The 144,179-nt window shown below is 36.9% G+C and overlaps 13 protein-coding genes across 14 annotated transcripts in view; 7 read left to right on the plus strand and 6 right to left on the minus strand.

Moving 5' to 3' along the window:
- LOC114152528 (olfactory receptor 6C4-like) overlaps positions 1–566 on the plus strand; it is a 1,384-nt gene extending 818 nt beyond the window's left edge. The window contains exon 1 of the mRNA XM_028030437.1: positions 1–566. This exon is cut by the window's left edge and continues 818 nt beyond it. Within this exon, the coding sequence (XP_027886238.1) occupies positions 1–501 (501 nt within the window). The 3' untranslated portion in view covers positions 502–566.
- Positions 567–4,133: 3,567 nt separating this feature from the next.
- Positions 4,134–5,206, plus strand: LOC114152524 (olfactory receptor 1-like). Its single transcript, XM_028030432.1, has one exon. The coding sequence runs from the start codon at positions 4,238–4,240 to the stop codon at positions 5,204–5,206; it is 969 nt and encodes a 322-aa protein (XP_027886233.1). The 5' UTR covers positions 4,134–4,237.
- Positions 5,207–8,012: 2,806 nt separating this feature from the next.
- LOC114153271 (olfactory receptor 146-like) lies at positions 8,013–9,378 on the plus strand. Its single transcript, XM_028031673.1, has 2 exons — positions 8,013–8,941; positions 9,330–9,378. The coding sequence occupies exons 1-2, from the start codon at positions 8,013–8,015 to the stop codon at positions 9,376–9,378; spliced, it is 978 nt and encodes a 325-aa protein (XP_027887474.1).
- A 948-nt stretch (positions 9,379–10,326) lies between these two features.
- On the plus strand, positions 10,327–11,543 carry LOC114152526 (olfactory receptor 51F2-like). The gene is made up of 2 exons (XM_028030435.1): positions 10,327–10,337; positions 10,571–11,543. The coding sequence occupies exons 1-2, from the start codon at positions 10,327–10,329 to the stop codon at positions 11,541–11,543; spliced, it is 984 nt and encodes a 327-aa protein (XP_027886236.1).
- A 1,838-nt stretch (positions 11,544–13,381) lies between these two features.
- LOC114152527 (olfactory receptor 51F2-like) lies at positions 13,382–15,795 on the plus strand (the record flags this gene model as incomplete). The annotated part of the gene is made up of 3 exons (XM_028030436.1): positions 13,382–13,392; positions 13,753–14,704; positions 15,766–15,795. Coding segments are annotated over exons 1-3 (993 nt in total), but the record flags the coding sequence as incomplete, so codon positions are not given.
- Positions 15,796–17,353: 1,558 nt separating this feature from the next.
- Positions 17,354–18,349, plus strand: LOC114152521 (olfactory receptor 1-like). Its single transcript, XM_028030430.1, has one exon. It carries the CDS (start codon positions 17,354–17,356, stop codon positions 18,347–18,349), a length of 996 nt encoding a protein of 331 aa, XP_027886231.1.
- A 3,636-nt stretch (positions 18,350–21,985) lies between these two features.
- LOC114152523 (olfactory receptor 51E2-like) lies at positions 21,986–22,954 on the minus strand. Its single transcript, XM_028030431.1, has one exon. The coding sequence runs from the start codon at positions 22,952–22,954 to the stop codon at positions 21,986–21,988; it is 969 nt and encodes a 322-aa protein (XP_027886232.1).
- A 4,138-nt stretch (positions 22,955–27,092) lies between these two features.
- Positions 27,093–28,061, minus strand: LOC114153532 (olfactory receptor 1496-like). The gene has a single exon (XM_028032144.1). The coding sequence runs from the start codon at positions 28,059–28,061 to the stop codon at positions 27,093–27,095; it is 969 nt and encodes a 322-aa protein (XP_027887945.1).
- Positions 28,062–30,422: 2,361 nt separating this feature from the next.
- Positions 30,423–32,205, minus strand: LOC114152480 (olfactory receptor 52K1-like). The gene has a single exon (XM_028030388.1). It carries the CDS (start codon positions 31,721–31,723, stop codon positions 30,755–30,757), a length of 969 nt encoding a protein of 322 aa, XP_027886189.1. The 5' UTR covers positions 31,724–32,205; the 3' UTR covers positions 30,423–30,754.
- A 91-nt stretch (positions 32,206–32,296) lies between these two features.
- Positions 32,297–33,939, minus strand: coa4 (cytochrome c oxidase assembly factor 4 homolog). Of its 2 annotated transcripts, XM_028030389.1 has the most exons (4): positions 33,868–33,935; positions 33,121–33,171; positions 32,897–32,988; positions 32,297–32,696 (listed from the first exon to the last, which is right to left on the minus strand). In XM_028030389.1, the coding sequence occupies exon 4, from the start codon at positions 32,662–32,664 to the stop codon at positions 32,416–32,418; it is 249 nt and encodes an 82-aa protein (XP_027886190.1). In that variant the 5' UTR covers positions 32,665–32,696; positions 32,897–32,988; positions 33,121–33,171; positions 33,868–33,935; the 3' UTR covers positions 32,297–32,415. The 2 variants fall into 2 exon arrangements, with proteins under 2 accessions (XP_027886190.1, XP_027886191.1); XM_028030390.1 differs by lacking the exon at positions 33,121–33,171 and having other exon boundaries at positions 33,868–33,939.
- Positions 33,940–41,883: 7,944 nt separating this feature from the next.
- tpbgl (trophoblast glycoprotein like) lies at positions 41,884–45,404 on the minus strand. Its single transcript, XM_028030522.1, has one exon. The coding sequence runs from the start codon at positions 45,135–45,137 to the stop codon at positions 44,073–44,075; it is 1,065 nt and encodes a 354-aa protein (XP_027886323.1). The 5' UTR covers positions 45,138–45,404; the 3' UTR covers positions 41,884–44,072.
- Positions 45,405–58,662: 13,258 nt separating this feature from the next.
- smyd4 (SET and MYND domain containing 4) lies at positions 58,663–64,546 on the minus strand. Its single transcript, XM_028032602.1, has 10 exons — positions 64,261–64,546; positions 63,898–64,042; positions 63,566–63,655; positions 62,061–63,027; positions 61,338–61,604; positions 60,897–61,063; positions 60,619–60,757; positions 60,409–60,525; positions 59,023–59,146; positions 58,663–58,878 (listed from the first exon to the last, which is right to left on the minus strand). The coding sequence occupies exons 1-10, from the start codon at positions 64,395–64,397 to the stop codon at positions 58,746–58,748; spliced, it is 2,286 nt and encodes a 761-aa protein (XP_027888403.1). The 5' UTR covers positions 64,398–64,546; the 3' UTR covers positions 58,663–58,745.
- A 357-nt stretch (positions 64,547–64,903) lies between these two features.
- LOC114153522 (replication protein A 70 kDa DNA-binding subunit-like) lies at positions 64,904–108,583 on the plus strand. The gene is made up of 17 exons (XM_028032123.1): positions 64,904–65,020; positions 65,423–65,470; positions 66,027–66,102; positions 69,766–69,874; positions 70,073–70,164; positions 70,269–70,364; positions 77,258–77,651; positions 79,699–79,801; positions 79,897–79,965; positions 84,237–84,429; positions 86,970–87,106; positions 87,601–87,749; positions 91,595–91,724; positions 98,976–99,152; positions 99,299–99,406; positions 99,616–99,702; positions 107,945–108,583. The coding sequence occupies exons 1-17, from the start codon at positions 64,988–64,990 to the stop codon at positions 108,044–108,046; spliced, it is 2,103 nt and encodes a 700-aa protein (XP_027887924.1). The 5' UTR covers positions 64,904–64,987; the 3' UTR covers positions 108,047–108,583.
- The last annotated feature ends 35,596 nt before the right edge of the window (positions 108,584–144,179 follow it).

The following is a 144,179-nucleotide window of genomic DNA, read 5'->3' on the forward strand; positions in this document are numbered from 1 at the left end:
TTGATCGCTTTTTTGTGGATTTTTACCATCACTATTTTCCTCATTGCTGTTGGCTTCATCACGAGATTGTCATTCTGTAAGTCTGTGGTTATTAACAGCTACTTCTGTGACCATGGCCCTTTGTACAGACTTGGCTGTAATGATGTTTCCCCCAGCTTTGCAATTGGTATTTTGTTTACAGTTATCATGCTTTGGATTCCTCTAGCATTTATCCTAGCAACTTACTGCTGTATTGTTTATGCTTTATCAAAAATTTCAACAGTGCAGGAACGAAGAAAGGCTTTTAAGACTTGCACAGGACATCTTTCATTAGTGACCATTTATTTTCTCCCCATTACTCTTGTTTTTGGAATCGGAAGCCAAATGCATCCTAATGCCAGGATCATAAACTTGTCGCTGACTACTATTATTCCACCAATGCTGAATCCCATCATTTATGTTTTTCAGACACAGGAAATAAAACAAGCTTTGAACAAGTTCATAAAGAAAACAAGGCGGTAAAAGATTGGATGGAAAGTTTTAATCTATCCAGCAGCCAAATTGTATGACTGCTGAGCATAAAAACTGAGCAGAGCAAACACAAACAGGGTTTCTTTTAATCTCAAGTAGATACACAATGTTTAACTGTGAAATAAAATAAAAATATTATAATAAAATGTCAGGAATGTTAGACTTAAATGTATAGGATAGATAATTAAACAATTTTTGTCTGTAAAGTCACACTGACAGCCTAAACAATGACATTAGATTGTTTATTAGAGAGGTTATTTTTTTACAGTCGCTAGCCTTCAGCAGTCAATATGATCAACAGTCTGTAAATGCAAAAAGGTGGATTAAGCAAATTATTTTAATGTGTTTATGCTTGATCATACGAACAAAGGTGTAAAGGGCTGTGTAAGTAATATGTGACCACCATAACAATAAAAACATCCATTCATCCATTTTCTAACACCCTTGTCCCTAGTGGGGTCAGGAGGGCTGCTGGTGCCTCTCCAGCTAACGTTCTGGGCGAGAGGCGGGGTCAACCTGGACAGGTCGCCAGTCTGTCGCAGGGCAACACAGAGACAGGCAACCATGCACACACACACTCACACCTAGGGAGAATTTAGAGAGACCAATTAACCTGACAGTCATGTTTTTGAACTGTGGGAGGAAGCCGGAGAAAACCCACACATGCACAGGGAGAACATGCAAACTCCATGCAGAAAGACCCCGGGCTGGGAATCGAACCCAGGACCTTCTTGCTGCAAGGCAACAGTGCTACCAACTGCGCCACTGTGCAGCCCACAATAAAAACATTTTTGAAATAAAAAAATAAAAGACTTAAAGCAGTGTCGTTTGATCTTTCATCATGTCTGGTGGCACCATCAGAAATATCAACCACCATGACTACTGCTGTCACCACATCTGTAAAATCTATCTGACTCATCAAAATCTTTACATAATCAACTTTATAGGCTTGTAACTGTGTTTCTTCCTTTGATCCATACTGGTGCTAGCACAACAGTCTACAATCAGCACAACATTTATTATTTTAATCAAGATTAAAAGCAGACTTTTAAAAATATGCTAATGGCCAAAACTTACTCTACTTTTAATTGAAGAAATTCCAAATGAAAAATAATTTTAAAATTCTTGAAATACAAAAAACAAAACACTTAACTTTATATTTATGACTTTATAACATTTGTAAAATTGTATGCATAATTTTATTATCCAATTAAATACTAACATCATCATCTCAAAGTAGTAAAAAAAAGGCAAGGTGAGGTAATCTTATTTATATAGCACAATTTTAGCAACAAGGCAATTCAAAGTGCTTCACACAAATTAGAGGAAATACAAACAAAAGAAAAGCAAAAGAGAAACAAAAAAGTACTCCGCAATTTGTAGCAGATTTCTGAGCAAGACAATCACAAATATCTTGCGGAAACATAAACTTTCTGGTTCTTGCTCAGTCTGACTCTCCATGACCCAAAAGCTGAGTCATTTTCATAAATGATCAATTTCTTATCTGATATTCAATAGACAACATGGCAAAAGTGCAAAGACTGTTAGTGGTGGTAGGGGTGCCATATAGGGGGAAAAAAAAAAAAAATATATATATATATATAGTATATACTGTATATAGTTAAATATATACTATATATTGTTATATATATATATACATACACACTGCTCAAAAAAATAAAGGGAAAACTCAAATAACACATCCTAGATCTGAATGAAAGAAATATTCTCATTGAATACTTTGTTCTGTACAAAGTTGAATGTGCTGACAACAAAATCACACAAAAATCATCAATGGAAATCAAATTTATTAACCAATGGAGGCCTGGATTTGGAGCCACACACAAAATTAAAGTGAAATAACACTACACGCTGATCCAACTTTAATGTAATGTCCTTAAAACAAGTCAAAATGAGGCTCAGTATTGTGTGTGGCCTCCACGTGCCTGTATGACCTCCCTACAACGCCTGGGCATGCTCCTGATGAGGTGGCGGATGGTCTCCTGAGGGATCTCCTCCCAGACCTGGACTAAAGCATCCGCCAACTCCTGGACAGTCTGTGGTGCAACGTGACGTTGGTGGATGGAGTGAGACATGATGTCCCAGATGTGCTCAATCGGATTCAGGTCTGGGGAACGGGCTGGCCAGTCCATAGCTTCAATGCCTTCATCTTGCAGGAACTGCTGACACACTCCAGCCACATGAGGTCTAGCATTGTCCTGCATTAGGAGGAACCCAGGGCCAACCGCACCAGCATATGGTCTCACAAGGGGTCTGAGGATCTCATCTCGGTACCTAATGGCAGTCAGGCTACCTCTGGTGAGCACATGGAGGGCTGTGCGGCCCTCCAAAGAAATGCCACCCCACACCATTACTGACCCACTGCCAAACCGGTCATGCTGAAGGATGTTGCAGGCAGCAGACCGCTCTCCACGGCGTCTCCAGACTCTGTCACGTCTGTCACATGTGCTCACTGTGAACCTGCTTTCATCTGTGAAGAGCACAAGGCGCCAGTGGCGAATTTGCCAATCCTGGTGTTCTCTGGCAAATGCCAAGCGTCCTGCACGGTGTTGGGCTGTGAGCACAACCCCCATCTGTGGACGTCGGGCCCTCATACCATCCTCATGGAGTCGGTTTCTAACCGTTTGTGCAGACACATGCACATTTGTGGCCTGCTGGAGGTCATTTTGCAGGGCTCTGGCAGTGCTCCTGCTGTTCCTTCTTGCACAAAGGCGTAGGTAGTGGTCCTGCTGCTGGGTTGTTGCCCTCCTACGGCCTCCTCCACGTCTCCTGGTGTACTGGCCTGTCTCCTGGTAGCGCCTCCAGCCTCTGGACACTACGCTGACAGACACAGCAAACCTTCTTGCCACAGCTCGCATTGATGTGCCATCCTGGATGAGCTGCACTACCTGAGCCACTTGTGTGGGTTGTGGAGTCTGTCTCATGCTACCACAAGTGTGAAAGCACCACCAACATTCAAAACTGACCAAAACATCAGCCAGACAGCATAGGTACTGAGAAGTGGTCTGTGGTCCCAACTGCAGAACCACTCCTTTATTGAGTGTGTCTTGCTAATTGCCAATAATTTCCACCTGTTGTCTATTCCATTTGCACAACAGCAGGTGAAATTGATTGTCAATCAGTGTTGCTTCCTAAGTGGACAGTTTGATTTCACAGAAGTTTGAGTTACTTGGAGTTATATTGTGTTGTTTAAGTGTTCCCTTTATTTTTTTGAGCAGTGTATTTATATATATATATATATATGTATAATATATGGTGTTCTGACAACTGTCAAGGGTTTTTATTCTTGCTTTTTTATGCCCCAATCAGTCCAGTGTATTTGAGGTAAACACAACAAACAAATATATATATATATATATATATCAAAGAAAATATATTTGTATTATTAAGAAAATACAAGATTATAAGTAAAACTGGTAGAAATGATTTATGTAAACAGATGTAGCTCCAGAAAGTTCCACACAAGCTGCAGAGGAAACTTCCACAAGATCAAACTTTTTCATTTGAATGAAGCTTGTGTTTGTTGTGTTTACCTCAAATACCCTGGAGGGTTTAGGGCATAAAAAACAGCAAGAATAAAAACCCTCGACAGTTGTCAGAACACCATGAACTAAAACAAATCTGAACAAGTAACAGTGCTGATGTCTGCAGCGCTGTTGACTGCTCTGACAGAACTTGCACAAAAGTATACCCTGCATATTTTAAAATGGACCTTTTCAACTCTGCTTTTGAAACAAACACCACTTTTATCCGTCCTCCTTATTTCATCATCAGTGGATTTATTGGTTTACCAAACATGAAGTATTACTATGTCTTTCTCTTTTTTGTATTTATAATCTCAGTGCTGGGAAACGTGGCTGTAATGGCTGTAATCTGTCTGGATCATAACCTCAGAGCTCCAAAGTATGTTGCAGTTTTTAACCTTGCATTTGTGGACCTCTTAGGTAGCTGTGCTCTGGTACCAAAGGTCCTTGATATCTTTTTGCTTAATCATTATTATGTCCCCTACAATGACTGCTTGGCGTTTCTGTTCTTCTGCTACATTTGCCTTTCAATGCAGGCTCTTAATCTGGTTGCTCTCTGCTACGATCGCCTGATGGCCATCATGTTTCCTCTGCACTACCATGTAAAGGTTACTCATAAGATTATGTTTTCCATGATTACCTTTTTTTGGCTTTTTGTAATAACTTGTGTTTTAATTGCAATTGGCCTTCTTACAAGACTTTCCTTCTGCAAGTCTTTGGTCATTAACAGCTATTTCTGTGACCATGGCCAGTTGTATAAACTTGCTTGCAATGACAATTTTCCTAATTCAGTCATTGGTAATTTATTACCAGTGCTTCTTATGTGGCTCCCTTTTATATTCATTGTGTCCAGTTACATTTGTATTGGTTGTGTTTTGGCTAAAGTTACCGCAGCTCATGAAAGAGCAAAAACCTTTAAAACCTGCACAGCTCATCTCTCGTTGGTGGTTATCTACTTCCTCCCGATAATAATCACATTTACTATGAGTTCGAGAATACATCCGAATGCCCGGATCATCAACTTGTCTCTTACTTCTGTTTTTCCACTCATGTTGAATCCAATCATTTATGTTTTGCAGACACAAGAAATAAAAGTTTCACTGAAGAAGATATTGAAAATCAGAAGGCAATCCAGAATTACTGGAAAGTAGGATGTGGTTCAGATTATATGCAAACATTTGTTGTTTTTGTATTGTAAGTCTTTTTCTTCTTGTCATAACAATAAAAATATTCATTAAAATCTTCTGTTACATGTTGTGCAGATGGCTCTATTATCTTAAAGTTTATGTCATAATATTAGATATATTATTCTATTAATTTCTTACTAAGTATGTCAGTATTCTATCATAAATATTTAGGAAGATTAGAGATACTTAATTACTTTCACTAGAACTAAAATCGTGCTGGTTGAAAATAAAAAAATAACTTCTTTCTAAGCAAAGTGAGAGTATTTTAAATATAAAATGATGACATTAAGATGGTTTAAATGAGGTAAACGGTGTAAGAAAACAAAACCCCCCCCCAAAAACAAGAAAAACTCATGGACTCTTACATCTGTCTTGATATTAAAAAACAAAGACCTAATATATTATGCTGTGATGATAGATTAAATACTGCATAGAGTGAAGAAAAATAAGTAAAGTATCAAACAAGTATTGTGGTTTTTTTTTTGTCAGGTTGTGTCAGTTTTTCTGTCAGTAGCTACAGTTCAGAAAAGACTTAAATACTTATGAAGCCTAATGCATAAAGTCAGTTTTATTGCACTGCTAATTGGATTTACTTTGATTAAATCCAATAAATCTAGCTAAGGCACTCCTGGATGGCTGCCACAGGAAATTCAAGGATTTCTCAAACATGCATGAATGAATCAAAGCAACACTCCATGTATGCTTTTGATGAGCGAATAACATTTTGATTTTACATAACACTCCCCTTTGAAATTCAAAGACTATATATAAGGAATATGTAAAAAACCAAACAGTCAGAGCTGCTGAAGCAGTGTGTCGCAATCTGAAAAACCTGCAATAAAAGACTGCAATAAAAATGTTCCAGTACTTGTGAATCGGCCTTTTCTTCATTAACAGTTGGTTGAAGTGACAGGATTTTTGAGTAATAACAGAATATGACGAGAGAGAGAGAGGATTAAAGACATACTATGTTATATTAGGAGAAAGGGGCTGAATAGAAAAATTGAAGCCTAAGTTAAAAACCTAGGTTGCAAATTTAAACCATCCTGTTAAATTGGTACATTATGAATTTATTTTCTTTCCTCAAAAATATAAAAATTGCTTCACTGCAATTTTTATTTTTCAACTTTTCTATGGTATTAAAGTAACTCACCCGTGTTCATATTTCTGCTCTGAACATCTAATGTAAAGGGTTATATTTTCCAAATGTTCAATAAGTCATTGGTAAATGTCATTTAAAATCATTTATAATAAAGGACAATTTGATTAACAAAATTACAGTTTATTTTTGTAAGCTGTTATTTTAAAACACCTGACCTGAAAGTCAAATAATATAAAGGCTACGGAGACAGTAATGAAAAAATATTTTTGAGACTGATGTGCACATGTTTAAAAATACAAAAATATTGCGTAAAATTACAAAAGTACGAAGCAGTTTGAAGGTTAAAATAGAGAAAACAAATTGTAATGTCTCAATTGCAAATAAAAAAAAATATCTAAATAAATAACTAACTCAGAGCATTAAAGCAACGAAGGTAATTGATCAGAAAAGAAACCATAAATAAAAATATTGTTTGCTTTGTAGGAATATTTTTAATTCAATTTATTATATAATAGAAATGTTCATGTTTTTCAGTTTAGAAGGTTTCCCAAGGCCAGGAAATAAACATTAGACCTTCCTACTGCAAGGCTACATTGGAAACAATGGCTCCAGTCTGAACAAACATTTTAGTTAAAGACATTTTTTTTCTACTTGACAGATAGTACATGTGATATCTTAGTATGGGAGTACGTTTCTTGCACATATTTGAGTATTAAAAATAGATTTTTATATCTGAATCATTTTGTTCAGCTTAAGTTGGGTTGCAATTATACAGACAAATGAATAAAAGTCTAATTTAAATTTATTGTCTTACAACTTCATGCATGCAATTCATTTTAATATTTAAACATTTTTCTTTCCCTGTAATTCTCAAAAGCCAACTAAAATAGCTGGTCTGATGAATGTTTTTAATAAGTTAGAAAGATGGCTGAGCCAAGAAAATGATCCAAAAGTTTCAGTGAAGAGTTTTGCACACACAAGAAAATCACACAAAAAACATAGAAATACTGTAGATGTTCATAGGCATACAGATAGAACCACAGATTGTCAAATTAAAGTTACAGGAAAAGTAGTCAAACTCTAGACTTGCAGCAAAGCCACAGCTTTTATGATATTATGTCCTGCAGGATAAAAAAAATATTTAATTTCAATCTTATGTGAGAATCAAGGCACTTTACCAGAGTTTGGTAAGGCCTTGGCAAAACATATGTTCATATTTGTACTGCCTTCACTGTATGTTAATTTTTTATACAATAATGTTTTTGAGTATTTCTTAGGTTAATCAACAAGATGTACCGGTACATGAGTATAATTTCTCTCTTTAAACACAACTCAGAGAACTACTCTTGTTTTTGTTTAACAAGGCTAATATTATACGTACCACACAAACTTGTATAAAGAGATTTTCATTATTACACTGAGTGAACTGGGTTTGACGTGGACACACATGGGAAAAGACAGCGGCAAACTGAATTAGACATAAAGAGAGACGTGAATCGCTGCTCCTCTCTAAAGGCTCCACTTCGTCATTTAAAAGCCTGACAGACGAGATCGGGATAACGACTCTAACGTCTCATCTTCTGCACAAGGCAGACCTGCTGTCCAAAGAGGATTCTTCACACTTTAATGAATGTTTAGTAGATACCGGCACATTGGAGGAGTGTTACAATGGAACTGTTCAACTCTGCTTTTGGAAAAAATATTACTTTTGTGCGTCCTGCGTATTTTGTAATCAATGGATTTATTGGCTTGCCTAACATGAAGTCCTACTACATCTTTCTTTTTTTTCTGTATATAATTTCTGTGGTGGGAAACACAGCCGTAATGGCTATAATATATTTAGATCACAATCTAAGAACTCCAAAGTATGTTGCTGTTTTTAACCTTGCATTTGTGGACCTGTTAGGCAGCTCTGCTTTGGTACCAAAGGTGATTGACATCTTTCTGTTTAACCATAACATAATTCCCTACAATGATTGCTTGACGTTCCTTTTTTTCTGCTACTCTTGCCTTTCAATGCAGTCTTTTAATCTGGTTGCTCTTTCCTACGACCGACTGGTTGCCATCATATTTCCTCTTCACTATCAAGTAAAAGTAACCTGCAGATCTATGTTGACTTTGATCACCTCTTTCTGGATCTTTGCTATAGTTGCTGCCTTAATTGCTGTCGGCCTCCTGACAAGACTTTCATTCTGTAAGTCTTTGGTTATTAACAGCTATTTCTGCGATCACGGTCAGATCTACCGCCTCGCTTGCAATGACAATTTTCCAAATCATGTGATTGGACTTTTTTATCCTGTTCTTATTTTTTGGCTGCCGCTTGTTTTTATCCTTTTAAGTTACCTCTATATTAGTTATACTTTAGTAAAAGTGGCAACATTTCAACCAGGAATCAAAGCCTTAAAGACCTGTATTGCTCATCTTTCATTAGTGGTTATCTACTTTACCCCCCTGTTAATCACATTTACATTGATGGAAAAAATACATCCAAACAACAGAATCATAAACTTGTCTTTGACCTCTGTGCTGCCACCAATGTTGAACCCAATCATTTACGTTCTGCAGACGCATGAAATCAAAGTGTCAATGAAAAAGTTATTCAAAATATTTTTTAAATCAAAAATAAGAAGTAAAAATTCCACAACAATGTGACTTGACTGTACAAAAAAACATAGTACTCTTCTGTGTTTAAAAATGTTTCTCAATAAGTTTGCTTAAAATTGCTATTTTAAACTATGGTCGTTTTTAATTGTTTAATTTCAACAATTGTGTCATATTTTCCTACTAACCTACTTCATTTTTTCCTTTTTAGAAATGATCAAGAAAACTATAAATGTTGTAAAAGAAATACGTTTCCACTAACCTGGTGACCTATTTATCTTATAAAGAGATACAGTAGAATAGCAAAATTATAATTTAATCAAATGTGGATTGTTGTGTTACTAGTCATATGACTTGTATTATATTGATTGCGTGTTTTTCTACACTAGGCAGAATGTGTTCAAACAATAAAGACATAAGCATTTCTTGTTAAGTTATGATTGACTTTTATTTCCAACAACAAACATGGCATCCGTTGCATTTGATAAATTTGGTTGTTTTAATGTGGGCTTCATGGTGGCTCTTGTTGTCATGGTAACCTCATAGAGAAGGTTCTGGGTTTGAATCCTGGCTTTGGCTCTTTTTTCACAGCTTCTCTTCAAGTTCCTGTGTTGTACAAAACCATGCAGGTTTATTAGTTTACTTCAGAGAGTAAAATTTATGTCTTTTGTCTAAAGAGACATTTTGAACAAGACCAAAACGTAGGATTCTAGGCGAGAAAGAGTTTGAGGCCCAGGGGTTTCCAATGACTTAGACTTCAGAAGTTCTAATTTAAGTTATTGATTAATATTTTATCAGTTTGTAAATGGGTAGTTGTATCAAAACACCCTGCCGAAACTGGGCCTTTGAGGACATTCGTGATCTTGACATGAAAATTAGTTTTGTTCTCAACTAAACATTGAGCTTGAAACTGATAAAATGTTTCCCATCCATCTTAGGATAATTGATAAGAAATGTAGATTGTGCTATTTCTTCCAGATTGTTTGCATTTTACATTATAAAATCAAACATTAAAACACATAGAAAAGCCAAGTCAGATATAATTTGCTCAAAGAAGCATGATCTTTCTAGGTAAACTCACCTATATTGAGAAGAGAAACTGCAGTTTGAGTCAACCTCAGAATTTAGATGGAAATTAAGTTATTGTCTGATTAATAGTGTAGGAAGAATTTTTAGCTAGAGCAGAGATCCATCTGTCTGTCTTTTTATTCTGTGACTGAATAAAAATATATTTTTTGAAAAAGTACCTCTAGACTACATTTATTGAGAAATTGCATTATATAAATAAAGTGAATTTAATTTAATTAATATTCAGAACATTTTGTTGAGCAACTGATAATTCAGTATTATGGCAAAAGTGATAAACAGTTTTTGTTGCTTGATGTCATCACTGTATAAACCATTAGATAACATGACAGCATGTAAATAAAAGGAGGAGGGATGCATAAATGAAGTCACTACTGCAAAGCAGTTCACTGGAGAGGGGTGTACAGCTGCCGTCCTGCGGTGTGAATTAGGTTACAACACCTTGTGTTATGCAGCTGCGACAGTTTTTATGAAGTTGTCTGTTTTGTGATTTCATCTTTTCATATCCTATCAATTTTGATAGAATTGATGATGTATAGAGAGACTCTGCCTACCTCTATATTTAACTCCACATTTGTTCGACCTGCAGAGTTTTATCTTGGTGGGTTTTACAACATCCCTCATGTTAAATATTACTATGTATTCTTGTGCTTTGTGTACATCATGACTGTCCTTGGCAATGGTTTCCTTCTCTCTGTTATCTACAAGGTGAAGACTCTACATAGTCCTAAATATATAATAGTTTTCAACTTGGCTTTCACAGATCTATGTGGGAGCACTGCTCTCATCCCAAAACTCTTGGACACAATTTTATTTAACAAAAGATACATTGTTTATGAAGCCTGCTTAGCTTACATGTTCTTTGTTTTATTATTCACCAGTCTACAGTCATGGACGCTTGTCACAATGGCATATGACAGATTAATAGCAATTTGCTTCCCATTAAGGTATCACAGCATTATAACTACAAAATCTGTTGTTGTAATCCTGCTGTGTTGTTGGATGTTTATGGTTGGCATCACGGCAACTTTGGCTGGTTTTATTAATCGCCTCTCGTTCTGTTCATCTATAGAGATTAAAAGCTTCTTCTGTGATCATGGACCAATATATCAGCTGGCCTGTAATGATAAATCTTACAGTTACACATTGGCTACTATTGCTCTTATTGTGGTGATGTGCATTCCCCTCATTCTGATATTTAGCTCTTATGTTTGCATTGCCATCGCTTTGTCCAGGACTATTTCAAGAGAGGAAAGACTCAGAGCTTTAGAAACATGTACTTCTCATCTGATTCTTGTTGCCATATTTTTTCTTCCATTTGTGGGCACCAATGTAACTGTACTGACTTCCTACATTCATCCAAATGCAAGAATAATAAATTCAACTTTGACATTCACAGTTCCCTCGCTGCTCAATCCTTTTATTTACTCTTTGAAGACAGAAGAAGTGAGGAATGCCATTAAGAAACTTTGCAGAAGAGGTAAAATGAACACAACAGCCATTAAATTATGACTGTGACATTACTTATTGTCTGCAGTGATTCTTTTATAATTCTATATGATGCTATTAATTGATGTTTTTTGAATGACAAGCAAAACTACCTTCTGTTTGGTACTATGTGTATTTCTTATTTTTTATATAATAGCTGTGAATGTGTTGTTATTCTCTTGAGTAATTGATAAGTGACTGAATTTATACAAGACTTTTCTAATCATACCTTACACTCAAAAGCTGTTGAACTGAATTCACACCAATCAATAGGCATGTGACTTATGTGGAACAACAACTACACTGTCAAATAAACATCTCTAATTTACTGTATGATACCAGCAACTGTATAAATAGGGTAAAATTCCTGTAACCACAGAATTTTACTATGAAATTACGGATTTTATTGTAAAAACAGCTTTCGGTAGTGTACTGTAAATTAAGGACATCTTTTTTTTTTTTTTTTACAATACACAGCAAATTAAAGGTATCTTTGCAAATGGAGGAAAGTTTTTTTTCCTCAATCAACTCCTGAAAATAACAGCAGTTAACAGATAGTGATTGTGTGTAAACATGGCATAAGAATCTAAACTAGGGTTAAACAATTAATAACAAAATCATTCTTATGTCAATATCACTATACGCAGTAACAATAGATAGATTCCAGCTCCTAGATCCAGGCCGTCTGTCGCCATCTTGATTGTACGGAAGAAGCTTTTGACTTCATTGATTGAAACAATATCCAAAGCGATGGTTAGATTGAGGTTGGAGAAAATATCTTTTGGAGTACTGGTCAACTTTATGCAACAACACATATGGACAGTTCTCATCGTCATAACCAATCACAGCATCATCCTCAATGTATGGCTATTGGCAAACACAGAAAAGCCTCAAAAATGAATTTAAGCCTCTGTAATACTGCTCATAATACTGTTCATATCGTGATATTTACCAAATTTGCATTTTGGAAATTTTCCTTATGTCATTCACAGCATTTTATCATACATCATCATACTCAATACATCTATCATACACATCATGCCTAATCTAAATCTCTATGCAAAGTCCAGACCACAACAACCAAAAAGGATAAACAACAGAAATGTTTGAACAACCCAAAATGAACGAAATACAAAGAACCAGAGATTGAGAAATTGCCTAAATGCAGCTTGACTAAAGATTCTCAACTAAATCTACTGGAAAATCATTGTCTCCTAAAAGAATGTTAAGTTATGTTGATGACTTTTGCCCAGGACCTTCTTACAAATGACACCTAGTTCTCAACAGGGTTTTATCTGGTTAAGGAAAGGAAAAGAAAAGAAAACAAAAGAAAGGAACAGAGAAGAAAAGAAAAGAAAGTATACCTCACTGTGGACTCTAGAGAGAGTTTGAAGAAAGTATAATTTAACTTTTCATCCTATTGTGCAAACTGGCATACTGAGATCTTTCCCAGTATGCCATGAAACCTTCCAGTTTCATGTAGAATTTGCATGAATTATCACGCTGATAATTGAAAAGAAATATTGACTTTCTGATTGGTGATTAAAAATCAAGTATTTTGTGAAATAAACATGGATTCCTTTTTACAGAAGTGAAATAGGCCCAAGTGATTTAAAGGCAACAAACAGAAATAATAACCAATCCTGTGATTAATGTATTGATTCATGTGTTGATTAAATAAAGATTGAATGTTGATTGCTTTGCTTGTAATAAAATGAAAAGTGATTATAAATGTATTAGATGTGACAATACTGTGAGGCCTTCAGCCTTTGTATTATCAGTAACTAGTAACAGTAACTTGAGCAAAAGCAAAAGGGACTAGAGAGACTTGTCACTTCTCTAGTTTTTAAAACTTTCTTTCAATGACTTCAGTGTGAAGGACGCAGATGCAAAAACCTGATAAGTCAAAAACATGCACAAGTTAAGTTTTCTTTAATGGATTATGGGTAATTATGTCTTATTTGTCCAATATGAACGTTATTTTTGCAGATGATATTTAGTATTATGGTAACAGTAAGGAGCTTTTTATGAGTGACAGAAACCAGTGAGTCACACAGATGTATGATAATCACAGGAGAAAAGATATAAAAGGAAAGGTAACCCTGCAACAGACCAGAGAGCAGCACACTCATCCTATTCTCTGGTGTGCTGGGTGACAGCAACTTCTTTCAAGCTACTCTGTCGTTCTTGATTATGTTTTTGAGCCTGGTAAATGTGTAATAGTGATGTATAGAGAGACTCTGCCTGCCTCCATATTTAACTCCACATTTGTTCGACCTGCAGAGTTTTATCTTGGTGGGTTTTACAACATCCCTCATGTTAAATATTACTATGTATTCTTGTGCTTTGTGTACATCATGACTGTCCTTGGCAATGGTTTCCTTCTCTCTGTTATCTACAAGGTGAAGACTCTACATAGTCCTAAATATATAATAGTTTTCAACTTGGCTTTCACAGATCTATGTGGGAGCACTGCTCTCATCCCAAAACTCTTGGACACATTTTTGTTTAACAGAAGATACATTGTTTATGAAGCCTGCTTAGCTTACATGTTCTTTGTTTTATTATTCACCAGTCTACAGTCATGGACGCTTGTCACAATGGCATATGACAGATTAATAGCAATTTGCTTCCCATTAAGGTATCACAGCATTATAACTACAAAATCTGTTGTTGTAATCCTGCTGTGTTGTTGGATGTTTATGGTTGGCATCACGGCAACTTCGGCTGGTTTTATTAATCGCCTCTCGTTCTGTTCATCTATAGAGATTAAAAGCTTCTTCTGTGATCATGGACCAATATATCAGCTGGCCTGTAATGATAAATCTTACAGTTACATATTGGCTACTATTGCTCTTATTGTGGTGATGTGCATTCCCCTCATTCTGATATTTAGCTCTTATGTTTGCATTGCCATCGCTTTGTCCAGGACTATTTCAAGAGAGGAAAGACTCAGAGCTTTAGAAACATGTACTTCTCACCTGATTCTTGTTGCCATATTTTTTCTTCCATTTGTGGGCACCAATGTAGCTGTACTGACTTCCTACATTCATCCAAATGCAAGAATAATAAATTCAACTTTGACATTCACAGTTCCCTCGCTGCTCAATCCTATTATCTACTCTTTGAAGACAGAAGAAGTGAGGAATGCCATTAAGAAACTTTGCAGAAGAGCTAAAATGAGGAACATCAATGCAAAATGATTACTTTAAATATCAGTTGTTTGTAACTAACCTTTCCTAAGTTGAAATTTTGCTCAGTGATTATAAACTGCTGCTGGTAACTGATTGTGAGTCAGGACTGTGAATGTGTTGTGATGATTCTGTATTCCAACTTTTTGGAATTAGTCATCTTTAAAATAGTGTCAATAAATTAATAAACATATTTATGTGATTAAATTATGAGAGAAGTTATTTTTGTCTTGCATATGAAGATATATTTTGTGCATGTTAATGAGGGAAAGTATGGTTATGCACCCAGACTAAAGAAAGACTAAATCTGGTTACTGTGTAACTTATGTAAGCAATATTTAACATAATATACTTTAGAAACTAAGCAACCAATACAATATAGTTAATTAGCAAAATAATTGCAAATACAAAATAATTTAGAAAAACATTTAGCAGAAAGTTCTTTCTGTAAGAAGTAACCACAGCCAAGTAACCACTTATTTTTTTGCATTTTACCTCAGATAATTCTAAAATAAATTAAATCCCAGATAGATATGGATTATTTTTTTTATTCAATTAAGACATTTGTTCCTGATAATAAAAAAAGAACATTCAATAAAAAGTGCCAAAAATATATTTTTTTTATCTCAGCAACCAATGGTGAATCTTTAACATGCGGTACTGAAATTGTTTATATAATTATTGATCAGCAATTGTTTTCCATAGCATTTTAATATTTTATATTGGGTGATTAAGTGTCTGAGGTTGGTTTATGGGGGAATATTTCTGCCATAATTCGAGAGCACATATTTTCAGTGGAAAATCACAGTGGAATGGCACAAGCACGCCCACTTTAAACAAGTGTGTCAAACTCCAGTCCTCAAGGGCCGCTGTCCTGCAACTTTTAGATGTGCCTCTGCTGCACCACACCTGAATAGATAATTAGGTCATTAAGGCTCTGGAGAACTGATCTACACAAGGAGGAGGTCATTAAGCCATTTCATTCCAGTGTTTTGTACCCGTTTCACATCTAAAACCAGCAGGACAGCGGCCCTTGAGGACTGGAGTTTGACACCTGTACACTAGACGGAAACAAACGCACCCAGCATAACTTTCATTCTATTGGCTGAGAGGTTGCCAGGCAACAGTAAGTTTTTGTTCCAAGCCAGCAGAGAGGTTTGCAAGTGGAGATTTGATCTGAGCAGAGACCAGTTTTGAGCGCCAGGAGAAAGTTTGGAGAAAGCACAGTGAATATTTGAATGAGAGCAGAAGAATTGAATACAGGTTTTGCAGAATCTAGCAGAAAAATTCCCCCCTACTGGTTGGTCATATTTCCATCACCCTAATCTTTGGTCCGATCACAGATTCTGTAGCAGATTTAAATCAGTACTTTGGCTATGCTACACCAAAATTGTGATACTATTTCTAAGAGGAACACACCTCTACACTCTCCAAACCACAAGATATTTTCTAACTGACTGATAGTTACCAACTCGATTGCAGCCTGCCCATCTCCTAAGGTGAAACTGGTCAAGTTTCGATCCAAGTTTTGATCAGATCCCATATAAATTTCTGTTACTTCCTCCTAAATCAGCTGCAACTTGAAATGGTTCAAATTGCAATTTATGTGTTTTGGGGTCAATGAATCCACCAGCTGACATTTTACATGATCTGCACCATTATACACATCAGCAGTGTCATTTTAACATTTGTCTCCAACAGCACATGAACTAATACTCAATAAGTGTACAATACCACTAAACACTAAAGTGACCAGTACAAAACCTGAAGGTTAAACCACAAAAAAAAACTTTTGTCTTTATCAAACTATACGCGTTATTTAAAAAGCCAGGAGCCATTTTTTAAATAAATCTTTATTGTTGAGATGAAAATAATGATTTTTTTTCTTCCTATAGTTGGATGCCTACTTGTCTTTCTGGGTCTGTGTTTGCTATAACTTTAAGAAAGGACAAGAAAACCTTTAAATTATTTGTGTATTGATCACAACACATTGAACATTTATTAATATGATCTCATATCAGATGTAAATCACACACAGCCTTGAAGCCTACTAGTGACAACATGTATTAATTGTTACCTGCTCAATATTATCTAGGTGCAGTTTAATTAAGCTCTTTTGGAACATGTTTAGAATTGTTGGCCATCCATCTCAAACATTTTATCAGATATACCTGGGTTATATATCATCTTTTAAATCTAGGGTCAAAAGTTATGGAGAATTCATGAGAAGAGGTTTAAAGAAAGTTACATTTGTTTCTCTACCTTTTAATATTTTTTTCAATTACTTCATTTATGGACACAGATGAAAACATGATGCATATATACAACAAAAATAATACTAACAATAAATGTAATTTCCAAGATGTTAAGTAAATGCTCCTTTTCATAGATATAATTTTATGCTCTGGTAACAGTAATGTTGCGTTGCGTCATATCGTTAATCACACCATCGGATGTTCATTGAGCAATACTTGAGAGCGTGCAGTAACGATGAGCTATATAAGTGAAAACATAGCATGGAACAGCTCAGAGAGCTGCACACACTTGTGATTCTCCAGTGTGTTAAGAAAACTACAGGTGCTTTCAACAGTCTTTGTCTCTCTCGTTATGATGTTTGTTTTGTGAGTATATCCTGCTATAAATATGAACAGAGAGGGTGAAAATACTACCATGTTTAACTCCACATTTGTTCGTCCTCTACATTTTTATCTCGGTGGGTTTTACAACATCCCTCATGTTAAGTATTACTATGTCTTCTTGTGCTTTGTGTACATCATGACTGTGCTTAGCAATGGTTTCCTCCTCTCTGTTATTTACCTGGTGAAGACTCTCCACACTCCCAGATACATAATAGTGTTCAACCTGGCTCTGACAGATTTGTGTGGGAGCACTGCTCTCATCCCAAAGCTCTTGGACACGTTTTTGTTTAACAGGAGGTACATTGCTTATGAGGCCTGCTTAAGTTACATGTTCTTTGTTTTATTCTTTGGAAGTATGCAATCATGGACTCTAGTCATAATGGCCTATGACAGATTTGTAGCAATTTGCTTTCCATTGAGATATAACATTATTGTAACAAGGAAATCAATAGTTACTATTCTGTTGTGTTCATGGACATCTCTAGTCATGGTCATTGGAGCCTTGGTTGGACTTCTTGAGCGCCTGTCCTTCTGTGCATCTGTGGTAATACAAAGTTTTTTCTGTGATTATGGACCAACATATCGTTTGGCATGTAATAATACATACATAAACTACATAATGGCTAATTTCACTTTTGCTATAGTCATTTGGATTCCTCTTGTACCGATAGGAGCTACGTACATTTGCATTTCTATAGCACTGAGCAGAACTGCATCCAGAGAAAAACGACTTAAAGCAATGGGAACTTGTACTTCTCATCTGATTCTGGTGGCCCTTTTTTTTATACCATATCTGGGCACAAATTTAACAGTGAAAACTAACGGCATTGATCCTAATATGAGGATATTAAATTCTAGTTTATCACACACAGTTCCCTCTCTGCTAAATCCGATCATATACGCTTTAAAGACAAAAGAAGTGATAAATGCTTTTAAGAGGCTTTGCAAAAGAAAAAAGATAAACAAACTTGTCTCACAATTGCAAACTCGAACTTCTTAGTGCTTTAAGGCATAACTTTAACAAATTAATATTACATCATGTTATGTTATGTTGCTCTGTTGATTTTGTAATGCTGATAATAAGGTGGTATGTGTACAAAAGTTATCTTAAGTAAACATGTGTTTTTGTTACTATGGTTTATTTCAGATACATGTTTATTTTTTAATACAAGATATTTTACGTGCAGTGGTGTTTTTATGTAGCGTAGTAATGACTTCAGATATACCTGAGATTCTAAATTGAAGTGATTAGTAGATATATTTACAGTTGGTTGTTTGTGAATGTTGTCCCTCTGTTGATCTGTCCAGAATGTACAGATCAACACATTCTTTTGAGACGAGTCAATGTAGAAAGTTTCATTGCAGAAAGCATGTAGGTAAAATGTAAAATGGTGATAGAAACATGTAACTGAGGTCATCTAGAGTTCAAGGCTGAATTATAAAAAATAAAGTTGCTAATTCTCACCAAAAGGTTTGCTTGTCTTTTAAAGTTAAAGAGCATTCCATTTTCATGTACCTACTGCAGAAATCACACTTCACATAAGTAAAATTGAGTTAGTCTTATGTTTCTTTACAGTGTAGCTTAGCACCACTATCAGTGTGTGAATGTGTTTATGAATGACTGAATGTAGTGTTAACACTTTGGAGTCCTCTGCACTAAATAAAGTGTCAAACAAATACAGACCATTAACCAATAGAGTAAAAATAGCTTCCTAGAGAAGTGAGGAATTCATCCTTGAAATGGATTTTTAGATTATGAGACTGAATTGATTCTCTACATTAATTTAAAGTAGTATCTCGTAATGAAAGAAATACTAATAACTTCCCTGGGTTTAATTGCATTGTGCTCTGTTTGTACAATACAATAATAATTATTTTTTCAGTAGTGTTTAATATCCGTGGAAGAGTAATGAACTTTCAGCCACCTCATATTATAAACCATTAGACTGTCACTGTGACGCATTGCGGCACCCATGTCATGATCATTAGACACAATGAGAACTCTCCAAACTTAAATATATTATTAGCTCTGTAAAACAACTGGTTTAAACTGGTTTTTCTCCGAACATCAGACCTGGTCACACTATTTTGTATCAGCCTTTAGTTTCGTGGGTGTTGAGAGACATGATGCCATTGGAAAACACCGCTCCCACATCATCACAATAAGAAAAAAATCATATTATAATAATCATAATATTGGCATAACAGCAGAGAGTTTACGTAACGAAATTGATTGCAGGAAGCAGGTGGTGCAAATACAACATGAGAACAAAACTAGTAACTGAGGACATCTAGTGTTACAGATTAAGTCTTGCACTTAAAAGAAAAAATCAAGCCACTAATTATTGTTTAGTGGTTTAAGCATATAAAATATTATGATATAAAATCGAAATTTGAATCCTGAAGTTTTTATTTTTTTTCTCTGGTTTAGTTTTATGCTGTTTAACTTAGTGTTAAAAAGCATTAAATAACAAAAAGAAAAGTTTAAAATACCAAAAAAGAGTTGGTCACATCGCTATAGTCAAATCTTCATTTCTTTATGAAGGATATGAGAAGATAAAGATATTAAATGTGACAGGTTTTCTCTGCAAACACAAATAATTTTGTTCAGATACAAAATACATTAAAATAACAACAAATTCACAAATTCCTCACAATAAAACTTTTAAAGCCAATACAGTAGATCGTTTATATGTTAGAGCGCAAAGTGCCACTGTGCTGTCCTCGCCCTGAGATTTCCAGTTTTCAGCAGCTAGACATCCAGACAACGATGCTCCAATAACCAAACTAATTTCTTTTCTACTTGTTTATTGAAGAGCGGCCTCTGACCACTGGCATCACTTTGGCCATCGTAAACTGAAACATACAAGACTGAGTATTAGCCAACGAACATAGCAACTTAGCTATTCTTGCTGCTAGCTAAAAATAATTTAAAAAAAAACTTTTTCCTAAATGACTCCAGCGTACAATTATTTACACCACAGTTACATAAAACAAAGATACAATTATTGCTTTTACAATTAACCAATACTTACGAACAAATCTTGTCTGAAACACAACGTATAAGGATAATGATCAGCTTAAATCATGAACTGTTCGTGTTGCGTTCCACTATCTTGGATCTATATTCTTTTTTAGCGTCACCAAAACATAACAAAATCTCCACCAGGGGGCGTTCTAGTACGGTTTCCAACCTTGCTGGTCCAGCTTAACCTACAAAAGGCAGCACAATGGCCACCATTATGAACATCTTATTAAGTATTAACTAGACTTCCAATTGGTAGAGTTTGTCCAGCAGATAGAAAACAACATTAAAACAATGAATATATAAAGAAATCTCACTTTTACATAAACAGTGTGTCTTGTTAAAACATGCCTGTTCTTCATTCAGAAAAATAACTGGAGGTGGATAGCCAGAAATTGTACTCGAGTATGAAAAGTGTTACTTTAAAATAATACTACTCAAGCAAAGGTTTAAAAAATATGGAGCAGGAAAAATACTCACAGAAGAACTTTTTCTTTCTTTCTTTTATTTTCGAAGAGACTACTCAAGTAAATGTAACTATACAACTGACCCGTTTAGTGACATTGTCAGTTTTCAGACGTTTCCAAATCTGTATTGTATCCATTAAACCACTAGAGGTCAGGCGTTGAACATTTTGCAGTTCTCTTTCCGTTTTACAGAAATATAAACTAGTAGTTTTGACCCACGGGTCTAATAATCCAACAAAATATTCACATAAATGAAAACAGCACCCGATTTTTCTTATCCTAACACAGTTTTCCAGCTGAATAAATTTTGTTTCCAGCTGAATAAATTTTAGTGTTAAGATTTGACTGCTATTAGGATTGATGTTGGCCAGGTGTTATATTTTTGCATTACTCCTGTCAAAGATTTTCTCCAAAATGAAATTATTGCCTAAGACAAACAGATTCAATTAAAAAAAATCTCTTAATTCATACATTTGTCTTGAGAAAATGTTTCATCACTGATGCAGGGTGTTGCATACATTTAGACATTTTGCATTCGTAATAAAGTTGTAAATGTGTTTGCAGATAACAGTTACAGATTTGAAATATTATTTTTTTCTATAGAAACAGGAAGCTTAACATTTTTAAAAGACTGGTAAGATTTTTGTTCTCCAAACAAATCACAAAAATCAACAACTGAGTTACGCAGACATATATCTAAATAAAATGTTACAATAGCAAACAAGAATAGGTGGAACATTTCTTCTGAAACATTTTGTAAACAAGGTGTAGTTTTTATATGCCGTGAAGTATTTACATGACAAAACTATACATTGAAACATGGATAGGAGTTTATTTATTTGTTCTAAGTAGTGGTTCACTTGTTTGGCTAAAAGGACAAGCAGGTGCCATTTACAAAACATAAGAATAGAGATTGAATTGCATTAATCAAAACTTTATTTCCTTAAATGTATGGTTATTGTTTCTGTTCACAAGACACATTGATACAAAATTGTGCTGATATTCAAACCACAGAGTTGATCAAATTTCACAGAAACGCATATTAATGTTGCCAGCAGTTACTGTTTGCACATCCTTGTTAATTTTTTTAACCACAGTTTCTAGGTTATTACTCAGTCATAATGTGAAAAGGATTGGAGTTTAATTATATTTTTGAGTTAACTTTGGTTTTTCTAAACAAAGCAAGTGTCCTAATTTTTATCTCTTTGGTTTTCAGAGAATAAACAATAGGATTAATGCAAGGAGGCAAGCAAGAGGCCAGTGACAGACTTAAAACTCTCTTCTCTGGGTCAACTGCCCTTGAAAAAAGCCCAATGCAGAAAATAACAAGAAGAGGAATATAGAATATAGCAACAATAATAATATGTTCAACACATGTGGCCAACGTTTTCACTCGTCGGTCCACAGATTTCATCTTGAACACAGTCACCAGGATGCTCACATAGGAGAGCAGGATGAAAATGAAAGGTGCTCCCAGGTTCAGAACAGAGAGGGTTGAAGATACAGCCCACTGCAGTGAGTTATCATTACAGGCAAGTCGAAACACAGGTGCATAGTCACAAAAATAACTGAACACCCTGACAGAGTTGCAAAAAGACAGTCGGGTCATTGAGCTTGTAGCGAATGTTATCAATACCAGAATAAAACACCAAGTAACAATGATAATACAGCTCATGCTGCGCACTGTGTTGATTGAGTTCTGCCTGAAAGGGAAACATATAGCAATCAGCCTGTCATAGGCCAGTATTGTGAGTGCATAAGACTCCAGACCTACAAATACATAATATACAAACATCTGAACAAAACACAGGTTAAACGGAATAAAATTATCTTTGATGAGAAAAATCTTTATCATGCCAGGAATGGTGCAGGTGTTAAGCACTACATCTATCACTGCCAGGTTGGTGATGGCCAGAAATTTTGGAGTGTGCAAACTGTGATTCACAGCAATTGTATAAATCAGCAAACAGTTAAACATCACTGAAAACGCATAAACAAATGCCAGGAAGATGAAATACACAGATATGAAGGGAAATGACTCAAATCCAACAATGTAGAAGCCTGGAGGGTGAATGATGACAGAAGTGTTTGAAACAGATCCAAAGGAAGACATCACCGATTCGCACAGCGTTTGCTGAAAGACGGAACCTCAGAATGAAAATCTTTAATCTGAAAACAGAAAAGTCAAGGTTTGTCAGAAATACAAGCAAAATTAAATGAAAACCATAAGTACTGCATATTCTAAATTAGTTTTAAATTGCTTTACCTAATGTTCTGTCTGTCTGCAACTCTTTCTGAGGCTCCTTTCAGTGTCAGCAGGAAGATACCTGCAAATGTGACTGTGTGTACCTGGGAAATATTTTTAAAGCCTATCCCATGAGATTAGTCTTAAAACGTAATTGTGAAATATCTAATCTGTTCCAGTAAATTGGTCCATTGAGAGACCGAGTTCATGGCTTACACTTCTTGTTTGTTGTGATCAAAATGAAGATCTAATTACCTGAAAGTGGAAATGCAACTCAGAGCCTATTGCAAATTATATCAACTGGTTGAATCCGTAGAAAAAACAAAGCATATTTTGATGGGCTACCTTACAACATATCTACTAATCTTTGTTGCTTCCAATGTACATATTCACGTTTGAGCTTTTCTTTGTTAGTTTTTTTTTATATAATTTGAGATTGCTCACATCCATGTGACTGCCAATACTTTTTGACTTTCTACAATATTAATCTTCAAAAGTTAAACATTTGCTTATTTGTATTGAAATTATTATTTGTATGCTTTTTGTATGCACACAGTAAAAATCTTGCACATAATTTTTTCCTCATTTTCTAACAGTATAGAAGTAAACCCCACGATGTGGCAGATTGATACAGTGGGTGTTTTATTCCAAGCATCGTAATCATTTTCCTCAATACGGCAACATTTTTCTGCTGGAAATGATTACTTTTAAAATGATTTTTCATTCTGGATTTAGATGCTTTGCAGCTAGAAGTTTGTTATTATTTATTTTTTACATCTCACAGCAGCTGAATGGATTATTGAAAGTTACCTAATCCCAAATCCCCAATGAGCTAAAACGGGAGACTTCAGAGACACAGAGGAAGAGCAAAGAAGAGAGAGAGGAGGAAGAAATTCAAAGCACATCATCTGTCAATCATAATGAGGAACATGAGGTCTGTAGATCTCACTCTTGAAGCAGTGATAAGGACCCAGCCAAAGTATCTGCAATTTTATAAAATCTGTTTTGCAGGATCATTATCTCTGCCTCTATGAAGCTTCATGACTGTATAATCAGAAAATGATTTGAAACGGATTGCCAAAAGCAATGGAAATGGAATAGCAGGATTCCAGGAGATGCTGCTGCAGCTCAGAAAATACATTTTTCTCATCCTACTGGTGACTGGTTTTCTTTATTTTTAAAACTTGTTTTAAATCAAATAAAATACATATATGAAAAGTGATTGGGGAAAAGTAGGCAGGTAGATACATTTGGGGCCAGAGGTAATCCAGAAGAAGGGGCAACCCGACCCACTGTCACAACTCCTGAATCCATCCAGAGATATTTCCAAAAGTCCAAAGAAGCCAGCCAATCAGAACTTCCCCAGAATTAAACAGTCCCAGTCTCTCAATAAACTGCCAGCCCCCATGACCTTCAACATGAATCTTCCCACACAGTCACCCCCAACCAGCACACAAACACATAAACCCAAAAACAAATACCATTCCAGGGCTCAGCTCAGAAGCTGAGTCCAGAGAGCTGGTTGCTTTGTGGGACCACCATCTTATCTTGACTCTGACCAAAACAAAGGAGATGACTGTGACTTGTTATCACATGGACGACAGACTGGACTGGAGATTCAGCAGAGAAGGTGTCTACAAGAAATGACAGTCCAGACTGGTGCATCTTTTCTGTAATGTAGATATGATTGGAAAATCAAGCTTCCTAAGAAGAAGAAGAGATGTTTCCATGCATCAAGATAGTAACCCGTTTTTAATCCTTAGCATCAATTTCAATGAGTCTGTAACAGTGTGTTCAGTCAGAGGCCTTTTTAGATCACCTGTGTAATGCCACAGATAGTTTAAATGTTTCTGTAAACATTTAACATTTATTATGAAGTTGTTTACATCAGGGTTTTTTTAAAAAAAAAAAGAAAAAGGTAAGGTGGTAAATGTCATAAATGGAACCCTTTTATTCTTTTTTTACACTGATTTAAAGGGGAAAAGTCATGATTTATGTCAGGAGATTCATGCTGCAGAACTTGAGTGATGTTCTTGGGTAGTATATTTAGGCTATGTGACTGTGCTTAAATCTATAGGAAGCTGGATGTATTACTTGAATTCAGAAAAAAAATGACAGACATGGTTTGGTGCTCTTGGATATGTGTGTCAACAATAGCAAATTTTCAGGTTTAACAGCTACTTAGTGAGTGGATTTAGCTATGCATAAATTGCTTTAGATGTCATGCAATAGTAATAGATTGAGATGATGTGAGCACAGTCTGGTGGGTTTGTGGAACAGAAATAAAGGCAAGTGAGATTAAAGTCAAAGTCAAAACCAGGGGCAAAAAATGCTTTCAGATTGTTTTCTTTACACTATGGTGTGCAAACATTTTGCCTTGAGCGATAAAAATTGTAAGCATAAAAGTCAAAAATAGCTAGTTTGTGGGCAACCTATTGTAGAGAATCATAAAAAGGTTGTAGTTTATTATTTAAAATAGAAAATTTCCTGCTTTTTGCTAGACCAAGTTTTTGTTTATTTGGATTTTGAAGATTTTAGAAGAACATGGTGCTGTCTTTCTTCTATATATGCCCAGGTTTAATAAATGGCTGTGCCAAAGGCTAAAATTAAAACTAAAGATGTCAATTTGGATATCATCTGTTGGTGGGTCAGATTTTAATTGTTGTCACTTGAAATCACTGAGAGGGCCAGATGTTCACCCAGTCCCTACTTTGGACAACCTTTCATTCAGTAGATAAAAAAATTGTTGATTTTTAAAATGAATTTTAATGTCATGAAGGAACAAAACAGGATGATAGACAATGTACATGTTTTCTTCTAAAGCGACAACCTGAGACATGATATGTACTGCACCTGTATAACCACTAGAGGTCAGGCTTTCATCATACTGTGTATGTTCATATGAATGATTTATTTTTGGAGTACCGTACATTTAATGCTGCAACCTTTTACAGATGTCCCCATGCATCAAGATAGTGACCCGGTTTGTGTCCCTTTGTCCGTCATTTTCAGGTGTTTGTGGAGTTTCTGAAATATAATTTTAAGCTGTTCTGCTAACAAAATAAAAGCAGACGGAAAAATAATGAGCTGAAAGATTAATTTCCTTAAGTAAGCATCAAAAATATTATGATACATTTTATTTAGTATATTTTAAGAAATATGTACAGTTGTTGACTATTTTTCTGATTAAAAAACAATGCACATATCTCTGTTAATTTTCTAGCTAGCTAATCCATTACTTTTTTCAAAGTTCAAAGGTTTGAATAGGGACTGATTCCCTCCTAAAGGCTGGTTTTGTTCTTCAGAAAATGGCAGCCTCACAGATCACAAAATAGTGGTAGAAAAATTTATTTATTTGAAAATTTGCATTGTAAATATTTTAATATTAAAACCACATAAATGTACTTCTGATGCATAAAAGGCCAATTTTCATTTTCATTTTAGTGATACAAGGAGTTGGATATATTTATTTGATTCTTTATTTATTGCTATGAAAGATCATTTAACCCAGTTATTTTTCTATTTTTTCTTTCTAAGTTCTGATTAAAGAAACAATTGTTGCCCAATTGCTGACACAAAAAACAAGCAAACTGAGAAAATGTTCATAACTAACATGCATATTTTTACATACGTTTAGACATGTGACTAGTCTAGATTCAAGGTGATTAATAGTTACAGATAATAGATGTAATCATAAATATCTAAAATGGGCTTAGGAAAAAAAATTTATCAATCCAGGTTTGAAAAAATCTCTTGAAATCTGTGGAAATAACAAAAAACATTTGGCTATACAGAAAGATCTATATCAAATGTTCCCAAATTAGAAGTAAAAAAAGACAAACAACTAAGTCAGAAGTTATTAATTGTAACAATATATGTACAAAATAAAATGTACCATACATTTTCATAATTAGTGAAATGAACAAAAATTAAATGATTTTTTTTTTTTATTCTGGGTTTGATCACACCTTCCAGTTTATCACTGGAAAGTCAGCAAGGATTGTTATTAGAATTTTGTATTAACTTTGGTTTTTCTAAACAAAACGTGTATTCTGATTTTAATTTCTTTAGTTTTCAGAGAATAAACAATAGGATTAATGCAAGGAGGCAAGCAAGATGCCAGTGACAGACTCAAAACTCTCTTCTCTGGGTCAACTGCCCTTGAAAAAAACCCAATGCAGAAAATAACAAGAAGAGGAATATAGAATATAGCAACAATAATAATATGTTCAACACATGTGGCCAACGTTTTCACTCGTCGGTCCACAGATTTCATCTTAAACACAGTCACCAGGATGCTCACATAGGAGAGCAGGATGAAAATGAAAGGTGCTCCCAGGTTCAGAACAGAGAGGGTTGAAGATACAGCCCACTGCAGTGAGTTATCATTACAGGCAAGTCGAAACACAGGTGCATAGTCACAAAAATAACTGAACACCCTGACAGAGTTGCAAAAAGACAGTCGGGTCATTGAGCTTGTAGTGAATGTAATCATTCCCACATTAAAACACCAAGTAACAATGATAATACAGCTCATGCTGCGCACTGTGTTGATTGAGTTCTGCCTGAAAGGGAAACATATAGCAATCAGCCTGTCATAGGCCAGTATAGTGAGTGCATAAGACTCCAGACCTACAAATACATAATATACAAACATCTGAACAAGACACAGGTCAAACGGAATAAAATTATCTTTGATGAGAAAAATCTTTATCATGCCAGGAATGGTGCAGGAGTTAAAGACTAAATCTATCACTGCCAGGTTGGTGAGGGCCAGAAATTTTGGAGTGTGCAAACTGTGATTCACAGCAATTGTATAAATCAGCAAACAGTTAAACATCACTGAAAACGCATAAACAAATGCCAGGAAGATGAAATACACAGATATGAAGGGAAATGACTCAAATCCAACAATGTAGAAGCCTGGAGGGTGAATGATGACAGAAGTGTTTGAAACAGATCCAAAGGAAGACATCACCGATTCGCACAGCGTTTGCTGAAAGACGGAACCTCAGCTTCAATCTCTTTTATCTGAAAAAAGAAAATGTAGGGTTCGTGTTAAATTCAAGTCTAGCCATATTGCACAGCTTATATCAAAGTCAGCAGGTAGACAGCCTCAAATGCAAACTGTAACAACACGCTGCCTAGCCTTTCTCATGAGATTCAACTCACATTACGGACTTCAAACCTAGTTGTGAAATACCTTGTTTATTCTACTAATTTGGTCCCTAAGAGAGCAAGGCCGAATTTATTCTGACAAACATTTGTTGTGCATGAAACAAAGTCCTAATTATCTAAATGTTGATTTAGTAACCTGAGTATCTAAACTCCCATTGTTAATAATTACAATTGGTTCAATCTGCTCCAAAGTTCTGAATGTTGCAAACATAAAGTCGAAGAGATGGAAAATTGGTTTAGTTTCTTATTAGTAATTTTGTGATGTCACTAGAGTATCTTTACTGCTTCAAATGTTGCATGTTTTAACTTTTATTTAGAATTATTCTTTACTGTCCCACAATGGGGATATTTTTGAAAGGGAAAAACTCAGAATCAAATGGGAGCTGCTTATGAAATTATTACTAACATCTTATGAGCATTCTTATCCAAAAAACATTGGCTCCGTACAGCATACAATACTTTTTCTAATTGCTAAATGTGAGAATAATAAGAGAGAGAGTATGTTTTTATTTCTATAAATTCAGAAGTTTATATTCTATGTCTTCTCTATGTGGTAAAATTGCCTTTTAATCTTTATGACAAAGGTGAAACATTTTTGGTTTCCTTCAAAATATTTTTGCTAAATTTTAACAGATTTCCCCTGACAGAGCTATTGTATCTGAGTCTGGTTTGCAAACGGGTCTCCACACATGCATCTTTTAATATCCAACCACAAACAACTCTAAAGCAATAACTTTATTGTAAGCAACTTTTAACTAATTTGGTGGCACGCTCAGGGTCATTGTCCATTTTGAAGACCCATTTGTGTCGAAACTTTTACTTCCATTCTGTTCTCTTGAAATGCTGCTTCAGTATTTATGTACAAGGATCTTTTGCTTAATCAATCTGTGTATTTTATGAAGCAACAGCGCCACACAGCATGATACTGCTACCAGTTGGGACAATGTAATCAGGTTGGCCAACTTTCCCCTTTGCATAATTGTAAAGCTATGAAGGAGAAACACTTCAAGTCTAGTTATATCAGTGCAATCAATCATTTTTTGAAGTAATTTCTTCTTTCTCATTAAGTCTCCTTATGTTGGTGCTGCACTCATTTCACTACAGATTATGGCTCCCTTAATATTCTGAGTCAACATGATCACAAGATCTTTTGCTTTTCTTGTTTGAATGATTCACCAGATGTTTGTAGATGAGCTGCTTCTGGACAGAGGCTCTCATACCCCAACTTTCCAACACTGTTGCTGTTTTTAACAAATAAAATCTTAACTACAGGCTTTTATCATTTCTTTTATAGGCTAAGCTGTTTTCATGAATATGCTATTGTGATAAGCTAATATATACAGCTGCCAAAAATATGTTAATATGTAAATTTGCATATTCTGCTGCTTCCTATTTAGTCCACATACCAAGATGAAATGTGTTTTGTTCACCTAAACTGTAATTTACTCAGTTGTTTTCTTTAACATTGATATTTGGTAGGATTATTCTGTATTTTAAACAGACAATGTTTTATCTAAATTCATTAAACAATGAAGTAATGCGTGCATATCAAAGTTGCACTTTACACATTTAACCACAATAGGTCAGCCTTTTGTCCTTTTACTGCCTCGACTTCACTATAAATATTGTATATTAAACGGAACTAATGGAAACATAATAATCAAATATAAATAAAATATTACCAAAAAAAAGAATGTTGCATACTTCTCCTTTTAATGTTTCTACATTAAAAAAATATTCTTGTAATATTAGCTACCATATCATAATGCTGGTAATTTTCTTAAACAACATTGTAGGCCAATTTATTAATATATTCACAAATATTTAATGATAAAATAAAAATACTGCAGAACAGGCATACAGTCGTTCAGAATTATGAAACATTAGAATCAATCTGATAAATTCAGATTGATTTCCATTTTAGACTATTTTATTTCTTATTTATTGCTGATCTTCAAAGAACCTACATTAACCAACTAAGTTAAATTTAAACAGTAAATGTAACAAGGTGAAATAAAACAGCTAATGCAAAGGTTGTCCATTGTAAAATTTATTTTCAACGCACTGTTCCAACCAATTTTCACTTAGATAATTCAAGTACCTGACATAATTTAAATCATATTTACACATAAAATCAAGCCTCAGAAGACAATTGTGGTAGAATGAACCCTTAGTTTTAATTGACTTTTACAAGGTGCAGATTACAAAAAATTGTACCACAGTATGTGTGGTGACATCTCAACAGACTACAGACAAATGCATCCATACATAAGAATTAAGTAAAGAAAAAAAACCTACCCTAATTTAAAAATAAAATCAGCCGAGAAATGTTCCAGAAAATCAAGTAATTCACTGAAAACTTCATATATATTGATATTAAAGACAACAAAGAAAAAACAAAGGAAAAAGCAGAGATGAGATCTGTTCATTATTATTTTTTCTAGGTTATTTGTTACTTCTAGAGTCTACGAGGATTGATTTGGATTTTGCTCAGATTTTTGCATTAACTTTAGATTTTCTAAAGATAGCCAGTGCTCTAATTTTGATCTCTTTTGTTTTCAGAGAATAAACAATAGGATTAATGCAAGGAGGCATGCAAGATGCCAACGACAGACTCAGAACTCTCTTCTCTGGTTCAACTACCCTTGAATAAAATCCAATGGCAAAAATAACAAAAATAGGAATGTAAAATATAGCAACAACAGTTATATGTTCAACACATGTGGCCAAAGCTTTCACTCGTCGGTCCACAGATTTCATCCTGAACACAGTCACCAGGATGCTCACATAAGTGAGGAAAATGAAAACAAAAGTCACCCCGAGGACAAAAATGGAGGAGAATGAAGCTGTGGACCATTGCAATGAGTTATCATTACAGGCAAGTCGAAACACAGGTGCATAGTCACAAAAATAACTAACCACTCTGACAGAGTTGCAAAAAGACAGTCGGGTCATTATGATTGTTGAAAATCCTGCCACTCCAACAGCTAAACACCAGGTAACACTGATAATGCAGCACATGCTGCGCACTGTGTTGACTGAGCTTTGTCTAAACGGGAAACATATAGCAATCAGCCTGTCATAGGCCAGTATTGTGAGAGCATACGATTCTAGTGCTACAAATGCATAATATACAAACATTTGTACAAGACACAGGTTAAATGGAACAAAGTTATCCTTGATTAGAAAAATCTTTATCATGCCAGGAATGGTGCAGGAGTTAAAGACTAAATCTATCACTGCCAGGTTGGTGATGGCCAGAAATTTTGGAGTGTGCAAACTGTGATTCACAGCAATTGTATAAATCAGCAAACAGTTAAACATCACTGAAAACACATAAACAAATGCCAGGAAGATGAAATACACAGATATGAAGGGAAATGAATCAAATCCAACAATGTAGAAGCCTGGAGGGTGAATGATGACAGAAGTGTTTGAAACAGTCCTAAAGGAAGACATCACTCATCTGCAAAGCTTTTATTGAAAGACGGCATCTGTTTAAAAGTAAGGTCTGAAAAGCAAAGTGTTGACATTTATTTGAAATACTGATATCACAGCTGTACTAAAAACTAAAGTAAATCAGCTCACCTAATGTTCCATGAATGTCGTTTAGCCGCAGCAGTATGGGGTTTATCTGAGAAGCTGCAGGTGGACAGCTGGGAAGGTGACTTGCGTACCAGATAAAATATATGTCCCTGTTTATCCCATGAGATTAACTTAAAACTTTGAAAGCCATTATGAAATACCTTATTTATTTCACTAATTTGGTCTACGGAGAGGTCCAACTGGTTCATTACTGGACTTGTTATATCTTTAAGCTCACACATCAATTCCATTAGCTTTGAAAAGTTATTTAACTTGTACAGATGAATACTTGCAGATTTTTCTGTATCTTAACACAAACAGTTGCATTGTCTCTTATAAAAGTCTGAATGTGGGACAATCTATAAGATACAAATACTAGTCGGTTATGACCTACAACCTTCAGCTGTCTCAAAACGAGATAAAACAACAAATAAAAACAAGTTCAAGCCATGTCACATTTCAAAGTTTATTTTCATTGGTAATTATGACATTCACTACAGTGTTTGGTTTTAAAAGTATCACAGACAGTTCTTGAGTTTATCCCAAAACCACATGGATTTGTGAGTTCAACTGGTTGACTTGTTAGAGGTTTGCGATTGGGCTTTCCGCCGTTCTTTCTGAGCGTTTTGGAAATTTGTCATGCAGTCTTTGAAGCTCTGAACCTGCTTCTGGCATGCTCTCCAGTCCTGATGTTCAGCCATGCACTGCTGCACAGCATAATGTAGCTCAGCACAGCCAGTACGGGATATCATCTGATCAACAGGGTCATCCTCGTCTTCTTTACGGGTGCGGTCATGGGGTGAAGGATAAGACATCCTGATTATTTATATACACACACTGACTCGGGCTGTGAAAATCAGCAAGAAGTAGAAAAACAAACAAGATCTGGTCAGAATTTGTATCTAAAAATCATCAACTGCATATGTTTAGAAAAAACAGAACATTGTACTTCTTGTACAATGGTCCTTGAATGGTTCTAATCTGACTTTAATTTTTTGTATTTTTTCCACTGTTTTAGTCAATGTGTAGAGGAAGATCACCTGTTACCTGTTGTGTGTTTGGGGTTCAACACTGCCCCCTAACAGTGAGGCATGGTACTTTCTGCCTCACCCTGAATGTTCACTGCATTTATGGCCAATCTGAAAGAATAAATATGTCAATCACATTTATTAAACATACAATGCAATATCAAAAATATGTATAACGTGTAATTGAGCAAATATATTTGCGATATAAAGAGAGACATCAATGCGCATGCGCCAACTGCCTACTTTATTCATTGACAGCGCCACCACGAGGCACAGCAGCACACCTCCGTATTCCTACAAGCAAAGCGTAAATTCACAGATTTGGACCATCATAATTTTGATATTACCATTAATAAAAATCTTATTTATAGAAAACTGAAATGGACAAACTGATTCTCTCTCCTCACTGTTATTATCTTTTTTCCTCTTATGTACCTCTTTGACTTGTCAGGATTACAGGTGAGCCATTAATCATATGTACCTGCATGAACCTTTGGTACATGTTAGTTGCCTCATGTCTTATAATGTTGGACTTGTTTCGTTTCAAACTGTGAATGGCTCAGTTTTGAGAGCAACTATCACTAGATCGGTCTCTCAATAACGTAGTTGAACTTCTACTCAAAGTCTTCTGTCAGAACAATACAGGGTTCTAAAATTAAATGACTATATATACATTTTAATTAATTTTCTCCCACCTCCGCCGAACACTTAATGTTGTTATTATTGCAAATAATATAACTCCAAATGTTTTGTTCCGTATAAGGTGAACGGTCAATAAGTTTAGAAACAAACTGCTACTCACATAAAGTTTTACATCCAATCCCTAAGGAAAGGCGATAAACTCTCCGTGAAATGTTTAATTAATAATAATAAAATAGAATATCTCTCTTGTTTTGCCCGCTCAGTCCATTATGGACATTTTCCTTCTGTTGTGGAGCAGAAAGCACATTTTCATAAAGCGCAAAGCTTCATTGCGTTTGCATAACCAACCTGAACTACGAGGAGAGGAAGGGGACATGTTTACGCAGAATCCGGAAGTGTCACCAGAAAACATGCTCTGTTCCAATGGTTCCGCTGCGAAGCGAAATTCCGGTACTTAATATTGTCTCGAAATGTGAATTTGAAACCAGAATTGTAGAACTTTCAGATAATTACATTATCAAAGCAATCATTTCTATGTTTACTATACAGTGTATGTGGCGTGTAAATATGCCATTTCATTAATAAGTCATTAATTCCTTAAGACCAAGTTTCCGATGTACAAATTAATGATTGACTAATGCAAATTATAAGTCAGTTTTATAACTATGAGAAAATTAGTAATTGTGCTTAATGTCCTAGACAAAATGTTTAATGCTGCCAAAGTTTCAAAACAGCTCAAACTGAATATTTCAAACTTACTAAATATATAAATTTATTATTAATTTCATTTTAATTTATTGTAGTTTCTGTGTGATAGAAAAAATCACAATGGATGACAGCTAATATTAATGTCATTTGCAGTCTGTTTGCAAATGACATTAATATTAACAGATTTGCAAACATGTCTGTTTGGACAAATTAGATTAGATTCAAATTCCATTGCCTGCTATCTAAATTGACGCAATTTGTAATCCAATGCAAAAGATGATAATTAAAGGCAGATTGGTAAAATCTGCCCAGTCAACTGCAAAAAGTCACTGACTTTCCAAGAACATCCTATGATGTGAAAGTGTGACAACACTGGAGCGGAACCACTTTCTTTTAACAAGAAGAGACCTCCATCAAGATTTTGCTGCTTATCCGTGTGAACTCCCAACATATGTAACATTAAGATATGCTGTACTTATGTTTTGACATATGCTGCTGTTTCAATATTCCAACTAAAATTCAAAAGAAATTCCAATCTATATCAAGCCAGATGTCAAATCTTATATAAAGAAATTGTGTCCGTTGCGGATTTTCTGTAAATCTTGAGTGAAAATCAAAGTTTTCTGACAGTCGAATAATAATGTGTTTGCTAATCTCTGTAAAAAGTTTACCATTCACTTCTTTGAATTACAATAAAATAGCAAGTTCAGAATAGAAGAATAGAAATTTAATATTTACAGCTTTGACTGTACTATAGGAACCCAGTAATCGTATGCATGTTTTGTATCATTAGACAAGGCTGGTTCATTAGTCTCCTCAAAGAAACTTTGTTGCTTTGTATAAAGTTGTTGTTTAGGAAATGACTCAACAACAATAATGACATTGGTAATGAACAGTACTCCCTTGGGGGACATTTTGTCACCAAACAGAGCTCAGTGACCCTAGATAAAATGATTCTCTCCTGCCTCTTTGACTCCTGGGAGCTCTGCTAATGAGTCCTATTTGTGATGTCATTACCCAAGGATGCTGGTTAATGACCTTCTTTATAACAAACAAAGCTTTTACTGCTCAAGCTTAAGCCTAATTAATCTCATCTGCACCCATTAGAAGGGTAAAATAATAGGAAGGGATGTAAAATGAAATGAATGAGCCTCTATTGCCAAACAGCCACCTTCTCCATTAACAAGCTGATACATCTGCAGTCTCAGATGAACAAAAATAACAAATACTGTTTCACTTATCTTGGCTTTTCATACAGAACTTCACATCATTATCAAAATGCTGTGCTACATGAATTCAGTGGTTGTTGAGGTTTTTTTAATATCTATTAAATAATAAATTTGCAGAATTCCAGTTAATGTAGATCCAACATCAACAAGAAAGAAATGTTTTGCTAAAGAGTCTCTAAAACCTCTGAAGGTGGATCTGTGTCTGCTGTAGTCTTAAAAAGCTTAGTTACAGATTAAACTAATAACTAAGACTTTAGTCTCAAGCCAGAGAAGGGGAACTGGCCTCTGTAAACAACATTTACCTTTAAATGAAGGCAATTAGATTTTGTCAATAGAAATATATTTCTGAAAGTCTTCACCGTTTTTATTGCATTAAAAATATTTATGAACAAAAATATTATTTCAGTAGTAGAGCTTTTATTATTATATAACAGGATTCTGAAGGAAATATGTTAAACATGTCACAAAAACAGACAATAAATACTGCACTGAACTTTGAATAGTTGTATTTTCGCCACTTAACCACGAGAGGGCGGTAATTGGCAGGTTTAATTTATTATAGCGGTTCATCCACTGGCAAGTCTTCAGAGGGGGACATAAATATATAGTATAAAAGTCGAAAAGGTTTTTTATTTTTTTTTGCAGACATGATTCATTAGGCTGCAGACTTTTTTCAGCATCAACTTGTAAAGCCGAATGCTTCTTAACAACGACTGTGATGAAAAGGTTTGCTTAGTGGCAGCAGAGCTTAGTAGTGAAGAATTGCTGAGCAGAGTTTACTGGTCAGTGTAGAAAATCCAAAACCGAAAAACAAAGCATTAAACTCTGCTTTTATTTAATGTTTTTGCCTGTTAAAACTCATAATGTAGTAGATGGAATGATGGAAATGAAAGGACTATTCAAAGTTTATATAGTGACAGGCAGGCTGTCGGAGCAGATGATGCCTCTTACTTTGCAGAAACATTATGACCACATGAAGAATCAGCAGCTTCTATTGAGTGAAGGTCAACATGAAATATTTACTCAGCAGCATTACTCTGAGGCAGCATTTTTGTTTTTGACATATGAATCATAAGCTGTCTGCTATCCAAGATTGTGTTTCTCTGCGTTATTTGCAGAGATACTTGCAGCCCAGGTGGAGTGACAGGGCTACTATTCTTTATGCTATGCTGAAATCTGGCCTTGATATATAATAAGTGGCAATAAGAAAGTCCTGGTTGCACTGTGCATCACATTAAAAACAGTATTCCCATGTTGAAAACAGTGCTACAGAATAGAAACTGTTCTTACCATGATGACGGAGTCTGGTCAGAGTTGATGGGAAAATGGATGTAATCAAAAAAGTAACAGTGAAAAAGACTTGATTTTGTGGGGAAAAAAACACTGTGCATCCTGTTGGTTTATATCATAAAATCACAGTAACATATCTTAAAATTTGCACTGAAACTTTAAGATATCAAGTTTACAAATACTTTTGTAAAGCCCTGAATTTAAAACAAAATAACAGCGCACTATAAACGAGAGCTTCACTGTCTCCTTTACTTTATTCAGACTCTCTTACTGATGCATTTGCAACAATAGAAAACCCCTCTGCTGTTGATGACCTTTGAAACTTAAAATACAAAACATGTCATATTGTGAATTAATAAAAACCATGTAAAAGATCAAAAAGCAAGTGCATTGCCACAGATGAGAGCAGGCTTTCCTGCTTTGTTGATAAGTCCAGTTTGCAGTCAGGCTTCCCAGTCATTCACACATGGAGCAAGAGGGTGAGTCATTGCTTTGCATAAGGCAAGGACATTTTGTGCCTGAACTATGAAAAATCCCTCTAATGAATCTTTACTCGTCCCTCCTTTTCTTTATCTCTCTGCTGCTGCTCTCCCCGTTTGCTGGGCTCAGCTAAAACACTGTCCTTGCTTCCTTACAAAGTCACTCAACTGGATAAAGTCATTTACCTGAATGAAGAGGAGCAGGAAAGACGAGCAGCTGGAGGTAGTGCGGGGGCACAGTAGATGTCTTTGACAAACTACTATTTGTAAAGAAGATGTGGAAAAATAAGGAGTAAGGGAGGGAGGGGTGCCGTGAATAAACTGGATGTTTTGAACCAAAAATAGAATAAGGTGTTTTTCATAAGTCTTTATGGGACAGAGTCTCATATAATATAGGAACAACTCAGACACAGTATAAGGAAGATGCACTGACAGACATCACTTTATTTTTGCACACCAAGGAAAAATGAATAGATATTACGTACAGTTGAGTCTAAACTTTTAAAAGACCGTTCTAAATGACAAATTCTGGTGTAAACAAAAATTAAAACAGATACAATTTTTAATTAACCTTTGGGAAACATAATTAAAGCCTAGACTATCAATTTGAACACAGCTCAGGTAGGGAAGCACTTCATTTTACTTTACACACTATTTTGTTTTCCACTGTACTGAATTATTTACATTCATTGTGTGGGGTGAAAAAATGTGATTCACCTTAAATTTGACTCTGACAACTCTGAGTCAAATTTATATTATTGCAGGCTAAAAATATCTGCAAGGTTGACTTGCACAACGCAGATGTCATATGAAAAAAATAAAAACAAAACATTTTACTAGTGTCTGTATTTATCAGAAGACCAGGTGCAGGTTGCAACTGGAGTAATAATTCTGTGAGCATTATTACAAACACTGTAGGCCCAATGAATAATTTGCTTATTTTGTGCATGTGGTGACAAATATGGAGATATGCACCTGATCCTGAGATTATAACAAAGTTCAGTTTAAAGTTGGCAACAATTTTAGTTCCCGCATGTGAACTGAGTGAAGGCATAGGAGAAACTAAAACTAAAAGTTGTTAAAGTCTCACAAAAGAACTTTGAAAAATAAAGATTTTTTTGTGCACGATAGGCATAGAACCAGTTTGAGATGTTTCAAAGAAAAACTCATATTGACATTACATATAGGACATTTTCATACAACATTTTCAGTTTGTGTTTTCCTTTGGAATGTCTCACAGTTATTTTTATGATTACACAAACAAAGCCCAAACTTTGTCACATAATAACCACTAACTATTGGGATTGTGTGTGGCACATATTTATCTAAAAGGCAAGCTTGATCAGAACCTTTTTTTTTCAAAAAGTTTCATGAATAAAACTTCTAAAAGTGTGGCATGGATTTTCACTCTGTCCTTGATGTCATCACTTTGTAGGGTGATGAATAGTGGTAGTTTTCTGCCACACAAAGCATTTTTCATATGGCCAAAGGTTTTGTTTTGTTCAGCAAATATGTTTTTTTGCTTTCTTCCACATTTGCTGAGTTCCCTCCACAGATTCTGAAAAAACTGCAAACAGGACTTTCCAAAAGCCATGCACTTGCCCTTTTTTCTGAATAAAGTTCTATCACTTTAGGTTGTAAGGTTGACCATGTCTCACAAGATTTTTTCGGACATCAGTGGATAGCATGATGCCACATCCTTATTTTATTTTATTTTTAATTTTTTAATGAAATTTCTACAATAGCCCTGCGACAGACTGGCGACCTGTCCAGGGTGTACCCCGCCTCCCGCCTGGAACGTAGCTGGAGATAGACACCAGCAACCCTCCCGGCCCCATTAGGGACAAGGGTGAACAGAAAATGGATGGATGGATGGATTTCTACAATATTAATTTCACCAGCAGCCTTGGCCGTACCCAATAAAGTTAAGCAGAGAAAGAAGAACATTGAACAAAATGTGATAGGACTTGTAACAAGTTTCATCATATTAACTTCAGAAACTCAGCAGGTTATTGATGACTTGCTGAAAAGAAACATCACTAAAGAAGTTCACTCTGTTATTCTCAGAATTGTGTTTGAACATTTCAAACTGTGCAACTGCACAAGAAATAAGCTTCTCAATGAATGGTGCAGCAGCTAGGAGCTGTGGGATGTTATTATCTCTTTTCCCTTCATAAAGGATTGCCTAGCGCATTTTCTGCTAAATAAGATTATGCAGAAAAGAATGAATCTCCTTTCTGTGGCATTGGGAGATTCTGATCAGGCTCTCATCAAAGCGACCTGTAAGTTACTTCTGGATCATTTATCTGAGTTATAAAATGCTACTTGAAGAGAAAACTAAATGTTGCTTTTCTACTGGACTCAGAACAGTCTTGCAGAGCTGCTGCAGCCTCCTGTTAAGTGGAACATGAATGTACTGCACATGAATGCTTCTATTCTTTGACAAGGCTGTCTTGATGATTAGGTTATCTCTTAAACCTTCACATACAACAGGACAGCGAATGCTACAGTAGTCCCTCCACAGCTGACATGGTGTCACATTCTTATACAATTACTATGTAACGGTGCCCCTATGATGCTGACTCAGTAAAACACTCGAGCAGGGGTCTCCAAGTCCAGTCCTCAAGAGCCGTCATCCTGCAGCTGCTTTTAGATGTATCCATACTCCAACACATCTGAAGTAAATGGTGGAATCACCTGCTCAGCCCACCATCATGTTTGGCAATGGACAGGTAATGAATGATTCACATGATCCAAGAGTATCTGAGCAGGGATGCATCTAAAAGCTTCAGGGCATAACTCTCAAGGACTGGAGAACTCTGACCTATAGCAGGAGAAAAACTAATGTTACCTTCACTTATACTTATTGTATGCAATGCATGAAAGATTTAACATCTGCAGTGTTGTACCCTCTGCAACTATTTTCATTTATACTTTCATTATTTAAGTCGATTCGTATCCTGGAGCCTTTTATGTGTAATTTATGTTTTTATGGGATATAAATATAATTTGACACAAAACATTTCCTTTAGCCACTGCTAAAAATTGTAAAGAAAAAGGAGCATTCATTTTAACTGACACATTTGCACTGATCTTTATAAATCAGGAAATCTGATTGTGTACCTCAAAGTTCTTGTCCAATTGTATAGTCAAAGCAATAGTTTTAAAAAACCACTTAAGCTGTAATTCAAGCAAGGCTGGAAAATGACCAATCTTTATATTGTCACTGTACACAGTGAGTCACATTTGAAGGCAGGTAGAACCATGATAACCTTTATAAAGGATCAGGAGACACGGAACTAAAACATGCATATTTTCTACAATCATAAACAAAAACGTAGATTTTGTTAAACACTATGTAATAAAGATTTACCTTGTCATCCACAAATACTCTAGGAGGGTCTGGTATGAAACACATGTTGAATAAGTGGAAAAGCATCTTTTCATCCATCCAACACATCTGATTTCCTCTGATTTTCCATATACTCTCACTCTTTTCCTCTTTTTCTAATGAAGATCTTCGTGAGCTCAGTATTTTACACATAGGTCAATTCACATTCTCCCTGCCTTATTGTGCTAAAGGGAACAATTCTGCTTCACTCTGTTGTCTCTTTAGCTTTTATCAGAGATTGATCTCCTCAGTAACTGGTACTTCATTTATATGCATTTCTTATGTTACTAGAAAAAAGTAAAAGTATTTTATATAAATTTTATGTAATACAACAACAGAATGAAGTGTACAATGATTGGTTTTCAATCACTTTTACCAATAGAAAGCTCAAAATGTGTTGCACCAATATACTGTATATTCTCTTCCCTTTTATTCCAATACCTCAAAAAAAAAAAACAATCTTTGTGTAATTACAGCAACGTGAGTCCTAGGCAGAGAAACAGACAAGCAGCTGATGGTAGCTCAGACCAACAGCTCAACAGATCAACATTGGCAAGGTGGGAGAATCTGTCAATATTACACCTATAAGTTGAGCATTTAGCAATTTTTAACATTAAGGACAAGTAGAAATAAGAAAGCCACAAGAAACATTTTTTGCTAATATGTGGAGGATGGTGCTCATCCCCTATTCAGAAACTTAGGGAAAAATTATCCTGTGGGAAATTGAATTAAGGTAAATAGATGACACCAGAGGAAGAAAACTAATTTCTATCCTAAAGCACCTGTAGCTGTAAATGCAGTTTTTTAAGTAATCCAAATCCAATTTACTTTCCACTTCACAAATATCAGTTTTTGTTGGTGTATATTTTGTTGGCAGCTGTGACTCAGGAGACAAGGATTTGACCTGTTGCCGGTTCAAAACCCAACTTGTCTGTTGGTGTCAGTCATTGTGTCCTTGAGCAAGACGGTTCATCCGCCTTCGCCTGCTGGTGATGGTCAGAAGGCCCAGTGGCACCAGTTGTGTGGCAGCCTTGCTTCTGTCAGTCAGAGCAGATGTGGCTACAATGTAGCTTATCACCATCAGTGTGTGAGTGAATGGGTGAATGACTGCATAGTGTAAAGTGATTTGGAGTCTTCTGAACTAGATAAAATTCAGGCCATTTATCATTATGTCACATAAATTCCCAATAACTTGTGTCAAAGTTTGTAGTTGCTACAAAACACAATGTGGAAAAGACAAGTGAAGAAACTTTAGCAAGGCACTAAATGTAAAATAAGTTATTTATTCACTTTTTTGTTTTGGTTAAGCAAAGTTTAGATGTGGCATCAAAATGAACGGTCTTAAACCTTCTTAGTCAGCTGTAAAACAAAACATCACTTACTCATCATGATCATCATCATCATCATCATCATCATCACCTTTATTAAAGACACAATCAGGTCTTTATAAAAACATTAAATTAATATCCAGCACAGGTCCAAAAGAAGCTGATACATGTTTAGTGTAATGATTTACTATGGTTATGAACATTTAAAATTTTATTTTCTAATGTTAAATATCTAACTACTAATTTAGAGATGAACTAACCTTAAATAATACGACATGTTCCCCCCCAAAAAAGGGTTGCTAAAATCCATTTCAAGTTGTATAAGATTAATTTTATTTCAGCTGTACTTCTTACAACAAACATGGCACTCTAATAAATACACCAGCCTGCTAATGTCATGTCTCTCTTATAATTTGCACTCCACCTAATAAACCAAGAGAGAATAATCTAGTTTTCCCTGCAGGGTTTGTGAGCCTGCAGCAAACTACTTTTCTAAGAATAACAGTAGCTGAGTCACTATTTTGTTTGAGCTTTTCAGATTGAAAAATCCATCTCATTAAGCCCTCTTTATGAAAAGTGCAGTTCTCCTCAGAAGTTTACTTTTCAGTTGTGAAAGCATTAACAGAAAAGTCATTTACGTGTCTTGATCTCCATCAAGAAATAAAGAACCCATTTTCTGCCCCTTATATTTTTCATAATCTTGATTCCAAATGTAGTTCTATTAAATCCTGATTTCTTTTCTCTTCTATTATTTCACATCATGACAAAAGCCTAATTTTTCTAGAGTTTTTAAACATAAAACTGTCCAAATGCATAAGAGAACCAATCCGTTGTTAAGGGCTCCCAATGCCAGCATGGGGAGTTTAGCAAGATCCCATGTTTTCTAAATGGAAAGCTTAAAATAATTCATATTTCTTTATTCAAATGTAAATTAAAAGTTTTGAAGCATGTTTTAAGATGTAATAAAAGTCACATAAGCTTTCATAGTTGATAGCCATAAATTAATCCTTCTATTGTAGTTTATTGAGTTATTGTAAATGTCTGAGCTTAATTCATGTTTTGTTGACATTGTAATTGCAAAATAGATCTCAACAAGTAATTCATATTGTCTTGTAAGCACAGCAGAATGAAACTAGTGCTTTACACTGGTGACTGTACACAAAACATGACTGCAAGAGCAAATGAGTAAATCAGAAAAATAACCCAATTTCTACAGGATATATACAATGGTCAAGTCCAGAGAGACTTCACATCAAATGCAATTTCTTACATAAACAATGCAAACTGACTCAGTCTCTTTAGGGGAGTCATATTTGGCTCACTGAACCTAAAACATGTTGTCATACATGCAAAATGTTCATACAAATGAACACAGTAATGATGTGGTGAACAATTTGTAAGTAGGCCCATTAAATTAAATTCAGTTCTGGCTCCTCTTATACTCAGACTGGCCCCGGTTAAACAACCTCATTGGCCGGCCTGGGATCTGAGTCCTGCTCATTGCAATTGTGTTCTAGGTTCTTCTGGTTCTTCCCAGGTGAGATACAGCATCATCAAAAAAACCCTCTTATCTGGATTAGCATTATGCTGAGCAACAGGCATAAAACCATCTCCAAGTTCTTGCTCAGACATGTGTCCAGAGGGAATCCCCTGCTTGTTTCCAGCACAATACAAAGGAGGAGGTCACTTTTGTAGACAACGTCCAGGATACATCTGTGTGTGGTTCCCTTGTTGCTGCTTGTGTACCTTTTCTATTGCACTTTATCCTTCCACTTAACTTTTCAAAACTATGGTTGAAAAAGGGATTCTCCTAACAACCAGCTTATTTAGCACTGAACTTTTGTGGCTTGTATCAGTGACCGGATAACTTTAATGTTTTCCTCCTGACTGTGTTAGTTTTCTGAGAAACTGAAATTCAGATTTTCATTACCCAAAAACTCTAACCATAAAATTATTATTGAAATTAACTGTCAAGGACGTTCTATTTTACTGAGATGTACTTGTCTCTTGCTTTCACCAAGACTTTCAAGTTATAGATCAGTTTTCTCCCCTTTTTAATGAGCATCTTAAAAAGGTGCTCATTTTAAGCACCCTCTTGTCTTTTCTGTTCTTTCGCACCAGCATTGAGTTAAACAGCCACGTTGGCCAACCTGGGGTCTGAGTCCTGCTCATAGCGGTAGTGGTAAACCTCCATCTGGTCTCTGCACGCCTCTCTGATGTTATTGAGCCACCGTTTGATGCCTCCCCGGTTCAGATACAGAACCATGAGGAACACCACTCCGATCAGAGCCATCACTATGCCGAGGAACACGTATGAGACTGCCTCCAGGTTCTCGTTCATACAATCCACGTCCTCTCCCCGCAGCTTCTCCACGGGGACCCCCCTCCGCGCTTCCGGCTCACTGCAAAACACCCGCTCAGCATCCTGACACTGCGATGAGTTTTTTAGCCAGTAGTAAAACACTTCCAGTTCACAGTTGCATTGAAACGGATTTAAGGCCAAGTAGACGCGTATTCGTCTCTGCTGGTACAAACTAGAAATGTTTTCTCTCCCAATGTTCTCAATTGAGTTATTTATGAGGACTAGAAAGTGCAAGTTATACATATCTAACCTTTCCATGGGTATAGACTTTAGTCGATTTCCCGCAAGCTCCAGTCTGTGGAGGTTCCGCAAACTTTGCCCGCTGAGCGCGCATGAAAGCTGCGCTGTGGCATCGGGCGAAACAGAGTAATTAAGAAAAAGAGAGCGCAACTCCGTCAGTCCATGGAAAGCCCTGGATGAGATAGTTTCCAGCTGATTATGGCTTAGGTCTAACAAATGTAAGCGGGTGAGTCCCAGGAAAGCGTACGGCTCAATAGTCTGTATCCCGTTGTAGGAAAGCGAGAGTGTCACCATTTCCAACTCGGTGCCATTGACAGTGAACGCGCCTTGAGGTAAAGTTGAAATGTTTCTACCTCTAAGTATCAAAGTGGACGTCCATGTTGGTATGTCCGAAGGTAGATCAGTTTGGCCCCCATCAGGTAAGCAGGTCACAGTCCCCGAGTCCCTGGCACAGCTGCAAGAAGACGGGCAGGCGTCATCTGTCCTGACTGGCGAAGACAATAAACACAGCAGCGCTACGTAATGCGAACCCCACTGATTCCAAACAGAGAAAACACCGCTTAAATGTTCGGCACTACGAGTTATCCACATCTTTTCATTCACTGGTTGTCTAAAAGCTTCAAATTATGACGTAAGGTCGAATCAGTCCGCGTTGAAAACGATGCGCTTCTTTCTAACAATCAGGAGATGAGGAACTGTCCACCCATTGTCACCTCGGTCTGTCTCTGGGATCTGTGCGCATCTGAGCGTTGGACAGCTGCGTGGAAAAGCTGCTGATCAGAGCTTCTTCGGCGGTATTTTTGACGTCTGTCTCACACAGAGAGAGCGAGAGCCACACACGCACCACACGGGACAGTACTTGCAGTTTCGAAAGTTTCGAAAGGGGTGGCCAGATGGGGACCATTGATAATGTTGGGTGAATGAACCTTATTAAGGTGTTGCAATACATGCATGCGCAGTGAAAGGAGTATCTGCTTCTCTATTAAAGACAACATCTGATGAATAAATAAACAAACAAACAAATAAACAAATAAATAAATAAATAAATAAATAAATAAGTGAATCTTGTCTTCTCCTCTCGCCTTTTATTTGTACACCCTTTGGATGAATGCAAGCGACCCCCAAAAACTAATGTAGTGCTTTTGGATTATAATAATTTGCTTAAAAATTTCTAATAAAATTAGTCTTAAGTGAGTTAACTATTTTAGTGGGATTTTTTTTTTGTAATAGCCCAACACAAAGTAGGACATAGTAGTGAAGTAACAGGACAAGGGTACATGCTTTTTACAATATATTATACAAAAAAATATCTGTGTTAGTGCATTTGTGCTCATCTTTGCTCTAATACTTGACATGTCCAGGTCAAATATTGCTTTTGTATGCAGTTTAATTAGTAAATAATTTATTCTGAGTATAAATGCAGCTGTTCTATAAACCTCTAACAGCTTTGAAGAATTCATGATGAACCAACAGACTAGTCAAGTCATAGATAAAGTTGCATAAAAGTTTCCAGCAGGGCTAGGTCCTAAAACAGCATCACAAATTTTGAATATCAGTTTGACACAACTGCAAAACTGCCAAGGTTTGGCAATTCACCTAAACTGACTAGCTGTCAATCAAGCAGCTGCAGGGCTCATTATGACTCTGGAGGAGGTGCTGAGGTCCATTGCTCAGGTATTTGTCCACACCTGACCTGAAAAGAAAGCTACCATTGAGGAAAAAAAGTCATTAGAAGTGCCATTCTGAGTTTTTCACAAAAGTCATGTGGGAATATACATGGACTGATTTGCAATTAAATGTGATTTTTTTTCTCTAACCTTCATAATAATATACATTCAAAAACCCATCAGAAAAATAGAAAAAAAATATACCTAATCTAATGCAGCTTTAAGATGGCCAAAAAAATAATGCTATTTGTTTAATGTTAAACTACATTGTGTTTAACAAATTGCATCAACACATTCAGTAATATTCTGTTTCACAATCTATTACTGAGTACTGCTGCACTCCCCGGGTTCTTGGTTTGCTGATCATTTTATTGTAGAGCTCCTGGCCCAAGTCACATTAATTAGAAGTAATGTAAGGGCTGTTTTGTTGATTACAGATTACTAGCTGTAATTAAATACAGGCAGTGAAGCCTGTTAAATAATAATGTCTTGATCAACTTGCCTTCAGTTTCAGATAAAAACAACATGACCATCTGGAGAGCTGATCACACTCTTTACATCTCTGGCAAACAAGAATCTACTTTCAGATCAAAATAATGCAGCACAACAGGAGTCTACAAGATGGCTTCTGCAGGTTTTAGATGCATGCTTATTCAAACGTAAATCAAATGGATGGGTCTTACTAGGCCTTAGCCAAACTGGATGCCAAGAGGTAATTCAGTGATTTGAATAATCTGTGTTGGAACAGAAATGCATCACAAACCACTGAATTAAAACAAGGAGAATGAGCAGCATTGTTTTGGAGGGAGATGTATGAGAATTATTAAAGAATATAGATTGGAAATGAAGGTAGATTGCTGACCTTGTACGCCTCTTCAAATATATTTCACAGCAGGCAGTTTAGTTTGAAATATTGAGGAGAAAGAGACTTTCAGGACCAAGGTCAGCTCCACAATACATTTATGAAAACAAATCTAGTTTAACAGCAAAAAACACACATCCAAAATATCAAACAGGCACTGAAATGAAAAAGACAAAGACAAAATAGTTGAAGTCAACCTGTCATTCAGGACCATGGAGAGCAGAAACAGTATGCAGCCTTCAACTCATTTGAATAGCCTACTTTGTAACACTATTATTCTTGGATAATTCTGCATCTCATAACAAAGGCCACATCCATTTCTATCTTTTTTCTTTCTTTTTTGCAAAAAGTACTATATTTTATTATCTTTGTGACATGGGTTGAAATGATTAAACAATATTCAGATCATAATGCTGATGGGATGATTTTGTTCAGAAGGCACATTGAAGTCGATCAAACATTATGAGAGGATGGATTTGAAAAAGAAAAACTATGTTGGAGGCTGCAAAATACTTGAGACTCAGGCAGAGGTCCATCGAGACAACAAGCATCTGAGATTCAAATAGCAGCACAATGGGATAATTTCCATAAAACATTTTTCTCTTCTTCATGTGTTTCTTTCTTTAAGACGAAAGTATAAAATACTTGGAAAAAGGCTTTCTGTATAAATGCTGCACTTTTAAGATTTTTTTTCTGGAAAATAAATCAATATTCCTCTTCATAGTTCTGCACTACTTTGAGTTGGTCTACTTCAATAAAGCCCATAAAATACATTAAATGTTATGGTTAAATTGTAACAAAATGGAACGAGTTCAAGGGAAATTTTGCCTTTGTAAAAATAATGTGCAATACCATGGACTATGTTATTGTACAAGTAAGTTGGAATTGGTTTCATTCCCTTTCACCTAAAAAAGTAAAGCTAAAAATGCAATCAAAAATAGAGACAAATTATGTGATAGAAAAAGTGAGCTCGATATTGATAGTTTACATATTTTTAAAACTGGTTTCAAACTGGTTAAATCACTGAGTCAAGAAAGAAATGGACATGACTGATTAAGGTTGGAGTGTAAATATAGGCACAGGCAGAGACATAAAACATAAGATTTAGACACAGAAAGACAACAAATGTGCAAATAATAGAAAGTGAGCTCACTGCTGGTGCTCCTGATAAGTCGAAAGAGCTATATTAACGTCAATATTTATTTCTCCAGACAAACAAGGACACCAGCTCGGTCATGCTCTTCTCTTCGCAGGACCCCGGAGCTTACTTGATGGACGGTGGCTCTATCTTCCTGCACAGAGAGCTAATTTAGAGATGGCTGCTTAACACCGGCTGCTGCTGATATTGTCACAGTGCCCTCTGTGGGGCCTTCAATTTGACAGGGAATCTCAAAATTGATTTACCTCAGGCTACTCATCCCTATCTCCTGACTACAGTGATAACCCGGGTGTATGTGTGTGTATCTGTTCCCTGTTATGTGGATGACCCGGTTACTAATGACATTGTGAGTCAAGTTTCCTTCCCATCTGAAAGCCTCAGTTTGTTCATAGTTGCTTTAATGCTAAATGAGAGGAGACACAGTGGCTCTGCAAACATATAATACAATATAATAAATTTGATTACATGAATGCACAATAGATGAATGCACATCACAACTCCTCAATCCTCCTTCAATGTGGGGCCAACTAATAGAGGTTTTATAGAATCTAATATGTAAAGTAAGGATATCAACACAGAAGAGAGTAATGCCAATATATCAGAGATAGCCAATATAAATTTTAATATAATAGTTTTTATGCTCAAATACTGTGTTGAAGTTTCAACTGGTCTTCATAGATATCTCTTCTGGTATTGCAATTTCCTCTTAGATTAGCTTTTGTACACATTGTTTTAAAAAATGAATAAAGACGAAAAGAGGGAAACAAGTGTCAAGACTGCAAGATGAAACAAGCAATGTTTCATCTTTAAAATAAAGTAAGTAAAATATGAACCTCACAGATGCTTCATTGTTTGGTTGATTATAAACTGTTATGTCTGTTTCAGAATCATGTTGGTGATGGTAAATTACCTTTAATATGTAGGGAAATAGGATGTTTCTGTCATGATCTTGGGTTATTTGAATCAGTTTTGGGTTTTGTTTATTCTTTCTTTGATTAGATCAGCCTTGTTTCTGTTTATTTTAGTTTAGTTCTCCTTAGTGATTATAGTTTATTTATTGTCTCTAGTTAATGTTAATCTTATTTTATTATATTTCATTCTTATTCTTTAATGTTAGATTTAATTCCTACTCCCCTGTGTTTTCTCCCTCGACCCCTGTGCCACTTTCTCTCTCTCTCCCTCTTCTCAGTCTTCCTTCTGCTCTCTCCCAACACACCTGCAATTAGTATCTATCAGCTCATGTCCATTTTTCCAGCTTTCATTCTCCCACTACTTACACACCCTTTCTCTCTCACTCATTGTTGGTTCCTCTCGTCAACTCCCGTCATTTCCTTTCTGTCATTTTCCCCCTGGATTTCTGTTTTTGTTTTGGCTCCCTATGTTCCCTGTGTTTTTTTCATAGTCTTTTCATTAAAACATCCTTCACCAACAAGCTGCTTCTGTCTCTCTGAATTTGGACCCTTTATCAACCACCCTGCAACATGACAGTTTCCATCATGGATGTGTGGGTGAAAGATCTGCACCAAATCCATAAATCCATTAAGAATCAAAATCTCTGGGGAATGTTTTCAACTCCTTGTTGCATTCGCTCAAGAAAGAATTACACAAGACCGTCAAACTCAATATCTCTTCTGTTTCTTTACAGAAATTTCTAAATTTTTAAGTATATTCATACTGATATGACCTGTACTTGTGAGACAGCTCATAAAAAGTCTTGTGTATCTGTTTGTACTGCAGTATGGATGTTTGAGCACACAATTACCTATAGATAAGCAGTCTTGGCATGCAGTCTCAGGACACTGCAGTAACTGCCAAGTGTGCATTTTACTCATAATAGAATCCATCAGACCTTCCATTAAACTCTTGAGGAAGAAGTGTTGGGTGTGTAAGCAGGTGGAGATCAGTGTTAATCTATCCTGCCTTAAAGTAAAGATGGGGATACATGACCCACCTTCCTCCTATATCAAATGCAGAGCACAGCTCTACAGTCTGCTTCACCTGCCCTTCAATCCGTCCATCTGTCTGTCAGCAGACCTGCGCCTCAAACTGTACGCCACCAACCAATGAATAAGAGATGAGAGAGGAGGAGAACAGGGATGAAGGCAGAAGTGAAGAAGAAGAGCTCTGGAGTAGACGGGGGTGTAAATAGATCTTGAGAAGCTGGTGTCAGCTGTCCCTGGACCATTAATTAGTCATTTAGGCTGGTAATGGACTGAGCCAGAACCAGACAGATGCAACTGACCCAACAAAGCCAAAATCACTCTGTCACATGACTTAGCTGTAGCTGCTGATCACTGTGTGTGTCAAGGGTGAAAGATTATGATGATTGCTGACTTTATAATGTTGAAAAAAATCAGACTACACAGGCTTTAAGAGATGGTGTATAATACTGACATGTTATCTCACTGAGGGATTAAGCTATTAAACAACTTTGCAGATATTTAGCATGTTGCTAGAATCACATGTGGGTAGATTAAGTGAATTAGGGAATTAAAATCTTTGACTATGACAACAAACTACTGAGAAGTTGTAAAGTTATTTACAGATCTGCCACTTTGTGTCAAAATATCTTTAGGTAAGATGCCAATTCAGGTTGAATTAGGTTTACTTGTTTCCATAGCTAACATTCTTCTGCAGCAAGATATCACATGCAGTTTGACGCTAGATTATAAATCTGACCATTATTACAAAAATAATGTAGAAATACAGTCACTTGAAAAGTATTCACATCACCTGAACTGTTTTCATTGCTTTTCACATTACAAAGTAGCTGAAAGCTAAAATGAAGCTTTGTTGAAAGAAGTCAGATTATGACTTTATCACAAGCCATGAAAGGGACACAGCAAACATTTGGCAGAAAGTGCTTTGGTCAAATAACAACAAATAAAACTTGTTCTGGTCTACTTTGTCTACAATTTGCCTATAAGTGCAGAACACTCGCTTTGTACATTAAATGCCATTGATTAATAAACATTATTTAATTACAATTATATAACAGCTTATTTATAAAGCCACCAGCTCTACTGCAAGTTGAAAAGGAAGCCTGCCTTCAAATCTTGTGCTCATATAGTCATGTCTTTTTGAGTAGGCACTTTTATGTGTTAGCTATACATGTCCCACAACATTTAAAGTTTGATGAATGAATGCAATCCAATCTGAAAATGAATAGTTTAGAGAGTATTCAAGACCAATTAGTTGCCATTTGACAATCATTTGATTCAGTCACTTGACCTCTCAAGAAGATATTAAGGTTGAGTTACAAAGTGCCTCACAGATACCCAATAACCTTTCAGAGATGCCATAAAATAACTTTTCTCAAAATTGTTCTTTACTTTAATCATGTTTTTATTTTTGTAACTGTTTTATATGAGCTGTACTTCTTTATAAGCCTATTATATCTACTTTTACTTGGTATTATTACATATGACCGATTCCTCCAGCAGCACTCAGGATAGGTTTACCCCTCATTATGTTCCATGGTGATCATTGCTTTTCTAACGAGTGTGCGACAAACAGACGATATGGATACTCGGCGTCTCCTGTCTCTGTTTAGATTGAATTACAAAACGCTTGATATCTGATGTTCAACTGACCACAGTGTATCCTTCTGGCTGACAGCAACTGATGACACCGAAGCTCCCATGGTGGCTAAAGGCTCTGCTGTTGAGGGGTGAAATGTATCAGTGGCACCTTGGAAAGTGAATCAGTTGTCTGACTCAGGAGAAGACAGTGGACTGCTGCCAGTCTTGTTAGAAAGGGTTAATCAGTCAAAGTGCACATTCTTTCCGCTTCTGACTTATTGCTGGAGCTTAACAATTTTCTGTCTTTTGATCTGGTATAATTCTTTTCAAACACACTTCTGGAAAGTAGATTTTGGTATTTGATACATAATTTAGTTGTGGGATGGAGACGGAGCTTACGTGGAGTTATAGTCGAGGTCAGAGTTTGAACTTGGGTTTGGTTAAAGCTTCAAGTTTCCACAGTTCGCAGATGTCATAAGATACTCAAGTGACCTCATGGTAAATCTTAGTCAGCACCTAAAAGTCAGCACTTATTTATTTAAATATAGTAAACAACAGTAAATAAAGGGAAGAGTGAAGTCCTTGTTGGCCACTATCTCCCAATAAATCCTCCCTTGTCATCTGGCAGTCCTGAAGGGAAAATGTAAACGCTGATATTTATTCATAGCATGGATGGGCAGTCAAACTCATAGCTTCTTCCATACATCAGCAGCCAGACTGCTCGTCACATCCACCTACTGTCAGGGTGAACTTTCCAGGGTGAACTGCTGCTGCTTTCTGCACGGTGCAGGCAGCAGCACACCGCATGATGGACAGGCCAGAGTCCAGCACTATGTCCTCTAAGTTGTTCAATTATTAATATCATATATAGCTGGGATTTGATGTTAGACTTCAAAGATTTTAAACCCAAAATACAATAAAGGATTTTTAAAAAGTAGTTTATGCACTACATATGAACAACAATAAACTTCAGGAATTCGTTTATTCAATAAATGAAGTTGTGTTACTACACATCACTTGTTCAAGACAACATCTTGTTATTTTGAAAAGGACTTAATTGGTCTATAGGAATTAGCAAAGCAATTTGGAAATGTTAATTTAACATTTATCCTTTAGCTTATTGTTTAAATTGAAATCGGGTAAATCAGGTTATCTGTCAGGCCAGTAAGTTTATACAAAATGACTCTATGGTCAATCTATGCATCAGACTTTAAGTACTATAAAGACTCCCCTCACCCTCATCATAAATTGTTATGGTTTCTGCCATCCAGCAGGAGAAAAGTTGAAGAAAAGCTTTTATAGCTGCTGCAACTTTTTTAAAACTGAAAAATACTGAAATAATCCTGAATTATGTTTGGCTTTCATCAAACTTTCTGAGAACACTGCCTTTTTTCTATTTTTTTTTTTTTTGCTTTTGTTTTGGGACATGAATGATTATGCGGAATCATGTATTTAATTTATTTTAACTTTCTGCTTTGTACATTTTGTTGGACTTAGCGTTGCTTTCATCACTTTGTGGCCTGAATTTTTGAGGTTCTTGTGCTTCATTTTACATTCTTATGTTTTAATGTCTTTGCTCATGCCTGTGCTCAGTTTGTGTTTGTAATTGTCTCTGTGTACGTTCATTTTGTGTTCCAGCAGGTACGCTCCATCATCAGCTTCCTGCCCTCCAGCTGATTCCACTCAGTTTCACCTGTTGCTCTTTCCAATATTCACTCTCCTCAATAGTTCAGTCAGCTACTGTCAGGTCCTCCTCTGAAATCCTTCGTTTATCATAAGCTCCTTGCTTACATTGCCTGTTAAGTTTCTTTATGCTTCATATACAGTATATCTCAATATGTTTCATTTTGTTTTCTGCTCTGTATTTCCTCTGTATGTTTCTTTAGACTCTGCTAAAGCAATTTTTTCACCTTCAAGCTGTTGCTGCCTACCTCCTGTCTGCACTTTGGTTATTTACAGTGACACAATATGCTACACAATTCTTCTTGTTGGTGTATGCACAAAAGGAAACCTGTCTACAGTAAGTTGTCTTCTGGTTCTTAAGATGAGAAATGTTACATAATTTAAATGCATTTATCTTTAGGATGAGGATCAGAGGAAAGGGTCAGGGTTTGATTTAAACATTGGGTTTAAATCTAGGTTTGTGATTAGGTCATAAAAGAAAGACTAAATGTTTATTAACCACATTAACAAGTTTCTGAAGAATTTTGTTGACAGCAGTTAACTACAAATGTATGTATCTTAAGTCCATATTTTAAAATGACCAATTACTATTCTGATAAGAAAGTTCTTAATAAAAGAGCACTGCTTTCTGGAATGCTGTAGGCTGATCATTTTTTGAGCAGAATGTCCTCCAGAAACTGTAGGAGACTTCTGAGTAGATTTTCAGTTAATCTTCACTCTTAAAGGTCAAACTAGCTTATAGCTAATGACAATGGCCTACCCCATTACCCATCCTCCTTCTGGCTGCTGCATGACAGTAATTGATGACTTGTGTCTATAAGTGATCCACTACTGCTTATTCGTCAAGATGCCCTCTCATTTTGTTGGCCCATAAAATCCCTGAGAAATGTACTGCATCTTCATGTATTCCTTGGTCCACAGCTTTTGAATTTTAATCAGCAGTGGTCATATCTCAGCTTTCTTTATCTTTTATATTTCTCTGAGCACTTGACAGCTTGTACAGGTCTGAAATATGGCATGGTGAAATATTATAGTTTGATGATTTCTGTGAGTCTCTGCTGACTAGTAGTTAGCACAAGTTATATCTATATAGTTATATTTACATTCATTCTTTGGTCAGTGAGTTAATATTGTCACAAAATTAAATGAAGTCTTCTAAAAAAGGGTTTTGTCTTTATTGTCTTTAATTTGATCATTTTTATGCAGTTGAGTTGGAAAGATAAAATCAAAAAATAATCCATTTTGGACTGTCTAGTGCAACAATTGTTGCCTCACTAAAAAGTCTTAGTCCCACTCCATAGTGAAGCTTTAGAGTTTAAATGTTCATCTCTAGACTTGGTTCTTGTCAGTCATGTATGGAAGTTGGAGGGTAGGAACAATTCTGTGATGTCTTGTGCCAGTGAGACTTTAAAGGTGGTGCACAAGACTTTAGTACTATGGCTGCAGAATTAGACAACTTGTTCAGTCCTAGAAGACAAATCATCTGTTTTCTCCACACAACAATATGTTCTAACAAACTCAAGCATTCATAAAGATAGACTAGAACGTACATAACAAGAATGATAAAAAATCCTTACAAATAAATAATCATTAATATTTAAAAAACAAAATTAACCCAAGTATTAATTGTTTAGAAAACCTGGTTTGCAATATTACTTTTAACCATTAATTTTTAGATTAAAAATATTAATACATTATTTTTGGGTCAAACTCAAACACGTTCTTGAAGCAGGCCTTTGATTAGCACAATAACCCAAACTGTTTTGTTTTTTACGGCAGCAGTTTTTAAGCTTTATGACTGCCGATTCAAGCTTCCCCAAACAATGTCCCCAAAACCTAGAAGCACATACCACACTCTTATTGCAAAATAAGAGAGAGAAACGGCCCCTCATAGAAAAGCAATAAGAGATCACATTACACTGCAAGAAGAGGAGAATAGTGAAAAAGAAGCATGAGCAGTCATGGAGCTAAATGGCTTCTTTATCCATCCATGTTTCTTCTCACATGAGACAGTTGAACAAAAAAAAGGACATAATGTGACATTTATTACAGTGAAAATAAATTATAGAGGAAGGGTCATTACCGTCTGGAGAGTTTTGAGAAAAATGAATCTATTCTTAGCTTTTACCCACATAATGAGATATGCCTGCAGTTTCCTATTAAGAAGTTTCAGAAGACCAAGCTTGGCCCTGGTGAATAATCTTCCATCAATCAGACAAAAAAGTACAAACATTACTCCTATTTAAATGGAGGTGTGCTACATGAATAAACATTTGTGGATGTTTTTGCAAGAAAATGCTAACAATTAATATCCCAGGTATCACAGAAGGCAAGCTGGCACCACAGAATGTACACAAAGTAAACAAATTATGCCCATTTCCCCGAAGCAAGTTTCCTCCTCAATATTGTTTGTTTACCCATTGGACGTTTAAAATATGCCACCTGGGTTTTTGCTTCCTGAAGGTGCATGAATAATTCCAGCAAAAACAATATCCTGCTTCTATAAGAGCTAGCTTCAGCTTTCAAGGACAAATATGTGGTACAGTAATGTTTTTTTTTCTGTTTTATTTGCGAATACCCCTTTAAATCAAAACTAACACTTATCCCCTCCACCAAGTACATATGCAGAGAGGTGCAACATACATTGGCTCTTGGTCAGCTCTCATAATGCTTTGTAATAAACAGAAAATAACACAATTGATACTGAGATTGTTTCTTTTTGCTAAATTCAAGTAATTGGTTCAGCCATAACATGGTATTAAGTTACCAAACATGATAAGCTGGTCGGAAATTGAAACAAATTAATTAGGTTTTTACTCTGCACTTTATCACCTACCTTAAGTTAGATCACTCTCATACTAACAGTACTACCAGGCTCCTTACAGCCATAACTGATGCCTGACAGACCATCACTTATATCTTCAGGGTCACACCACCTGGTGTTTGAGGTGTCAGTCATTCTCCAACTCTGCGTGTTTCACACTGCTTACTCATAGATGTGTGATGGTGTTCCAGCAAGGTGAGCCGGCTGTTCAGGAAAATAATTGGCAATGCCTTTGCTGTCCAGTTCCCTCACCTTGCCCAGTGTACACATTTCTCAAGCACACATGCCAAATTTAGCTCATCTCTCTGCAGCCCTCAAATTTAGAAGCTGCCATTCTCATTCAACACTTAACCCCCTCATTTTTCTCTATATATATTTTTAACAATGATCTATAGGGTTTCGCTGAAGTCTGCAAGTACAATAAATGATGGCTGTTTCTAAATTTTCTCCAGGAGAGATTGTGTTTACCATCTAACCCTGATTCAGACTTGGATTAATTACCAGCCATTTTTATAATAGTTGGTAACAACGGTCTGTCCTGGACAGTAGTGGAGATTTTATTTTTACATGAGCCCAGATGCATTACCATCCTCTGCATCATGTATCAGATTCCTTCTGCTGAGGAGAGAGAGAGCTGAAAAACTGAGCGCCAAGGAGACCGACTGCCGACGCGAATCCACTAAAAGGCGAATGGAGAGACTTTAGAATATGAGGGGGCTTTTAGAGTGAAGAGCGAGGAGCTCATCTAATGATCAGGATGGGATAGTTTGACCTTTAAATGGCCTGCCATAGGGTTGGACACATAAAACTGTAGGTAAACAGATTACTGCTTATTAAATTGATGTGATAATGGTATCAAAATACAAATAGAGTATCGTGCAAGACTATCCTTGAACATTTTCAAATTGTGTCATCATATTTTATTGTGACGCCACCAGAATAACTTTTACAACGCTGAAGGAGTACAGGCTACAGCAGCCTATATGGGAGAGTCAAAGCTCTATAGAAGTGGCAATGAGGAATCCACTGTTGAAGAAGTTTGACTTAAATTTCCTCGAAAGCATGTGGGAAATTTCATAGTCAAGTGGAAGAAAGTTCTTTGATCTGATGAGACCAAAGTTGAGTTTTTTGACAAACGCCACATTAACAAACACACCATCCCCCCCTGTGAAGCACGGTGGTGGCAGCATCAAGTTCTGGGGATTTTTATATCATTGTAACTAGTTATTAAAATTAGTTTCCAATTTGACGATAAATTATGCTTTTTGTATTTTTTGTTTTTGTTCAAATAAGCCAAATGTTATTGGTCATGGTTGATTTGTAAAATCAGTAATGCCTGGTTCAGAATATTTAGATTTTTTTACTGTAAAACTCATCAAAATGGAACTGAGTTACGAGGAATATATAAATATATGTACAAATATATATACAAATATATATTAACAGCTCCCCTGAGTGTAACAATTGAATCACTTTTTTTTCTTTTACAACACTTTCTTGGAAAACTATTTGTGACTACAAATATTTGGGGACAACTCTTAATCTGTTTTGCACATCTGCAGACAGATATTTAGTATTCAGTGCATACACTGCGTATTTAGTTAAAAAAATGTTAAAGCATTCATTCTTATTTCTTTGCAGTTGATCACCCTCATCACATATCTTTCCCCTTGGAATCCTGCTGTGCTCAGTGAAAATTACCTCTGAGCTGATCTTGGTTGCCTTATTATTTTTTTACTTTGACCTTGACTTCCGCACATAAATTCAAATCTGTCCTGTTGGCTACCTTCCAGATAGCAGTGGATGCCTGAGGACATCCAGCTGTGTGCTCTGTCTTACTGCATTTATCAACATAAGTTGTTTATTCTCTATTGAAACTACAGAATCTTTAGGAGAATGCTTACTCTGATCGTATCTCTCATTATTCATGAATAAAGCCATAACAGAACTGAGTTACGAGGAACTACTAGGGTGAAGGTCCTGGGGAAGATGCACTGCAGGTTCAAGAGTCAAAGCACCATCCTGCTTTCCAGCTATTCAAGCATTAAATTGAATTAGTCAGTGTGCAACTACTGCCATCTAAAGGTCAGAGGGTGACATATTGCGGCGTTAGAGGTTAAATTTAGAGAGAAATTTGCTTGGTTTTTAATCATTACTCATGGGTGTCTAAACAAGAGCCCCACTCACAAGTTGAAAAGTCCACAGCTATAAAAAAACAAATGTTTACTTCTGTTTGAATCGGAGCACATGTAACCTGGAAAGGTTGTCTTATACAGTGCAAGACTATCACTGAAGCATGAAATTGGAATTACTGATGGATCCATTCTGACACACACAGACACACACACACACACACACACACCTACAGACAGAAAATTAACTCTTTCCTGAACCACAATGCCCACAATCAGAAAATATTTTATTCAGCTTCACAACATACAAAACTATATTTCAATATTAAGTGTGATCAGTCGGGCTTAAGCTTAGAATGTGGACCCTTGAAAACATTCCTCCATGGCGTTCAGCTCCTGTAGCTCAGGACAGTGAGGACCACAGTGGAGGGAGAGTATTTGCCTGACCTTGGGAATGACGGAGAGGGTTGGGCCTCTGGCACCACTGGGAGAAAAAAAAAAAACACAGACACATACGCAAAGCTGGTTTTTTAATTAAGTAAAATAATAAAAAGGTTAAACTTACACCTCAAACTGGTGTAGAATTACTCAGCTGAAAATAAGAGGACAAAGTATTTACTTGACTGACCCATTGAAGTGGAGCTGAACTAACTTGAAGAGCTGCTGTCCCAGTTCAAAACTGTCTTTTCCATACTGGGAACTGATAGCTACAGCACTTTGCTCTAGATGGGTTGCTGCATTTTTCCAGTCACCTGTAGAAACAGTAAAAAAATGAATAAAATTAAAATCCGAATAAGAATATGAAACTTCTTAAGTCATGAATGTGTTGATCAGGATCAAAAAATGTGTTGCTTATGAAGCTCATATAAAGTTAAACAGTAAAGACATTAAGTAAGTTTGGACTTTAACTGAAGTTAATAAGATATGAAAAGCAAGATTTGTTACTGTTACGTGTTCTTACAAAAGTTTAAGCCAATGGGTTTCCCTGTGGAAACAGTAGTTCACATCCCTTATCTGTAAAAAACTTCCAGTCAGTGGATTGGAAAAAAGTCTCTCTCATACACTTCAAGGACTTCTTGGAGCAGAAAATCAAAAATGTTACCTTTTATGAAGTGGCTCTTCTTTCATGCTAAAACTCTCTGATTTAAACTGTCTCCTGCACAGCAGTTCAAATGCAGATCAACCTCATATCCGTGCTACAGAGAGGTTTTAATTTAGGCATTATATTTTGGTAAGTTTAGAAACTATGCTTCTGAGTTAGATTACAAATGCAGTGACATCAATTAACACTTCTTCCAACTTACAGTCTCATAAATAATTACTCATTTATGCCGATCTCTATTAAAATGTTAATGGCCACAGTTTTGCAATCCGTAATATTTACTCATTGTAACTTTAAAAAAAGGACACAAACTAAATTTAAAGTTGCTTTTTTAGCAATTATTCCTCTTAGCTGTTCTTTTTGGTACTTTTTGACATACTAATAAATGGACTACAAACTCAACAATTTTTATTTTTAGTTGTTATGAGACTAAACATATTCAAATATTGGCACACCTTGATACACCAATATTTGGTGTATATATTGGCGTCAGTAGCATCAGTTGTGATGCTCACAAAAGCAAACAAATGGAAACTTTTTTAATTTGTCTTTTCTCAAAGTTGTTGCTCTGCAATTAAATTCCTGTTCCAGCACCTGGTTTTGAATATTGCTTGTTTATAAAAGGTCTTTCTAAAATCTACAAAAAAAATACATGCCTATCTTTTGTAATTTATAAAATTTTTCTTCATTGCATCCCTTCTTTTGGCAAAGCTATGTGTTAATCTTTTTGTATAATTTGTTGATGATATTCAGAAAATGAAAAAAAAGAAAAGACTATATAGCAAAATATATGCAGAAAACATAGTTACAGATAAATAAATTAGAAAAGTACACCTTCATTTAGGTATGGCAAATTATCTTAAATAGATTTTGTTATCATATATAACCGTCCAGGCCTTTTATAACTCTTACCCAAAGAAGCATAAGCTCTGGCGGTGGCATCAGCCAGCTCCCCCTGCAGCGGATGAGTATCTCTGAGTAGAAGTCCAGACTGACTGCTGATCTTTTTCAGGAGGTGCAGGGCTTCCACTAGGTGAGAGAAGAGTGGAAGAAGGAATATTTGTAACTGTGTACCTGTAGGTTTAAGTCTTAAGAGATTTGTCTGGAATTTTAGAAAGGAACCTGGATTTTCTTTTTCCATGAGCGCCACAGCTTTCTCCAAGGCAACTGTGTACTCCTGCAGCTTGTGGTTCACATCAGATGACAATATTTGATGACCACATGACAAAAGAGAACATGTAAATCCACTTCCTTTGTTTTTCTAAAGATAAAAATAGACACATAGACAATATTTCAGATATTCAGTACAAATGTTTCATAGAAGTGCAAAAGAGTAACAGATCAGTAACTATCCAAAGTGAGTAATAAATAGTCATCGATAGTCATAAATATATACATACTTTAAGAGCTCCTTTGCACTTTGTACACAGGAGTCCTGACTCGTTCCTGCTGCTCTCCCTTATCTCCTCCTCCTGGTCGGTGCAGGCCTCACACTCACACAGGAAGTAGTACTGTTCCTGCAGGAGACGCTGCCGTTCTTCAGTCCCCATTCTGTTGCTGTTGGGCCCTGAAGACATGCATCAGACATTTAACTTGTGGAAATTATCAAAAATTATCTGATTTTAGGAGAGACTGATGAACTCATACAAAGTGTCTTTTAAGCCAGCGAGGTTTTGTGACTTTTATGGGGAAAAACATGTTATGTTATGTGAATTTGTTGCTTTTACAAGTAAATACTAAAATTGTTAGTACCACTGGGAGTGAGAAGTAAGGACTTCTCACGTAAGTGGGACATTTTGTTTAATCCCTAAAAACAGTTGCTTGGCTGTCATATATCTCACCATAGCAGTGCAGGATTTCCTCTCCAGCCCTGATATCTCTGGCTGCTCTGACTGTCACAGTGACTCCCCGGCCCTGCTGTCCTTCCCCAAGGAGACGCTGATTGAAACCTACGGACTCCTGTGAGCCACCAGGATCATCAACAGTTCCGGTGCTAAAAACCAGACTGGTGTTGGGACGGCAGGAGTGATTGAGAAGGCTGAGAGTTGGAAACATCGCTGTAGCAACTCGAATTTCCTCCATAGACTGCACTCGTGAGTTTTCAGATCCTGTAGGAGGGAAAGGATGACAAACTAAAGGTTGTGTTTTTAAGCAGATTCTAGAGTAATGCACTTCAGTGCCTTGCTAAATTATTAATACCCTTGTACTTTCTATTTAGTTATATTTTTTCAACCACAAATTGTGAAGTAAAAGGAAATGACATTTTGTTTATAAATAAAAAAAAAAAATCTACCTGAAAGAGTTGCCAGGTGTTTGTAATTGGCGTGAAACATGGTTCTACAAGGCACTAACTCATAACATAGGTTAAAAAAGAAGAAAAGAAAAATTACACATAGTACTGTTCACAATCATTCACTATACTTTGCTGGTCTATTACATAAAATACAAACAAAAAGTGTTTAAATGTGTGAGACTGAAAGGCTAAAATCATCTGTATTTGCTTTAGCCAGGAAAAACCTAAGCTACAGCTGTTTATTGTGACATTTAACGTGTCGGAAACTTACCTGTTGCTTGCAGTGTGACGACTGCCTGAGCATTACACCTCAGCTGCAGCATGTGCCTCAGAACTGCACTTCCCACAACCCACAGCTCTGAGCTCCACTCTGTGTCTCCTCCTTTCTTCTTTGGTCCGTCAGAAGATTGGCTGGTTATTGATGAAGCATCACTCAGCTTCCAAGATGTAGGAAGAGGACCTGCCTTGCTGAGCTTCAGGTAAACTGTTGCCACAGTAAGTGCACACATGAAACGCAAACTAATGCTCTGATGCTCCGTATGCTGCATCAGGTGAAACACGGTCATGTATGGATTATACTGGTCAGACTTTTTCTGCTCATCCCTGATTGTCTGCCTTGCTCTGTGGATGTTTTCAATCCCAGCCTTTAGTGTTACCCTGAGAGCAAGCTGCACCATTACACCCATCGCAGCAAGTTCTGCTCCCAGTGGACACTCCCAGAGGTGATGCTCTTCCCAAGCTTCCTGCTGACAAGAAGCTGAGCAATATCGGCTGAAGCTGCAGCCCTTACATGGCACGGCACACAGAGTTTCAGCCAAACACCAGTGACATCGCTTGTGCTCTGTTCCAAACACAATTTCGCTCTGTATGTCCTGCCCCTGTCCTCTCTTTCCTTTAACCTTCTCAACTCCTGGAATGAGGACCCAGCTGAACGGCCTCTCACTCAGAATCACCTCTCCAGCTGTGATGCTCTGCAGAGCCACCAGGTGGCAGCCTTTTTCCTTGCTGCATCCAACAGAAACTTGGGGACAAATGCAGAATCTGAAAGCTTCACTGGATGATACTGTAAGACCTTTGCTGCATTTATCATCATTTGAGACATGATAGAGTTGGTCGTTTTTTGTTTTTACAGACATAGGGAGGTGGCTCAAGCAGAGATTGTGACGGTCCTGCAGTTTGTGTGAGAGATGAGCTGGATAGCCAGTGTTCAAGGCTCTGTCGATGTCATAGAGACATTCCTAATGAAAACAGAAGTTGATGAATAAATTTTAAAGAAAAATAATAAAATTACTAAATTTAAGAAAAACATTTTACAATCATAACCAAGATACCCAAACTTCAAAATGAAAGATAAAGTAAAGAGGTCTGAAAGAACAGCCTGTCAATGAGCCATTAGCATTAATTAACACCTAATTAAATGTTGCTAATTAACACATTGATCAACATTTAAAAAGCCATTTTACATTGAACAAAGTCCTTTACAAAGAATAAAGTGTAAAACTGTAATAATATTGATATACAAAATAACACTTCAATGTTAATTAAATATGATAAATCAAGATGTGGGGTTCTGCGAGACTTCAAAATGGATATTTAAGATGATCAATAAATGGTTCTAATTTAATTAGAAATGTAACTTTCTTTCAACAGAACAGAGACATAATCACAAAATCAGATAATCACACTGCATCAACGTGAATAAAGGATAACCTGAATTTTAACTACAGTCTAAAATGGAAACTTCCATTAAACTTCCATTAGAATGATCAGCCCTACCTGATACTGCTGCAGATGGTAGAGAGCAGCAGAGCGATTGGCATAGCACAGAGAAAGCTGCTCTGAACTTTGGGGAGCAAAACATATTCCCTGTAATAACAAGAAGGTTTCTTTGATTTCATTAAGTGCTTGACAAGAATATAAAGTTTCCTCCTTTTTTATAATGCCGTAAGAATTATTTACGTACAAATGTTTTGACAGTCGACCAGCATTTCAAGATATTTACCATCACACAGCTATTGGTTCACCTACTGAATACTTTAACTCTCTGAACTTCATTTACAGCAATAGTATGTGAAGCATATAGTCTTTTGTAGAACATTTCAATCCACCTGTGAATAGTGCAAAGCTGCAGCCTTGTAGTCTCTTGTCTTAAAGATGGAGTTACCCTTTTCTCTGCATTTGGCTGCTTCTTCTGCATCTTTCTTCACTGAGAGTCCTGCAGAGATTAATTGAATAGCATCCAGGTCTTGTTGGCTGGAAAACACAAAGAGAAGCTTTTTTTTCTCTCATACGGCTCATGGTTTCGTCTAAACCATCTACTGTCAATAAATTATGTGTTAATGAATTATCGTGAACAATTCAGCCTAAACCTCTTTAGCCCAAACGGTCTCAGATAGCATAACTGAAACATGTAACAACGAGTCAAACTTGTTTAAAAAATACAAATAGTTTCTTTTAAGAGATAAACGTACTTTGCCAGACTTAAAGCGCATTTAAATACATCATCGATTTCATGCAGAGAGAGAAATGTTTCCTTTAGCTCAGGATCCAGTCCACTCCATTTGTGTGCAACGTGATCTTGCCACTGCACGCACGGAAGATCCATCATGAACTACAGTGAGACTTCAAGGCACTGTATCAAAGTTTCATCATCATACGTGGAAGCAAAACCTAGTTTTAGGTTTGTTTTGGGTCGGCTTCACATCCAGCATGCTACTATTAAAACATCCGTAGCAAGCTAATATCATCGCTGGCAGTTCCTGGTGAGAACTTTCAAAATAAAATCACACATACTGTCTTGGTTTAAGCTACAAAAATCTAATTTGGGCAATTATAATTGGTTATTATAAAGTATAGCTTTTGACGGTGCCACCATAATACAGCCTAAAAATTAATCTATGAAATGTTTAAACAAATTACCAAGCATATTATTATTATTATTATTATTATTATTATTATTATTATTATTATACCGTTGGTGGTAAAATTAGTAAATTAACAAATAAATCAAAAACAAAGCGGTCCTCAGAACCAATATTGAACGACGATGTCTTTTATTTTGAAAGCTTGCGTGTCTATTTTGATGTTACCTTTCTCGTTTCCTTCGGTGATCTCGCGAGAAGTGCAATCACTTGCCTTAGACTTCGCACCACAGAAGCTAATGTCTGTGAGCTTTTTAAACAACTTTACAAAGAAGACATGACTGCGAAATTAACACATGGGGCAGTTGAAGTAAGCTTCAAAAGCATTATAACAGAATGCTTATTTTTACCGTTAGAATGATTGCCTTAAGGTTACTTTTAATAACGGAGCGCTGCCTTCACGAACCTGCTAGCGTTTGCTTAGGATATTTATAGATACATCGGGACTTTACATGTAATGCTCCGAATTAATAAAATCGAGACAATAAATGTATGCTCAATTTGATAAATATCTGGGGCACATTATGTTTAAATCTTCGTATGAATAAAAATTTGATTCCAGAGGTACCGCGTCTGCTCTATCCTATCATGTGGCGTTTATGTACAACTTCGGGAGCGATGAGAACTAATTGATGTCCAGATGCTAAATTTGCAGCATTAGCATCATAAAGTGCTACAGAAATCAAGCTTACTAACGTGTGTGTTTTTCCAGGCCCTTGTGAAAGGATCGCATGTAGAGAATCCGGTTCTGCAGTTACTGGTGAGTAAAAGAGTCAGCACAATCCAACACGTTTTTCTTCACTGTTTATTGTGTATTTCAACATTTTCTGTTTATGTTTATATACTACTGAAGAAAAATCTTATATTTGTGGTTTGATGAATTGCATAAGTTTTAGTGTGACACAAAATGAAAAACAACCAACAGAATTTTCATAAATTGTTGTCTGTTGAATATGCACCTATTAGGTTTTTCTTGGCCAATACAATTGTCAAGTTTTCTTTAATCTTTGATTTGTAACCTTTGCTTTTTTGCCAACTTCCTAAATTTGCATTGCTATTCTCCGACCCAGTATCTATCTGGCTTCACACCTGGCCTCTGTTTTTATGTTCTCACTGGAAAACAACTAAAATGCAGAATCAGTTAAATAGGAAAGAGTTGTCGGAGCTAAATTATATTCTCTTACAATATTAGTCTCTTTATACTCACTGTCGCAAAGTTCAATCAATTTGTTTAATGTCTCATATGATGCATTAGAAAATTTACATTTTAAATTCTTTGTTTCATCTTCCTAACTTTCTTTCTGTGTGTTTTTTAGAACATTCGTCAGATTAATACCTCAGGTGTGCCCAGGTACCGCCTCATGATGAGTGATGGTCAGCACTACTTGTCTTGTAAGTAATGTTTTGAGAATGTAACATTCTAGTTTTAATGTTATCATTAATAAATGAAGACCCCAATGATGAAAGAAAACCTTGGACTTGGTGTTCCCTCGCCCGGACGCGGGTCACCGGGGCCCCACTCTGGAGCCAGGCCTGGAGGGGGGGCACGATGGCGAGCGTCTGGTGGCCGGGCTTTTACCCATGGAGCCCGGCCAGGCTCAGCCCGAAGAGGAAACATGGGCCCCCCCTCCCATGGGCCCACCACCCGTGGGAGGGGCCAAAGGGGTCGGGTGCACTGTGTGATGGGTGGCGGCCAAGGGAGGGGGCCCTGGCGGTCCGATCCTCGGTTGCAGAAACTGGCTCTTGGGACGTGGAATGTCACCTCTCTGGTGGGGAAGGAGCCGGAGCTAGTGCGTGAGGTCGAGAGGTTCCGGCTAGAAATAGTCGGTCTCACCTCGACGCATGGCTCTGGTTCTGGAACCAGTCTCCTTGAGAGGGGCTGGACAAACTTCCACTCTGGAGTTGCCCAGGGAGAGAGACGTCGGGCAGGAGTGGGCATACTTGTTGCTCCCCATCTCGGCGCCTGTACGTTGGGGTTTACCCCGGTGAACGAGAGGGTAGCATCCCTCCGCCTACGGGTGGGGGGACGGGTTCTGACTGTCGTTTGTGCTTACGGGCCGAACGACAGTTCAGATTACCCACCCTTTTTGGAGTCCTTAGAGGGGGTACTGGAGAGTGCTCCTCCTGGGGACTCCCTTGTTCTGCTGGGGGACTTCAACGCTCACGTGGGCAACGACAGTGAGACCTGGAGGGGCGTGGTTGGGAGGAACGGCCCACCCGACCTGAACTCGAGCGGTGTTCTGTTGCTGGACTTCTGTGCTCGCCATGGATTGTCCATAACGAACACCATGTTCAAGCATAAGGGTGTCCATATGTGCACTTGGCACCAGGACACCCTAGGCCGCAGTTCGATGATCGACTTTGTCATCGTTTCATCGGATCTGCGGCCGTATGTCTTGGACACTCGGGTGAAGAGAGGTGCGGAGCTGTCCACTGACCACTACCTGGTGGTGAGTTGGCTCCGGTGGTGGGGGCGAAAGCCGGTCAGACCTGGCAGGCCCAAACGTGTTGTGAGGGTCTGCTGGGAACGTCTGGCGGAATCCCCTGTGAGACGGAGCTTTAACTCCCATCTCCGGCAAAACTTCGAACACGTCCCGGGGGAGGTGGGGGACATGGAGTCTGAGTGGACCGTGTTCCGTGCCTCCATTGTCGAGGCGGCCGATCGGAGCTGTGGCCGCAAGGTTGTCGGTGCCTGTCGCGGCGGCAACCCTCGAACCCGTTGGTGGACACCTTCGGTGAGGGATGCCGTCAGGCTGAAGAAGGAGTCCTATCGAGCCTTTTTGGCCTGTGGGACTCCGGAAGCAGCTGATGGGTACCGGCGGGCGAAGCGGCATGCGGCTCGGGCGGTTTGCGAGGCAAAAACTCGGGCGTGGGAGGAGTTTGGAGGGGCCATGGAGAAAGACTTCCGCACGGCTTCGAGGCGATTCTGGTCCGCCATCCGGCGTCTCAGGGGGGGGAAGCGGTGCAGCACCAACACTGTTTATAGTGGGGATGGTGTGCTGCTGACCTCTACTCGGGACGTTGTGGGCCGGTGGGCAGAGTACTTCGAAGACCTCCTCAATCCCACCAACATGCCTTCCACTGAGGAAGCAGAGTCTGGGGACTCTGGGTTGGGCTCTCCAATCTCTGGGGGCGAGGTCGCCGAGGTGGTTAAAAAGCTCCTCGGTGGCAAGGCCCCGGGGGTGGATGAGATCCGCCCGGAGTTCCTTAAGGCTCTGGATGTTGTAGGGTTGTGTTGGTTGACGCGACTCTGCAATATCGCATGGACATCGGGGGCAGTTCCCCTGGACTGGCAGACTGGGGTGGTGGTCCCCCTGTTCAAAAAGGGGGACCGGAGGGTGTGCTCCAATTATAGAGGGGTCACACTCTTAAGCCTCCCTGGCAAGGTCTATTCAGGGGTCCTGGAGAGGAGGGTCCGTCGGATAGTCGAACCTCGGATTCAGGAAGAGCAGTGTGGTTTTCGTCCTGGTCGTGGAACACTGGACCAGCTCTACACCCTCAGCAGGGTCCTGGAGGGTGCATGGGAGTTCGCCCAACCAGTCTACATGTGTTTTGTGGACTTGGAGAAGGCGTTCGACCGTGTCCCTCGGGGAGCCCTGTGGGGGGTTCTCCGGGAGTATGGGGTACCGGGCCCTTTGATACGGGCTGTCAGGTCCCTGTATGACCAGTGTCAGAGTCTGGTCCGCATTGCCGGCAGTAAGTCGGACTCGTTTCCGGTGAGAGTTGGACTCCGCCAGGGCTGCCCTTTGTCACCGATTCTGTTCATCACTTTCATGGACAGAATTTCTAGGCGCAGCCAAGGTGTTGAGAGGATCCGATTTGGTGGCCTTAGGATCTCATCTCTACTTTTTGCGGACGATGTGGTCCTTTTGGCTTCATCAGATCGTGATCTGCAGCTCTCGCTGGATCGGTTCGCAGCCGAGTGTGAAGCGGCCGGGATGGGGATCAGTGCCTCCAAATCCGAGGCCATGGTCTTGAGCCGGAAAAGGGTAGAGTGCCTTCTCCGGGTCAGGGGGGGTGTCCTGCCCCAAGTGGAGGAGTTTAAGTATCTCGGGATCTTGTCCACGAATGGGGGAAGAAGGGAGCGGGAGATCGACAGGCGGATTGGCGCAGCGTCTGCTGTCAAGCGGGCGCTGTACCGGTCCGTCGTGGTGAAGAGAGAGCTGAGCCAAAAAGCGAAGCTCTCGATTTACCGGTCGATCTACGTTCCCACCCTCATCTATGGTCATGAGCTTTGGGTCATGACCGAAAGAACGAGATCGCGGATACAAGCGGCCGAAATGGGTTTTCTCCGTAGGGTGGCTGGGCTCTCCCTTAGAGATAGGGTGAGAAGCTCAGTCATCCGGGAGGGACTCAGAGTAGAGCCGCTGCTCCTTCACATCGAGAGGAGCCAGTTGAGGTGGCTTGGGCATCTGGTCAGGATGCCTCCTGGACGCCTCCCTGGTGAGGTGTTCCGGGCACGTCCCACCGGGAGGAGGCCCCGGGGAAGACCCAGGACACGCTGGAGGGACTATGTCTCTCGGCTGGCCTGGGAACGCCTCGGGATTCCCCCGGAGGAGCTAGAAGAAGTGGCTGGGGAGAGGGAAGTCTGGGCCTCCCTTCTGAAGCTGCTACCCCCGCGACCCGACCTCGGATAAGCGGAAGAAGATGGATGGATGGCATTAATAAATTAAAAATTCCCTATTTCTTCTTTCTTATTGTAAAAAAAATGCATGTCCAATGTACCAAAGTGAGTAACTGTGTTTCATTATGTATGTGTACAAGTAAATAAACGTCCATATGTGAAAAATGTTTGCATCCCGGGTGGTCTTATATTTACCGTACAAGTTATGTGAAAATTCATGTTTGGGTAAAGTAGTCTTTTCAAACTGTTATTTATAGTTCTGCTCATTATCTCACAAGATAAGTGTCAAAGACTAAAACAAAAATAAGAATTTTTTTCACTGTGCAAGTTAACTCGTCAATTGTTTTCCAAGTGGATCAAATTCATTGTCTTTCCAGACTAAATAATAAATTGATCAGCCTTAATTTGTTTGCATATGTATCTTTATCCAGCCTTCTTGATGGCCACCCAGTTGAACCATCTGGCAGAAGAGAAACTTCTTGTACCACATTGTGTGTGTTTGTTAAAAAGGACAACCAATAACACTTTGTCAGATGGCCGGTATGTGTTTCCTCCTTTTGTAGTTTTAAATCAATTTCTTTTCTTTTATACTACAATTTTCTAAAATTGAAAAATATATTTGTTCTCTATAGAATTAAGTTATTTGTTTTCTGATGAGAATAATTTTAACATTGCTCTTTACGTTGCTATCTTACCAAGCCAACATAGTATGTTTAAATATGTTTTTTCCTTGTTTAGGCGCGTGGTCGTTATTGTGGACATGGTGGTCTTGAAGTCAGCAGAAGAAGCTGGAGAAAAGATTGGAAATCCCAAATCATATTCAACAGATGGTATAGTTCTTTTAAGGGTTTGTGGTTAAATATAACAGCAGTAATGTAGGGCATTACTGCTGTGAGTGTTGATAGATGACAGATGATATTTGATTCACCTGCAGGTCAGTTGTCATCTCCAAATAAGGTGTCATCAACCACCTCGGAACCATCATCCACTTCAGCCGCTGAGGTACCTGGACCGTCCAACAACAGCAAAGGTGAGGGCCTGTATGTTTCAACGTGGTGTCGTAGATTGGCTTGGACTTGATTATAGCTTACAGCTAATAAAAACCCAAAATTAACTTTCACAGAAAATTAGAGTATGAAATAAAACCAATACACCTATCAATATTAAAAAAAATGTCTCTATACTTAATACTTGTCAACACTCCTTCAGCAGAATCACTTCCATGGAATGGAAGTGATCAGCTTGAAGCTCTGCTGAGCTCTTGAGGAAGCCAATGTTACTTTAATAGTGGCTGCAACACATCTGCATTTTTGGCTTTGGTGTTCCATCTTCTTTTAAAAACACAATTATGCCAAGATCATTAAATTGGTACAGTGTGCTGTAGTTTCCTGGTAGATTTTTTTTGCTGACATTGAACTTGATAAAATGCACCGGACCTCAAACAGCTTGGATTCTGTGGTTCTCCTCTCTTTGTCAGACTGATAAGGACATTCCAGCTTTAGGAATCACTGAAATGATTTATACACATAAAAGGAAATTCAGGTAGGGAAATGAAATTAGGGCTATGTAGAAGACTTAATTATTCCCTTACATTAAAAAAAATAATTTAATTAAATAATTGCAGCCCTTTATACTCACAAAACTTTTAATATTTACATACCCTAATTTTGCCAACAGAGGGAGCTATTCACCTTTGGTGCTGTTGTATATTTTTAACTTACTGGATTTTCTCCTTATTTTCTGTGTTATGATTATAATACAACAAAACCTTTACAGAAAGATTCTTATCCAAAAAGTAGCACTACAGGCAAAATATAAAACCATCTTATTTATTTTCTTACAGAGCCAATATCACTTCTTTTATCATAGATATTTTTCAAATTCTTGTAAAAGCAGGATCATAAACCCCAGTGCTGATATCCACCTTATCAATTGTATTACATTATGACAGCAGATGAGAAGTTTTAACAATGCAACATGCCTGAATGATGGCTAATTTCTTTCTACTGTGGATGGTGCTCTGAATTATACCTAATGTATCCCATTTAGGGTCAGGTCCTCTGTTATTAGCTTAGCTATTAGCCAGTAGTTTTTCAGCTCCTGCTGCTCTCAGCATTAACATTGCTTTAGTTATGAGGCAGGAACATACCCAGTAGTCCTCCTCAGTAGAAGATGTAGGTGGGTGGGTGGGTATAATGAGTTTCTGATACATTGTGTGTTTGTGTAGGCTGTTGTCTACATGTGTGTTGTGACTGAGGGAACGTGTGTGGGCTGATGACTTTTTCAGTTCATGGCTTCCTGTATGTTGTGTTAAGGACTGGATTCCCCTGTAGCAAAGCACAGACGGAGGGGAAGAGGGATAGACACGTCTAATTTGACTCAGCAAAGATGAGGGTTAGCCTTTCCTTGTTATAGCGCATCCTTTGATCAGTGTTACCTCAGAGATCCCAACAGTTCAAGAGAACCTGCTGCTATGTTTACCTGTTGTACTGACAGCATTGTCTGCACTGTTCTTTATAACCAGAATAACAAGATTTATGTGAAGACAGCATTTTCTGTTTGTGGATGTGACCTAAGCTTTATTATGTTCCCATATTTTCTAAATTACATTTTCAGAGTCAATAACAAACATTATTTAATATCACAATTCAAGTATTTCAATGAGCTTTGGGAAATCTAAAGACATCAGCTATTGCAATTTGACCGGAAGCTCTGAATGAAGGAACGCTCTGAGTCACATGTTGTGAACTTGACTTCTTGCCTCTTTCACTTACTTCTTTCTCTGGTACCCGAGTTCTTTCAAGCCAGAATGTCTAAGAGAAATGTCAGAAGTTTCCTCTTTAAAACATTGCAGTAATTAGGTGTTTGTCATGTGTAAGTAAATAATTAAGCTTACAGTTATCCACTATCCAAATAGTGCTGTCATATGAAATGCACATCTCAGCTTCCCCAGAGCGAGGAGATTATGAATTAAGAAATTAACCGAAAGCAGCTGTGACCAGCTATTCATGAATAGCATAATAGAAAAGATCATAACAAAAGATATTTTTTTTCTTTAAAGGAAAGGGGAAATATGTCATTTTAACTCCACACTTCTATCTATTCATCAACTGCAGCATTTATTTCGTGTTTATACATGCCATGTTTAAAGAGGGGTCTTGGGTATAAACTACATGTAGTATAGTACATATAAGAAAAATAGGAATATTTTGGAAGCCAAAGCAGCAACTCCCCTTTCTGGCATTGACATAGCAGTGTTTTAAAACTGCAGTTGACAAGGTACAAAGGACATGTCGACTACAGGCTGGTTATCTGAGCTGATATATTAACTAGGCTAATATCAGCTTTTTTAATTTGGTACCTCCCAATGAGCAGAATCTCTGGAAAATATAATATTTTGTACAGGAAGGAATTGCAATCTGCAAAACTTAATAAGCATGCAGTATATTCCATATTTTTGCTTGGAAATCTTTATTTTAATAAATACATTTCACAGATGAAATTTGTCTGTTTTTAACCCTTTAGATCATTCATTAGTTTGAATCTGTTGTGAAGATATCATACCACCTGGTTTTAAAGTCTCCACAGCTTCCCTGCTACATAAATTTCTCTTTTTGTGTACTTTAAAGTTCATGAATGCTGATTTATTTGAAATGCCTGTGTGTTTTGTCAAATCATGAGCCACGATATCAATATTCAACAATTACTTTTACTGGCAGTGACTGTAAAGTCAAAGGTCATGAAACGGTAGTTACAAACACACCTGTGCCTCCATTTAAATATTCAACCGTAGCTTTAGCTTGAAATAGGCTGCCTTTCAAATGGCTCAGCACATTTTTGTTTAAATTTTAAAAAGAGGTCTGGACTAGGTCAAGAAAAGAAAAGTTATTGAATATTCATCACTAACTATTCTCTTTGTCTTCAAATGTCTTTTTCTCACATGTCTGACAGCTTCTGTTGCTTCCAAAGGATCATGTGGTTAAACTGAAAAATCATGACAAATTATTAATTACAAGTAGTAATTAATTTCAAGCATCTGCAGCTTGTAATTTTCATAATTACTGTATTCAGTTTTTCAAAAAATGTGATGAATGTAATTAATACATTTTTATTAATTATTAGACCAATAAATAAGATGTTTATTTCAAGTCTGCCTAACATATGTAAATGGTACTGTAAAGACACTCCATACTTAGCTTGCCATGCCACAGTGATAAACCTTTTACTCGATAGAGGAGCTTAAGTATCCTAAGTTACTTTACTCCTGGTTTCCAGCTGACCAGGTTTGTTGGGTTTCCTTTGGGTTTCTCTTTGTTGTTTAGGTAAGGTGAGGGTTCTGTTTGTAATGTGGGCATTTGCCAGGCATTGCTGGGAATATGAAATCAACTTATCATAAAGTTTATCAAAGAGAAGTACAAAGTGCTGTAAAATGTTATGATAAACACCTGTGGTGACTTTGGACTTGACAAAGTGGACCAAAACCAGGAGATGAGATAATATGACTCATCCGTGGAAACTGCTGCAGCCTCCCACACGATTTCAAGTTGCTTGAAAATTCCTGGAGTGCTTTTTGTTTTTTTTTAGTTTTTCCTTCCACTCAATTTTTCACTTATATATTTAGATTTACACCATGACCAACCAGCTTTTTGACATCTAACCTGTTGTTTGGAGGGTGTCAGTGATTTTCTGAGTGTGTCGTGTCTGAACTCCTCCCCATGATTTTTCATAATATATCACAATTAAAAACCCTTTCCATTGATATTTTATAATATTGAGCCTTTTTGTCTGTGAATTTGGGTTTTATTAGCTTTTTTGGGGACATTTATTGAGCTGTACTTGTACATATTATATGTTTGGTTTTTTTTATGTATACTTTCAATATATGCATGTCACTTCCATGTTTTGGACACCATCTTGCCTTCTCTTTTGAACTTCCTCTCTCAAACACTCCATCTGTATAGAATTTGTTTGAATATTGATGTTCAGTGTGTGATATCGCTCTTGCTATTTACTCACAACACACCAGAAGCGCACACCTATATTTTAGGGTAAATATTTAATATGTTGAGAGCAGCAGCTTAAACCAGGGGAGTGAGGTCTGCTTTTGTTTTGTCCCAAACAGTCCATTCACCAAAATGCTGTTATGATAGATGTCATATGCCAACAAAACCAAAGCATTGCATCAAAAGTATGCCGACAACAGCTAACTGTTTGTTTGTTTGGTTTGAATCATTCTGATTGGGCTGATGCTGCTTTATTGTAGGAGGTGAGATAGCGCCATATGAGATTGTGGGATGGACCAAACTGTCTTCTGGCATTTCATCTGTTCAAAGGAACAGAAGAAAAGAGCTCAGCAGTTCTAAGCGTTTTACTTGGGTACTTTAAAGTTTCCAACTTTGTAATAATTTCTAATATAATTCATATTTTAATTTGGCTAATATAAGTTTTCTGATGGTTGTTCTACAGTACACACTTACTGGCACCTCTGGTAAACAGGTGTATTGTCATGGAGTAATCTTATTTTGAAAATTCTTAATTAATGAAATCAATAAAACTGGATTTTTAAAATGTAGAAATAAATATAAGAAATTTGTTTCTAACAAGCTCAGTTGTGTCACACTTAGGCCTGTCACGATAGCAAATTTTGCTGAACGATTAATTGTCTCAAAAATTATTGCGATAAATGATAATATTGTTTGAAGACCTTTTTACACTGATTTAATGGAAATGACGTAATAATGCGTGCGATTTCTTGCCAAAGATAGATATACTTTATTTTCAAAAGAACACTAAACACTGGAACTGATAAACAAAATAAACAAAACAACCAAAAACGAAAATAAAATGGTCTCCATTAACAAAAAAACTTGAAAAAACAACTAAACAACATAAAGCCAAAGTGGAAATAAATACTGCATTCAACCAAAAGAGGGCAGATTATGAAGTCTGTATATTATGTTGCCCTTCAGTAATAATTAGATTTAAATAGAGAAGATGGGCACATCGACTACCTGATGCAATAGTTCACACTACATGATTTTTTGCTCCTATTTTTCCCCTTATGACAATCTTAAAACGTTGGTCTTTCTAAGATTGTGTGGTGTGTTACGGTAGATCATCGTTGCCGCTCCGATCTAAATCAGGGGTTTTCCCCGACTGGGATCTTAACGCTTCCTGTTGAATGTGACAGGCAGCCAATCAGAAAGCGCGGATTCTCCTCTGTGTTTTCTGAGGGTAAATTACGTCGGGGAATCCCAAACAGCTGACACGGTGCAACCCGAAGTCCAGCGGACATTGGAGATGATATGTGGAAACAACATTAATGTTTATTCAACATGCAAAGAATATAGAAATGACAAGAGGAGGAGTTGGAGCGAAATTGCTACCGCGGTTGATAAACCCGGTAACTTTTCAGCTGTTCTTCGTTAACGTGACGTAAACAGGTTCTAATGATTTTCATTCAGTCAGGACTTTACGCTGACACTAGCCACATGCATTGCAGGTAGATTGTAGTAAAGCATTGATTAATGCCTGGTTTTAAAATTAGTTCACTGGACTTGTAGCCATTATTTGGTGCCCATTGTTGGACACCACACGGCAGGACCGAACCCGATCGAACCGTTATACCTAGGATTTCTGTCGGCTAATGTGTGGTCTGTCAGGTTTTGAAAATGGGCGACAATGGCCGACAGCTCTAAGATCGTGTCGTGTGCGCTGGGCTTTACACTAAGGAAATGAGGAAGGGAGGGTCAGTGAAGAGCACCGGAGTTGATCCTTTTTTCATTCGGTGTCATTAACAGAAAGAGAAACAGGCCGGAAGAGACGATGATGCCGATAATTAAAATGACGTCGATAGTTTTAATTTATTGTACAATTAATTGATTTATCGTTTATCGCGACAGGCCTAGTCACACTTATTTGCACCAAAAATAACCCTAACCCAAAAATGATTAATCACTGAAAGCATTTTTAAAAATGTATGCCACATGTATGGTCTACTAAAGTGTCTATCAACTTTTAATTGGTATTTAATTGCTTTCTGATTTTGTGGGGTGTAAATATGATGGAACATAAATTAAACATTTTTCCTTGATAATTGTCATCTAGGATGGAACATTCCATTCCACATTTATTTATAAAAGCAATTTAAAACAATCACAGCTGTTGCAAAGTGTTATGCACTCATACACACACAAAAGAGAACTCCTTACAGTACAATCACCTTCAATTTAAAAATCAAGTCTCACTGAAAAAAGTAGTTTTTAAGACAAAACTTTATAACTGGACATAGAAGGAGCCTCTGACATGGAACAAAATGACCCATGTTTGTCTCGCCATCTATACAGTGAAGTAAAGGAGGTAAAAAATCCTGAGAACTATAGCAAAGTCTGACATCCATCAAAAATCTTTAGAATCTCTTTATACTTAGGTTGGTTATTTTGGAAGCATGCAAGAAATAAACCTTTTCTCTCCTACCATCATAAACATAACCATTTTTAATTTACTGGAGGTTCTGTTATGCTGTGGGCCTGTTTCTTTTTTCTGCTTGGTGAAAGGGCTTCAACTTGAAATTGGTTTACTGTACCACACAAATTATATTCAATTCACTTTACATTGTGCTTTTGTATATTTTTTTCTGTTTTTACAATTTTAAGTTCAGCTGAAATGTTGCTATTTAACTACCTATTCTAAACTAGAAGCATAGAAATTATTTTATCTTCAACCTGTCTGCAAGTGTAAGGAATGTCAGTGTTTAGTTTATGAGGATGTAGTCCAGGTTTTAATAATTTAGCAGATGAATATGTTTAGGCCTACATAATTCAGACAGCTAATATAAATTGTGCTTCTTTTAATTAAATTCACATTTCAAATCCAATGCTTGTCTGACTTTGTTTTCCACTGACCGTTTTTTGACCTTCTAAGGATGGGGAGCACGTTTTACTGGAAAAGCTCCTGTGAAGACTTCACCAATGAAGACCTTTCCTTTGAAAGGGTCGCCCATGAAGACGTCACCCATAAAAGCCTCACCTATGATGACCTCTCCCATGAAAGGGTCACCCATGAAGGGTTCATCAATGATGACCTCTCCCATGAAAGGGTCACAGATGAAGAGTTCACCAATGATGACCTCTCCCATGAAAGGGTCACCCATGAAGGGTTCATCAATGATGACCTCTCCCATGAAAGGGTCACCCATGAAGGGTTCACCAATGATGACCTCTCCCATGAAAGGGTCACCCATGAAGGCGTCCACCAGTTCACCAGGTTCTGTCCCAAAGGTGATGCCTATCGCTACCCTCAACCCGTACATCAGCAAGTAAGTCTACCTGCCACTTTGACCTTGTTTTCCATTTATTTGTTTGTTGTTTAAACTCTGTATCACACAGTTGAATAATACACTTACATGTACTAACATCCTATTTTCATATCAAACTGTATTCATTTGTCGTTTCACTCATAGATCATTTTCGTCATTGCTCAGTCATCAGCCAAACTATTTTCTCTGATTTTGTGGCTGGTTTGTTTTTGCTGCCATTTCTCTAAAACACTGTAGGGAATTTTTGAAAACGTGCGTAAGTGTATGCATGTGTAAGCATTTTTTTTTAGTATTATTTTTATACAAATGTGAGTGGCTGTGTGGACTTGAGCGTGTGCATGTATTTCAATCCATTTGCATGGAAATGAAATAAAATGACTGATCTTGCCTCAGAAATGGATTCTTTTTTTAAAGGCAGGTACTGCTGGGTCTTTATGGGCTGCTGCTGAGGTTTTGATTCTGTTATTTGGCCCTTTGGGGATTTGGCCAACCTTGTCTGTGTCCCTTTTCCTTCACTCTTATATTTTCTCCTCAGTCTTCAATTTCACTTCTTTTTTAAATCATTTTATTAAACATTTATCTTTGGCATTTAGTGCTGTTGCTTCTGTTTCAGAACAGTTGTCCAGATTAGAGCAAAGGTACTTTTTAACTCTCCATGTTTGTGCTCTGATAACACAAATGTGTGTGAAATTGCAAGCTACAAGATAATGTGCCTGTAGGTGTTATAATAAACTGATGACTGTTCTTGCTTTGATGTTGGGAAGGACCCATGGTGAGTGAAACAGATGATGTCAGCAGTTGTGCTTCATGGAGGAAGGCTTAAGTGGGAAAAAAAGTTAAACATTTTTGCCTGTGTTGGATATATTACAGTTGTACTTCTTTTGGCCATCTACTTTGACTTCTGGTTGTCATAAACCCAGGTGTGGCAGTCCACTCCATATTGTGCTCTCTCTGGATCATCCTCATAATTGGGGGTTTATTCGCATAAGTTACATTGTGTATATCCTCTACTGTTTTAGCACAGAGATCAGAAAGCTGAAAAAAGTGTAGAGTTTTGCAGACTTGCTTAAACAAGAATAAGAACTACATTTTGTAAATGCATGTATTTATAAATGCATTCAGTTGTTGGTAGATGTACAACACCATGTTTGAACTTTGAGGAGAAAGTTAATTTTCCTTTCTTGAAACTTTATAAGCTTTCATTTCCAGTTTCTTTGAATTGTTTAACTAATAATATGCAGGGTCTGAAATTCACTTGTGGATTATGGGTATCGCATATTATACTGTATAATCAATTCCTGCAAATCTAGTTTTTATAATCTGGGAAATTTCCACATACTATTACAGTGATGTGTAATAATCACCATTGGAGCCATAACCTAAAATGAAGAACACTTATAGTAGTCTCCCTTTCTCTCTCATGAGGTCATTCAGCAGGACAGTGATCTGTTCACTAGACACAAAATTAACATCCTTCCATGGTCATCTCACCAGATCTAAATATTATAGGAAACATTTGAAGAAAGAGAGCCAAAGACTCTGGATCATCGTGGGCAGCGATTGCAGACTCAAACTTTAAGAACCGGTGTCTCTCGTGTTTAGACAGGCTTTTGGCCTTATGCAGCTGAATAAAGTACTGAATTAACTGTTGAATATAACATCAAGTTCGGTAGTGCTTTATAATGAATCATTTATTTTAGTCAAGTGTGCTGAACCAGGCAAACTTCTTAAACACACAAGACAGTCTGAGAAATTGTGCAAACAGAAATGGTCAAACGTCTCTAAGCTCAAACCTTGCAAAATATTATGAGAGAATATTATGATTCTTTTTTTTGCTGTTGTTTAAGAAAGGTGATGTTACAAAATGTTACAGTGGTTAGTGCTAGTAAGTAATTGTGGATATGTTTTGAAAGTTGCTTTATGGATCTTTAACCATCCATTTTTGATCCCATATGAGGAAGTTCTTCAACAAAAACCGCCTACACCTTACCCTTTATTAGCATCTGCTGCCTACAAACTGATCAGCTTTTGTACTGTTTGTCCCTAGGTGGACTATTAGAGCCAGAGTCACAAACAAATCCAATATCCGTAACTGGAGTAACTCCAGAGGGGAGGGCAAGCTCTTCTCCTTTGAGGTCGTGGATGAGAGCGTGAGTAGAGATGTGCTAACATTTGTTTGCATTGTGCATGTCACACATGGTGGTGTTTTTGCTTTATCCATGCAATATGCCTTGCTGGTCAACAGGGTGAAATCAGGATCACAGCCTTCAACAATGAAGTGGACAAGTTTTTCACTCTATTGGAGCAAGGCAAGGTGAGGACATTCATATGAATCCTTTACATAATAAGAGCCTTTTGTTATATAAAAATATTATATAGTGAGTGTTTTGCTCTTTACTGGCTCATGAGTTGCCAGAACTATTCAATCCCAGACTTCCACATAGTTATTTGTGTTTAGATTGATTAAAATCTTTGTCATCAATGAATCCCTGATATTTTAAATCTATTTACAGAATAAATTTTTTGGTAATATAAGGTAACTTGCTGACTGCAATATAAAAAAAAACCTTCAGTAGAAATGGCTTTTTCTTTTTTTAGAAATGACTGCTAGTCTTGCTGTTACAGTTTGTAAGGAGCAACAGTGGGTACTGTGGTGGCAAAGAATGCAGATGAGAGGATTGGCATAGATGTGCTGTGATGCACTGCTGTGATTTAAATGACTTGCAACACCTGTTTCAGGAACAGACAATAAAAACTCTCACTTTGGATTCACTCAATATTTCAGGTATTTTTACAACTTTAATACATTTTCAAGAAGCCCTTTTAAATATAAAAAGTCAGCAAGCTTCAATGGCAATATATTTTCTCTTCTGTAATTTATTTTGTCAAATAATTAGGATTAAGAAGGTTTCTGTCTAGGATTTCTGAATATGTAATACTTGCAAAATGCAAGTATTACATATTCAAGTATATAATGCATAATGGAAGTATAATTCTATGTAATGGCAAAGCTCCCATTTTACCTGAGCAGCTACAGTATATCATCTGACAATGATCCAATGGATAATTTCCACTGGACCTCTGGATTTTTATTTTGAAACCTAAGAAGGTTATTGCATGTTTCCCTGTTTAAAATTGAATAAAAGACTGCTAAAGTTTGGGGTTGATCATTTTCTATTATCTTTGTCCTGATATTGTTTGTTTTTTATTCTCATTTAAAACTTCTTGCTTGTTAAAAGATGGATAGCTAATGATTTTCATTTTTCATTTTAATTTGTCTATCTGCTTTGAAAGGCCCAGCATGAGTAAAGATGTTACCAAAAATAAATTTTAAACTCTATCTGCATCAGTCACCTGGACTAATGAGTCAAATTTTTATATTAGATTTAAGCAGAAATTCTGGTTAATACTGACAATATCTATTATTGTTAAAGCCATCATCACAATTTCTCCTCGTTTTGTGAATCTAAGCATTTTGTGTTTGTGAATTGTAATGGAAGCTTTATGTGCCCCTCACTCTTTTCTTTTTCCTTTAGATTATCTGATCTAATAATGTTATACAATTATACTATTTGTGTTCAGAGCATCACTGCATGTCCTTGAAAATATAATGACCTACACAATGTTATGTTCAAATCATCCTTTGAGATTTTCAAAATGAACACAAAGATATTGTGACAATTACAAATAGATACATTGTTTAGCTCTACTTTCTACCATTAGCAGCTGGAATATAAATTGAAAGTCATTTATATTTGGAGATACTGTGCATTTCACCTTGCATGTCGATGTGCAAAAGGGCAAAGTACTCTGCTTTTGACTGATTTATGCAAATTTTATTTTACATTTGAGATTGGCCCTCCAGTTCACAGTAATTAAATTTTTGTGCCAGTTCTGCTGTTGACTTGTCTGACTGTTGCTGTGCTGACTTCAATCTGCTCTAATATACCACTCATCCTGCAGTGTTTTGTCCTATACATTTTGAATATCAATAAGAAGTTGAAGTACTATGCTGGTCAAAACAACATCTGAATACATTAAACAGTTTTTTTTACGCAAAATTATTTCTGAAAGAAAGATAAATCTGTATCAGAACAAGCAGAAGGTCTACAGAAATGTTTTATTTAATCAAATAATACCAAGCTAAGATCTCTTGTTGACCCTGTATCTATTTGGATTTGCATTACTAACAAACTTTTTGTCTTTTCTTGTGTGTTATATGGTTTTGGCAGCTTTTTTCCCCTTGTACATACACGAACGATGATATCCATCAAATACAGTTCCCCTCGGAGAATGTCAGCATCAGTTCTGACCTCAACAACATACACTATCAAACTGTGTGTCTGTGATCATTCAGACACCCCCGCTGCTGAGGGACTGAGTACTAGGAGATCTCCTCCCAAAAATCTCTGAATTTTTATGACCATATTCGTCATTTTGATGGACAGGGGGAAAGCACTACATGGCATAATTTTTTTTAAATTGCTAAAACTGCCATCCCAAACGTAACTCAGTCACAGAAGTGCCTGTAACTACAAACAGTCTCATTGCACTACAAGCCTCTCTTCTTTTCAAGTACATAGTTGGGGAATCAAAACAATAACTATTTTTTTTTTACTAACAAAGCATTTGTTTTTATAGACCCTGAGGTCTCTAAAAAATGTTTACAGAAACCTAAGTCAGAGGATGTTGGTTCATGACCTTGCAACAGTAAACACTGGCATTTATTGTCCTATAAAAAAAAATAATGTTTTCTACCGCCAGTTTCTGTTACATAACTGTTACTGCCCTCTGAACTGGCTACATTTATGTCAAAAAATCATTTAAGGTTATCCTATCATTCATAAGAAACAGGTAAAGGCAATCTTTAGAGGAAACCTCAGTTCCACTTTTAAGCTTTGTTTTACTTTTCTGTTTCACCTTGTGTTACAGATAGACTCAGTCTGATCATCTGTCAGTAGCCCATTTAAAATAAAATCACCAGCCATTATGCTACATTAGAGTAACTGAAATAAGCAATTAAAATAAAGGCATGTAGGAAGTGGTGACCTTTCATTGCATTCTAGTTACAGGCTGTTGCAACATGACTTGAAGATTATATAGCACATTTGGGGTGTTTTGTATTAATAACCTGTTTTAAGATGACATAGACATATTTTTAATATACTTAGCTTTTCTGTAATGGCATGGAAACATGTGTTAATAGTATTACAAGTGCATCTTGGAAAAATTTGAATATCATGGTTGATTTCACTTATGAAACTGAATTCAAAAGCAAAACGTTGTATTATAAACCTTTACACCCAAATGATGTGACGATTGTGCACCCAAACCTTTTAAAAGATGTGAGGAAAGATTCATACAGCGTGGACTAAAAAAATTGTTAGAGGTCTTCTGAGCAACAAATTTATGCATTTTAGTTGGAAATCATGGTCAGGAGGAAAACTGAAGAGGCACAAAATAAACGTTCCATGACGTTTCCACGGTCATTAATAATTTGTAGTGATCTGTTTTTGTTGGTCCAGTGTGTTTAATTTATCCCAGAGTGATCACAGCAGTCCATCAAGTGTAAGAAACCTAGTTAATAGAAAAAACAAACCTTATTTGTTTTTTTAGTTTGTTTTTTTAAAAGATGGAAACAATAATTACAAAAATTGTATTAAATTAATAACTGAAATAATATAACTGTAATTAAATGATGTATGAATTTCTTTGTTACTAAAGTAAATTTACTTTTCAATGATATTCTATTTCATCTGCACCTATATAAAGTTTAAACTGCCAGTTTTGACTACCAGTGGCCAAAAAACACCTGAGCATGATGCTTGGAAATGTTCTGTCCCTATAATGCATACAGTAATGCTGTTTGCATTGCTGTAGACGTGTGGGATTACCAGCATCTGCAAGGCGGCCATCATAATTTATGGCATTTAACCACCAAATTCATCAATTAACCCTGGTCAATATTTTGATTGTCGAATTGACTCTGGCATCAGCCTCTAACAGTGATTCCTTAACTTAGACCTAGATCCAATTTGTGCCCTCTACCCTCCAAATAAATGAGTGGTCTTTATGTTCTTCACGTTCCAAGTATTGGCAGACCAAGCTGGAGTGTGTGAGAGGCTTGAAGCAGTATTATGACTGCTTACAGAAGTTTCCTGCTCCCCTATGTGTGCTAAATGAAATCGGAAGGAAAGGCAGGAAGGAGTGAAGGAAAGGAAAGATTCAGAGAAACAAACCCAGAGGCAGAGAGAGAGGTGGGACATTGGAGCCTTGAGAGTGTAAATGAAGAAGAGTGCTTAGCAGATTGAGTTTAAATTATGCTGTTAAGCAGAGTCACTCTCAACTGCTGCTTATTTTCTGGTGAATTAGAGAAGTGATGGGGATGATGGGGACACTGAGCCTCAGTTTGACCTGAAGGGTTTTCCATTCTTATGAGGAAGTTTTGCTTGAACAGAGGCTGTTTTTGTAGAGTAAATTTCCTTTGCGGGTTGTTCTGTCAGACTTCATCGATTTCTCAATGTGTTTAATTAAGTCTAATTTTATAATGTTGGTGCATTTTGCTGACCCATTTCTTTTTGCCAGGTGTACTACATCTCGAAGGCTACTCTAAAGGTAGCCAACAAACAGTATACGACACTGAAGAACGACTACGAGATGACCCTCCATGCTCATTCATCTATTGTACCTTGTACGGACAGTCCGGAAGTCCCAGTAATGCAGTGTGACTTTGTGCCCATTGGAGAGCTGGAAAACCGAGACAAAGACTCCATTGTTGGTAAGGAACAATGTTTATAAATTCAGCCTAAAAAAGTATTTCCTCTTGATTTTTAATAAATACAACATCAAGCAACCATGTTAATATTAAGTGTTAAAAGCCCACCATGTTTTGTAAAGGTTTTTTCAAAGTATTTTGATTATCAATATTAGTTATTGTCTATCATAACCCTCTTAATGATCTTTATTGCTCTAATATAGAATTAAGGATAAATGCAAAGTTAATTCAGTTTTTTTTTATTTCTGTTCCTTCATTCCAAGTTTCATTTCTGATTATTTTTTCACTACTTTCTTTTTATCAGCCATTCTATTGACAAAATATTTGCGTTGACAAAACCTTATTTCATGAGTTTAATTTTTAATGGAACAATGAATAACCAATCAGATTTTATGTAAGTTTTCCAAGGTAACACAGATCACGTCTCTTGGTCCCGCCCATCGGATCATTTGAAATACTGAATGTTTAACTCATACCATTTAGACAAAGTTTGACATTTCTCTGAAGTAAAAAAATAAATATAAACCGTGCATCATTTCTCTACAGACATGTAAGGACTACTTGTACTGTTCCCTTTTGCATATGGCAATGACTAAAGTAGCAACATTTAACACATGAGATACTGTTTCAGTGGGAAAATATTACTTTTATTTTTTCTTCTCATGTCTATAAAAGATGAAGTTCTTTTAAATTGATATTGACATTAGTACCAATGTCAATTGGTTATATATCTGCCTTAGATTCATGTTTGACAGAATTGCATGCAGAATTTGCCACTTACTAGAATAACAAGATTACCACACAATTGCAAACGCAAAGTAATGTAGGCCATCACATCATATCAGTTCTCATCTGATATGATGTGAACTTACCTTTACCTTTTAGTTAAGGTAAAAAAAACATGTTTGCATTGGTTATGTAGGGCCAGTGTTGCACATCCTAATCTGTCGTCTCTCCTATTTCCCCTCACCGATCCTTCCCACTCTATCCCTTTGTTAAATATGGGATTATAACATAGTAATGAGAACTGTCAGCCTGTTCCTATTGTGATAATGGAGTTCATAGGTGGATGACATCGTTTCAATCATAATGGAATTAAGCGAGTCTGAGAGAACACTGACAGAGAGCAAACACGAGGGCTGGAGGAGTGGGCAAGAATTTAGATAAAGGTTAACAGAAAGTGCAGAATGAAGAAAAGGGTGATTTGCAAAACCGGTTTTAGGATATTGCCTGCTTATTTAATGTATTGGGACCAGCCGTGGCAGACAGTTGGCTATCACAAATCTGTAAGGCTGGTTGAGATTTTGAGCACTCGTTAGATTTTTGTTTGTATCATATTGCATACAAATAGAGGCAGATATATTTTTATTACTATCCATGTAGTACTAGTGATGGTGAATAAGGCATGTAGTACTAGTGATAGTCCTACATGCATAGGTCTGGTGTGTCAGAAAAAGTTCAAGAAAGAGGGAAATGCAATATGGTTTAATTTAATTTATGCTAATTATAACAGTTACTAAGAAACAGGTTTTGCTCAAAAATTAAGGAAGGAATTTTAAACATAAATATGTTTAAAGTAAAACTTTAGAGGACTGTGTTTTTGATTAAGGTATAGATAAATAAATAAAAAATCTGAGAAAAGCCTACTTGTGTAGGAACTGCACATTAATATCTGTCTCCTTTTGTTTTAAGCCACCTTGTGAGATTCCGCTTTGATTTATGATGAGCTCTTCACAAATTCATTTGAATTATGCTGTTGTGCATTGTAGAGCCGTGTCTTCTGCAGTCTTTGCTCTTCAGTTGTTCCTGAATGAAGTGTTAAAGCCTTGAATGTGACAGGAAACATGAATAAGAAAGAAGTTAATTTGTTGTGATTTCTGAGTAAGGAGCAGGAGTTAGCTACCCTGTTGCAATGTTAGTATTGATTCTCCTGAGATTTGATGGTTTCAGTGGGTTCTCAGCAAACTCTTGATCTTTTCTGCATAAAGTAAGGCAACCGAGGGGCAATTTACACTAACACTAAATAGAAAGATCAGAAACCTTCCTTACATGTTTCCCCTATTTTAGTTGAGTACTGCACCAAAACAGACCCTCAGCATGATGCTACTATCTCCTTGCTTGAAGCTTGCACTGATTTTAGAGCTTTTGTTTTCTTAGCATGACATCTACAAACTTAATTTTTAATGTCGTCTTATGAGCAGTTCAAGTTTTTGATACCTTTCTCAGTCCATGGTGAGGTAAAAAGTGGCTTTTGTTCTGGACCCCGTAGCACCGCATGATTGACGGCGTTAAGACCCACCTTCTTGCTCTGATTGGTTGTTCCTAGTTAGCACTGAGGAGATGATTTTTCCGTTTTTCTGTTTTTTACAGATTATCTGTCCCTCATAATGTTACAATATAGTGATGTTTTCAGCAAATATGTAAAGAAAAAAATACTTTTTTTATAAAAGTTACATACTGCAGCTTTCCTGCTGCCGGAACAGTGTTTGTTTTCCTGTTTTCATAAGCTATATGTCAGGAAAGATTTGATTGTGTGCCTTTAGATTTAATTGGAGTGTGCAACAGTGCAGAGGATGTATCCCGTATCACCACTAAGACCAGCCGGGAAGTCTCCAAGAGGGCCATCAGCCTAATAGACACCACTGGCAAAGTGGTGACAGTCACACTGTGGGGAGAAGAGGTAAGAGCTATAATCTCCCTCCCTGTATGCATCCATGACTGGATTTATAATGCATCATAAAAACACATTGAGCCAACTGTAATTAACTGGGTTTTTGAAGGAGCCCATACATTTATGCATCTGTGATGTGTGGGTGGTCTTGCATACAGAGCACTTTGATTTGCTTTTCTGGGCTGTTAGATCGTTTAAATCACTCTTGTGACCTTCAATGCTGTGTTGGACCAGACACTCTGATTTGACACTTGGGGCTAAAATGGCACCATCCTTCTCCAAGCTCATTTGATCAGCCCAAGCTAATCCGTCCTCTTTACCAAACTCTGGAAATTACTTTAAAATTAACTTGTAGTTTGCCTAATTATTAAAGTAAACTTTAGCTGATATTCCAGTGGCTAAAAGCTGGAGCCAGAGATTAACATGTAAGACCTCTCTCTTTTTCTGTTTCCCATTCTCTCCACTATATCAGTCTGTGACATCTTTTTCTGTTTCTTCTTCAGGCGGAAAAGTTTGACGACTCCGGACAGCCTGTTGTTGCCATCAAAGGAGCTCGCTTGTCTGATTTTCGGGGCATATCTCTCTCGGCTTTGTTCAGTTCTACGATTATGGTCAACCCAGATTTACCCGAAGCCTTCAGACTCAGGGCCTGGTGAGTCACGTTGATGTACACTGACAATCACACACACGCTGATAATCACATACAGAACTGTCCACAAATTACAGATTTTCTCAGACTCTGTCACTGACTCTGCTCAAGACAAGACATGTAGCCAGAAAGAAATATCCTTCCACAAAACTCTTAATAATTTTTGAAATCCTACACATTTTGCCAAGTTAAAACCTCAAACTTCAGTGGGATTTGCACCCTTGACCAACACATAAGTAACACAAGTTTTTAAAGGTATTTTTTGTTTGTTATTTTTTGGATTCAGCCTCTTTGAATCAATAATTTGTAGAGCCACTTCTCAAAGCAGTCATGGTTGAAAATCTTAGAAAGTGTATCACCCAACAGACTTGCACATCTAGACATTGAATCCCTCCCAATATTGAATTTCCATTTTGATTTAGGTCTGAACATGAACTGTACCATCACATTTAGGGTCACTGTGATCCTACAAATGGGAACCTTTGATCCTCCTTCAAGTCTTGTGTAGTCTCTCATTAGTTTGTTTTGCGTTTAGCTCCATCCGTCTTCCCATCAACTCAAATGATGTGTTGGAGTTAATATAGTCACTGCCGCATTTCACTAATGGAGATGATATGTTCAGGGTCATGCACAGTTGTATTTTTCTGCTGCAGAGCATTTTGCATACATTTTCCCACCTGAGCTGTAGATGTCTGCGGTTCCTTCAGAATTACCAAGAACCTCTTGACAGTTTTTCTGTCAGTTTTGACAGCCAGGTCCTCATCAGTTTGCACTAGTGTCACACTTTTGCCATTAGCAGATAATTTATTGAACAGTCCTCCCGGGATCATCATTTATTACCGAACCCTGCTTTAAACTTTTCTGCAACTTTCTGCCTGACCTGTCTGGTGTGTTCCTGGTTCGTCATGATCATTTTACCTCTTTACCATAGAACACAACATGCACATATTGATGTTTGAAGAAGTATTTTAGCTGCAAATTCATCTTTTGGTACAAATGGTCAAATATAAACTAAAGGAATGCTAAAAAGCATTTAACATTTTTGTCATTTTAAAATCATTTAAAATTGTTTAAATGACAAAATAAATGAAATATTTTTATTTATTTTATTCAAAATTAAATGCAATTATTTATTGGAATTTTTTAAGGAATGCAAATATTGCACAAAATATACTTAAGTTGTTAAATGAAAAATCTCAAGAATATATCTTTTTTTCAGTCAAATTACTTGATTAATATTCAATGGCATACTCAATTACTAATATGATTAACTGCAGCCCTAATAGTTATTCTGCGTTTGTACTACAGACACTTAGTGGCTCTATTTAGGTGTATTGATAACTCGTTGCACTGGGTGTTTGGGGGCTGAATGCAAATGCACTCCAAACGTTTTATATGTACAAAACTTTAAAAACTGGGTATCATTTTCCTTCCACTTTACTATTTTGTGTTGGCCTGTAATCTAAAATCCCATATTTGTAACTTTACAAACTGTGAAAAACTTCAAGGGGTTTGAAAATTTTTTAAAGACTCTACTAATTTATCATTTTTGCTGTGTGGTCAGCATATCCTATAAAATAGGATATTATAGCCAAACCTAGAACTATTTTTTTTATACGCACGCGATAATAAGCAAACAGAGGTGGAAAAGCCCCGATTAGTGTCATGAGACCGTTGATTTGTGCCACCCGAGTCTCAGCGGGATTCTAGACAAGATTGGATTGATGGAATACCAGAAGCGGATATTTATTCCTGGATTCTAGCTCTGAACTGCTGCCGCCTGTTCTCTAAAGCTCGTTGAGCAGGATCAAACTGGATTCCTATTAGCAGCTCCTGTGGAGGGATTTTGAGTTATGACTCATTCACTCATTAAAACTGTTCCTAATTCTGGCCACAGGAAAAAAAATAAATGCATCTTGGATTTTTTCCTGTGTGTGTGTGTGAAAGAATGCTTGTGTGTGCATGAGTTTCTCTTAAAAATAACAATGAGGGATCAGGCAGTACACTTAGCAGCCTTAAAGTTAGAAAACAGGCTAACAAAGGTTTTTATTTGTTACTTGACAGAAGCATTTGGTTTTCTGTAGTCCTTTTGTAGTTCCAGTTTAGGTTTTATTCATCCAGCAATTTTATTTTTCACAACCTTTATGTGACACACCACCTATTGCTGATGCTCAAAAGTCTGAAAGGTACTTTCTTCCTTTCTTCGCTGCCTCCATTCTTTAATCGCTGACTTTGCCTGCCGATCTGCACTGCCGTTTGGTTCTCCTTTCTGCGTTTTTGCTGGCAGCAGGAAGTTTTTTTTCAGGAGATAAAATGTTTGCTGCGTTTTTATTTAGTTTTTCAAAGAGAGCGTGTCTTACTTTATTTTTTGTGTTGCAATGAGCAGCTATTTTTATTATTAGGATAGGGCTTGTTTTCATAAATGAAGAAAACTGATTTAATCTCAAGTATGCTTTTATTGGCCTACTCAGCCTGAACACAGAGGAACACATCACTGCTGAAAGAAGGTTTTTGGTAGATTAATGAAAGAGAAGAGACATTAAAAGATACAGAGTATTCACAGAATAAGAAACAAGTGTTGCACTAAGAGTTCTGTAGATGAGTCTCATGTGCTTTAACTAGTCATAACAAACTCACTCTCCTCAAAGTTATGTATTTGAATTACACAGTGTAAAAACAAACATCGGTTGTGAACATCTAATGTGATTTTTAAAAAAAGAAGAAAGCAGTTGAAAGTTTGAGTAAGTAGTTTGTTAAAAGTTACTTGTTTGTCAGCATCAGTAGAACTAGAAAGTCTCTTGTTCCCATATCTTATTGGCCACCAGATGATTACTTTGATTCATTCTGACACAAATGTCTAACATCAACAGATGTATCCTTTCATGTTTGGACCATTTATTGATTTATTTCAACTATTGTTTTTTTCTGGGTGGCACAATGATGCAACATGGCGCTCCAAAGATTTTTAATATCGAAAATGTTTCTGATTTTATTATGGATTTTCTCTAATCCACATTGGGACAGAGTTATATTTATACTTAAGCTCAAATTAGTACATGAATCTCCTTGAATTATTCCATCTAACTCGTGCATGGTGCTACAATCACCTTGCTTGACAGTTGATGAATGTTTTTGTATTTAATAACCTCACTTAATCCTCCAATCACCGTTCTTGCTTTTGGCAAAACACCTTAATTTAAACTTGTCTATGAATAAAACTTTTCTCCAGAGATTTGGCTTGTATATGTGTGCAAGTTTCAGTCATAGTGGAACATGATGAATATGGAGTTGGACCTTTTTTTCTAATGAAAGAAACTGGCCTCACTGTTGACAGAGGATAACAGTGTTCCAGCAGCTTCACCTTCTTACTTTCTTTTATCTGAAGGAGATTGTATTTTTTGATGTTTGCAAAGCAGTTAAACAACTGAAAACTTGCAGGTAGCATAAAATTGTTTGGTGCGATCATTTTTTTACTGTGCAGTAATTGAAATAAACTTCCATCAGTAGTCAATCATGATCCCTTACTACATGCTGATAGACCTTAGCCTTGTCAAGTTAACATATTGTAGAGCCCCCTGTTGCTAGTGAGTTATTTCTTTGCCAATTTATGAACATATATTTACATTTGAGCCTTTGTGGGATTCTAACTATATGTGAAGAAAATATACAACAAATTCAAAGTTTTGCATCCTGTTGTTGTTTTTGAAAATCATTGCAGTTTTATGTTGTTGAGTCATTATAATACGTTATTAGAAACCATACATTTAAATGATTAGATTTTTTTTCTGTGCCACATTTACACATGATTATTTCTGTCTATTTTATGTTTTTCTGTGTTCCCTTTGTAGGTATGACCGGGAAGGTTATGCAGTTGACAGCCAGTCACTAACAGAAACCATGTCAGTCAGTGTTGGATCGAAGATGAACTGGAGAACGCTGAGTGATGTTAAGAATGAAAACATGGGACACGGAGAAAAGGTACAGTCTACACAGGCAAACATGGCAGTTTCTCATTTACTAAAGGGTTATTTTCCCTACACCAGTCTGCTTGTTGCTTTCATATACTTGTATTTCTTATGAAAGCAGAATCTAGAGAAACACCTTCAAACCCAACTGATCCAAATTCATCAGCTCCAGTAAAGTGCATCAAAACTATTAGTGGGTTTTGTTTGTCTTGGAATTGTGGGGCAAAATTGTAATTTACAAAATGTCTACATATTGAAGCTACATTTTCTTACATGCCTGTCAAAGTCTTTCTAAGTTTCAGAACTGGAAACACAAAACGATTTTAAAACCTTTACATTTAAAAACAATGGCAACTCCTATTTGTCTTCCAGTCTTTGCATCTACAATTTGTTTATCAATTTGTTTTAACTGGATAAGAATTAACACATAATAAATAGCTATACTGTGGAAGAACATACTATTGTAATTGTGTGCAGTGGATCTTAAAGTGAACCATCTGCCATTTTAGGAAATGAACCAGAGCAGAATTATCTTGGTTTCAACCAGAATTGGAGTCCATCTAAGGGGTATTTGACACTCACTAAACTTTCCATCTAATTAATTCAGTTTATCTCAGATTAGTTTTCCTCTTTCCTTGCATTTAATTGGAAGCTGCTTATGGATAGCTTGAAGATCAATGTCATTCCTAATGAAAATTTCTAATTATGTGCTAGAGGAAGACTAAGGAGCATAATATTACCAGAAAGGAAAGAGGCATAAAAATGTGGACTAGAGACTCGATTGCAAAAAAGAAAAAAAAACTTAAGCATTGCCATTTTAACTTCACAACACACACGAATCTGTTTTGAAGAATATAAGAGATCAAGATGGTAGAGATGACTAGTCTGGAAAAAAATAAGGGTGACTTAAAGTGAGAGGTGAAGTGAAGCTTGAGAATTTGATGCCGACTGAAAAGGTTTTACTGAGAGATGCAGGACGGTGAGTTTAAAAGTGAGAAATTCTCATTTTTACCTCTTTTGTCTTGGCCTCTTTTCTCTTGTGCTCTCACTCAGCTCTGTGCACCCCCAGCTGTTTCTGTAATTGAACTGAAAAGCGAGGACAAGGCTTCCCATCATACACTCTGAGGCTACAGCTTTGGTTAAAACTATGGAATCTTTCTAATTTGCAGCAATCCAAATTAGCATACTACCTGTTTCCTCCATCTTTGGGGGTGGACAATTTGGATAGTGTGTCAGAATCTATCTATCTGTGTGTGTGTTTGTGTGTGGATTGGAGCATGTTAGGAAGGTCGGTTGTGTGGGATATAAGTGTTCAATCCATTTCTAATTAATGTAGATATGCGTGTATGTTTGGGATTTTGGGACGAGCATTAAATTCGTCATGTGCAACCACATCAATTATGTGAAGTGGATTTTCACTTGGTTGCCCTTCCACGTGTAAATTTTAATTACATTTAGGTGCCAGAAGGTGACACTGGGATTTGGTGTGATAAGAATGAAAACTACTTTCACATTGTAAAATGTGTGTCAGTCGTGTACATCCAGTTTGTGTTTGTGTATCTCTGAGTGGTTTTGTCTACACGCTACTAGCGGTGCTATTAAAAGATTTTGCCCCAAAGTTTTTCTCTCCATACGGAGCATTGCAAGACTTTTACCCCTTTTCACTTTTACACATTTAGTAGTCGGAGAATGATGCATCGTTATTTTTATTTTTTTATAAATAAAATCTAAAACATGTAACATGCATGTGTATCTTGTCCAATCATTTGAACTCAGACATCAGCTAAAGAAGGAGTTAAGTCAGCTTGAGTGTTTATTGGGGTCTCTATACAGATTAGAAAATTATAGGATTTGATTTCATTATTCCTCTTTTCTGGGTAAATATGAAAAGATAAAATACATATATGAAAAATATTTATATTTCCAGACTTTATCTCCCTATGTTATCTCCTTCCTCCTTTGTGTCCTTTCTTACTTACTGCATCACATCCTTCCTTCTTTCCTTCCTTATATCCCTTATTTCATTCCTTCCTTCTTTCTTTTGATTTGTGTCCCTTTTTATCGTCTATATCCTAACCTCTTTCTTTTTGTGTTTCTTTCACATGTCTTTCTTTTTCCTATCCTTGTGTTTGATCCTTTTCTTACTTGTTATCATTCTTATTTTTTCCCATGTATCCTCAATCCTTTTCTGGAATGCTTCCTTCTTTTCTTATCCTTTTTGAAAAATGTTGAATCCTTTCATCTTTTTCTTTCCACTTCAGTTATGCTTTACTTAAGTTGACACAAAAACCACAATGAAATAAATTGAGGGGGCAGTTTTATGTATTTTCCTGGCACATAGTGCCATTTTATTGCACAATCAGGTACTTATGTTACCTCCAGTTATAAAAAAGTTTTTCAGAGCGTAGTAGCTCCTATGATGATCTCAGTTTGACCAGGTGTTTACTAACTGCTGATAGTCTGAAGGAGCTGTGTAGGGGAGGCTGTGGGAGAGATGCTTTGTGGAGTAGGCGGCGCTTTGAATGAGCAAGCGTTTAGGCATCTCTGAGTGGTTGCCACTGGAGATTAACATAACATGATGTAAAGCTCAAAAAAGTTGATTTTATATAATACCCCCATTTAAAGTTCGTAATTATAATGCAACATTTAAAATGTTCCAGGGGTATAAATGTTCTTATTAGGCTTTGTAGATGAATACAGCAAGAAAAGAAAGGACCTCAGCAGAGAGTTTTTAATTATGAAATATTGTGGGATTCATTTATCATGTTTTGCTATTGATGAAATAGTCCCTGGTCAAGGTCCTGCTGTCCTTTACGTCCACATTAAGTGTAGCATCTGCCGTCATAAGGAAGACTCAGCAAGCCCTCATTTCTGCCTCACCCACCCACCTACTGCCTTCCACATCGCCTCACGACTTCTTTATCCTTCCAGTTTGCTTTTAAAATGTGACGAGGCAGGCATGGTTATGGAAGCGTAGGAGTGTGGTGTTGATGGGGAGTGGGGAAGTTGCTAAAGGGGGAAATTCTGCTAATTAATAAAAAAAAGCCTCTTACTAAGTGTTTCTGAAGGGTCCTTGCTCGGTGGCATGGACGCTGAGTCGATGGATGGGTGGACAGATTATGAAACTGTGAGTCCGTATTGACCAGAGGGAGAAAAGTGTCAGAGGGCTCAAAGTCTGAGTGACAGTAAGTGTAGAGGTCAAGGGGACGCAGCACAGCATTAGCCCCCTCATGAGGGATGCAGGAAACACAATGGCCTTTTCACATTCAATGCTTTTACAAAACACTTTGCAGGAATCATGCTTTGCAGAGCAGAGGAACAGCGTTCCTCAGTATGTGTGTGATTTTGGCCCACATCCTAGAAAGAGTCTTTGATAGACTCATTTAGGCCAACATTAGTAATGAGTCTGGCCCAGCTCTAGCTGGTGCTTGTTGTTTAGTGTGCGTTTTATATTCTAGCTGTAATTCCTGGATCTTGTTTAAAGTCTGTTCTAGAGAAGAAATGCCCTCTGGTGTATTGTTGGAAGAAATCAATTCTTTCTGGTTTTCTATATGTGCATGTAGATCACATTTTCCATGAGTACTTTAAATTCCTGTAGGCTTGCATGTAGGTGCATTCGAGGGCTGCCTCTTGCAGTGAGACATTGTTCATCTGCTGTGTGTTTTTTTTGTATTTATATTTATGGAAATTGAATGGCATGCTTCTCTACAGGATGAGAGCAATAGCCTTTTCCCCTCAGAATTAACATTTCTTTCCTTTTTAGCTGTTGAGTTTAGCAGTGTGATTTCTGCTGCCTAAGGTGCTAATATCTGTTTAAATTACAGCCGCATCGTTGCATTTTAATTTGATTTTGTTTGACTGTGCACACTTTAATTTGATTTTGTAACAGAAGGAAGTTTAGCGTCACTATATCTGCATTGCACATGTAAATATTTGGTTGTTTGCATATAACCTTGCGTTATAGTCATGTATACTTGTCAGTTTGGTTGTGTGTCTGTATGTATTAGCACAGCTTTCGCATTAGAGAGGGAGAAATTCATCTCGTCTTGCATCGATTATGCAAAGATTTCTCAAACTCCTCCTGCTCTTTGTGAGCCATTCCAAGACCTTCTGGAAGTCAAATAGAGATGTGTAAACAGCATGCATGCACCAGTTGGACTGAATTGTTGGCGCCAATTAGATATTGAATGCCAAGTTGGATGTAATTTAATTTTTGATTTTCTTAATTATGCCCTTTTGCACCCTTTGCAATTTACTCTGTCGCTGTTTGAACTTAAGGAGCTCTTTGGCTTTTTGTCTTTATTTCAAGTTTTTTACTTGGTCTTAAAATGTATGGAATTAGGTTTTTCCATTTTCCAAGTCTGGATGAGAAGGGTTTTTGAACACAGGGAAACATTTTTTTGATTGCAGAGTCGTCTGTGTTAACTTTTCCATAATATAAAACAGAAAAAAACAATCCAACCCTTGTCTATACACGCTTTTTCCTTGCCGGGTCACAGGGTTGCTGGTGCCGTCTCCAGGGGTCATTGGGCAAGAGGCTGGGTGCACCCTGGACCGGTCGCTAGAACATTTGATAAAAATATTTGCTCACCAATTAAAGTAATTAACTTTAGGTATTTCAATTACATGGCCAAAGCTGTATAAAATCCAGCACCTTTAAATGCTGCTTCTAAAAACACATTTACTATAAAATAGTTACACACACATTGTATAAAATTTGTAATGTAGTATCTTCATTCAATATTGATTCAAACATTTGCAATTATAACACTTTATACCATAAAGTAATTACACAAGACTCTTTAAAATGCTCTGGAATTTGTTACATTTAAAAAAATGTCCACAGTCCATAGTCAGGTCTTAGTGCTTTAATTACAAAATTGAAGAGGTTGACACAACACAGAACTTCAAACAAGACTTTCTTCACAGTTTAAGTCCTTAACAACATGTCTTCAGCATGGGTTAAATTTCCATGAACAGCATTTAGCTGTTTGATCTACTGGTTAAAAATCTGACAATATATACACAAATAATATTCAACAGATTTCAAAGATAGAATAAATTTTCACTTTGTTATTTGATATGATGTTTTAAAGTCTAATTGGTGAGATATTGTCCGATTGTCGTTATTTTGTTAGGAATTATGGTTCCTTATGTTATGTTTATTCATTTGAATTAGTTTTCTTTTAATCTTGCTGGATTTAACTATTCATTGGGATTGATTTGACACGTCAAACCTGGCCCTCTGATGCTATTTTGATCAAATACAGTTCCTGATGTCCAATCGTGTCAAATGGATTGAAGGTCATGACTATTTTTGATTACAAACTGGATAAGATAGTTACTTTTACGCTCATCTTTTTGCGTGTTATGACTGCAAAGAAGTCCAAACCACATCATACCCCACTACTGTTCTGTAATTTTTTGACTCTGCTGTGGACTAGTGATTACTCACTGTGTTCGTGAGGCCTTTGCCACCTGGCATCTCTTTCATCTCACAAGATGTTGCCTCCTACATAACAAACACTTTGATGAGATATCTTCTTCCGCTCTATTCATTGAACACCTTTCACTTTGAAAAGTTTGATTCCGTCTTGGCAAATGCACTTTCTCTTCTAGCACACGTAAACATGTGCTTTTAAGTTTTAAAAATCCATATGGCATTTGGATTTTAGGAGCAGGTTAAACAGAAAGATTGCATTTATTTCCACCCTTATCACAGTCTTGAAATATTTTTGGTATTTAAATGTGGTTTAAATGTGTTGGGTTATTAAAATCAGTGGTGCATGTAAGTTGCTGCTGTGTAGATGTAAAAAAGCTGTTTTTATAAATGTACTAATAACACATTTTTAAGACATAGGTCATATTTTTTTGCTTCCCTTTATGCAATCATGTAAACTTGGCTTTTCTTGGGGTCAAATGAGCAACAGCAAAAGAGGAGCATTATGCTAATAAACTAAGGAAAATGTAACTAAAGAGTAGCATTTATGTAAATTGGTCTGCCATTTTTCAAAATGTCAGACCTCTAGTTGTGATGTTAAAAAACATCAGATCTAGAGGGATTCTTTTCTGACACTTACTACAAAAATCAATATGCATTCAATTAAACTTAAACCAAGTCAAAAAATATATGTGATTGTGTACATCATATTAAGATTATTAGTTCCCTCCATTTTGTGTGTTTACTGTGTTTTTCTTTGAAGTAAGCGCCATGTAATTATGTGCTTCTTATAGACCTTACTGATGCAGTCGGTGACAGGAAGCTTCCCATGTCTTAAATATGGTGTGTGATTTAATTTATGCAGCTTATATTTTCCCCCTCACTGAAGCTGCAACCAAAAACATACAAACTTAATATCAAAGTTTTCTTGAAGTCTAAGCCTCTTAAGTAGAAATCAGATGGGTATGCTTTGAAATTTTAATGAAACAACTTAATTATAAGCCAGTCACATGGACTACTACAGATAGTTTCATGTTTTAACATCTGCCAGCACTGTCAGCATCCAGCAAGACATAAATAGGGAAAATAAATGCTCCAGCACTCTGACTTTCTTACTAATTACCAGGGTTTCTCTAGTCTTGCATTTTGTGATTTAAGCATTTTTTGGTACCAAACAATTATTTTAAAGGATAGCATTTATTCTCTTGTAAGTTAAATTGTAGATGTAATTCCTGCTGTTCATGTTCTTTTTTTCTTTAATTTATAAATTTGGCATTTAAAGTTCTGGTGAGACTTTATTTGACGGATTGTGAATAAGACTGTCATGACATCGTCATAAACATGACATAACACCTGTCATGAACATGAGTAAGTCTTCATGAATATTTATTTACAGGAAATCAGGTTTTGAAAAGTATGTGCGTTAAAGTTTATTTTGCATAGCACATTTAACAAAAAGGCAGTTCAAGGTGCATTACATGATAAAAACAATACAGTAACCACTTATGAAACATATATATGAATCAATGTTCCAGTTACTAGTAATCAGATGCAACTCTGAACAAATGAGTTTTTAGCCTTGATTTAAAGGAATTCAGTGTTTTGGCGGTTTTGCAATTTTCTGGAAGAAAACCGAATGCTGCTACTCTATGTTGGGTTGTTATTGATGCAGAGTAAATGTCTGCATCAAATCCAAAGACCTGATTGGTCTGGAAAATTCTTCTTCTTCTAAACGTTTGCAACCGAACTGCTACCTGTTTTTACTGCTCAGACTCTTTTCAATATTTAGATTTAGCCTCTTTTTCTGTCATTTTTGTCTTTCAGGCAGACTATTTTAGCTGCGTGGCAACTATAGTATACATGCGTAAAGAAAATTGTTTGTATCAAGCCTGTCCGTCTTCAGACTGCAACAAGAAGGTCATAGATCAACAGAATGGTTTTTACCGCTGCGAGAAGTGTAACAGAGAGTTCCCCAACTTCAAATATAGACTCCTACTTTCAGTGAGTATGATGCACATATGGGACAAACAACATTAATGCTTGTCAAATATGCAGTGATTATTCTCAGTGATGACACAAATACACAGTCAGACAGACAGAAGTAATGTTTTGCCCTACCCATCATCTCTCGCTGTCTTGGCTCTCAGGCTAACTTGGCAGACTTTGGGGATAACCAGTGGGTGACATGCTTCCAGGAGACAGCTGAGGTCCTGCTGGGTCGCAAGGCAGAAGAGCTGGGACAGCTCAGAGAAACAGTGAGACTCTGACACACACACATATACACACACAAACACACAAAAGGAGAAACTGCCACATACAGTTTTTCTTAACAATTTCGCCCAGGAGATCTAACTATAACGGACTGCTTCCTTTTAGAGTTTCCACCAAACTTTTTGTTTACCCCTGAATATTTGTCTGCTTGTCTGCGTGTGTGTGGGGGTGTGTGTATGTGTGTATTCCCAAGGACGAGGCAGAGTTTGATGAAGTCTTCCAGAAAGCCAACTTCTCTACCCACATCTTTAAAAACCGAGTCAAGCTGGAGACATATAATGTAAGTAACAATAAACAGAAAACTAGAAGTATATGGTGCAAAGGAATTCACTTTTTTCCCAAGACATAAGACTGCAGAAATGGTACAATACAAAATACTGCTTTATATTATTACAGCTCATGCCTCATTCATCATAATTTTGAGAAAGTGCATCTCAAAAAAATGGAAAATTGTTGAAAAGTACATTTGTTTCAGTCATTCAATTCAGAAATTGAAACTCATAGCTTTATTGGATTGATGTATTGGACTTGATAAAACACTGTCGACTAACAACAACAGATAGGAACGATTATTGATTGTACAAACCTAAAGTTTGACCCCAAGAACCTTGGAATAAAATTTTGATTAAAATTTCCTAAAAATGTTTGTCAAAATTTTAATGAAATGCAAATTTTACAATGGACTAGTTCTTTTTCCATAACAAATTTTCTTCCATATAAATTTGTATATAAACTCAATGAACAAAGAGCGCCGACTCAGCAGTCCTCGCTATGATTGTGTAAGAGATATGACACTCTGTATTGTCACTATGACACTCCTGCGTTGATGATCCTTTTTTAGTCTTTTATAACTTTAAAATTTTTATAAAAACACAATTTTGGGCTATTATCATTGACATTATTAGAAGTAAATTATTGAAACATGTGGATTGAACTAACAAGCAAACTTTTCATTGGCATTCTATGGTGCTATAGTAAGCTATTTTTTTTAAATAATCAAAATGCTATTGATATTAAAATAATTAAAGCGCATACAATACAGATCTAAAAATGTTTCCAAGCTGCTCCGTTCGCGTGACTCAATCACGTTTTTGTTTTTTTCAAGTGAAATTTTTATTTTTTGTGGATTAGTTGGTTGGCTTACTAAAATTGACCTAGTGTCAATACTGTAGCAATCCCAAATGAGGCTGTTTTATGAAACAAAGTCAAACATATAATCTTTATGATATTGTGTTAAGCATTTCCCAGGACTAATGGATAGACCAGCTGTTTCACAGGTGAACAGAATTGGCTAATTTTCTGCTTTAGTGCGGAAGTTTTTAGTTGGATTTCTTATGGCCAATAAAGAAAGCTGTGTAACTCATTGTGTTGAGCGAAAAAGTAAGAAATTACGGACTTAAATATTTTGCATTCTCTTAATGACAGTAAACTGAAATGGCCTAATTTTTAAGTAGCCTAATAAACTGTAACTGCTGCATCTGTGGTGTTATTGTTTGGCATAAAACTACAAAAGCTGAGGTCCTGTGAGACTTTCAGACATGTCTACTACGCACTTGTAAAACAGAAGTCATTATCTTTTGTTTTTTACTGAACTGTAGTCTTAAGCTTGTAAAACCACCAAACAAGATGCACAAACACGATGTAATCACAAACACCGTCAGTCACACAGCATAAACTCAGAATCATTTCAATTAGTTACAGAACGACAGGGGGGTTGTTTTGTAGCCAGTGCACTTTGGATTGCAGAAAACAAATACAGCTGTGGATTCATTTCTCTTAATTAGGCACTAATTAGCATTTAGCTATTGTCTGTCTAAGGCTAATTAGCCTAATTATTCAAAGGCCAAATTGCCACTACGGGCATATACTGGGAGGAGCAATTGAGATTCAGATTTATCTCTGAAGGATCTGTGTCTTGACCTTATGAAACCCTTCAAGCAATCCTGTGCAGTTTTAATCCATTCCTTTAGTTCATAAAATAAGAAGGAATGCCTGCCAGTGACTGAAAAATTTCCCAGTAAAGCGTCTAAAGACCAAAAATTACAGACATAAAATATTCTCAATGGGAGAGATTTGTCTAAAGCACCAACAGACACTACCTCCCACGCCCAAAACAAAGAGAAAAAAACAATACCCTTCAGATTATGAGTTTAAATTTTAAACCTTTCTCTAATTGTTTTAAGTTAACTGAAAAAGTATAAAATTGTTGCAGTAAGTGGATATAAGTGTTCAGAAAAGATACATAAAAGAAATACTAATAAAACAGCATTTTAGCTGGCAGATTTTATCCATGACTACAAAAAAATTCAAATTGTGAACATTTTCTGTCAAAGTATTTAGTAGAGCCAGTAGCTGTGTGTTGCCACTGTTCATTGTGTCAGTTGTCAGTCAGCCACCTTTCTCAGCTCTCTCCTCAGGTGAACAGTATGCATATCAGAGTGAGTCAGCATTAACCTTTTTCTTTTTTGCAAAGGTCTTTTTCATCACAAAAACCTTTAATGTACAGCGTAGGCTTGGTTAAAATTGTTATTTTGAGGGTGTGCTGCACTGTTATTTGCAGTGTGTTGTAACACACTGTGCATGTAATGTAGTGGTTTTTCGTTTGTTCATCCAGAAGCAGAAACTTTTCAGGTGGGTTTTGCTATAGGAGGCAAGGTAATTTTCTGGGGTATTTTCTCTTCCACTGAAGGAACCAAACAAAACAAAGTGGATGTAACCCAGAAAAAACCTCCCAGTTTAGGATCTTCTACAGGTCTTATTATCTGTCATCTTTTATGTCAGAATAATGACATGAGTATTTTGTGTCACAGCCTGTAAACCCAGTCATGTTATTATCAGTGTTTTCACAGGGTTACTTTTTAAATCTGTTCATAAAACAGGCTAACCTTAGTGAAAATGTTAATTGAATGATTTAATTGAAGCACAGACCTCAGCTGGAGGCTAACGGAGTAATGCTGTAATGATTTTTTAATGATTTAATATGGTGAAGTTAAAATATTTTATAGCATTTATGTTCTGCGATACCAATTAAAACGATCACAGCCCCCCTCGGGATTGTCTATCAATATGTAATTTTGAAGTTTCAAACTAACAAACATGATGAAGCAGCTGCTGCTGGGTGTCTGCTCCAAAGATAAGTAAAATCTGTGTCGATGAAATGCATTGGAGGTGTTACTTTATAACACCTATCCTTATTTGGGATGTCTATAAATGAATTTTTGTAAAATTGATGTTACAGAATCATCATCGATGTTTTTATTACTGGAAATTATACATTTTATTATTCCCAACAGACGTGTTCCTCCTCTCCATATGAGTGGGTGTTATATACATATTCAGTCTTTTTGTCTCATAGGTTTCCTACAAATTAACTCAGTGCAATAACACTACTTTTCTCATTTGTCTCTTTTTATAAGAACATCTAGTAAAAGCCTCACTTCAGTTGTTGTAATGTTTAGCTCAATTGTTCATACTGCATGTAGCAATAGACAATCCATCCAGAGACCATCAAGCAGTGAGAATTATGGAGTGTGTGGAAGAGGTTTTGTATCTACGAATGTTTAATCAGTAAAATATTTAGATTTAATTCAATTCAGAAAACTTTATGTATCCCCAGGGGCCAATTAAAGGAGGCACATAGAGCCCACATAATAAAAACACAGAAACATACAGAAATAGAAAGAAGGTGCAAATGGACATTGAGGTGTATACATTATATAGATGTTATATTTGTATTAATAAAGGAGGAGTTCAATCTGGTGTCTGTTTTCTTCTTCATATGACTGACTTGACTCTAAACATAGCACATTTGATTTTTCTAGATTAGGCCAGTCTAATGGACTCAAACAATATTTACATCACTGGTAAAGATGTGTAAAAAGCCTTAAATGAATTACTTATTCCTTTAGTGCAGTTGCATAATCTTACACTGAAAGATTTGCTGCAGTAGTGAGCGCTGTAGCTATTTGTTCTCTTCACTGTGTGACGGTAAGATAAGCTTAGCTCCTCCTCCGGTCTTAGTCGTCACCATTATAGATGTTTAAACAAATGACTACTACTAAATGCAGTTATGATTGAGTTTATGAGTAGTTGTTTTCTTGTAGCAGATATCAGACTTGTGAAAACTTAATTTGAATTGGGTGTTTGCCTGTTTTTCACGTTTTAAAGAGAGGCTAAGATAGATGGACCTCTATGCCCATCTATCTTAGATAGACAGAAAAAAGTTTCTATTCACGTGTTTCTGGTTTGAGCCTAAATTTGACAAACGGCATCCGCAAACACTCCAATAAAGGACAAAGCACCTTATCTTAACCCAGTGGGGGTTAATTTTGGATTTAAAATAATAATAATAAAAAATTCTGTTGTATCATAACTACTACCTGATACGCAATGTGGTCTTGGGTCTGTCAGGACAGCACTATACAATTTCAATGCAAGACATGCAGCAATCACAGATGTCCAAATGCTAATGTCAGTGTTAACAATCTTTTATGAAGAATATTTTTTTCAAAGAAGTTTTTGAAACACTTGAGAGTTGAACAGGTAGCACCATTTTGCAGCAATCTGATGGTTGAATAACCTAAATAACAGATTAAAAACAATTTTTTTTTTTTGAGCAACAAAATTGGTTTTTGAATTAAAAAAAAAATTCAGTATAAGGTTTTCAATTAATTACAGACTCTGCAATTAACTCGATTAAAAATTTTAATCAAGTCCCTCCAATTTGAAAATATGTCAAGTCTGTTTACTCCATTTGACTTGTTTGGTGTGCCTCTAATTGGGACACTAGTGATAATGTAGAAATTAAATTCCTCCCTTTGGTATTTATTTTCACACTTAACTAAACTAAAAGCTTAATTTCTCTTAACTTTTTAATGTGAAAAGTATGTTGGTATAATTAAAGATTATTTTAAGACTTTATAAATGTGTCCACCAGTGTTGTCAATACATATGGCAACATAATGATGCCTGTATTTGGACTTGAATCCATGTGTTTTTCAATATGAAGACATTTAAGAAGATGTAGATGTACTCTTATTATTTGCTCCAAGGTTTCGAAAATGTGAGTTGTATATCTGTTTGTATATTGTGTATCTGAATATATGTCAGAGGGGACACATTTTCCTTCATTTATGGTAACAAACCGACCATTGAGAGCTAAGCACAGACTTAATATTATCGCCTTACATCATCTGCAAAACCAGACCCTTAGTTGAACTTGTCAGCAAGAAATTCAGTTCTTATTGCTCTTTCGCAGTATGATAAAAATGTTTTAGTGAAATCTAAGGTAATTTACATAATCAATGTGATATTTACAAAAAATATTTCTAAGTGTTTCATTCTTTACCACGTAGCTGACAGTGAGCACTTGTGACACACTGGACAAGCAAATCAACAAAGACACAGCAGGCTGTCTGTGGTTGACATATTTCTTAATTTGGATAGACGCAGAGGTTTTGATGTTTTTAAAAGAGAAATAAGACTTGTGTAGCACAGAACCACAAATGTAAGCCCTATGGTGTCATTTGAGGACAACTCAGAGCTCCAGTAATGTTCCGGATAAGACCAGTGTTTCTAAATACCGAGGCTGCAAATGTCTGATGTTGCTAATAAAACCTAAGATTCAGTAAGGTCAGTGGGAGCCATTCTTTTGCTCAGAACATACTGTGACAAAGTATTATCTGCAGGGAGTGTTAACTGCTTGGTTATGACAGTTTTTCTGCAGGAATCCTCTGCTGTGTAACTACATTGTTTAACACAATACTGAAACTTATTAATTCTCCATGAGGTTGTAGCATATGTATGAATAAATTGGCTAGTGGTGTGTTGCCTTTGTGTGAGCCATAGTGTGTGTTTTCTTTCACATTGTATCCGTGTGCCAGACAGCGTCCAGACCTTATTTCTTCAGGGAAAATGCCGGCTTCACACCAACCTGTGAAATACAGTTAGAGAAAATGTTCAGCTGCCACAATATTTTGTTTTTCTACACGTGAGCGGAATATTAATTACAGCATATTATGTTGATCACATCAATTTTGTCACCTTTTGCCAAGTAAAAATGACCCCTTTTTAATTTTACTTTTGTTTCTTTAGATAGACAAAATTGAAAATAATGATAGGAGTGTGAAATCACAGATATTAAACAGCTTTAATACCCAATTTGCTTGCTGAACAGCTGATGGAACATTTTTAACACTTTGAAATTGTTTTATGTGTAATCCCTCTGATAGTAACTGTGATCATAACAGAAAAGACTTCAGTCATTATGTCTTCACAGGAAAGTCTTATAATTGGAGAGTATTAGTGAGATGCTTTAGCTCAGAAAATAATGGAAATGATCAGTCAAATGGAAAAATCATATTAAATCTCTGATTTTGTGATTTAAGAGTAATCCTTGTGGATGAATGGCAAGTTTGTCTTTTCATTTTATCTCTGCATCCCCTGTCTGTACCCTCTATCTTAAAAAATGCCTAAAGAAAGTCAAATTGGAACATGTTTCTCTCTCATTTAGTCTAATTTATAGTGGAGGAAACGTACAGACTGGACATCCTGCTTTTGCGCGGTTAGAGATGGAAAATGTCACTTTCACGCTCTGTTCCCCCAACAAATTGTAGTCATCACTGAGGTGTTCACAGTTCACAAGTTGAATGCCACCTTAGACCAAAGCCGGGTCACTTTCAAATTATCTTCATTTTATTCCAGTTGAAAAAAAAGTCAAACGTCTCTTTGTGATACTCTGTAGGAACTCATTTTAGATCTATAGGGTTATCAATGTGGCATTACAGCAGATAATACTTACAATCTGCTTTTTCCCTTCTAAGTTATTTGAAGAGTGTCATCTGCTTTGTCTTTTATTATATCCATGTTTGCAATATGCAAATAAAGACAGCTAATGACAGCAGAAGCTCTATCCATGATGGCGCTCCAGCCAATTATGTAACACTGAGCTAGGCATAGTTTCTATTTGAAAGAAATGAATAGACTAGACATTGCTAATAGCAGCAATAACATTATCTATGGCTTTGTCCAAGGAAGAAACACAGCTATACACAGAACCACTGAATGAGGAATAATCTTTAAGGGAAAAGAAAAACAAAGGAGCATACACATCATTAAACAATACCTGTGTTGATGGCTTTGTCCAGAAAGCAGACGGCTAAACCAATTATTTTCAGCTGTCTCCACTACGTGGGCTGTGCAAGAGGCTTACTAATATTCATTTACGTTTTAAAAGTAATTATTTTGCAAGCAGAGCAAATTTAGTCTATAGTCAAACATTTCCATAATGTCAAGATGGCACAAGGCGTAGGAGCACCAGGTTGTGTTTTCAGCTCCAGAGCTGAAAGCATAAAATGTAAAGACAGATTAAACTGGGACAGACAGTGTTTTTGGTGAAGAGCTGATGTCTACCTACAACAAGAAAATAAGTCGACACATTACATAAAAAAACATGAGGCATTGAGTCACCAAACTGTGAAAAATATCAGTAGCTGACTAATCAAAGAAAATCCATTTCTACCAAATAACTTCTCTGAAATGTAGTTGGAAGGGCATTTTTGTTTCATTTGCATATGCACTAAAATTTGTTCTTGTTGTAGTCAACATAAATACAAAAAAACAAGCTTAAATTGCAAAAATGAACATGCAATGTTTGTTAGAAATTGCCATTTTATTTGAGTTATTTTTGAAGTGGCTCCATAAGCCATCAGCTGTGGCTGATGGAGCCGTCAAGATTCACTGTTTTAAGCAAGTGCAGTTTGCACTTGAATCCTTTCTAACAGATGGTGAGGTAAATTATTCATGCCGGCTGCGTGACATAACAAAAGGAGAAAATCATCTGAAAAATAAGTTTCTCTAAGTATTGATAACATTGCAGCTCTACCTGCAGAAAGTTTCTTGGACTGAAAGGCCAGACAGACTCCTGCATTTGTTGAATAGTTTTTTTTTCTAAAACAAACTGTGATTGCTAATTACAGGCTTGTTTCTTTCTAAAGTCAGAACAGATGGAATATGCAAAATCTAGTGTCCTCCCAGATTTTTTATTAAAACATTCAGCTTATTGAGGGATGTTTGCCATATTAGCTAATTATTCTTATTAACTGGCTTGTATGTAGTTGTTGCCAAAGTACGAGCTTTGATGATGAACAAAGGGTGGTCCAAGCTGCCTTTGCTTCATCGTTTATTCATTGTGAGCTTCTCATATTTCCCTCTCATTAGCAAGGTTTTTGGAACATTACTCAGACACAGAGAAACTACGCAATACAAATCAAAACTAACATGTTAAATACCTAGTAATTATGCATCTACATGAACTAACAGCATAATGGCTTATGTTGCATAGAGCAGTGATCTACAGCTACATAGTCAATCTGCTGTGATGGGTGGTTTGTATGTGCTTTGAGGTTAGCAGTCAAATTTGTTAACTTTTACTAAACATGCTGTTGATTGATTTTCTACCTTAACCCATTAAGTATTGGATATTAAAGTTTAAGTCTAATTTGAGCCTTTTCTTTTGTCCTTAGGACGAGAGTCGGGTGAAAGTGACCGTAATGGAAGTACTTCCTGTCGACCACAGAGTGTACAGCCGAAGACTCCTCAGCAACATTCAAAAATTGGCTCACTGAGCCACATTCACATCTGGCTGCCTGATAATTACGCATATGTCGGCTTGGTTTTTGACCAGACTAGGACTGGTGTGAGACTTTTTCAAACCACCAAATTTTATGTCTGATACAGGAGCAATCAGTGAGATCTTTAGCATGTTTATATCTTAAAACACTGACACAAAAAAGTTCATTAAAGGGAGTTTTTTACATTCACAAGGTTTTTTGTTTTAAAGAAATTTAACTTTAATTTGTGGAATTTCTAATTTTTCCTATTTCTTTTTCCTATTTCTTAACCAGTGATTTGTGTATCCTCATTTTTAGTAGTTTCTCTCTTTATATAATGACTCGTTTTGATTCAAAGCATGTTGATATTCAATGTTGACTAAGTGATAAAAAGAAAAATCTTACTTTTAATTTTGTAAAATAAATGTAGCACCAGTGCATGAGAGTTTATTTTAGATCCATGTTCAGTGTTAAAATATTTTTTCTTTGTGTTTTCAAAGGGTATTTTTTTGTCTCTAAATGATGTTAAGCTGTGATTAAAATCACTTGAAATTATCCAGTTTTTATCACTGTTATTTTAGAGTATCTGTATTTTATGGTAAATGGTTTGTACTTGTATAGCGCTTTAACTAGTCCAGAGGATGCCAAAGCTCCTCTGAATGACTTCAAATACTCATTCATACACTGATGGTGGTGACCTCTGACCCCACCAGCAGCAATGGTGGGCCAAGTGTCTTGCCCAAGGATAAAACATCATCGACAAACAAAGTTGGGCAAATATTGCCGTAAATAACAAGAACCGTGTTGACGGATTAAATACCTGAATGTAATTGGATTGTTGAGGGATGTAAAACACCGTTTAATAGTGTTTGAGAAAGTTGCTGTAACTGACATCAATTAGTTACTAGAAAACTAATTGCATTTTCTAACCTCTTTCATTTGTCATTCTGCTGTCTGCTTCAGTTGCACGCAGCATCAAATAAAACCTTTCAGTGGGTTTCTGTCAGAACAGTCACTTCTGCAAACACTGTCAAGGCTGGTGGGAGCTGTGTTCTGTAAAGCATTTTGCACAAAGACTTTAATCCAGACATTTCCTACTGCTCGTACTATGCCGTGGCGCATGAAGAAATTAACTGAATGATTGTACAATTTTGGTACAATGCAAAATAAGAAATGCATTTTAGCTCATAGAAAAATGTAGAATTCTCTCAAGTGATCTTAAAATGTCTATTCAACAGATCCACGTCTAAATGTTTTAGGAAAAGTGGCTCACTGCAATCTGCAAGAACCCTCTATCTTTCTCACAGAGGGTTCTATGGGAAATTTTACAAGTAACCTAACTTGCAAGGTTTGACCTCCAAAGTTTAAAAACGCATTATAATTTACTGATTAGGCAGACGATTCTGACAAAACAATCCCGACTTGTTGATGTCCTTACTTCTACAAATGAGGTGTTAGACAACAGCTTGTTGTAGGTGAGGTTTTAAACACTATATTACCAGCCAAACTTCTATGACTTCTGAGTTGGGACCTCAGTGGATTTGATTTATTTTACTAGCAAATCCCTCAGATTCTTGATTGGATGGTTTGACAGATTTTCAGTCAAAATCAGTACATCAAATATCAGTCTTCTTGTGTCCCTCAACCCCTTACCGAAATATTTCTGTCTTGATAGTATGGTGCATTATGCTGCTGAGAGAGGTCTCGCTTGTTGAGGATTGGTGTTTTACATAAGAGTGTGCATGGTTTGCTGCAATCCTTAGATAGGCAGTATGTGTCAAAGACTGCAGGACATAGGTTTCCCACCTCAACATTGCCCACAGCATTTGGCTGTCTGGTGATGTGAAAGAAAATGTGATGCATCAGACCAACAGTTCTGTTGGCTCTTTCAAGAGGTAGATAGAGGTCAGCATGAGACCCCTGACTGCTCTCTGTATTCTGACAGATTTCTTTCAGAATCAGTATTAACTCCTCTTTTTAGCTACAACAACCCATCTGTAAAATCGATCCACATGACCCAAACAAGCATCAGCGCTCAGGTTTGCTATTGTTTCTTTGTTCAATCACATTCAACATATTTGCTCACCATAGTCAACAACTAATGCAGAGGAAGAATGCTCCACATATACTGTAACTTTGGAAATGTTAAACCTGTCATTTAGCAACCATAAGTAGATCTTGGTAAGCTCATTGAAATCCGCAAGCTAGCTGTTTTTTTCTGCTTCTAACATCAACGTTAAGACAAAACATTTTCTTGCTTCTTAACCCACTAACCCTTTGCACATGATGAATTAATCTGTTGTTCACTTCCCTCTGCTGTTCTTCCCTAGCTGTTAAATTGTTTTCTACTTCAGTTATTTTGTTAATCATGGCAATGGAAATCTCTTTTTGTTTGAAGCTGTTGTTTGGAATGTAGTTTTTGATTATGATAGATAGATAAATGGATTGATAGAGAACTCAGACATCCAGTTGCCCAGAAATACAACATAAAGAGCAACAGTCTGACAATATGGTGTGCTACTAATTTATGTAAAAATTAAATTTCTGCATCTCTAATGATTTTTCTCCTTTATATTCAAGTGCAGTTATGGAATGGAAGAAAGTTGGAACAAAATTTCAACTCTGGAGTGAAAAACTTTAAAAACAAAGCCCTGTGATCACTGGTAAACTTGTCATCTCATGTATGCAACATTTACGACTAGCATGGTATTTTCAACTTATTGGAGTCGGCAGCATGGCAAAGTACCTTTTTCTTTACTCTGGCCGTACTTCCTGACACTGAAAGAGAGCGCCTGGGGCAGTGACATGCCCAACCTGTGGTGTGGCTAATGATCATGACCCTGATGTATAATGACCACAATCGCCTTCTCTTTCACTTCATGCACCATGACTGCCACTTCCTACCTACTGCTTGTGGCACTGTGTGAAGCTCTGGGATATGAAACATTCATGTGCTGCTCTTTTTAACTAAGTGCCATGATTTCACTTGACTTATTTCTTATATTCATGGAAGACCTTATTAAAGTTTTGTTTTGTCATTTACAGAAAATGCGACAGCAGTCTGTTTCACTGCAGTTGAAACTTAGTTTTCTTTATTATTTTAAAACTTCGAGGAATAAGTCTTGTAGGTGCAGTGATTGAATTTTTGAAAGGGAAGCTATGAGAACAGAAAGTCATTTCCAACTTAAAGCCTTATCTGTGATTGAATTTTAAGATGAAGACATGTCAGGCATTACAGCACAGAAACTAAAGGAAAAAGTGAGAAGATCAGAGAAAATGATTTTTTTTTCTTAATAGTTATTCTTTGTAAGGTTTGAGAGGTGAGAACTGGATTGCATTTAAGACTGACAATTTTTTATTCTTGAAAGGTGGGGACTTGAATATGCAGTGACTGTCTGCAGAGTGTAAACCTGCAAAGACCGGAAATGAAAATGGACTTCTGTTATCACAGAGGTTGCAGCTCTGATCAGTCCATCCACTCTTCCATCTTGATATATACTAGTTCAGTCAAGCCCCCCTAAGCCTGCATACAATGTCTGTCTTTCAAACTGCTGAAGGAGGAGGTTAAAAAGAAGGTTATTGAAACCAATATTTTAGAGAAACAGAGCAATGGTCACATATACATGTATCTGCAAATTAAAATGTTGTCTAAAACCTATAAGTAATTTTATTGCAAATGTACAAAGATTCAATAAATGAAGGAGTAAAAAGAATTGTCTTTTAAGAAGGGAGTTCTGGACAATTGTTTTAGGTGTGAATACTTATATTGAGCTACACACAAGGAGGCCAAGACAAAGTAACAGAGTCAGTGTGAGCCAAGATTTTTGACACTCAGTGAAGGCTGCTGTCGGTGCAGGCTCATGTGCTGGAGCCGCTCTGATAAGGCCGACAGGAAGCAAAGACATCTATTACACACACATCTAGAAACCCACAAAGAGCCTCTCTGACATTCTGCTTTTCTTGGGAAAAGCGGCCGGCTCGTATGTCATTATCTCAATTGATGATAATATAACAGATCAATAACAGCTGTGGTTACCCCACCAACCACTTGTAATTTTGTTTATGTATGACTCTATTGTATAAAATATTTCATCAGTGCGTAATCGACTCTTTGCTGTGTGTGAAGAAATGGACCTTGCAAAAGGAAAACACTTAATAAATTGTTATCTAAGATAGGTCATCTCTAGCAATAAACAAAATGTTTAACTTAACAAAACGCTATAATTGTATTTGAAGCATATATTTCTTTTAATATAGACTATCATGGTTGACAAACAACAAAAACCCAAAATCCACTTTCATTTTAATAATAAATAAGACTAAAACAATAGATATAAGTTATGATTGATGTGGGTGATCCACAAACGTTCATAGTTACAGAAGAAATCTCTGGCTGGCTGGTGTTAACCTCTCAGAGTATGACGTTAGCTGGGACCTCATACAACGACTACCCATCACTGACTGCAATAAGACTTGAATGATTAGCTAGAATATTTACCTGACCTGAACTCCACAGAGGATATACTGTACTATGTGATGATGGAGATGAGACACCAGACCCAACAATGCAGCTGAGGAGCTGAGGATCAGTATTAAAGCAGGCTTCCAGTTTAGCAATGACAAAACTTGGTTCAAGCTTCTTTCGCTTTTGAGTGCATGTACTGTTTAATATGTGGGGATGCTTGTCAGTAAGCAAACATGTCTGTCTTAAAACTTTTTAAATTAATTTTGTGGAAGATTTCAATTTTCAGGGAAATGGAATTTGGGTTTTTCAATCCATTTGCTATAAACCTTCAAAATTAGCAGAAATAAAAAGAGAAGTTTAATCAGTTTTTGATTTGAAATTAATTAACTTTTTAATAATATTTTACTCCCAGATACTCCTGTAAACTGTAACAAGCGAACACTAAGTGGATAGGTTCAATACACTTAAATAAGAGCACAATACTGATGACTTTGACAAACAATCTGTGGAATGGAGTATTAGTTTGAAGTTCAGATATGAAGTTTTAAACTAGCTCACAAGGGCCCAGTTTTCACTTGTCACTCTTACTGCCAGTCTGTCTAATTTGAAGCTGCTTGTTAGGTGACAAACATAGCAGAACAAAAATAATATTCTACTTCTGTGTTGAAACAATTGTAACACAGACCCAAAAGCAAGCTAAAGACATGACTGCATAACAAGTGGGTGAGCAGGATAACAAAACAAAGGAGCACACAGATCTACTAAGATGAAGATCAAGAGACAAAAATCTGACAAGGAGTAAGCAGGGACTAAATATACTGAGGGAGCAAAGATAGCTGCAAAGCGGGTGGGACGGTTATGGAAGAGGGAACATACACATCGCAGAAAGAAACACAAACAGAAAAAAAGACCAAGGAAATGAAAGTGAAGCTAAATAAATGAAAACTACAATAATCAAAACTAAACTCAGAAACCCAAAGCACAAAAGATCAAAATGAAACATCTTAATAACCCCTGTAAATAATTTTCTTCTATTTACACAGTTTAATAACAAGATGTTGTGTTGTGTCAAGATGTTGATCTGCACTCTCTGATTTTCAATTTGGGTCACATATGATGATCTGAGAATCTGTGGCAATACTTTGATTTGATTTGAATTGATGTCCATAGATGCTCTCCGTCCGATCTGACTGACCTCAGGGTATTTTGAATAGAAGAATGGACCAAAAATGATTCCACCATAGGGTTAGAGCAGGAGGAGACTCACCTGTAAGTTTTTACAGAGGTAAATGTAGCAAAAGGTGTCTATAAAAAGTATTCAAAATCCTCAGAGGGACTGAGTACAAACACAAAACATCACTTTAGCCAGAACAGAGCTTCCCATCAACTATACTCATGTTGTGCTTTGATGTGCACGAGTTGAAAATTCTGGTTTAATCCACAACACGAAAGCAGTGGCAGATAGACGAATGTCCTCGCTCGTTTGCCAGCTTCTCTCTATGGACCTCACAGTAGACTTTAATAGACAGTCTGAAGGCCTTTTCTGTTCAAGAATCTCACTGCTATCAAGGACACTTCATGCTCACTGGGGTATTTATAGGCTCTGAATTGTCTGTCTCTCTCTCTGTTTGGGTGTATGAATGTGTCTAAGATCTTAGTTATCCAAGTTTTCATAAAGGACTCCAGTGGCAGAAATACAGATGCTTTGCAGCTTTCTCTTTTCTTTCATGTTTTTTTATTCTGTAGGTGCAGACTTTGGCCAACTTTCACTCTTACATAATTCCCTTTTAATACCGTATTTACTTCATTTTTCTTTTCCTCTGTCTTGTCCTCTGTCCTCCTGACCAGTGGGCACCCAGAGCAGATTTAGCTTTCAGTAGAATTGTTATTTTTCTCATTGATTTTTTTCCCACTCTGTACTTCCTTTCATTGTTTCTCTCCTATCCAGCACTGGTTTAATTAACCTCCCCTATTGCACTCCATCCCTCTCCATCATGAGCACATTTAGCCTCAAGGCATGTGTGTGTTTTTTTTTTCTGGAGCTCTTGGAGAGCCAGAGGCCATGCCGACACCAAGGACGAAATGCACTTTGCTCACTATGTGCTAGTACTTATGCATGATAACTCTTCAAAGGTAAAAAGGTCTAAATTGCAACTGCAAGCAAATTTATAACACAGTGAGTAATTGGAAATAGCATATATGTGATGGATTTTTAAGTGAATTATTGGGTACAGTGGTGACAGAGCAGCAGGTGGATGTAGGTGGTCGATCCCAGCAGGTACAACACATCAAGCTGACAGTAGTATGTTGGTGCAGCATGCATGCATAGCAGGTTGGGGATTAAATTAAAGAACACTCCGAGTGGCATCAAAGACTGCATGAAATGTCACCGTAGACGTCATTATAAGCAAACTCTCATACTCAAAGGTTTGCAGCTCAATGACTCAAATTAGGGGAAAAATTAGCATTAACTTACGTTACAAAACAGACTTCTGCCTGACATCCGATTTCAATTGAATTTTTTGGCATCACAGCAGTGAATACTTTGCACATTTCACATACTGGAGCTTACAGTATTGCTCAATTGCTCTACATTGTTCAGAGTCCAGGGTCCTCTCTCCTCGCTTCACCCCAACAGGATTTAGATCCTTCTTCTTTTGGAAAGAAGAAGGATTTTGTGCATCATGAACCTTTCAGGGTTTATTTGCCCGTGTGTTTTGGGTAATTGTTGTGCTCAAAAGATTTTTATTTTAAAAGCACTCTATTCCCAGAACCTTTGGAAGAGAAAAAGTACCACAACATCACAGATCATCTACAGTGAGCATGAATCAATTCTCTAAATATTCTTCTTTTGCCTGACCAACATTGAGTTAAGGCTGCTTAGCATTTAGCAAACACTGGATTTTTATATGCATTATGGGCAACAGAAACCTTTTCCCTGACATGCCATCCAATTAATTAGATACTATCTATAGCTTACAAGAAGGTGTCCTTCTTACCAGTAGTTTTCTTATTGACTTTTCAGATAGTTTTACCTGTCTTACTATACTCATAGTTCTATGTGGTGGAAAGGTAAACTTAGTTTTTTGCTCAGCCATATTTGTTAACAGTCCTGTTGTTTAAAAGTTTTATTTTTTAAATGCTCTCAGTCTGGTTTGAAATCCTTTTTATTTCTGCTGAAACATTTTTTAAATAAAAAAAAAAAAAGTAACATACAATAGTAATAAATTCAAACTTCAAGAATGAGTGGAAAACACTGTATAGGCAGTGTTGTATAAAGTACTGAAATCTCAGAGTCAAGTAAAAGTATAAGTACCTCTCCAAAATATGACTTTGGTAAAAGTCCAAGTCACTGACTGAAATGTTACTTGAGTTAAAGTCTTAAAGTATCTGAAACTTCTTGTACTTAAGTATGGAAATTACTGTAAAAATGGATGTACTCAAGTAATGTAATGAAAAGTACAAGTAAAAAGTAAAACAAAGCAAATGCAGTTTGAATGACATTTTTTATATTTTGGTAAACTTGTCAAATACACTTAAAATAATGTACCCAACCAAGTGCAGGCAAAATTAAACCTGCTAATAGATATACCTGCAGGCATCATTTAGTTAAGAAAATTAGGTGCTTTACCTATAGCACAAGGTTAACTTAACCTGCTTTACAACTGAACCAGCTTCTTAGTAAACCCTCCAGGACAGAAAATACAAAGTTTTTGTAAGCGTTAAGTTTTCCCTTCAAGTAAGGTCAGTGCTGAAAATGAGAAAAAGAAATAGTACAGAAAATGCGGCCAACATGAAGAAAAAGATCTGTTACGATTACTCTACTTCACAAATCAGTGAATCAGTCAATCCTACAGTCAGTAGGTGGTGCACACAACTGGTCATTATGCAAAAGAAAAAAAGAATTGGGAGGGAAATGCAGCTTATTGGCATCTGTAAACCTGGTTTTGAACTTGCATGCCTTTCCTATATTCGTTAAATTTAGTCTAAATTGCTATCGCTATGGCTTCTGCCCCCCCTTGAACAGAGGAGTCTAGGTAGCCTGCTACAGTCAACATTAGGCCTAAGCTAAATACACCACGTGTGGAACTGAAACAATGCCAAACAAAGTTCATTTATGGTCAACGTTTCACAATACAGTAGTGTCTAGTGACCAAGCTATAGTTACTGAAACAGGAGGATTATAACCATTTCATAAGACGTTACCTCGATGTGTTTCTTCAAGTTGGACGGGGAGTTTTTGTAAGATAGAATTTCCACATCTTCGGGCAGGAATAACATAAACTGCATGCGCTACGACGAATCTTTAACACCCACGAAAGAGTGTATTGTGTTTAAATAAGGCCATGGGCTCTCATCACCAGCTGGTGGTTCCCCTGGAGCCACCAGCAGTCGTTGTGGTCTCCGTCTCCTCCTTCATGTGACTGCTGCTGATTGCGAGACTTGCTTTGTGTTTAATGGGAGAAGCGAAACAGGTGTATCCTATTGGAGGTGATGAACAAGCCCAGGCAAGTAGGCTATCGACTTTGTTCGGTAGCCTGCTTGCTACTTGCTAATCAGTAGGTGGGTCAAAACACTTGCGTTTCTCTCTCTCGCTTTTTTGTAATGAGTAACTAAACCACACATTTAAAATGTATCGGAGTAAAAGTACGCAATTAAGTTCGGAAATATAGTGAAGTAAAAGTGAAAGTCATCAAAAATTTTCATACTCGAGGAAAGTATGAAGTACTCCAAAATATACTTAAGTAAAGTAGTGAAGTATTTTTACTTCGTTACTATACAACACTGTGTATAAGTGTGCAGAAAACGTTACATGTTTTTATATCGCCTTCTGTTGTAATTGCTAAACTACCTGAATTTTTTTATAGCCAAAATTTGAGCTTGTTGCACTTTGGGTGTCGAGAAACAACAACGGTTTCACGACGGCAGCTGGATCGAGAGCAACAGAAAGAGAAAAATGTGTGAAAGCACACATTACTCAAAACACTATTATTGTGGTCTTTTGTGACTGCTGTCAATTGACAAATTGGTGTCTCTGGGCCCTGTTCTAAAGAGTCGGTGGTGCAGAGAAATGCACTCATGCTGTGACAGCTGACTTTTAGATGTTTTGCTGCTACAGGCATGAAGTGCAGTTGGAAGCAGGGTGTGATTATGAGAAATATATTATTTGGAGTTGAGAGGGACTTGTGTCAGTCATTGGTTGTCAAATTTACAAATTGTTTTCTGCTCCATGGAGTCTTGAAACATGCAGATGGACTGTGAGTGTGTATATAATTTCTAATTATCTGTGGTTGGTCCTTTCCTAGACAAAAGTGAAAAGAGATTTGTTTTGCGCACTGTTTTCAGGAAAATGTACACAACTTTTTAAAATGTTTCAATCCTTAATCTTTCAAAGAAAAGGTATCATGTCTTTTCTTTAAAAAGTTTCATAATGAATTAATATGCCACCTTAATAAAAATGAATGTATCAACAAACTATTCTATTCAATATTTGCATGACCGTTCTAATAAATAGTTAATGTATCACTTTAGTAATTGGTATGCCATACGAAACACTCTCTTGCCAAGCAGATTTTCAGAGATTCAATTTAAACGAAGGAAACTGAAGCTTTCAAAGGCAGATTATTTTGCTCTAAGTGGCTGTGAGTGATTTCCTGGTAAAACAATCCCCAAAAAGGCGTCACCATTGTAACTGCTAAATTGCAATCCTGGCAATCTTCACAACCAGTATAGCAACTGTAACCCATTTTTCTAGGGTTTAATATGTGACATTTTGGCTCCCTCCAATATAGCAAACACAGAGAAAGCCAGACTGGGTCAGCAACATTTATGTGATTTCATTGAGTCTGAAGATGTCATTGATTTCACTTGGAGCGGGCCACACATTAAAGCATCTTATTTTTACCCTAAACCTGATTCTAAGAGTTCAACAGCCAGAGAGATATAAAAATATATTCACAAGATTACATTTTCTCATGAATATATAATTTAATTTTTAGCATTAGAACATTTTAATTTTTCTAGTTGCACATAAATAAAATCAACAAGAAGATACATTCACTGAATTTGGTGGTAGGTGTTTCTCACTGTCCAAAAGCTGGAAATATGGCAGCCATTCATAAAATAATGGAAATACTTTCAATAATAAAACTGAAAGTTTCTCACCAACCCTAAACTCAAAATGCAACATGCCTGCTGCTTGCAGAGAGTAACTAACAGCAGCTGCAGTAATTATTTTTTCGCACTTTTGGTTTTACCCTTATGTCTTATTAAATAACACAGATATCATAACAGTGCACAGCTTCTGTTGGAGAAGCAGTGTGAATACAGAAAATTGCTCAGAAATATACTGTTGTTTACCTATATTTCTAATAGTTGTTGCAAATCATCAACAGTTTTCCAGGCTACAACAAAAAAGCAATTGAAGTAACGGTGCCACATTTTGCGGTGCAGTTCTGCCTTAAGGTCATAAGCAGGTCTTGTCTACAGTGGTTGACGCTTGACATTTTTATTTACTTCCAAGTCAGATAGATTAGTCCTGGAGGCTGAGGTTAACAGCTTGTCTGAAAGGTGTCAAGACCAAATCGGCTTTCTGCTGTCTTAACCCTCCTGTTATGTTGCGGGTCAAATTGACCCGTTTTAAAGTTTTTTTTTTGTTTGTTTTTAAAGTTGGAAGTATTTTTTTGGGATGAAACTTTTTCTATTTGTCTTAATAGGTACACTCTAAATATAAATTTAAAATGTATTAATTTTACACATTTGCAACACCCCCTGCGGCTACCTTTTACATAGATACTGTTCGGGTCAATTTGACCCAGCAGTCAAGTTGAAGGGTAAAAATGATTTAAAAAATGTCCAATTCTATATGTTTCCTTGCAACTATGAACAATATTTCACTGCACACACACAAACACACCCCACCACACCACACACACACAAGCCCACCCTCTCACTATTCTTCTTACTTCACTAGGAAACTGCGAGAAAACAGGTGTTCATACAACTTTTGACAGGAACATTTCTGTTCCTGTGGGCAAACTCCACCCACACTGGGTGGACACACAGTGTGGGTGGAGGAAACATAAATACTGTCTGAATGACTCATTTGTCTTGATTTTAATCACCGGGTCAATTTGACCCTGAACAGTATAAGTGTCTCAAGTTCAATTATAAAGATCAACTATTGAAAAAAAATCAAAATGTAATATAAAACTTTTTTTTATTTTTTACAAAAGATCAATTTCAAGGAAATTGTTGTTTTTTTGTTTGTAGGTTTTTTTCAGTGGACATAAAAAATGTAAATTCCATTTTTTATGTCCAAATGAGTAAATTGTCGTTATTGATCCTTTATTTGTGAGAAATAAAACATCATTGCACAAATATTGATTGAAATGGTTAGTACTGGAGTTAATAATCAGATACAAAAATATTTGAGGAATTTTTTGGTTTCTGACACTATTGCATGATTAAACACTCCCTGAGTCAAATTGACCCACGGACATTATTGCTGTGCCCTAGAAACGAACATAACAGGAGGGTTAAATTAACTCCAATTGCGAAAACGTTGCAGTGGTAAATGTGAATTGTATTTTATGAGCCTTTACACCATTGACATGCTTACATTGAGTAGGTATTAATAGGAAAGTTGATAATTATTTGTACAGTAAACTATAGGAGGTTATGCACCACCAATAATCTTCCTGTGTGAAACATACCGGAAACATGTCAGTTGTATAGGTAAGGCAGTGAAAAAGCAAAAGTTCTGCATTCCTCCTTTTATTAAGCAGATTATCAGTTTGTTCAGTTTTTCTATCCTACATATTTCTCACAGGAAGATGAGCTGACAAGATCATTGGTGCACAACCTCCTAAGTCTACTACCTGTGAAATAAATAATGCATGACAAGGTAGTTATTGTGCTACAAAATGGCATTAACTGTTTGCAAAACACATGCTACTGACCCTTTAACTGCTTTTATCCATTTAACAATTTAATACATTTTAATCACAGGATGTTTGAAACAAACTGTGAATATGCCCAAAAGCCTGGCCTTCAAGCCAAAGTTTCTCCCAAGGGCAAAAAAATGTTAAAAGAAGTCTCTAAAAAAACTCCAAACTATCATAACAAGACCTGCAGCAGGCTCCTGGTGCTGTTGAGATGAAAGTACATGTCTGTACAAACAGAAAAAGAAGTTTAACCATTATGGAAGGCTTGAAAGGAGAAAGTTGCTCTCTGAATAAAATAAAAAAAAAAACATAAAGGCCAATCTGAAGTTTGGACTGAAATAAAAAAGAACTGAGTCTTGAAAATTGTGTGGACAAATAAATCTAAACAACAAAGCAGAGGACTAGTTATGGTTTAGGGATGCCTTGCTGCAGCAGAACCAACTAACTCACCACCGTAGATTTATCAGAAAGTGTTTGAAAAAAAAATGTGAGAAAATGTTTTTATGTTTTATAGCAAATTAGGGAAATTTTGGGGGGTTTATTTCAAAGTAAACTAATTTCTAGAGATAAAATTAGATAAAAATATCTTAAATTGGAACTCGACATCTAATGGGCTGCATAATGTTTTTCTCATATATATAATAATTACTAAATATTTGCTATAACATGGATCTGAATGGAGGATCATTTTCATGCCATGACCGAATATCTTTTTCCATTTCCCTCATCATCCTTTGTGACCCGCTGCCTGCTCTGGAACTGCATCTCATTGCACCATTAGTATCTCAGTTCACAGCTACAGCATATAGTGTAAAATTAATATTTTGCATATATATTTTTGCCCTGTTGCCTTGTCCAGTTTTGTATTCTGTCTGCATGTTTCTGGCAGTCTGTTTTCCTTAAAGTCTCCAGCTTGGGTTTAGCGTTTTGGTCCCGCTTGGAATTACAGCAAAATTATATTAAAAACTCCATGATCCTGAAAATAGAGGGAGTGTGAGGAGAATGCAGAGTGTATGTAACGTTTTCAGACATGGATCTGAATGGAGAATAATCTATTTTAGAGTTTATAATGATTCTATATGCTGCAGCCATCCCTTAGCTGTGTTGGTCCTTTTAGCCGCATCTCTGTGCACCTGCAGCGTCTTTAGGATTTGCTAGTCGATAACCGTCTTAAGCCTCTATCTTCATAACCTCAAATCGGATCACTGTGATATGACTGTGATAGATCCTGTTGTTTGTGTGCTTATCTACAGGATTAGATGCACCCGCTGGAATAGCTGTGAGATAACATCTTCCACTTTGCCATTACCTGGCAGTGAGAAGAAAAGAGTCAGAGTTCCTAGAAAAATATCTGAAAATAGAGATTTTTCTTCCATAAAATTATGATTTAATTAGGGATGTCCTTCATTGCATTGTTGCTACGTATAAAATTAGAATGGTCCTTAACTTAATTACTATGGGCTTCTTTTCAAAGTTGTAGTGAATCACCAGATAACAGTACAAAGAAAAAGAAGAATTGGCATAAATCCTTAGCTTTTGCAGAATATTTTAAATTGCTTCGTCACATATAAGCAACTGCAAAATCAGAGGACAAATACTGAGTCATCAGACCCAAACATGGTGGTATGGATAAATAATTTCAAGTCAGAGTTTCTACAGCACAACCTTGACACACCACCAATTTATGTGCATCTAGGTGGTGGTATAAACAAAAAGGAAAAGGTTGATGAAGAACAACAGAAAGCATGTATTTATTTACTCTGGCTGAGATGAAAGGTGAATGTTTTTGAAAATATCATTTGGGAACTAGAAAATATAGATTGACAATCCCTTCAAAATAATTTTTTAGGCAGCAATATTTTTCAGAGAAGAAAATTGGGGCAATGGGAGATATGCAGACACGCAATGATAATAAAGTAACATTTTGGGGATTTTTTTAGTTTTCAGATGAAAACTTACGATGCAGTGTACTGTATGTTGATTGTAGGTGGCCTAAGATATTAACTAGTTCATACATTTACTATACTTTGTAAATGATTTTACATCTCATAAGCATTATCATATTTTATCTCATTGTAACCAAAAATTCTCATTTTAAGGATTACTGGTGACCGACCTATACAAAGTAATGTTAAATGTGAAGTATAAGAGTAATACAAATAACAATCTGAAAAGTGTAGCATGATTTGTGTTGAGCCTGCCCACCCTTCAATCTCAAAGACTTGAAATTTATCATAAAAAAGGACTTTTCAAAGACCTATAACATTTTTATCAGCAGTTTTGTGGCTGTAGTAGCCAGTAATAGGTTTTCTATGTATTATTAAGACGGGTATGAATAAAGTAGGGCATTAATTTAGACATTTTTGTTCTTATTGTTAATGAAACATATTTTTTCATTAACAAAATGGTAACTCTTAGTATTAGTATTATTAGAAGTATTATTTTGAGAGGCTTAACTGTACGATTAACAAAATTAAAAAGGAAAACAAAAAATATTATGACGTGAATCTGGGCTTGCAGCGACAAGATACAGTCAAATATGAGGATGTAAATATGTAATTATGTAATGTGACATGTTTTTCTTCTGTCCTCAAATGTGCTTTGAGGACACAAAGCACATTTGCTTTGTGTCTATATCTATATATTTATATAGATATATCTATTTATATATCTATATCAATAAATTTATATATCTATATAAATAGATATATAATCTATTTATATAATCTATAAATAGATTATATAATCTATTTATATAATCTATATAAATAGATTATAAAAGATTATGCTGTTCAAAATCTTTTGAACAGCATATGGATAATTTTAATCCTTCTAGCATGTTTAATTCTAGCATTAATTTGTTTAGGACTTTCTGCAAAGTCACAGTTAACAGATGCAGCAATGTTTCTGCGTTCTTCTTCTCCTCTTCTCCGTAGTTCCAGCTGTGAGCTAAGTGGAGATGTGGCTAATTATCCGGTAAAGATAATTATACCCTTATGAGAAGTAACATGTTGAATATGCAGTACATATTGAACTCAAAAAGCTCTCTTCTGTGCATCTGTTTTGTGTATTGATTCATCACACGTGCACCACACCAGTTAAGTATTATGGAGGGGAGCTTCTCCAAGTTCAGTAGGCTGTTTAATATTTAATTATGGCCTCAAACACAATTTAAAGCAGGATTATAGGGATAACAAAGAGTTAAGGAAGGCGCTTAAAAGAGCCAGCTCCACAGAAAATGCTGTTTTATACTGAGCCTTTCAGGTTTTTGCATCTGATTTGGACTAAAACAATACAGCTTGAACCTCATAAATCTCCCTCCCAGAGGGACGTGGCTAATCACAGATGCACCACATGTCAGTGGCTCAGTTATTCAGCCAGATTAACAGTGCAGGGGGTATTCAGCACACAATGCAGCAGAACACATTACTAAACACATAGCCTCAAAAGGTGGTAATTGAAGGTTTCTCACCCTTGTATTAAATTTGATTTTAAAGGGTAGGAAAACAGATGAAGATTATATTTCAGATCAAATCAAGTCTATTCAGAAAATATCCAGAAAATGTGTTTTTAATGTCTGCTATTTGGTCAGCCTGTGTTGACCAAATAATACACAATACTACTAATTACTGTTATCCTAAAATAACTTTTAAAAATGCTTATGCCTTGTCCTGAAAATAGTCATTGGAAAGCTTGCAAAAGAATAATGTGAGCCCAAGAAAAGATCTTTGAAGCACTTCACAAGAGAGAATGAGTAGAGTGGAGACTAACATGTAGGTATGCTGAGAAACTTAGGATCTGAACAATGCAAGAGCAGTATCAGTAAGGCTAACACAAATACAATTGAAGCTCTTAGCAATAGAGAACAACAGTTTTAGGAGGGTAATTTTTCCAAGTGCTTGTTTTTCTAGAACTGTACAGTACATCACACTACAGGCGTCTTTCCTTCAGTCCAATGGGAGATATTGAGATTTGTTGTGTGAAAAGCAGCTGTGAGATCCAAAACCACAGGGAGAGCAAAATCTGTGTTTATCTACAGCCAAAATTTGCAGCTATTGTTGCATTATTAAAAAGCTAGCAGTTTCTGTGTTGTGACGTTTTAAATGCAAACACTAAGACAATAAACTCTACATAACAGATACGGTTCTTTAAAAAAATGTTTTGTATATTTTAGTGAACTAGAGCAGAAGGAAGTTAAGATGAGCAACATCACAACACAATCATAGCATCTTCATGTCCTTGAGTTGACCGTCCTAATTTTGTCAGGAAGAAAACAGAATGGTACAGAGAGCTCAATAGATAAAACCTGCATTGTGTGGAAAAAAGTGTCCAAAATATCTCTGCTTTCAGCTTTTTAAGCTTTTCATGTTAAATCATAACCAGAATAAGTACAAGAAGCACTTTTATGATAAATATGCTATTTATTAAAAGGAAAACAAGCTATCCAAAACAACATAGACCTTTGCGAAAAAGTAACTGCCTCATGAATCTAAATCTTCTTTTATTTACCAAGAGTAGCATTTGCAATCAAATAAATCAAACATTTGTGATAACTTATATTCAGGCCTCTACACCAGGTTTGAGGTATAAGGTAAATATTAGGGTTAATATGTTAAGGAAATTGAGAAGTCTTTTACAAAAGTTGCAAATAAAAGGGCTAACTTATCATGCAGTGCTAACTTTAAGTCTTTGTGGTTCTTCAGTTCCTTGAGCCATAAACTCACCAACTCAGACATGGTGGATCTTTTTTTCCATGAAGGTTTTTATGCAAAATAAAAAAGTTTTGAGCTATTGTGAAATCAATGTTTAAAATATTTTTATTGCATTATAACCCCGAAGCACTTCTCCCTGTAGCTCCATTTTATTTGTCAGTGTGATGTAGTACTAAAACACAGCAACGTTTTTACTGAGGATACAGTTTGTGGAGGTGGGTGCAACATGTTGGTTGTTTTACTTTAGGGTTTTTTTTGTAAGCACAGATCCTCCAGGGTCTGTTACAAGTAACCCTGATGGGATGTGTGCAACCTTTATTTAATGCATGTGTTGTGATTGCATGTTGATTAAATGTCATTCCATTTTTTGTTCCTTGAGAAAAATGATTCATTCATGTGAAGGAGAATGGGCAATCATGTAGTCTTTTGGCAAGAAATGGTTTCTTGTGCAGACAAAGTGGATTTTTTTCCCTCCCTGACCTCATTTGCATAATTAGACAGACTTTCTTGGCTTAATCACCACTTTACCTTCATTATTCTGCAGCCGTTCATCTGTTTTCTTTTCAAACCTGCACTGTACTATTTTGATTTTTTAAAAATTGCACTTACTTTTTGTGCTCACTCTAATGGGTCCCTGGAGCTGTGTGAGGATCAGACTGATTATTTCGAGGACAACTTTTTGTAAGGTTAGACCATTTAGTCATGCAACCAGGACGACAAAATTAGAGCTCCTCTGTGTGCCAGAAATATGTTGGAGGGAGAGACGATCAAAAATATAAGCAAATGATGGGTGAAATAATGTAACATTGGCTGGGAAGAGCATAGTGACCAATTTAAGCTTCTTTAAACTTGTTTTGGAGCACATCTGCTGTAAAAACAAACTACAATCATCTTCAATGTGTAAACGCTACAATAACTATAACGCTGGAAGTTTCTACATCTAAAAAAAAAAAAGAATTAGTCTGCTCTGGACAGATTGGCAAGACTGAGAGTCCAGACTTACTTACGGTCTGATTAGATGAATCAGATCTTTCAAGCTGAAGGTCTGATCCAATTACATGCTGTTACTGCAGATAAGGCATCGGCATTAAATGTCAGTACTTGGATAGTGGACCTCTGGTATTCACCGGACTAGACCGCAAATAGCTAAAATCCACACTTGAGACCCCTTCTGGCAACATTCATAGCTGCTTATTTTAATAGTTCAAAACATCACTTATACATTAATGTGCATTGACCTGCAAAGTAGAAACTATTTGACCACTACTGCAGAAGATAAAATCTACGATCTTCCGTATGTAATCAGTGTTTTGTAAGAACTTTCCTGTACATTCTGTAGTTTAAAATAGAATAGAATAGAAGTACTTTATTCATCCCAGCAGGGAAATTACTTCGCAGTTACAGCATAGAGACAAGACACAATAACAACTACCACTGAGTAGTAGTTGTAGATAAAATAAAAAATAAAAATAAAATATAAAATGCTGTTAATATAAAAAACAACTTAGAGCAGTCCTTGCAAAGATTCAAAAAATGCAGATATGTATATGTAAATATATGTACAGCAAGTGTGCCACAGTGCAGTTGTGCAAAATTGGACTGATTAGTGCAGAACAGTGATTTAGCTTTTATTGTACAGTGAGATGGCATGTGGCAGGAAGGATTTCCTGTATCTGTCCCTACGACAGCGGAGCTGGAGCAGCCTATGTGAGAAAGTGCTCCGCTGTCTGTCCACTATGTGGTGGAGAGGGTGCTGTTTATTGTCCATAATAGACAGAACCTTCTTCAGTGTCCTCCTCTCCACCACAGTTTCCAGGGACTCCAGCCTTAGTCCCAGTACAGAGCCAGCTTTCCTGATGATTTTGTCTAGTCTATTAGAGTCGCTGGCTCTGATGCTGCTTCCCCAACACACAGCAGCAAAGAAAATGGCACCGGCAACAACACTGTGATAGAAGGTCTCCAGCATCTTGCTGCACACAGTTTTGACCTAATTGTGTTCCTTTTACATCAAAAGATGTTTACTTCAGATTGTGTTGAAATTCTGGAACAGTTCAAGCTTTCTCAAGCTCGTTCAGAACCCTGACCATAAATTCAATCAAAGTGCCCATTAAACGATACAGTAGGCTCACAAATGCAAGTCTTCATTTTGAAAGCTTGTAGAATTTAACATTTAGAATGCCGACATAAATGCTGTCAAAACGAAACATGCATGCAAATATTTCCATCATGTTATATCAAATACAATCTGAAAAATGTGAGAGCTTAAATGTTTTTGATGCATCCTCTTTTCCCTCATCAAACTCAACAGTCCTCTGAACAACAACAGTTATTCTCCTTGGTCTCTCTGTCATCAGTCTGATTAGAATCCCCCTCTCCTCCGTTCTTTGCCGTCTCATTTATCCAGCACCTTCTGCTAATGAGTTCAGCTTAATTGTATCCCATTTCACTTGAAAATGAATGAAATGTTGAAATCATTCACAGGGAGATTTTAGATTTGTAAGGGTAATTTTTCACTTACTTTAAAAAAAGGAAGAGTAACCATGGATTATTTTCACACAAATAACTTTCTCGCCTATTAGTGCTTTTGCCATGCAATTGGGAAGAGGGTTATCTTACTTTAAAAGAAGTGCTTGATAGAGGAGTAATGACATATTTTGTGAATGATACTTTTGTAGTCAGCTTATTCAAAGAGATAATGGCTTATTGTGCTGCTGAAAGATTGCAGAAGGACGTCTTTAACAAATTATAATGGTCATCTAATCAATCCTTCAGTCCACCTTTTAGTAGCAAAGACAATCAGAGTTAAAAAGATTAGATGCGGTATATTCTGAGCTCTTATCATGAACAAGAAAATTAATTTCTGAAACTACTGAAATGGTAGACTTGTTGAGTAATTACTTCTCATTAACTATCTTCTGGGAAGGACATGTTGGTAGTGACCTGTATTATTGATAGATAAAAACTTACATTGTATTCATCCTCCTTAAACTTTTTATTTATACCACACAACTTTGTATGACCAGTAACTATGCTTTCATCAACCTTTTTTATTATCTGCTTAGTTGTGGTAGATAATTTTATAACTTGTTATAATCAGAGCTAGAGGAAGCATTAGTATTTTAAATATGTGGAGTCACAGAAATGAGTTGCATGCAACTTCTGTCCACTTCAATGAAAAGCTATATTGACACAAAGAAGTTTATGTTTTTTAAGTAAAACCCAAACTAATCAAGAACTATATCAGAGTATTCTGTCATGGTCAACAGTGACCATCTGTATTTATTTAGATATCATCAAACACTTTGACAAGGGTCAAAGTACAAAGACATAACTGTCTTTCAGTTATGGAAACCAAACTGAAAGACATAAAAGTGATTGGTAATTGTTAAGAAGTAAATTAACAATTCAAAAACAGCTTTTGCTTTTTCTGATGAAAGAAAGAGTTGAAGCTTAGAAGAATGCTGTAACAGGGAAACTTCAAATATTTTGCAAGTTACTTTGTGAACTACAGAATAAAAAAATATCTCTGTTCATATTTACAGAAATATAACAAAGGAATCTGTCCGTAACCCATTGCTCTGTCATTCAGTTCTTTCACACAAGACAGTAAAACATTTCCATGCACTGTTAGATCAGTTCTATAAAGTTAAACTTAAGCAATTCATAATCCTAATTCCCTTTGGAGAAAAGATAACTACTATAATTGGGATCGTTTGGTTAAGTGAATGTGCTAATCCTTCACATCAAGCTATTTTAAATAGTTCACGAAGTTCAAAGTGACATACAGAGCAAATTGAGATATTCATTGTCTGCTACAATTCTTCCTGGGATTAACTGAGTTCTTTGCTATGAACCCTGAACAGTTTTTGTGTTTTGCTGAGATCATTGTTTCATGCAGGCAGCTGAAATGCAAAAACGATGCTGCCACTTGAGTGACTTTAGTTTCCTTTAATCTTACTGAGGTATCAGTCAAACAACCTCTCAACACTCTGCTTCTCTTCATTACTTTTTCAGCTCTTAAACTCACAAAACATCAACCTTAGGAAGTGTGTGTATATGCCATGACAAACTGTGAGTTTTGACTTCATCTTGAGCCTGCAAAGAGCAACTTCTTGTGTTACGTTTTACCTACTTCACTAAAACATCCCCTATCAGGTCTTGTTAAAACATTTTGTTATATTTGTTTATCACATTTCTCAACAAGCAGAACAGCAGTGTTGGTGGCAATTTGGTCTTCACTGTGTTGCTCAAATACATATGGCAGGGCTACAACTGTAGAGTGAAGAAATGAGTTAAATAGAACCTATCAAGCATTTATTAGACAGGGATGCAGACTTTGGGACTGCATCAAAGTGATCCACAGTGATCCACCAACCATGGAAAAATGGTGACTCTTACCCTGAGTTCCATACCTTCCAAAATTAATCCAAATGTTCATCGATAACTCATCCAAGAGATCAGAAAGGATATTGTAAGTACTTATATCTCTCCACAATAAGAAAGAAAATGGGCAACAATAGTATCTACAGACTAATTCCAAGGTGAAAACCAATGCTGGCTAAAAGAGAAAACAATACCCATCCTATATTTGTTTCAAAAAAGACTTTTGAGAAAAAGTCTGGAGACTGTTGAGAAAAAAAGTTTAACTTTTTGAAACATGTGTGTTCTGTGGCAAAACTAAACATGAATTCTGCTCCCCAAAAACCCTGAAGGAGAATGTCTGATCATCAGATGGTTTCCTTACACTCAGTGACACTTGGGTTAAGCTGGGAGCAATGACAGTAGCAACTCTGCCTCTAAATGGCTAGAAAAATAGAAGATTTGATGTTGTGGCGAGACCCTAGACAAGCTGTTCAGGGTTGAAAGCTGTGCAGTGTGGCTGAATCTGAACAATTTTGTAAAGAGTTTAACATCACTCCACAGTGAAGTTAAAGCTCATTACCAGTCATTGCAAATGTCGGCTAGCAGCTTGTATTGTCAAGGGTGGAACGTCTAAGATGACAGTTACTTTTTCTCCTATACTGTGTTGTGTTTGATTTGTATTTTCATTGTCATAATGAAAATGTTCATCATCTGAATGTAACTTTTTGTATTTAATCAGTTTATCTTTTAGTCCGATATCAAAATTTGTTGTATGATCTGAAAAGAAATTTGTAATTGGCCGACTGCTTTTTCTCTGCACGACACAGAACAAAAATATTGGGAGCAATTCACTTTATGGGTTCAAACAGTTCATTAGGGATGAAACTAGTGGAAAGGCAATATTAGGATACTTTGTGTTATTATAGCTGAAAGTATATTATATAAGAATGTTATTTTTGTTGTGTGTGCCATTTGGCTGGGTGGTGCTGCAGTCGAACCGTCTGGGATTTCAGAGACCGCTGGGCAGAAGTAGGACGCAAAGACAATGTAGGTTGGATTTATGAGGAAGCACAACTATCTGTCAGGAATAATTCACCAGAGACAAAAAAGGGGTGTGTATTTCCATGCATGTGTGCAAAAACCCAAACAGTAAAACCTGAGCAGTATTTTATATGTGTGTCATGGTCTGCAGGCAGGCGTGTGGGGGTGTGTGTGAGGGAGAGAGAGATTCTGCCAGCAAGAGAAGAAAACAAGAGCAAAAGTTCCCCAGCCTGTGGAGTAAGTTAGTTGTCATCAGTAAATAGCTGCCTGTGTGGTGCTGGGCCAGTGGGCAGGCAGGAATAATGAGGACTGTAGATGGAGCCAGATGGAGTCTCACTTCACACAGCATGACTCTGTTCAACTGTAATGGTGAGCATTTTGTTGTATGAAAGAAGAACTTGAGAGCTTTGGGTCAGTGTTCTCTCAGTCAGTCCAAAAGCCAAAAATAGAGGATTTTTCTATCAAAAGCTTATAATGCTGATCTGTTCAATGCAAGAGAATGTTAGAAACAGGCTTGTGGTTTAATAGCAACTCTGAAGGGATTGCATTGTTTTTTCAGCTGATTATTAAGATTATTTTGATCATGTGTGCAAAACAAAAACAAAAAAAAAAAAAACAACTGCCGTTATACTACTTTGGATTTAAATTACTTTTAAGTACATTTGAGCTGAAACATGCATTTTTTTTTACCCCTCCAGGGGGTCTTTTGTGGGCTCTAGTGTCCCTTAAATGATAGTAGGCTGACAGGAAACGGGGAAGGAGAGGAAGACATGCCGCAAATGTCATCGGGTCCAGGAGTCGAACCCGCGACGGCCGCGTCGAGGGCTCAAGGCCTCCAAATACGGGTCGCGCTAACCCCTGCGCCACCACAGCACGCCCCGAAACATGCATTTTTAAAAATAATTGTGTTTATTGCTTTGGCTTTAGGGTCCCAGACTCAAAGCAAAGAGAACATGCAACCATTTTTTTCATCTCTGTTTACTTTTATGCATGTGAAGCTCAGAAGACAAGTGCATGTTTTGCAGAACAAATGGGTTTCTTGTTTTGTTAGAAGCCTGGCCAGCTATATTTGTCTGCTGTAACCCCCCCAATCTACTGCTGCCAGAGCACTGCAGAGTGGACTCGCCCTTGTGTGTGTGAATGTATTCGGATGCATCCGTGTGGGTGTTTTGACTTGGATTTGAACTCATTGTAGAAAATCATGTGGAGAAAAAAAACAACAAATGCTGGGAGTTTCTCTGAGCACTTCCACACAACAGTCAATTAGATGCCTTAATACAGGTAGATTTCAATAAATAATATCATCTAAAGGATAATTTATTCATTGACTCAAATCTGAAAGATAAATTAATACACCAGATTGATTATTTACACACTGACAACGAGTTACTTGATTAAGTTTGAGTACTTTTGATATTTATAACTTAAAGTTCATGAAAACTCAATTTCTCAGAAGATTATATTAGATAAACGTTATTAAACATTACATTTTAATAGATAAGGTTTATATTTTGGCCATGTTATATCATCTAAAAAAATGCTGAGTTGACAGTTGTTCAATGGCAATTTCCTTAAGCACATTAAGTACTCAAAGGTCACTGCTAAAGAAGCTTCCTGTTCACAGAGTGACATATTGCAGCATGTTACTGGAAAGTTGAGTGGAAGAAAAATGTGCATACAATTTAGATAATTGGGGCTTTAGGTGAAACCCATTAATCGGTTTGGGGAATACTTACAAGATATGCGGCCTGTCTCAAAGGCTCAAAAATAAGTGTATCCATGACAGAGGACTGCCATTGCATTTTACTGCTCTTTTGTGATGCATTTGGGACGCATAAGGGTGGCGAGATGTTTGTGTCTGTTTTTAAATTAATCCAAAAATATGTCTCATGTAGTATGCAGGAAATTGGAGCTATCAAGTCAACTATGCTCAAACATTGAATGATGAGTATTAAAAAGATATCAGATAAAAATGTTTAAGAAATTGAAGGAAAAAGAAAGGAAATAAAAATAAATAGCTAAAAATATCAGAACATTTGATTGACCTCACCTGTCATGAAAATAGATGGCTTTACATAACATGCTTTACAAGAGAGGACAGAGTGATTGCAAAAAAAGTCACTAAAACGGCTCAAATTGCCAGATTATGTGATTTTTGGCTTTATTGATCAGTTTATCTGCCAAGCGAGAATGAAGCAACAATAAACTGAATGACAGGCGAACCGTGTTTAAACAGAAAGCAGGAGCAAGGACAGTCCAAGGATTGGCAGGGTAGGACTCTGTGAGTCCAACCAGGACGATGCAGCCAGGTACCTCAACATTCGCCAGCAATTTGGAGCCAACCCCGGCTGACTCGCTGCACAGACGAATCTATGAACTGAAATAGCACAAAGATTGCAGCACATAAAGGCGGGTGAAGGCCAAGGCCTGGAACAGGAGTCCTTTGAGCTTATTTTAGTGTGTCTGGCAAAGCTGATTTTGATTCATCACTCTCAGTATGGTACCTGTCAGGAATTCAGTCGAACTAGACCCAATAAACATAGTGATGCTTTGGTGAGTCACAGTAAACAGCAAAGCAATATAATCTTCTCTGATTTTTTTTTAGAAGAATTTTTCTCATGTTTAAGCCTCTGCAGATGACAAAAAGGACACTTTTCACTTCAAAAATAAATAAATATAAGATGGATAAAGATGCATTAATGGGTAAAAACCAAATAGATTTTTTTATGTTTGACATCGAATGAACTAGATGTTCCCTGAAATGTCTGGGTTTTGATCAACAGTTCTGCAGAATAACAGCAGCCTTTGGAACGCTTGGAGAAGTATTGTAGGATCACTCTGGGCTAAAAGATTGATGTTACCATGAAAACAGAAAAAATATACAAAAAATAAGACAACACGCACACACACACACGCACCCCCACACACAAAGCAGCTGTTATTGGAAAGTGCATCATAACATTTTATAAAGGGAACTAAATCAAAAGTCCTAGAATGGCTGGAGTTAGGCCATTTGGACATATACCTATTCAGGCTAGAGATAGTCCAACTGGCCTGAAGCCCGTTGGAGTGAAGCCCTTTTGTTCAGTAAATAGGGCCATTACCTAGGCCAAGTACCCTGGTAATGGCCTCAACGCATCTCACAGTTGCACAATTGTTCCTTAGACTTCGACTTCGACTTAGACTGACTTTGTTGTCATTTTCAATGCACAGGGTGTATACAGAACGAAATTTCGTTGCATACGGCTCAGGATAATGTTTGAGGTTCCAATGTTGTGAGTAAAATAAAATACAGTATAAAATATGAATATAAATCTAAATATAAAATATAAAGTGCAGGACTGACAGTAAAATAGAAGTTATTTAGCTCTGTACATGTGCAAGGTATAAAGTGGAGACCAGTTTTTGAGTGCAGTCCAGTTAAGAGCTCAGCAGTCTGATGGCAAGTGGGAAAAAGCTGTTTCGGAACCAGGTGGACCTGCACCGGATGCTGCAGAACCTCTTTCCAGAGGGCAGCAGGGAGAACAGTCCATGGTGGGGGTGTGAGGGGCCACTGATGATGTTTCGGCCTCAGGACACGCATCCTGCATCGATGGTTGACCTGACACTTCGCCCTTTTGCCTGAGCTGGGTGTGGAAGGTTGTTGCCGAAGCAGTTTCTCCTTGTGTGCCTTCTTCTCACTCACATGAGAGTTACCAAACTCTTTTGCAAGCTCAACCAGGAAGTCCACCCGTCTCTCCTGCACCCCAATGCATGCCTGATAAAGCACATGTGCATTCAGTGCTGCCATGTCAATCATGTTTGCCAGGTTTGCTGACCGGCTGTCACGTAGTGATGGAACCTTGGTCACCCCCCGCAAGATTATGACTGAAATAAATGCCATTAGTTCTTGTGAACTAAATAGGTGAAGCAGTCACCTATTTATCCTCCACAGCACAAAAGGCTGCATGCAAATTTGCATGTGCTAAGTCTCCCAGATTTCTTTTGCTTACACTTTTTGCATGATTTTTTTGAGGTGGATCAACACAATTAATACCCTCTTAGCTTTATTTCAAAGAGAAACATTACTCATTTCTTTTAGAAAAACCTTTGCATATTTTTTGAAACAGATTGTATGTTTTGCAAACTCTATGTACATTTGGCAAAATGACCTGGATAATGCAGCACAACATCATGGATCAGCTGCAAAAGGTCACATCTCTCCAAAAACACTTCATGTATGCTTCAAAACTAAACTGAAGAGCACTACCTACAGGAGATCTGATCTCCTGCAGGTATCATAGATACCCACCCCCAACATGGACTATTCACATTCCTACATTCTGGCCTGACGGTCAACGGCCACATTTACAATTGAAGAAGAATGCTAATTTGAGCCATCAGAGTCGTCAGGGTGGACTCAGGGCCTTTTGGCCCTGTTCAGCCATTCTAGGGAGAAATCGAAAACCCAGCCATTCTAGTGTTAATTACATTTATACACACATCATAATGTAATAATTTAGACGTTTATGACAGAAAACACTTGTTTATTTTCTATCTACAAAGTTACAAAAGCATTCATTCCAACCCTTTAACTCTGTGTATCTTATCTGGATACAACACACCTGTCACAGACTAAGACTAAATGGTGGCATAATTGTGAATTAGAAGTAAAAAGTACAGTTGAAGAAGGAGTTCCCAATTTTCAAGCCTTGAAAAAACAAGTGTGGAGATCCTGATGGCAAAACAAACTCATTAACAAAAAAATATTCTAAAACAATCTACATTTAATTGTTTGAATTTATAAAAGAGTAGCTTCCTACATATAAAAATAATTAATTACCTGTTAATGCTGCTTGTGTCTTCATTACACAGCTGCAGATTTATTTTAGAATATCCTAGTCAAAGTCCAGATCTAAATCCAAGACTGGCAGGACTTATAAACTGATCTTCATACTTTATATGCTCTCAGTCAAATCTGACACATTTTCATCTGTTCTGAAAAACAGAAAAAGCCAAATTCTACAGTTTTTAGTTAGTAGAGACATATTCCAACGTACACAGAAGCAAAACATGGTTCTACATAATGTTGGCTTAGGGAATCTAAAAACAAATTTCTTATTTTTATGATTTTTGTTTTTGTTAAAATTGAACACATTTTAACAATTTTAATGGCCTTTATAGGCCATCTGTGCTGGCCTATAAAGGAAAATACCTATAACAATTGTTGAGGTCTGTGGTTAAAATGTGACAAAATGTAGAAAGGTTTGGCAAGGCACAGCATTAATTCCCTGAGATTTTAGAAGCTTCTTCCTTAGCCTAAATCCAGACTGGGGGGATTTTCCTGACATAGATAGAGAAGGCGATGAATCTTAGAAAGCTGCTGTAGAACAAACGATGGTTGGAATCCACGGAGGAGGATGTGGAGGGAGCCGTACGGCGACACGGATGGGCTGTTGCACCCTCCTCCATCGCTGTTGCTCCTGCAGTGTTGAAAGTGTCAGTGGCAAAGACGGTTATCTGAGAGTCACAGGAGGAGGCAGAAAAACAGTGGGAGAAGACATGAAGAGGAGAGTGAACTAGGAAAGGAAAAAGCAAAGTGCCAAGCTGAAAGAGAAGGAGGAACCATGAGGAGTGTTATGGTGGGAGGAAGGAGAGGAACAGCAGGAGGGATAAACACTTTGAATGTGAATTGTAGGCATCTGGCAGCAAAGGAGAGAGAGGTGGAGAGGGAGATGTGAGACATAAGAGGTGACAGAGTTAGGGAGTGGGTGAGTGTGACACAAGAAGACAGAATGATGAGGGGAACAAGGAGCATGAATAGTTTGAAAGAGGAAAAGGAAAGCCGGAAGGAAGTTGGGGCCGATGAGGTGCAAATACAGTGTAATCCAGGTGAATCAGGATGTCTATGTCCTTATAACTGTCTGATTTATTTTGTTCACGAATGTAACTGCTTGGATGGTGCTGGCCGTGTTTGTGTGGTTGGGACAAACGAGGAATGCGGGAGGCACAGAGTGAAAACTGACAAATCCTGTCAATTCGCCGTCCTCCCACATAATCAGCTGACAACTCCTCCGTCCACCAAAAAACAATACGGCTTTCACAGACACACTCTGAGTGACAATGGGTGTCGGATTCCTTTTTCTTTCTGTGTGTGGGGACAAGTTATTGAGAAATATCTGATGCACCCAGAGAAATCCTTCATTGATAATTTGTCAGTCATTTGTGGACGTTAAAGTAATTCAAGACAACACTGACAGCAAACTCTGCTACATCCAAACTCGTGAAATATCTAAACACAGCAGAGCTTCAGGTACAAGGTGTCTCCTGTTCCTCCTCTCCCTGATAGCTCATACTGACACAGGATATATGTATCTTTGTTCTTAGCACAATCCCTGGCTGTTCTTCTTTCTGGTTTGTTTTTTATTAGTTTTAAAATTGTTTCACTAATTGGTATTAAAATGTATTAAAGGTTGCTCATTAGTCTCTTTATCCAGCTCTTGTCCTGCATTTGAGATGTCTAATGATTCATATTGAACATTTTCTGAAGGTAAACTTGAGTTTTTTCTGAAGTGACAAAATTCACCCTTACAAAATTCTCCCAAGCATTACCCTTCTTCAGACTAAATTAAATTTAAAAAAACACTCAGTTGCTGCAAATTTTTTAAATTAATTTGAAATGAGTCTGTTAGTTCTCACATTTTCCTCTAATGCTTTATTGGCTATTGTAACAGAAAGCCACCACTGCTGACATCACTTCTGTGCTAGAAATCTGCAGAACTTATTTTATACATGGGAGGACATGGGACCTCTACCAGTTTCACCCTTGATGTGGAGAACGAAACATCAGTATTTTCATTAAGAAATGCTTGGGAAGTTTTTTATTTTACTAAAGCTGCTGCTTATTGTTTTTCCTCCTTTAGCACTATGTGCAACACTTCCATTTAAAACCATCTCTAAATATTTACTGCTAGTGTACAAAAATGTAAAAGAATCAACAGATTTTATAAACACAAACCTATAGAATTTAAAGGAAAGTCTTATTATTTGTTTCATGAATAACATGCAAGCACAAAAGGAGATAAATACACTGTATGCAGCTGGTCTGACCTGACCCACATTCCTGACACTGAACTAATCTGAAGCTTTTACTGGTTGAAAAAAATGCAAATATTGCATGCAGGGTAATTTTTAACAATGCCACCTCTGCATGTAAATAGATGCCCAGCTCTGTGAACTAAGTCCATAAACAAACTTATAAGTGCTAATGCATGCTAACATTTATCACTGTAAATGTGCACCCATTGGAGTACGGGTTAGTTCCCCTCCTATCAACACTATTATTTTTTTAAATATATATCATGGCTTACATCCCAGCAAAAACACATGTCACATAAACATAATGGGAACTCATCTGTATCAGGCTTGTCTTGAAATATTAAATCAACAGACACTTATAAAAGAACAAAACCTTTTTGTTGTTGTTGTTGAAGTCAGCGTGCAGACTGTAAGGTATTTGTTTTTGTCCCAAGTGTCCTAGACTCATAAAAACACATTAAACCATGATGGATCGGGGGAACCCACAGCAGGAGTCAGATAAACAGGTTGAGGTTATGAAGAGCAGAGACAAATAAGGAGGAGAATGACAAAGACCTCTTTTGTTCCGCTTTTGTTTTCCACTCCTGCTTTCACATTGTTTTACTGCCATTATGTGAGCACTCTTTCTTCTTCTGACATATTCAGAAGCTCCAGGCAAATGCCACCTACACTTAAGTTATTGTTCTTTCTCCCATTCATTTTCTCTATGTGGGTTTAATTTCCAAAACACTCAGTGTTTAATTAATAGGAGCTTTAATCGAAAGCGTTCTCAAGAAGATCAGCCACAACTACTGAAAAATCTAAAAAAGAAAAATGCCCAACCAAACCTTTGCATTTCTAAAGTTATAACATTTACCCTCCATTCAAGACCCTAAAAATGACTTTTCTCAGAAATAATATTTAAAGCTAAAAGTTTATGACAGCATCTGAAATTTTAGCCTTTGAATGAATTCTAAAAGCATATTCATGTCACTCAGTCCGACTGACTGTATAATTTATTTATGTTCGACACATGGAGGGACTGTTACATAAAACCATCACTTGTCAGTCACACATAGCAAACTACAAAAGTGTGGGATGATGAAATCCCTGCGGACCATAGGAAAGCATACTATGGCACAGACGCTGTTAAAACAAATGTTCCATGTAATAATAAAAAAGACTTTTAACACCAAATTATGTTCCTGACCGCATTTGACATCTGTAACCTTATTCAAAAAGCTGATTATGAAGAAGGCATTTGTACAACTCCACAGGTAGTTTCTGCAGAAATTGGTGAAAACTGAGAAGTGCAGAGTTTAAACCTCCACTCCAGGCGAAGAGGATTACAGTCGAACATCATCTGCCATCTGAGGCCAGACAAAAGTCCTTTTTGATTTTAAGAAGGACAGTTTCAGTATTGTTTGTCCTGAGGCCAGACTGACCCTATTGTGCTCTGGCCTTCTTCACTGTGACAGCTCTCCACTTTTCTTGCTGCTGCAATAGCTGGAGATGTAAGTTTACTGAACTGTATGATTATTTCGCTCAATCTATTCTTACTATTTTGTCTGTCCTAGCATATGAGCTCATGTATTATGAGATTAGCAATAACTGTTGAAATTTAATCAGTAGAATTATTTTTATAAAACTGAAAATGTAACAATTCAATTAAATAAAAGTACAATATATTTGTCATTTAAGCCAAAAAAACACAACTAATAAACTATTTCCTTGTCATGTCTTTGTTAATACAATACAACACAATGCAAATATCCCACTCACCTAAGATCACCAAAGAATTTGCAGTAATTTTGGTTATTAATTCAGAGTGTCTTTGCAGGTATTTTCTGTGGTTTAAACACCTCATTATTATTATTATTATTATACAGTTATCGAAGTATGCTAATGTAAACAAACTGTGGGTTGTCTTCTGGAGCAGCATGCTTCTAATCTGTCCATCATGCAAATAAATCTAAAACAGGAATAAGCGCTAAATGATTATTGTCCCCTGTTACAGATTTGAGCTATTCTAAATAAACTTACAATAAAAAACATTAGCCAGTCAATTTCAAACACTGCCATGCTTTTTCCTACGAAGCTCCGTGTCAGCTCATCCTTTCATCTCCCTACTTAATGTTCATGTTGAGCACAACAGGATGGATTGTTTACCACTCCAAATATGCTCGCAGCATGTTTCTCTGTGTCACATGGATATGAGGGGCATCTCGAAGCTAAAAAACAGCAGGGGTGTTTTTCCTCGCTCGCTGAGGCAGTGTGGAGCGGTTGGGGAAACACATTTGATTGGGAAATCCGGACTGGGGCAACACCAGAATCAACACTGAAAGTGGAGGAGCTCTGCTTCGTCTTCAGTGAAAGCAACATACACTGTTGATACTTTTTGGTATATTCATGCTAATAATTTTAAATATGTATTCACATTACTTGTTTATATTTGTTTATCTGTTTTTTTACGGAAAGAAAGTAGCTGGCAGAAAACCTTTAAACACTCACCTTTGAGTCTTGAATTTTTAGCTTCTCAGCTTCAAAGAGTTATTTTTAAATACACAAGTCATTGACCTCAAACTATCTGTAACCCACGCCTACCACTAAAATGAACTGCTGCAGGTTACTCAGCATCTGCTGAAAAATGCTTTCTTGTCAAGATGTTCTCAGTAGTTCTAAAGCTGCTTTTGCTGTGAGCACTATGAATTGATTGCTCCTAAGAAGACGGCATCTGTGTTGCCACAGGTATCCAGCAGCGTTAAAGAAAGATAGCTCAGCCTCTGCCAAACTCTGCTAAAAGCAGCGATAGCTGATGCAAACTAATCTGCCAACATTCAATGAAGTAACTCTCATACATTTTATGCCTAAACACTAGGTGGTATGGCTCTTTTATTTAATTCATCTCATTGGATTTTTTTTCTTTTGTATATTTCTGTCTTGCCATCCTCAGATTTGTGGTCTATTTAGCTCGGGATAACAATCCAAACTCTAGCATGGGTATGTTCACAAACACAGAACAGACTGGAAACATTTACACATATCATGGCAAGGAGACGGGATTATTCACACCTTACACTGTGGACAACAGCCATGATTCTTTTACATGTCTGAGTTAAAGAGCCTAATAGCAAAGGCAGGGTGAGGCTAAAATTTGGTTTTAATTCCTGACTCCAGGCCACTTACTCCATGTCTTGCCCTTCTTTGTTCACCTCAATTCCCATCAAGTGATAAATAAAGGCCACTGATGCTATAAAATCTTTTAAAAAAGGATTCTCAGGAGTCAAGATCCTGCAATAGCACTCTTTCCTATATGCATTAGATACAACAGCCTCAGACTAAAATAGCTGGTACCCACACAATGGGTCATGTAAAACCTCTTCTGCAACAAACTGGCATTAAAAAAACATGCTACAATGATGGACTTTCGTCTGTTTCTTCTCAATGCAGAAGTATTTGAGGACAAAGAAATTGCACTTCAACCCACCATATAAATATTCTCCATCTGCCAGCTTTGATATATAAATCTAAATAAATGTACACCATATTAAATTTTGAGTTTATCTATAATTTCAAGCCATTATTAAAGTTTTCAGTATTTGACATAGTTTAAACCCAGTTACACAAATGTTCTTAGATGAAAGTGTTCAGCTTGATATAAAGTATTTAATTTATGTGGGTAATTTTTGACTTAATTAATTAAATCCTTTTATTTAATATCAAAGCTTAAGAAGAAGTTTATTTACCATCAACTGGTGATCTTTTTCACTGGTTAACCCAGCGTTTGTTGGGTCTACCAAACAATTTCTGCTATTCATACATTAATCAGCGTGAAAATAATGGAAACAGATGTTCGCTAATGTTCCAGATGTTCTTGACACCTTATTATTAGCTCTCCAATTCCCATAATGAGCGGGACAAAATTCTGTATGCTTTTGTAGTTCGTGTGCTTCAACACCTTTTATGACATTATTATCTGTATTTCTGCAGCTCATAAACAAATCATGGAGATACATTTAAAAGAAAATCATCTGTGCTGAAGCAGGAAAACATCTAAAACTTCAGGACAGAGAGTACTAGTACCCTGTATTGAATGATTTGTTGCCATTAGCCCCTTTTAGATCTGGGATTTACAGTACATGGTCTTTACTGCAAGTGATCAACTGAAAGATTCTAATATGATCAATGTCGACCCATCAATATTAAACTTGGAATGGTAAAACTCATACAGGCCATGGAGTGTAGGGGTAAAAAGTTGGACTGCAGTGAGACATAGTGACAGTGACCTGAAGGATACATCTATGTTATACTCTATCTCTCACCTGATCTGATCAGGTTGTTTACATTTTTACTTTTCAGAGTTTTAAATCGCTATTGGGCAACCATCCAGGTATCTGAAAGTGTCTGTAACAATGTTCACTACACCACAAATCTCCTATCTACTGAGTTGACTTTGGCTCTTACTTTTATGTCGTTGAATCAATATACACTGCTCAAAAAAATAAAGGGAACACTTAAACAACACAATATAACTCCAAGTAACTCAAACTTCTGTGAAATCAAACTGTCCACTTAGGAAGCAACACTGATTGACAATCAATTTCACCTGCTGTTGTGCTAATGGAATAGACAACAGGTGGAAATTATTGGCAATTAGCAAGACACACTCAATAAAGGAGTGGTTCTGCAGTTGGGAGCACAGACCACTTCTCAGTACCTATGCTGTCTGGCTGATGTTTTGGTCAGTTTTGAATGTTGGTGGTGCTTTCACACTCGTGGTAGCATGAGACAGACTCCACAACCCACACAAGTGGCTCAGGTAGTGCAGCTCATCCAGGATGGCACATCAATGCGAGCTGTGGCAAGAAGGTTTGCTGTGTCTGTCAGCGTAGTGTCCAGAGGCTGGAGGCGCTACCAGGAGACAGGCCAGTATACCAGGAGACGTGGAGGAGGCCGTAGGAGGGCAACAACCCAGCAGCAGGACTGCTACCTCCGCCTTTGTGCAAGAAGGAACAGGAGGAGCACTGCCAGAGCCCTGCAAAATGACCTCCAGCAGGCCACAAATGTGCATGTGTCTGCACAAACGGTTAGAAACCGACTCCATGAGGATGGTATGAGGGCCCGACGTCCACAGATGGGGGTTGTGCTCACAGCCCAACACCGTGCGGGACGCTTGGCATTTGCCAGAGAACACCAGGATTGGCAAATTCGCCACTGGCGCCTTGTGCTCTTCACAGATGAAAGCAGGTTCACACTGAGCACATGTGACAGACGTGACAGAGTCTGGAGACGCCGTGGAGAGCGGTCTGCTGCCTGCAACATCCTTCAGCATGACCGGTTTGGCAGTGGGTCAGTAATGGTGTGGGGTGGCATTTCTTTGGAGGGCCGCACAGCCCTCCATGTGCTCACCAGAGGTAGCCTGACTGCCATTAGGTACCGAGATGAGATCCTCAGACTCCTTGTGAGACCATATGCTGGTGTGGTTGGCCCTGGGTTCCTCCTAATGCAGGACAATGCTAGACCTCATGTGGCTGGAGTGTGTCAGCAGTTCCTGCAAGATGAAGGCATTGAAGCTATGGACTGGCCAGCCCGTTCCCCAGACCTGAATCCGATTGAGCACATCTGGGACATCATGTCTCGCTCCATCCACCAACGTCACGTTGCACCACAGACTGTCCAGGAGTTGGCAGATGCTTTAGTCCAGGTCTGGGAGGAGATCCCTCAGGAGACCATCCGCCACCTCATCAGGAGCATGCCCAGGCGTTGTAGGGAGGTCATACAGGCACGTGGAGGCCACACACAATACTGAGCCTCATTTTGACTTGTTTTAAGGACATTACATTAAAGTTGGATCAGCGTGTAGTGTTATTTCACTTTAATTTTGTGTGTGGCTCCAAATCCAGGCCTCCATTGGTTAATAAATTTGATTTCCATTGATGATGTTTGTGTGATTTTGTTGTCAGCACATTCAACTTTGTACAGAACAAAGTATTCAATGAGAATATTTCTTTCATTCAGATCTAGGATGTGTTATTTGAGTGTTCCCTTTATTTTTTTGAGCAGTGTAGATTGTTATTGTTTTCCTCCACGATACTTTAACACACTTGCTGGTACTCATTGAGACATTACGTTCCACTAGGAAGTATTGAAGTGGCTGCAACAATAACTGTCCATATGAAGAATCAAACGCAAGAAATATAAAATAAAAAGAACCTAAAATAATAAAATAAACAAACTTCAAAACAAGGTTTAGGAAAACCAAACTCAAGCACCCGGCAACAGAGAAGACCATGCTCTCAAACAGAAAACATTGACCCTCCTTTTCCCACTTCCAGAGCCGCTATCCAGTCACAAACCATACCAAAAATAGACTTTCAGAGCACTTCAATGTACGAACTAGACATTAGTGTAGGGGTGCATCATATGCTGAAACTCTAAAGGCTTGAAGGTTTTGTGATGTAGTGTTTGAGCCAGAACCACAGCACCTGAGGTTTGCTGGAACTAACTGTAGGTTGAGGCAAGCATTGAGACGTGCGAAGCCACCGCAAAGAGGTGATTTACACCTC

The sequence above is a fragment of the Xiphophorus couchianus genome, chromosome 11 (genome assembly GCF_001444195.1).
Source record: "Xiphophorus couchianus chromosome 11, X_couchianus-1.0, whole genome shotgun sequence".
In the NCBI taxonomy this organism is placed as follows: domain Eukaryota; kingdom Metazoa; phylum Chordata; class Actinopteri; order Cyprinodontiformes; family Poeciliidae; genus Xiphophorus; species Xiphophorus couchianus.

Bases quoted from the DNA above. Each gene is read 5' to 3' on its own strand.
- smyd4 (XM_028032602.1), bottom strand. From the start codon at position 64,397: ATGATGGATCTTCCGTGCGTGCAGTGGCAAGATCACGTTGCACACAAA. The intron at 63,656-63,897 runs GTGGATTGAAAT...TTGTTATTACAG, and splicing joins CAGCTTTGCACTATTCACAG to GGAATATGTTTTGCTCCCCA. The intron at 59,147-60,408 runs GTAAGAGTTATA...CTGTTTCTACAG, and splicing joins CAGAGCTTATGCTTCTTTGG to GTGACTGGAAAAATGCAGCA.
- LOC114153532 (XM_028032144.1), bottom strand. From the start codon at position 28,061: ATGTCTTCCTTTGGATCTGTTTCAAACACTTCTGTCATCATTCACCCT.
- LOC114153522 (XM_028032123.1), top strand. From the start codon at position 64,988: ATGACTGCGAAATTAACACATGGGGCAGTTGAA. The intron at 65,021-65,422 runs GTAAGCTTCAAA...GTGTTTTTCCAG, and splicing joins TAACACATGGGGCAGTTGAA to GCCCTTGTGAAAGGATCGCA. The intron at 79,966-84,236 runs GTGAGGACATTC...TCTTTTTGCCAG, and splicing joins CTCTATTGGAGCAAGGCAAG to GTGTACTACATCTCGAAGGC.
- LOC114152524 (XM_028030432.1), top strand. From the start codon at position 4,238: ATGGACCTTTTCAACTCTGCTTTTGAAACAAACACCACTTTTATCCGT.
- LOC114152523 (XM_028030431.1), bottom strand. From the start codon at position 22,954: ATGTCTTCCTTTGGATCTGTTTCAAACACTTCTGTCATCATTCACCCT.
- LOC114153271 (XM_028031673.1), top strand. From the start codon at position 8,013: ATGGAACTGTTCAACTCTGCTTTTGGAAAAAATATTACTTTTGTGCGT. The intron at 8,942-9,329 runs ATTCAAAATATT...GTGTTTTTCTAC, and splicing joins AAAGTGTCAATGAAAAAGTT to ACTAGGCAGAATGTGTTCAA.
- LOC114152480 (XM_028030388.1), bottom strand. From the start codon at position 31,723: ATGTCTTCCTTTAGGACTGTTTCAAACACTTCTGTCATCATTCACCCT.
- tpbgl (XM_028030522.1), bottom strand. From the start codon at position 45,137: ATGTGGATAACTCGTAGTGCCGAACATTTAAGCGGTGTTTTCTCTGTT.
- coa4 (XM_028030390.1), bottom strand. From the start codon at position 32,664: ATGTCTTATCCTTCACCCCATGACCGCACCCGTAAAGAAGACGAGGAT.
- LOC114152521 (XM_028030430.1), top strand. From the start codon at position 17,354: ATGAACAGAGAGGGTGAAAATACTACCATGTTTAACTCCACATTTGTT.